General features: G+C 41.8%; 1 protein-coding gene across 3 annotated transcripts; it reads left to right on the top strand.

The window, feature by feature from the left end:
• The first annotated feature begins 36,023 nt into the window (after positions 1 to 36,023).
• Positions 36,024 to 103,137, top strand: EPN2 (epsin 2). 3 transcript variants are annotated; one of them, XM_063430442.1, is made up of 9 exons: positions 36,024 to 36,261; positions 78,773 to 79,636; positions 91,852 to 91,964; positions 92,469 to 92,564; positions 93,116 to 93,314; positions 93,951 to 94,127; positions 96,750 to 96,842; positions 99,350 to 99,565; positions 101,828 to 103,137. In XM_063430442.1, exons 2-9 carry the CDS (start codon positions 79,039 to 79,041, stop codon positions 102,088 to 102,090), a joined length of 1,755 nt encoding a protein of 584 aa, XP_063286512.1. In that variant the 5' UTR covers positions 36,024 to 36,261; positions 78,773 to 79,038; the 3' UTR covers positions 102,091 to 103,137. The 3 variants fall into 3 exon arrangements, with proteins under 3 accessions (XP_063286512.1, XP_063286511.1, XP_063286513.1); XM_063430441.1 differs by lacking the exon at positions 36,024 to 36,261 and adding an exon at positions 56,726 to 56,971; XM_063430443.1 differs by lacking the exon at positions 36,024 to 36,261 and adding an exon at positions 56,727 to 56,971 and having other exon boundaries at positions 92,472 to 92,564.
• Positions 103,138 to 126,628: the final 23,491 nt, after the last annotated feature.

The following is a 126,628-nucleotide window of genomic DNA, read 5'->3' as shown; positions in this document are numbered from 1 at the left end:
TGTGTTCAACCACAATTTGCATCTCTCTCATTTATTGCACCAACACATATTATATACTGTTTTTTAGAGGACAAAAAGGGCTTTAATTCGATGTCACATATACAAATATAAATTCTTATCAATTATAAAAAAAATGGAAAAAAAATACGAAAACCGGCCATTTTTTTCTGTTTATGCCATAATAACGTGTGCATAATATGTCCAGCTTAGGAAAAGTAATTCAAAATAAATTAATTTATGTGTCTTGATTTGCATAAAATGTATATGATTTCAGTTTATTTTGAAAGTTACAGGTCACAAAATACAAGGACTTAAATAAAGTTAAAAAGGAGAAATAAGGCCTTAAAGGACCACTATAGTCACCCAGGGGGGATATGATAGAAACATTTAAATACATAAAGGGAATCAACACAGTAAAGGAGGAGACTATATTTAAAAGAAGAAAAACTACCACAACAAGAGGACATAGTCTTAAATTAGAGGGACAAAGGTTTAAAAATAATATCAGGAAGTATTACTTTACTGAGAGGGTAGTGGATGCATGGAATAGCCTTCCAGCTGAAGTGGTAGAGGTTAACACAGTAAAGGAGTTTAAGCATGCGTGGGATAGGCATAAGGTTCGCCGGCGAACATAGCTTGTACACACAAACAATTCCTCTTTAATCCCCGTCACTTGGCAAGAACAGTCTGATGTGCAGCTACAAAGACAAATATGCCAGACCCCTCTCCTCTAAAATAAAACCGTACCAGTATCCTGCCTTTAAAGAAATCGATGTGAGACACTTGAGCCACATGCCATGGAGGTGTGAAGGTCTGGGAGGGAGGGTCTGCTGCTGATTGGCTGGAATGTGTCTGCTGACTGTGAGGTACAGGGTCAAAGTTTACTCAATGATGACGAATAGGGGGCGGACCGACCATCGCATATGTTCGCCCGCCGCGTTCGCCACGAACAAGCTATGTTCGCTGGTGAACGGTTCCTGGCGAACAGTTCGGGACATCACTACAAGCTACATATTTCAACTACACCATAAAGCCATACCATTTCTTAAAGAATACACCCCGGGGTAATTCAAAAGGCATATTTTGAACCTTAGCGTGGATTCATTTTTCCGCTAGCTTGTATCAAGTGTAGTGGTGATACGCATTTATTTCTGCCTTTTTGACACACAAAGTGAGTTTGCACTGAATATTCTGCAAACCTTATGTGTGCTACGCCAGTATAATACTTCATAGGTTACTCAGCTAGGTCGTCTGAGTACAGCTATAACCCCTTATGTACCTTTGCTAGGTATATGTGGATGTTGAATGAACATTTGAGACACAACAATTCAGATTTTTCAAACTTTTAATTTTTACGCTGTGTCCATGTCCCATTTTGGAGTATTTTAGCAGGCTACAAATTCCAACTACCCCATAAAGGCATACCATTTTGGAGTAGTTTAGCTGGTTGGCTATTCAAATTACCCCACAAACGCATATCATTTTTTTCAATACTCTGGGGTATTTCAAAAGGCATATTTTGAACCTTATTGTGGGGTCATTTTTTCGCTAGTTTGTTCCAGGTGTAGTGGTAATGAGCATTTTTTTTTTAAAATGTATTCTGTTACTTTGTAAAACTTTTTTACTTTTTTTTCTTACTGTTAACCCCAACAGTAAATTCCTCAATTTCCCACTAACCTCTACCCACCCCAGCTAGCTAATTATATAATTTCAAAATATTTAAATTAATTAATGAATTAAATAAATTGAACCCCTGAGGGTTAAAAAAAATTTAAAGTTAATCCTCAGGGATTAAAAAAGAAATCAGATCACTGTCAAATTCTTATTTTTCACAGTCAAATTTTATTAAAGCAAGGGAAAGGGGGAGGAGGGTGGAATTTAACTTTATTTTTATATTTTTTGCACAAGGAGAAGATCAGTAGCACTGATCCATCTTTCTGCACTACAGACTGAACACGGAAGAGCAGGGAGGCGGATCAGGGACAGCGAGATCCGGTGCTCCCGGTCTCCTCGAATACCGAGGCAGACTGGAGGAGCGTTAACCCACCGATCAGCACCATCGCCGTGATCACGGCGATCTGGGGTTAACTTTAGGAAATGACAGAAATTTTCAGGCATGCGTCCTTAATGGTAGGACAAGCATGACAGAAAATTTCCGTCTTGCGTCGGGAAGGGGTTAATCACCCCAAGTGTTGTTTTGTTACATAGAATCTTTGAGATAGATGTTTAACTCTGTAAGTGCTGGGATCTGAGTTTTATTGTTTTGCGCAACGACCAGCACTTAAAGGGTTACGATTTGTCTAGCCTAAATTATGTACACAGATACCGTATGTTTATTGTGTCATTCGGCTCACATCTGCGTCTGGCAATAAAATACTGCTACCGTATTGTTGAAATCCAAAAAAATTTATAAACAGCTCTGGTAAGCAATATCCCAAAGCTTCATCTTAAGTGCATGGATGAACTAAAAACCTTGTCTATGTGATGTTCCTTTCAAGATGGGCATGAAATGGATACATATTTTGGGCATGTGGCTCAAGTGTCTCACATCGATTTCTTTAAAGGCAGGATACTGGTACGGTTTTATTTTAGAGGAGAGGGGTCTGGCATATTTGTCTTTGTAGCTGCACATCAGACTGTTCTTGCCAAGTGACGGGGATTAAAGAGGAATTGTTTGTGTGTAATGGGGCCTGTGTGAGTGCTGATCAGCTAATTCACGGACTCTAAACAGGATTAATTCCATAACACACAACTGCGTGAAGCCCCGCGGGCGTGACAATGAAGTAGCTGCAAATAACAATGAGATGGATGACAGACAAGAACACAGACAGATACGCTGATAAAACGTTGGACAATTAGACTGATAGACATACGGCCAGACACTAGACAGACGGATCGACAGACACACAGATAAACACAAGACAGACAGAATTATGGCTAGATAGACAGATAGACAGTCCCTGGTGGCTACAGAGGAGGCGCGACACAAAAGGACAGGTCAGTCCATCTATTCCGGTATTAGAAGAATGAATGGATGGATGTTTGGAAAAACAGGAGGTTAGTCTGGTAGACCGACAGAAGTTCATGTACTGCTACACCTATTCCCTTGATGTCACAGGGCTCGTCCAAGTTCCTGTGGCACACATTGCGATGTATCGAACAGATCTGTCACTTAGCTTTAGATCACACACGGTGCTGTTATTTGTAATTTGCAAAGTGCTCAGTATTAAAGAGAATAAGGGGATACATCAGTAATATGGGGCGGTTGCACTTTCTTATTTACTTTATTTTTTGAGTTATGGATTCAAGTAGGACCAAATAACGGAGGAGCTATTACCACGATTAACAAAAAAGGTGGAAAATGAGCTAGATAATAGCAAACACTCATAAAGGGCATAACCCTGATAGTTAAAACAAGCAAAAAAAGAAAAAGAGAATGGCGTGTGCTAAATACGGGATATAGGACAATGGAAGTTTTGTGAATATATTTTAAAACTTAACTTTTATTAAACTTAAAAATAAAAGAACATTCTCTAAAATAAATATTGTTGATAAAGCTCTCAGAATGAGAGAAAAGAAAGGATTGTAAGGATAGCCAGTAGAACAAAAAAAAATATATAGATACTATCTAGTAAAACTAGTGTAATAGCTGTAAATGATACCTCTGAACTGCTACCATTGTATTATCAAACCTATCTGTGCCTTTGAGGGCACCTAGAAAAATCTCAGTAACTAACTAAGGCTAAGACACTCTCTTCCTCCTATAATATTATTACAATTCTAGCTGAAAAGAAAAAGAGAATGCTATCGAAAAAGAAGTCTGATAGCGCTATCAGATATAGATAACTGATTGCATTATCTCCGAGCCACTGACGTGCGCGTTTCGCCAACAGGCTCATCAGAGGGGACTTCTTTTTCGATAGCATGCTCTTTTTTTTCTTTTCAGCTACCATTTTAATAATATTATAGGACGAAGGGAGTGTCTCAGCCTTAGTTAGTTACTGAGATTTTTCTAGGTGCCCTCGAAGGCACAGATAGGTTTGATATTACAATGGTAGCAGTTCAGAGGTGGCATATCTCTATATTTTTCTAATATAGGGATCACTTTACAGCTATTACACTAGTTTTACTAGATAGTATCTACATATATTCATTGTTCTACTGGCTATTGCTGCTTCTTAGATACTATGTTTAGGCGATGAACGTCACTTCCTTTTACAACCCTTTTTTTCCCCTCTCATTCTGAGAGCTTTATCAACAATAGTTATTTTAGAGAATGTTCTTTAATTTTTAAGTTTAATAAAAGTTAAGTTTTAAAATATATTCACAAAATGTCCACTGTCCTATGTCCTGTATTTAGCTATTACAACGATCTCCTCCTTAGTGGTTATATTTTTTAACATATTTTTTATTGCAATCTCCCACTGTGATTTTATGGATTATCTTTTTATAGTCGATGATCAGTAGCACTTGCGATATGCTTTACATATTAAACTTAAATTCAATGTTTATTTGTCTTTGTTCGGCCTTGCGCAGTCTGTACCTTGATCCTCGGGACTTTACCAAGTAGAATTCCAAATGGCGCTGTGGGGAAACGTAAAGTCATTGCACTTACATACTAAAAAAGTGGGGTAATGAAAGTGAGACAGAAGGGTCACAACAAACAGAACCCAGTGGAGCGCTAATTAAATGGACTAAACTCACCCTTAAATAAAGGGATATACCAATTGAGAAAATCTAAAAGGAAAAATATAAAATGGGAACAATGGTGCAGTATATCTGGACTGGATGTTCTTTACAAAGAGCTGTATATATAACAAACTCACATGGTATAGAGCCAGGCAAAGATAGGCTCAGGTCATAAACGCTGGGGTATTTTAAAGCAAATACCAGGCTTCTTCAATGGCTGAATGGTAGTCCTCAGAGAAAGGGAGAGAAAGGGAACAATGGACCAAAGTCCTAGTGTATTATCCTCACCCAATATGTCAGAAAAACAAATACAAGTACTTGCTCACCTTTTAGAGAGCCAATACAAACTGGGCTCTCAGTGTGATGGATATTGTGCCTTTAAGAGGGCACTGCTCTTCTTTGTTAAGCAGGAAATTAGATGCAGGACGTAGGCTCATGTAGACAGTATAAAATTTATTGTAGTAAAGCACTTACATAAAATATAAAATAAAAAGTCCCATAGAATATGGTGAGTCCTCGTCCGAGACGCGTTTCGCCTTGTAGAAAAGGCTTTTTCAATCGGTATCCTGCTCAAAAATCCCGCCGGTTTAAATAGCCCAAATGTCTTTCCCATTGGTGCTTGTCGCCTCCCGAATCAGCCAATGGAGGAAGAGGTGTGCTCGTCATGTGTTGTACATGTTCGTAATTGCAGAAGTGACGTATCGTGCTTGCCGTAACGTCACTTCCGTTTTTCCCGTAGCCGCCATTTTGGTCATTGGCAGTTTACTTATATCACATTTATATGCCCATTGTTCAATGCGTAATGCGAACATAGAAACAAAAAATAGGAAAGAAAGGAGGAATCAAACGTGATGTATTAACTTCATGAACGTTGAAAATTATAATAAATAAAAAGAAGAAAAGGAAAATCGGAAGAGAGACAAAAGGATTCATTCCAAGATATATCATAAACGAAATTGTATATTTGCTTTCCTTTAAACAACAGTATTTACTATATAGGGCAACTTACCTTGTTGCCCCCTTGTATAAGGCACATAAATATATATGGGTATAATTATTATCGTTTTTTCCTTAAAGGGATACACATCAAATCTTTGTTTTTGTAAAGTCTGAAATAAACTCAGATTCATGTGGTCCATATATAGAAATTAACCCCATTAACCCTGTACACAGGGTACATAAGTTTAAGAATGAATCTTTAATATACTAGTTGTTTATAAAGGGGTGCACAACCAATTTGTTACATAAATGGATTAAATTGCAGATATTTTATTGGAGACATGTGCAAAGGCTGAGAGGAAAGAAAAAATAAAATAGAATTATAAAAAATAACATAGAATTAAACTAGAATTAAATAAAATAAAATTATAAAAAATGACAGAGTTCAAAATCACAATTGAGACCTCTAGGATGTAGAGTGTCTAATTGAAAAATCCATTTCATCTCAGCCTTGCCCATTTTTTTCACCAAATCGTCACCCCTCCAATCTGTGACAACTTTCTGAATGCCCATAAATGACATACCTTTTGGATCACTATTGTGTACGTTTTTAAAATGGAGTGATACATTATGCTTCGCAAATCCATTTTTTACATTTCTGACATGCTCCTGTATCCTCACCTGTAAAGGGCGTATGGTCCGCCCAATATACAGGAGGCCACATGGGCACCTCAGCATGTAAATTACCCTTTTAGTATAGCAGGTGATAACGTCCTTTATTTTATAATTCTTATTAGGGATATTGGGATCTGAAAATTCCCTAACTGTTCTCTTATGGTTATTAGTATTCTTACAAGCCCCACAGACTCCGCATCCATAGAAGCCTTTAGATTCGTTAAAGGGATTCGAAATTTTAGTTCTGGTCGAATTATTGTTAGAAAGGCTATTTCTTAAATTGGATACTCCCCTGTATATGATTTTTGGCCGTTCTGGTAACAGGATGTTTAATGTCTCATCGTTTTTGAGAATTGGCCAGTGTTTGTAAATTGCCTTTTTGACTTGTTTACTCTGTACATTAAAGTCACAAATAAAGGCTAATTCTTTATCTGCAGAGGTGGTTGGTTTTGCCTTATATTGCAGAAGGGTTTCTCTCTCCCTAAGGCTTATCTCATCATGAGCGCTGTTTAATAGTTGGTTGTTATAGCCCTTATCTGAGAAATCCGTCTTGATTTTTTGAGCCTGTTTATGAAACATGGCAATGTCAGTGCAATTTCGTCTTATTCTCAGCAGTTGCGCCTTTGGTGCATTGAGTAACCAGGGTGAGTAATGACAACTAGTACCTTCGATGTAACTATTTACATCAACCTTTTTGAAGAAGGTGCTAGTCTTGATAGTGTCATTTTCAATAAAGATGTTAAGGTCAAGAAATTCAACAGAATTTTTACTGCTGTTTCTGGTGAGTTTAATCCCCCAATCGTTACTCTCGATATGTGAGAAAAACACATCTAGGGATTCGCTACTGCCCTTCCAAACAAAAAAGATGTCATCAATATAGCGATGATAGGACACCAGGCCTGCACCCCATCTACTGTCGCCAAAAATGAAAATTTGTTCCCAGTATGACATGAACAAATTGGCGTAGCTGGGTGCAAACCTGGTGCCCATCGCCGTGCCGCAGACTTGCAAATAGAATGTCTCGTTGAACCAAAAATAATTGTTGTGGAGGATCCAATTTATTCCCTCCAAGATAAAGTCAATCTGGGACTGTGGAAAAAGTTCAGACTTTTCAAGAAAAAATTTGGTCGCTTCACATCCCTTATTATGTTGTATGATGGTGTATAATGAACTAACGTCGGCTGTTACCAGCCAACATTCATCATCCCATACAATATCATTAAGTACCTGAAGGACATTGATAGTGTCCTTCAGGTAGCCTGTGCAGTTCTTCACTATGGGCTGTAGGCATTGATCGATGTACTGGGAAAGCCTACTGGATATAGATCCAATCCCTGAAATAATTGGGCGCCCTGGGGGCTTGGTGAGGTGTTTGTGGATCTTCGGCAAATAATAAAAAACCGGGATCCTAGGATGATGGATACTTAAAAACTCTGCTTCCTTTTTATTCAGAATGCCCTCCAGCTTGCCTTTATCTATCAGTCTAGTGTAGCTGGCTCTATACCATGTGAGTTTGTTATATATACAGCTCTTTGTAAAGAACATCCAGTCCAGATATACTGCACCATTGTTCCCATTTTATATTTTTCCTTTTAGATTTTCTCAATTGGCATATCCCTTTATTTAAGGGTGAGTTTAGTCCATTTAATTAGCGCTCCACTGGGTTCTGTTTGTTGTGACCCTTCTGTCTCACTTTCATTACCCCACTTTTTTGCATGCTATTGTGTTAAGGTTTGGAGGTACCTACACGTGTGTGAGCTGCTTAGCGGAACCAGGTTCTTCACCACATTATATTCGAAGCGCCTAAAAGCACGGTTTATTTGTTATTACTTGCACTTACATACTAGGCTGAAGAACTTGCAATCCATCATACAGAATGGGCTTTAGCCGTGCTATTTCCATTCTGTTTGTGATATTTATTTCTAATTTTTCTATTTCCTCCCAGCCTCCCCGGTAATCTTATTTTGAAGAGCACTTTATCTCCCCAAAACAATAAATCTCTTTGTGAAATGTTACCATAAATTCATGGCTCTTCCGCTAACAGATTCATACAGCTAACAGAGAAAACCCAAGGCTAAACAGCGGCATCATCTTATTTCAATGGGAAAAAAATCATGTTTTCTATACTGGAGCGTAGATGGTGAAATCACCTTTGAACTTATTCCTTGTAATATACAGGAAATAACAGGGATCGCCTCTGTGCTATACATGCAAGTCCAACTTTGCCCGAGATTAGTGGGAGTTACAGTCCAATCACAGACCTTGCAACTTTGGCAGGTGTTTATATCGGGTGAGGGAAGAAGTAGGTGGGGGCCAAGCTGACAGGTGGGTGCATCAAAAGAGCAATTGGAATCATGGACAATTTGCATGCCCCCCCCCAAAAAAGAGCTGGCACATATATGTTGAGGGGCGACCTGCATCCCAAGAGATACTTTAGGATGCATAGACTTTACCTTACCTTACCTACTACCTAATCAATAGGGAGAATAGTAATCTAAACTATTACCACTAGAGGGAGCTAGATCACAGAGACAGTTATGATACACTACCTATAATTATTAAGTCAATTTATCTGAATCACTGGGTTTTTTTTTGGGGGTGGGGGGGGGGGGTTGACAAAATTGATTTATTTATTTAGGTTTGCTTTGGCTTATATAAAATTATTTGGGGTCAAATTGCCAACATGTTTGCTATTCTGCGCTCTCTTGTATTTAAATGCTTATTTTTCCAATTTTAACTCCCTAAAATAAATGTTGGTTTTGGTCAGTTGGGATCTTTGGAGTTAGATAGATGTTACCGGGCAGTGTAGAAATCAGACATACCTCTCCATCCATCAGATTGCGTGTCCTGTTGTTCAGGCATCTCTAGTGATTTACGGCCAGTTACTGACCTGTCTCATAATTATTTAAAGGAAAACTCCAAACACCATAACCACTACAGCTGACTGTTGTCCCATTTTAGAGACACAATGATATAAAAACCATAAAGTGCAGTGCAAATGCATTATGTTTCTCACTTAAAGGAACACTATAGCGTTAGGAATATAAATATGTATTCCTAACACTATAGAGCCCTAGTCACTTAAACGGTGACTAGGGCCCCGTTCCGCAGCGAATAAATGGTTAAGTCCCTTATCAGCTACCTCCCTCCCAAATGTGTCACTGTTATGCGCCCTCTTGCCCTGCTTGCTCCCTGTTCATACTACCTGATGTTAAATGCATTCTTCGCTTCTTACAAAAAGGTGTAAGAAGCTCATTAACATCATATAGTATAGTCCTTTTTGGACGCTTTATGAAGTCTAAAATTCTGGTGTTTTTACTGTGTTAATCAATCTCATTTTCATTCTCCAGTTAATCCACTAGATGGTGCTATTGTCTCAAATATATCCAGCTTTTCTGCTGTAAAGAGTATGCTGTATTCACTTTTAAAGGGACATTCATAGCACCACAGCAACTTAAAGTGATGTGAAATGCTTCTTGCATGTGTTACAGTGCAAATAGTCCGCTTTCCCTGTGACCCTGGATATAGTATTTTAAAAATGCAGCCTTTTGGAGACATCAATGCAGCTGTAGGTCAACCCTTTGACTTAAAGGGACACTATAGTCACCTGAACAACGTTAGCTTAATAAAGCAGTCCTGGTGTATAGAACATGCCCCTGCAGCCTCACTGCTCAATCATCTGCCATTTAGGAGTTAAATCCCTTTGTTTATGAACCCGTCACACCTCCCTGCATGTGACTTGCACAGCCTTCCATAAACACTTCCTGTAAAGAGAGCCCTATTTAGGCTTTCTTTATTGCAAATTCTGTTTAATTAAGATTTTCTTATCCCCTGCTATGTTAATAGCTTGCTAGACCCTGCAAGAGCCTCCTGTATGTGATTAAAGTTCAATTTAGAGATTGAGATACAATTATTTAAGGTAAATTACATCTGTTTGAAAGTGAAACCAGTTTTTTTTTTCATGCAGGCTCTGTCAATCATAGCCAGGGGAGGTGTGGCTAGGGCTGCATAAACAGAAACAACGTGATTTAGCTCCTAAATGACAGTGAATTGAGCAGTGAAATTGCAGGGGAATGATCTATACACTAAAACTGCTTTATTTAGCTAAAGTAATTTAGGTGACTATAGTGTTCCTTTAAATATGCACAGCAGGCAAGATATGATTCTCTTCGCACATACAAGTACTTGTACTTTCTAGAGAGGCTGAACGCCATTGGTTTAGAGTTCAGCTGTCATCTATGTAGGAGTGACATACAAGTTCCTGAAACCCCTGCCAAGCCCATAAAGTACATTGCAGGGTTTATAAAGAATGAGATCAGTATTGTGATTGGCTAAGCCACTTCCTGGTTCTCTGCAGTAAATCTAGATAGAATAGATAGATAGAAAGAAATTAGATAGATAGAATCAGAGAATTACTGTAGACACTATAACAACTTTATCTTATTGAAGTTGTTATAGTGCCTTCAGTACTATAGAATGCTTGAAGGCGTGGCTCAAAGTCCTGCCTCCAAGACCTCTGTTTATGAGAGCCGGTAATGTTACTTCCTGGCTCTCATAGTATAACATCTATGACGCATGCCATCATGGTTTGTCATAGAAAATCATTGTATTTATTGATCCTTTATGGGGTCATCTGAGGCTCATTGTGGTGAACACCATGCACGCACCTAAGGTCCCAATGATCATCTATGAGGAGCATTGGATTGGACAGTCATCCTGGACATTACTCCATGAGGTGGTCACAGCAGTAACAAGGAAGATAGGGACACCAGGACTGTAGCCGTAGGCGACTTGACGACTAGGCAACAAGGATAAGATTATAGAGAAAGAAAAGAGAGAGAAAACAGTAAAAAAAAAAAGAGAGAGAAAAAAAATAAATAAATAAGAAAAAATAAATAAAAGGGACAGCCCACCTGCCCAGCTACCCCCCCTCCATGCCGTCCAGAATACTTGGATCCGTCCTGTCCCCATGAGCACGTCCCACTTCATCACCCATTTGGCCTTACAAATCCCCATGAACATGGGAACGCCATCATGAACTCCACTATCACCGATGTAGTTAAGTCCTCCCCTTCTTTCGTGCCCCCTCAGCCTCGTAGACCCCCTCATTACAGTGGGCAGTACTCAAGTCACAACTTTTGCCACTTTCCCACTCAGCGAAAGTCTGCGATGTCCAAGGAGAGCCAATGGACCAAATCTCTTGGTCGTCTGCGCTCTGCCTGCGACCAAGAACGAGGATCAACTTCTCAATTGTCCTGATCTCCTCGGCCATCCCCACCCAATCCCTCACTGTTGGAGTTGTTTTTGTCATCCAGAAGCATGGGACAAGACTACGCGCCATGTTGATAAAGCGTGGCCTCATTGACTTTTAATACCTGGTAATGGAAATGTCAGTGAGGTGTAGCACAAGGACATCCGGGGAGAAAGCCAATTGGACGTCTGTCAGTGTATTAAGAATCCAATACAGTATCCTTTAGAAGGGTTGTATCTGGGGGTATGCCCACCACGAAGAGCCCATGGCCACTAGTTTTTCAAAAGTTTTATACAACTGTGAAGGCAATATGTATCCAGACTCCTGGTATTTGGTACTCGTAGAAGACTTGTAAATCAGGATAAAGATTTTAGTCCATCGTGCGGAAGTCACAATGTGTCCTAAAGCTCACTACCAATATTGTTCCGCTTCTTGGGAAGTTAGCGAGCGGTATAGCAGGGAAATTATATGTGCCGGGGGGAATTGCGTACCAATCGTTTCGGAATAAGTTAGTTGTCTATTTGCTGTGGTGAGATGAGGGATGTTTTTACGAAATTGGAATAGTTGATGGTATTGGAATCCAAGCCCGAGCCCCGGGTTTTAAAGTGAGACCAGGTCTTTCAATGGACAACGGTAATTTTGTTATATACCTATATGCACATATACATTTAATACAGTTACTTGTAGAATGTTAGAATTTAAATTTTAATATCTTGTCAGGGTTTGCATTATGTAGTTGTATGTAGTAACCTAGGTGACTACATTATCAGATCAACTATTTTAGGCTAAAATGTAATACTCAGTCAGTTCACCTTGAATTTCTAACAATAAACACTTTGGTGAATAACTCTGTTTGAGCTCTAGCTTAGGAACCTATTTTTCCCTGTTTATAGAATGTACTCGTTTGTGTAATTGTACCTTGCCATTTGTTTTAGAATGTAAGCTTATGTCCCAAACTACCTCCTGTGCTACTGAATTTACTTTTATGACTCATCCACCCATTGTACAGCGCTACTGAACATGTCACTTTATAAATGATAATAACGTCTCTTTATCTGAGAAGACTGCTCATCACCTCTTCCTTGACGACATTATCTTGCTTGTCAGTTAATTTCGATCCCCTGTGCATCCACCCCCAAATTTAGAAACATTTGAAAAAAAATAGCTGTTTGAGATATTTTTTTCCAATTCAGCTATATTAAAATAAAAATGTGCAATTCCCTTGCCAATTCCCCGCAATCTCATAAGCAAATGATCAGGTCTGTTTGCGTTTTGAAATGTATGTCCTTTGAAGCCAAATGGGTGGCACTAAATATCTCCTATATTTATCAATATTTCCTCTAATTGGTTAACCAAAACTCAGCCCCCAGCCACCTGGGTCATGGTAATTAGAACAATGGGGTGAGTTGGGAAAACAATTCTCCCACGATAGTATAGTCACAGTTACATTAGCATATGTGCGCTCATTAGTAATTATTTTTGTTTTAGAATAATTACACTATTTAGCCAATATTTGTTTTCTTAAGTGCTTGATTGATGGCTGCTGGTACCTTATACACAACACAGAGGATGCATTTTAATTAATTAATTGCCATTGCAATTTGCATGATTTTATGGTTGCTGATCTGAACGTTCCTTTGTATAGACATGTGAGCAAACGGAATGAGATAACCCAGGATGCTGTGCAAAGCATAGCTTGCTTGCCGTGGGAGCATGCTCTATCATAAATCAATTATACAACTATTAAGGTACCACTCCCCTATATATTTAGGAAAATTTTAAAATATATTTATATATATGGGATATGAATGCTTTGTTGGGTTATGTACTGCTGCCTGCATTTTGTTGATCATAACCCTGGAAATTGCAAATCTTAAGCATAAAGTATTTTTAATAAAGCTTAATTATATATATTTTTTTCCCTACCAAGATCATTACGTTATTCTGATTTAAAAAAAAAATAAAAAATACCACAGCACAATAAAAAATAAAATTAAAAAAACCCCACAAAATAGACCTTAATGGATTCTGGAGTGCATTACACATAGCTCCAGTCCTGTGGACGAACTAGCCGTTTAAATCTCTTCTCCCAGATCACAAAATCACTGTCTCAAAGTGCTGTCTGCAATGTGGAGTCAGGTGTCAGGCTGGTCCCCTGGAGGGTAAATTGACTGGAAATTGCTGGCCTAGAGACAGGCTTGGCTGCTAATGATGAGTTTAAATGTTACATTTAGCCTGTGAGCAGCTGGGGCCTGATGATCTCAGTATGACTTAGTGCACTTCGATATGAATAATAACCATGGTCTAACTAGGCCCGAAGGGCAGGGATAGGCAAGGTCTTGCACTACAGCTGCTCTGGAGTACTCAGCCAGCAAAAGATTCTGGGATGGATATTTTGTAGCATTTTTATTACTGTTGGCTACAACTAATACCATACATCCCAAGTGTCCGTCCATATTTTGAGCCCAAATCCCTCTGTTCATCCTCTCCATCCCAATGTCCATATTTTCTAAAGGTTCCATATACCTGGTGTGTCTGAGTGTATAACGGAGCTCCACAGCGATAATACTCCCAATAATGTGTATTTAAACTACAATACATGTGTTTAGAAATCAGTCTGTGTAATAAGATACATTGTTCTTGTTCTAAATTACATTTTCATAAATCATTAGTAAAACACCTTTCTCAGAGCAGCCCCGCCACTCACCACACCCTTATGCACACCCCTAAAATGAAAGTGTCCCTCTTTGTCCTTTTTAAATGTTGGAATGTATGTAATACTATGCATAGCCTGCCAGGAGACCAAGAAATGCACAAGGTCTGGATCCTCAGCTCCTGTGAATTCTCAGTGCATCATGGGAGATGCAGCGCTACGGAGTCTGATGGCGCTATATAAATAATAAAATAATAATAATAATTCCAGGGAGTTTGACTACTTCAACCAGGGAGGACCGTCCCATCCAAATGGCCTGGTCATAGAGCAGACTATATACAATAGGTGTAGATATAGCTCCGAAAGGATCCAGTAAGGAAAGAAATGCTTCAGAAAGATTCTCATTCTTCATTTTTGTCTATCCAACTCCCAACTATGCAGTTTTTACATATATCCTTGAGCATCCATGTGATCATCCTTAAAGGTACAGCGCTGCGGAATTTATTGGCGCTATACAAATAATAATAATAATAATTGTAGGTAGGGCATTTAAAAAAAAATTTCAGAATTGCTTTTGCAGCTATGTATTCAGTTAATTAGTTCACGGCAAAGCCACCAGTTTTTGTAGTTCTGCAGTCTATGCCTCTGCCATATGGCACTAGTTATAGTTTATGGTCATACCAATATATAATAATATAATTTACATCTACCAATGGCTGATAATACAGGTTAAAATAGCCAAACTGGAAAAATTCAGCTTAGTTACTTTGGCCTTAAACTTGAAATTCACTTTGAATATTCACTATAGTGAATTACCTTTTCTGTGCCACAAGTCTTTTAAATGACATTTTGCACATGCACAGTTAGATTTTTTTTTTCATTATAGTCACATAGGCTGAAAAGCTCAGCCTTCCTCACAACTGTTTTTGCTGTTGATCCAAAAGAAGGCACCCCCACCCAGGGCCGGATTAACATAGGGGCTGATGGAGCTGCAGCTCCAGGCCCATGGAATAGGCCCATTTAAAAAATAAAAATAATTTTTTTTTTTTTTTTTTTTTACACACTACTCTTAGGTTTGCCACCTGACTGGTATTTTACTGGCATAGCTGGTATTTGAGGCTGCCTGGCCAGTGCCAGTATTGCAGTAATATCGGCAATACAAATGTAGGTATTATTCTCAGTATAAACGGAAATTACTCTGCAATACCAGCACCGGCCAGTAGGGGTCACTGTGTGTGGAGAGAGGCAGGGATAGGAAGTAACAGCATATCCCTCCCTGCCTCTCTCTACTACTCACTGATCCGTGGGGGAGCAGCTACACAGCACAGAGAGTCCAGACAGCAGCTCTACAGCTCAGGTAAGTGAGGGATGCGGGGAAAGGCAGCAGGGAGACCTGGGGACACTGAGACACTGGAAAACACAGGGACACTGAGAGAAATAACGACACTGAGACACATAGGGACATTGGGACACGGAGAAACTAGGGACAAAGTGTCACCTAGTCTCCCAGTGTCCCCCAGTCTCTGAAGTGTCTCAGTGTCCATAGTGTCTCAGTGTCCCCATGGTTCCCAATTTCCCCTAGTCTCCCAGTGACTGTGTCCCCATGTCTCCCAGTTTCCCCAAGTGTCTTAGTGTTCCATGTCTCCCAGTGTCCCCAAGTGCCTCAATGTCCCCGGGTCTCTCAGTGACATGGGGACACAGTGAGACATGGGGACACTGGAAGAAATGGGGACACTGGGAGACTATACGACTGTTCGACATGGGGACACTGACTATGTGATACATAGGGACACTGAGAGAGTGGGTGACTTGCAAGACTGAGACACTGGGAGAAAGGGAGACACTGGGAGCAATCCATCTATACAGCAGAATCAAACTGAGTAGTTTGTTGGTGATTTTACAGAATTTTCTCTTATGTCACTCCATGTGATGTCATGCATAACTAATTATACAAGTGTATAAGGCTGGTATTTTTTTTTCCAAGAAAGGTGGCAACCCTAACTACTCTTCACACTCTTCACTCTTGCTTAAAGGAACACTATAGGGTCAGGAATACAATCATGTATTTCTTATTTCCTTATTATGTTAAAACCACCATTTATCCCCCCCTGGCCCCCTATTGCCTCCCTAAATATAGTAAACTCTTACTTGTATTCAAGTCTGCAGCTGCTGGCTCTGTCCCTGTCTGCCTCTGAACTGACTCTGTCTGCTGAAATCATCAGAAGTGGTGGTCTGAGCCAATTACAATGCTTCCCTATAGGATTTAGCTGAGACTGCCAACTAGCCAGATCAGGGGCAGAGCCAGCACAAGTCAAACATAGCCCTGGCCAATCAGAATCTCCTCATAAAGATAAATTGATTCAATGCATCTCTATGAGGAAATTTCAGTGTCTGCATGCAGAGGGTGAAGACACTGAATGGCAGTGCTGCACACTAGGCAGTACTGCCCCAGGGGGCACCTCTAGCAGCCATCTAGCCAGGAGTGGTCATCAGAGTTATTTTCTCTGAAAAGACAATGTTTACTGCAAAAAGCCTGGAGGGAATGATTCTACTTACCAGAACAAATACAATAGCTGTAGTTGTTCTGGTGACTATAGTGTCCCTTTAAGTTTGGAAGCTTAAGAGGGATGTATGGCAACAAAACTTGTGTGGACTGGCTGACAAAATTAGTTTAGGTAATGCAGACTTTGGTTTCTTTAACACTGTGGCATGTCCCCTTTCTTCTACACTCGCTATATACACCTTTACTCTGTCCCAGACTATATACCAGGAACTTCTGCATGCTAGTAAGACGATAAGGAGACAAGTGGACATGTGAGTGCTAGGGGACAGTCCTTAGAAAGCGTGGAGTAGGCGCATCATTTGATGCATTTATGTCAAGCTCAGGGTGCTGCCTGCCTAGTATGCCCTTAGTTATACAGCATTCATGCCAGGCCGGCCTTCCAATTCTTTGGACTGACATGCCCCCTTTTTGGGCATGTTCACACCTTTTGGAAGGTCCGGTCACGTGATTTGTGTCAGTGGCACACCCTTTTACCCTTCCCTTTGACTTCCTGCTTCACTGGACACTGCTGTTAGGGGGTATGGATTTACTTGAAAGATGAAAGCATAAATTAGAGAGAGATTAGCATAGAGTATGTGTTTTCGTATAGCTGCATCCTTTGAGTTTCCCACCAACACCAACTCCATCAGATACATGATGCTTGGGAGGTATGATTGTTTTAGTGTTTTTGGTCGATAAGATTCTGTAATTAGGCCCCATCATAATTGTCAGCACCAGGCCCACTGGGCTCTTAATCTGGCCCTGCCCCCACCCCTCCCTCTCTACTAGAGGTGCTTCCTGGGTCCGTTTCTCGCAAACTCCAGTCAAGATGGTACTGTCATGGTCTTAAGCAGGTCAGATAAGAGACTTTTGCCAAGGTTAATGTTTGGTTCTTTATTGGTAATTTTATTACATGACAGGAGGCTTCGTATTTTGCATAATCCTTCTTTACTAACTCCATAGCAGCAAAGTGACAAAACTTAGAACCAATCACAATGTAGTATAGGGTATAAGAGGTGTGACATATGACATCATTTCCTCTTTCATTGCTGCTCCATCACAAGCTAAGTACAAAAGTTTGGCTTCTCAATATTCAGCTTATATATTTTCCATATTGTCAATTATTTTCATAACTGTGACTTTGTATATTTACCCTGGGACTTCTCTTTCCCCTATTTGTCTACCCCTGGGACTTTGCCTCTGGCTTCCCAGGTGCTTTTCACGGCTCACCGCCGTCTGTACTCCCTCTCCATACCTCTCTGTCTTCTGTCACGTATGGCACGGTTTTTCTGTGCGCTTGCGAACAGACGTTTCGGTTTTTCTACCGAACGCTTTTCGTTCGGTAGTTTGGCGCGATCGCCTTTTGGTGGCGAATGCTCGCGGTCGTTTCTGTGTGACCGCACATAGAATATTCGTGTTTTCTACCGAACGCTTCTCGTTCGGCAGTTTGGCGCGATCGCCTTTTAGGCGTTCGCGACCAATTTTACTAGACGCACGTCCGGCGGTTTTAATCACACGAACGGCAGGTGTCTAGTTTTGCTGCCCAAACTGGGGGAGGTACTATCCTCCCCATACCAACGGCTGTCAGTCTGGCGGCCATCTTAAAGAGATAAACACTGTCAGTTACCTGCTCCAGCTATTCAACTGCAAGCAACTGGAAACCCTTCTTTCATCCTGCCTTTTCACTCAGTGGGACCAAGTCAGGTTAGTGCCTTGCACTTGGGGTTGGTTTTAGCCAGTTGGTCTGTACCTTATTTTGGCCGGGGTTAGCCCCCATTTTGTGCTGCGAAGCGGACCTGTTCATGCAGGATTCCGATTACCTGGGTGAGCCCCAGTGACACAGCCCTCCTCATCCTACTACGACCTACTCTAGTCTCAGGTTAACCATTACTGATACAATACCACCCCTGGTCCCCAGGCCTCTCCACTAATTGTTCCTAAGTGCCCTCACGCCATTTATCGGGTGAGCCCCGAATACCTATTCAAGATCATGGAGGAATCACAAACTCCTCAGACCTCCAGGCCATGATAACAGCAGCTGTTGCTGCAGCTATGGAAAAGGCCGCTTCTATGTCGCTCCCGACAGATTCAGACGCCCCTAAATCCATCTCTAAACGGATTCATTATAGAGCAGACTCCGAAGACTCCGACTCCTCCAGAGAACGCTCCCATCGGCCTAAACGCCATTGGAAGGGCGAAGCCACTGCGCCACGCAAATCTAAAGGAAAAGCCCCTGCTAAGCACAGAAAAGCCATGGTTCGTGTTACCCACGACCTCGCACAGTTTGCTCAGGTGAGGTAGACGCAAAACCCACACATGCACTAGCTGTGCTGGACGAATGGCAGGCAGCAGTCTCCGACCAGGAGGACTCCGACAGGGACTCCGCGGCCAACTCTGGCCCTTACTTCATAAGGGAGCAGATTCTGGGTGAGCCCCAGGACTTCATGGCTACATCCATGGATAACCCACAGGAGGGCACAGAGATTTTCCTTGACAATTCGGGCCTCCAAATGTTTGACCCGAGAAACATCCGTCATCCCCGTTCGGTTGGTATAAAGCAGGTTGGTAACATAAAGCACGTTGGTAGTGTAGATCAGGTTGGTATTTAACAGGCTGGTAACAAAGTAGGTAAGTTTATAGGAGCCAGGAACAGAAGTTCTTTCAGGTCATATTTCTGAAAAATGTGCGCTTAGATCCAAGCTATTTGGTGATGTAAATTTCATGGGGTTCTGAAGTTTTAAAATGTATTTTTGGGGTGTTATTAAATATTGTAGATTTTTGTGAATCTGAGAGATAATTTAGTTATATTTTTTTCACACACAATTATCTCTCAGGCACAGAGGATCTTGGGAGTAAAAGTACTGTATTTTTTGTATAGGAGACCACATGTAGGGGTTTGTGCATAAAAGTCGTGTGTGTCCAAAATAAAAATCACTTGACTCCCAAAACTGTGTGTCGTCCAGTCACTGGGGCAATGGGCTATATCTGCTAACCAGCGCTTCCCTTCAAGCTCCAGAGGATAACAGCAGAGATATTCAGTCTCAGAATTGCAGCTCTGCTACAAGTATGTTATTACATTTGCTTGCGCTGTGCAGAACAAATACAGGGCCTTTTTCTCATGCAAAACCTCTACAGTAGAGCTCTGCGCATGGTCTGCCCTGGAAGAGCATTGAACTAGCATGCTCACTTTGTGATGGGATGTGCTTGTCATTGGTGATGACAACACACACCCTATCCGGCCCCTCCCCTTCTCAGCGTGCCGCTGTGCTTAAAAAACGCCCGTGCCGAATTTTCTTCCCAGTGCGGCCCTGCTGCACAGTGTGCAGCACTGAAGTTCAGATTTATTCTTCCAGTACATCCCACAGATCAGATCCTCAATCATAAATAAGTCATTCGGAGGCCAAGGCAACACCTTGAACTCTTTGTAATGTTCCTCAAACAATTACTGAACATTTTTTTGAAGTGTGGCAGGCCACTGCCATGAGGGAACACTGGTTGTCTTTCCTTGCCCCACTTTTAATAAGTACTAACCCCTACATACCGGGAACACTTCATAATACTTGCCATTTTGGAGATGCTCTGTCGTCTAGCCATTACTATTTGGCCCTTGTCAAAGTCACTCAGATCTTTTCGCTAGCCCATTTTTCCTGCTTCCAACACATGGAATTCCTGCTTAATATATTCCACCTCTTCACAAGTGCCATTATAAAAAAAAAAGTCAATGTTATTCACTTCACCTGTCAGTGAATGTGGCTGATCAGTGTATCTGCTGAGTGCAACATATGCTTTGCAAGGGTCTACATGAAAAAAGCTTCAAAACCAAATAAAAAATGTGATTTTTAATAAAACATGTAATGGGTTTTCGTTTTCTAACTCTGTACATATTTGCTTTAAATTTTGTGTGGATGATTTACCTCTACAGGGTAAATTTGTAGGTCTGCGAGAAGATAAAGCAGAAAAGAATGTTGATAGCAGTCGGCTTGTTCTAATGTACAACTAGGACCAACAGGAGCCTGAGCACATTATTATAATTATTATTAGAATTGATATAGCACCAACACTCTCTGCAGTGCTGTACAGTTATACGGTGGATTTATTTAACAACTAGTAATCGACAGACAAAAATAATGTTGACAGACATAGGAGATGAAGGAGGCCCTGCTCAGACACGTTTATAATCTTGGTACGAATGACTAAGTAATAGTAAACGGTGTGATTAATAGATATTAGCCTTGGCTTGCTATTTTGCTCTGAATAAGTATATTAATATGATTCATACCTTGCTACAACTTAACACATGTTAACATTCAAATCCTCCTGTTCCACTCTCATCATCCTCGTGCAACACATAGTTAGCTTAAAGGGAGTTGTACAAAGATTGATGGAGGGCAGCAGTTTTTCCAACCAGATGTTGGATAGTTTTTTCTTTACCTCTGAAATGCCCCATGATGATCAAGAAATATTCAAAACGTTAAGTGTCAAGAGTGTCTGCTTAATAAAGTATAGCAAGAATCAGCAGCACAGCGGGGCTAGCAAATTTTGGCCTGGGGCTTGCAAGTGCAAGTTTAAGGGTTTTCTTTGCACACAGCAGTCATTAACGCAAACAGTGCAATTGGCGCAGTGCATGTAATGTATATGTGTTCAGTAGACTGACATTGGATATCCCTGTAACTTCCATCAGTGAAACAGTTGCAGCAAACGGAACATCTGTGCATCATGCCTAAGAGACAATAGGTCATCTTTGATAACTATAGAGTCGAGAGAGGCACAGGCTTTGTCTCTTAGGCATGATGCACAGATGTTCCGTTTGCTGCAACGCTCGTATCATGAGTGTCCTGAGCACTATCTCATCTCACACCGTACATCATAACACAGTGCTAGAAACTTAGATCTGCTTACTGCCTCGATCATGCAGTACTGTCCCAAAAGACCTCCTACTGCTTTTAATTAACTGCAACCCCCCCTTATCAGCAGAGTTATCTTATACATTCAAAAACTGTATTATATATTTATGCATATTCTGGGGAGACTGTATGTTAAATCCTTTGAAGAGCTGGTAAGGGATTTGCACACGTTAAGCAGAAATAGCTGGGGAACGGACATGATGGCTTGGAGATTTATTTCCCCAGTTTATCCTTCCTGGTTTAGGGGAGTCATGTCCTGACATCCCTCGTGCCTGTTGTGCGGCTTCTGGGAAAAGCACAGTTTGAGTACATCGTTAGACCTGTTGGATCGTTCTTCGAGTCGTAGGCCATCAACATCGGGGGGGGGGGGGGGGGGTCAGAGTTTGGAGTGCTTGCACGGTCTGGACCTGTGGGGAAAGGGTTTGGTAAGCGCACACTAACGCTGCCCAGTAAAAGAGGACTGTACGAGACAAAATAAACGGCCACAGTCCCAGTGAAGATGAACTACAGTAGATACAGCTGGAAAGTGATGGGTTAGGATGTGTTAGTGCAAGGTAATGTGATACAGGGTTAAATTGGATGCAGTTAGTTGATGCAGCTGCAGTGATAAAAAAAAAAGACTTAAGTTGGCAGCTTAAATGGAGGGTTTGCAGAGAGTTAACGCAGTCAGTCACAGAGAATAAAGGGTTAAGTGAGATGCACATTAACCCCTTAAGGACACATGTGTGACATGTCATGATTCCCTTTTATTCCAGAAGTTTGGTCCTTAAGGGGTTAAAAGTCATATATTTGCTTTAAGAACCCTGGAAGGCCAGTCATCTCCCCCTAGTGTTCAGAATTTGCAGTGCACTGCAGAGGAGCCAGAGCCCTTGGGTGTGTCACTGAGCTGTGGCGAGGAGGGTGTGTTCAGCCAAAACTGGGTTACGCACTGACATCTATTGTCATATCCAGACGCAGTTATCACTGCGTATTCATCTGTACACATGCATTGTTAGCTGCAAGGAATGTGCTAGAAACAGGACACTGTGCGTATAAGCAGCCGGGCTACCTGCCCAGAAAGTCTCAGGCGTACCAAATCTGCTCCGACTGACTTTTACATAGCAGTCGTAATACACCTCTGTCACTGCTTCCGTAAGACCCAGAATACACTTACCAGCACTCTGCGCAATTAGCATGTTAGCACCTTAATTACTTTTAGTTTGTATTGTTAGCGTGTCTCTATTGTTGCAAGCAGAGAGTTCATGGATGTGCCAAACCTAATGTGTGTTTAAAATATATATAAAAAAAAAAAGGGGGAGGGAGGGAGAAAAGCAGCGACCAGTATAGAGCAGAGGTAGACAACCTTCGGAACTCCAGGTGTGGTGGACTACATCTTCCAGAATGGTCTTACATACATATTGCCAGCAAAGCATCATGGGAGATGTAGTATGTAACGGACCGTTTCACTTACAAGAGGATAAAACCCAGTTTAGGCGATAATCCCCTTTCCAGATGCACAGGCAGCTACTGCAAACACCATTCTCCCGACTGGAGACACACGAACACTGAATCCGAGAAACCTTTTAAATTCTCCCAAGCATATGAATGCTGTAGACCATCGAATAGGAACCATACGAATAGGCTTGTACTCCTAGCAGTCAACTGGAACAGCATGCAATAAATCCTTCCCCCCAATAATGAGACGACACATCACTTTGAGGGTAAAACAGGAACTCTAGACTGGGACACCCAGTCTGGCTTTTATTACAAACAAGTACATACAGGACACTCCCAGGGGGAGGATGAATTTAACCAATCACATGGATGTACCTCCCACACATTTCCTCCCCTTAGATTAGCACTTAACATAATTATACCGTACACCCTTTTCCCCAATTCCTGGATGTACCCCAAATACATATGCTACACCTCCAAAACAGGTATCCCCTGATAGCCCTTATTCAGGGGGACAACATATCCAAGAATCAGGTCATTCGGATGAATGGTTCGGGAGATATGAGGTTCCAAAGATTTGACCGACCGCATGGGTAAAGTATCCGAAAACAGTTCCATGCATTTTGGCCCTGCGGTCGGTCACAAACAAGTGAATGAAACAGACGAATTACTGGTGTTATAGAGACTAAGGGGGATTCGCATGAATCCCCTAGTTCGTACGTTTCTTTCTACCGAACGGCGGGCCGTTCGGTAGTTTCCCCACGAAATCCTGGAAGTCTGGAGGTCTCAGCGGTGTTTGCCTAGTCGAGTGTCCGATTTCAGTTCCAGACACTCGACGGCAAAACACCGCTGTTCGGTAGTTTAAGATGGCCGCCGCCACGTGTTTGTTTCCCGAATGGCGGCCACCCAGAGGACAAAGAAGATATTACATGGATTGCCAATTACCTGTTTGCAACATTGTTGCAAACGGTAATTGGAGGCACACTTATTCCTGGGTGGTCTGGTTGTTCGGTAGTTTCACTCAATATACTGAATGGAGTGATTCTACCGAACAGTCAGATGAATACTGCATATCTATATCCCAGGTTAGCTCAACACATAGATACATACAGGATATTAGCAGGGTTAAAGTACCATGTTCTACAGTCTTAAAGGTACAGTATCACAAAAGTCCCAATAAGTTCACGGATGGCCCTTAAAGGCCCAGTAGCAGTAATATAAATCATTACATGCCCAAATATAGTTTTTATAGAGCAATATGTCCAGGGGCCGTAGTCGCAGGGCAGGAGGCTAGCAACCAGGCCTCTCCAGTTCACAGTGGCGAAGCTGGTTTCGCCACATAGTACACATCAACTGGGGTAACAAAAGTGGCCTACCCCTGGTATAGAGTGAGCTCTGACACTTTGTGAGGAAGTGTGAGCAAACCCAGTATTAGAGAGAGAGTCTATACATTCTAAAAACTCATTCTCTATTTTTACTCTCTCTCTCAATGTTCTTCTTATTTTCTCTTTTTGTTTTCATATACTGCAAGTGGTCAGGGCTCAGAAATATACACAGACAGGACTGAAACTCATCTACCAGTTTAGTGAACTGATTACACTCAGGATTTGGAAAATTAATTTGGTAGTGTTCAAGCCATTAGATGCTATATTGTCCTACAGACACAGATTGCTTGGCTGAACAATATCTAGTTTGAAGTTATAGCTTTGTTGAATTTGTGGGTATTGTATAAACATCAGGATCCCTAGCAACTGAATGTTAAAGGGACACTCCGGTCACCATAATGACTTAATCTAAATTAAGCTGTTGTGGTGCCGGGAGGCCCCCAGACACACTCTTATCCTAAGGGGTCAAACCATTCTCGAACGGTTTAACCCCAAAACATGCCTCCAGTGCCAATCCGCAGGTCCCCCAAATGGCAATTCAGCTTCTGAATCAGTCAGCTGATGCTCTAAGCCAATCAGTAGTTCCCATTGATAAAACAAGTCGGAAGCTACTAATTGGCTTACAGCTTCAGAAGCAGAATGTTGACCAAAGGTCTGTTTCGATGCAGGAAGTCCTCTAGTGGCTGTCTGGGAGACAGCCACTGGAGGCAGACATAGAGCTGCAATGTAAACATTGCAGTTTCTCTGGAACTACAAAGTTGTACATTTCAGCAATAAGTTCAAACGAGACATTGCACCCAGACCACTCCAATAAGCTGAAGTGGTCTGGGTGCCCAGGGCCGCCCTCCCCTTCCCTCTCCCCCTGGGCCCGCCCACGCCCTACCTAGTCCGCTGACAATGATGCAGGACTTAATGTGGTGTGTATAGTGAAAGTGAATTAGAATGTGTGTAATGGATGTAGTGTTTGTGTATATTAGATACTGTTTGTGCAGTGAATGCAGAGTGTGTGTTTGTGTAGCGGATGCAGTGTGTATAGTGAACGCAGAGTGTGTTTGAGTAGTGGATGTAGTGTGTGTACAGTGATGTAGTGTGTGTTTGTGTAGTGGATGTAGTGTTTGTATGTACATCCATGAAATGTGTTTAGTGGATGCAGTGTCAGTAATGGATGTAGTGTGTGTATTAGACGCAGTGTCTGTGTATAGTGAATGCAGAGTGTTTCCATTTGTGTGGATGTAGTGTGTGAATACAGGATGTTTGTGTAGTGAATGCTGTGTGTACAGTTAATGCAGAGTGTTTGTTATTGTAGTGAATGCAGAGAGTGTGTCAGTGTAGTGCATGCAGAGTGTATGTTAGTGTAGTGAATGCAGAGTGTGTGTTAGTGTGTAATGAATGCAGAGTGTGTGTTAGTGTGTAGTAAATGCAGAGTGTGTGTTATTTTCACATACATTTCCTATTAAATTAATTAACTGTTTCTCCTCCCTCCCTGCTTACCGGTGTCCAGGGAGGGGGGAGATTCCATCCCTGGTGGTCCGGTGGCATGGGGGGCCCCCGGCTCCCTGTTACCGCAGAGGGGGCCCAGCACACAGCTTCTTCTCTTCTTTTCTAATAACTCTCGCGAGACCCGCAGAGCGTTGCCATGGCAACGCTCAGAAGGCCGCGGGTATCGCAAGAGTTATTAGAAGAGAAGAAGCTGTGTGCTGGGCCCCCTCCGCGGTAACAGGGAGCCGGGGGCCCGCAGCTGCACACATAGATAGCGATATTCGCTATCTATGTGTGCAGAGAGGGAAAGTGGGGCCCGGGACTGCCAGAGCAGTCAGGGCCCCCCAGGACCGCCGGGCCCGTGACAACCATCATGGTTGTCACCCCCTGATGGCGGCCCTGTGGGTGCCTATACCGTCCTTTTAAGATTCTGGGTTAAGATCTTCCGTTACCAGTGCTAGTGCTGGGTTAGACCAGACATTTTCTGGTACAAAGCATTGTGCCCTAGTATCAGTAATTACGTACAGAGAATTGAAACGCTGCAGGAAGGAAAGTGTTTATTGTTTGGAGGAATCCAGCAGCATAATATGAAATCCACATCCTGCCCAGGAAAAATTTTCACACTTTGTCTATCAGCACCAAGAAGTGATGTGCCTGTCTTGCACGGCTCTGTAGGGTTTATGCACCAAATAGTAAATTGTGGTTAATTCAAAAGAATTGCAAATACTAGATTAAAAGAGTCAGTTGGAATAAAAGCTCAATATAGGAATGTTTCCAACCCATCTACGTTGACTTACATTTTGCAATTCAGCTTTTAATTCACAACAATTGACTGTTTAATAAAATATTTTAAAGTGCTTGTTCACAGTCTACGGACACGTTCTCTATTCCCCTTGTATCAATATGTCTCATTATATATTCTTTTATCTGTAACTCTACTGGGATTATTTGATAAATACGTAAAGCGCTTGTTTACAGTACTTATAATGTGCCTTTTCGTGCTTAAATAGTCTAGGGAGAGATAAGCCTTGGCCAGAGTCCCCTGTAGCCCAGTCAGTCTTAATAGCGGACCTACAGCAATAGTTTTCAAACGTAAAATACTCATTGCTGCCCCCAACTCCCCCAGAGTCTGTCTGCGAGGCTAGACAGGAAGTGGAAGGAATCACATAGGACGTACCTTGCAGGATGAGCAGGGGACACTCTCAGGGATGCACACTGATTGACATACCTTGCAGGATGAGCAGGGGACACTCTCAGGGATGCACACTGATTGACATACCTTGCAGGATGAGCAGGGGACACTCAGGGATGCACACTGATTGACAGCTCCTGCAATTCTAATATAATCAATCAACTTGTCTACAGAATACATAGGGAGGTGAGTACTCTAATAACCCTTCAAACCCCAGCACTCAATACCTAAACCTGAAATTAAACCTTTAGCCTTAATACTAAGTTTAACTCCCCTTAAACTAAACACTTTATTATTTTTTTATTATTTATATAGCGCCATCAGATTCCGTACCGCTGTACCTTATGTACCCAAATACTGAATTTAACCCAACTCTAGCTCTCAATAAAACTAAACCGCCTTTATAATAAAACTTTAACCCCTCGTCTGTTAATCTTCTTAATACTAAACACCCTTCTAACATTATCTATTACCCAGCTGCATACACTCGCTGTACTAATAGATTCAAACACAATACATTACAAGCAGAACTACACACGTACACACATTAATACACATGCAGTTGTCCAATATGTATGCTTACGAAATGTTTTTAGGCCTGCAATGTCCAGTTAAATACGTAATACTTACTTTATATGCTTTATGTTGGGGTTGGGGAGCAGGGGGCGAAATAGATTTTGTTTTTGCCTACAGGCACTTGACATGTAAATCCAGCCCCGTGACCACCAGATACTCTTAGACATGAGAGAATGAGAGGTTCTATCGCTAGCATATCAAACTCTAACACGGGCCAAATAAACGGGCCACACGGGCCAAAGGCTAACACGGGCCAAATAAACAAGGTTTATGTGGGCCGAAAAAAAAAAAAAGATCAACACAAACTAAAATTACTTGTATCATTCTTATGCAAACAATATTGAATCCTGAGTACATATATATAATATATTTAAAAGCTTCACTTCAATTTACTAACTATGCCCCCTAAATGTAATGCACAGCCTCCCGTGGCCCCGCCCCCCCACACTAATACACTGCCCCCAAGCTAATACACTCCCCCCCTCCACTCTAATTTAATATATTGCCTCCCCTCCCTTCTCCGTTCTAATACACTGCCCCGCTCTCTCTCCCTTATTTAATACACTGCTTCCCTCCCACGACTCTTAATTTAATACACTACCCCCTTTCATTCTAATTTAATACACTGCACCCCTCCCTCCTCCGATCTAATACACTGCCCCCCTCCCTCCACTCTAATTAATACACTGCCCCCCTCCACTCTAATTTAATACACTGCCCCCCTCCACTCTAATTTAATACACTGCCTCCCCTCCCTCCTCCGATCTAATACGCTGCCCCCCTCCCTCCCCCTTATTTAATACACTGCCCCCCTCCCATGACTCTAATTTAATACACTGCCTCCCCTCCCTCCTCCGATCTAATACGCTGCCCCCCTCCCTCCCCCTTATTTAATACACTGCCCCCTCCCACAATTCTAATTGAATACACTGCCTCCCGTCCCTCCACCGATCTAATATACTGCCCCCTCCCTTATTTAATACACTGCCCCTCTACCACCAGTCTAACTTAATACACTGCTCCCTCCCACAATTTAACAAATTGCCCCCTCTCACCAATTTAACACATTGTCTCCATCCCTTCCTCCAATTTAATACACTCCCCCCCCACTCTAATACACTGCTCCCCCTCACCCCCCATTTAAAACACTACACTAAAGGAAGGTTTCCCTAAGCCCCTCTTCCTCTACCTTAAGCCGTCTTCCAATTCCAGCCCTGCACGATCTTCTATGCTCAAGCCTGCCAGACACTCCTCTGGCACTGCGAGCAGCAGGGAAGGGGGAGTGGCTGACCTGCTCTACATGCAGCCAGCCACTAAGCACACTGTAGCGCTCCCGCCGGATATGACTCCATGCGCTGTATGTGCATATCTAGTGGCCGGCGTGGAAGAATGTTTTGTGCTCTTGCGGCCTCAACACAAACTAAAATTACTTGTATCATTCTTATGCAAACAATATTGAATCCTGAGTACATATATATAATATATTTAAAAGCTTCACTTCAATTTACTAACTATGCCCCCTAAATGTAATGCACAGCCTCCCGTGGCCCCGCCCCCCCACACTAATACACTGCCCCCAAGCTAATACACTCCCCCCCTCCACTCTAATTTAATATATTGCCTCCCCTCCCTTCTCCGTTCTAATACACTGCCCCGCTCTCTCTCCCTTATTTAATACACTGCTTCCCTCCCACGACTCTAATTTAATACACTACCCCCTTTCATTCTAATTTAATACACTGCAACCCTCCCTCCTCCGATCTAATACACTGCCCCCCTCCCTCCACTCTAATTAATACACTGCCCCCCTCCACTCTAATTTAATACACTGCCCCCCTCCACTCTAATTTAATACACTGCCTCCCCTCCCTCCTCCGATCTAATACGCTGCCCCCCTCCCTCCCCCTTATTTAATACACTGCCCCCCTCCCATGACTCTAATTTAATACACTGCCTCCCCTCCCTCCTCCGATCTAATACGCTGCCCCCCTCCCTCCCCCTTATTTAATACACTGCCCCCCTCCCACAATTCTAATTGAATACACTGCCTCCCGTCCCTCCACCGATCTAATATACTGCCCCCTCCCTTATTTAATACACTGCCCCTCTACCACCAGTCTAACTTAATACACTGCTCCCTCCCACAATTTAACAAATCGCCCCCTCCCACCAATTTAACACATTGTCTCCATCCCTTCCTCCAATTTAATACACTCCCCCCCCCACTCTAATACACTGCTCCCCCTCACCCCCCATTTAAAACACTACACTAAAGGAAGGTTTCCCTAAGCCCCTCTTCCTCTACCTTAAGCCGTCTTCCAATTCCAGCCCTGCACGATCTTCTATGCTCAAGCCTGCCAGACACTCCTCTGGCACTGCGAGCAGCAGGGAAGGGGGAGTGGCTGACCTGCTCTACATGCAGCCAGCCACTAAGCACACTGTAGCGCTCCCGCCGGATATGACTCCATGCGCTGTATGTGCATATCTAGTGGCCGGCGTGGAAGAATGTTTTGTGCTCTTGCGGCCGCCGGCCAGTCGCAGGAAATTTGCTGGTAGGCCAGTCCGGCCCTGGGCCGCAAAGATACTCAGTGTGGGCCGTATGTTTGACATGCTTGTTCTAAAAGGTCGATTTGTGGGATCCATTTAAATGGGAGGCATGTTTTTCTACCCACTGGCCAAATAAATTGAAGCCCCTGAAGCTAGCATTAGAGAAGGACTCCTTGAATGTATTGTTGAAGCATGAGCTTTGTCTCGTCAAGGAATACAGAAGAATTGTTATCGAGCCTAGGCGCAAAAGGAGGTCATTGCTGTCCTTATAGTTTGTGTAGCCTATGCTAAATGTGATCCATTGAAAAGTGGTGTCTTTTTGGGGGGTTTACTGTCCTCCTTGTCCTTTGTCATAACATGTTCAGCAGGGCAAGGGGCAAATTTAGTGCAATAGTTAATGGTGGTTTTATTTAATTGGTTGGATTAGGCTTACAGATGGCTAATAATGGTTGTTGCCTAGTGATAAGTTAAGAGTTAATTTCATGGGGTAAGTTAACCTTTGTGTGTACTGTTGGTGACGATTTATTAGATGCTATAATGAATAAGTAAAAGTTGGTATCAGGTTTGCAATTGTGTTTTTATTTATACTGCACTTTATGATAAGGTTTTTAATTGTTATTTTTTTTTTTATAAATATGAAGGTCAGGTCTTTACTAATCTATTCAGTTTTATAGGGTTATTTACCAAAGTGAGAATTAAAGGTGAATTCAAAGAAAGTTTTAAATCTAAGGCCAGAGAAGCTGCACTGGAAGCATAGCTGACATTTTTTCCAGTTATTTTTACCTTAAATTTGAAATTCACTTTGGTGTCACCTTGAATTCTCAGTTTTGGGAATAACCCTGGAAGTATTGTGTAATTTAGCTTAAAGTTGGGAAATGGGTTTTTGTTCCCCCATAGAGGCATCATAAATAAATTATCACAAATAACCAATTTGTGTGCCTAGATTTGGTTCATTACCATGCACAAGGGCCAAAACTACCTGCTTCGTCAATAGGGAAGAGTTAGTGCCTGACAGGTTGCGTAAGGTGCTCAAAATTCAAATATAGAAAATTTAAAGACAAAAAAAGCAACTTCCGTTTCACACCTGACTTCTCCTTCCGTACCGCTTTCTGCTTCCTGATATCGCTTCCTTCATGTCTTCGTGATTCCTGCAAATGAGACCGGCAAAAACAGAAGTGATTTTCCTTGTACCGTCATCACAATCGATTCCACTTTCATCCAATGCTATTACATTCCCACATTCTTTGTACATGTGCTGGCAATCTAAATATCATTTGCTAAAAAAAAACAAAAAACGAACACATCCTTCATTATTTTATTTTATTACTATTTGTGATTTCATCTATGTCTTCAGTATTTAAAGAATCTTCATATATCTCAGAACTTTTAATGTTACAAACTCCTGACTTGGTTTTTACCGTGACTGTTCAAATCCCCAAAACTTTCTCAAAATTCCATCATTCCGGTTCAACAAAGTAAAACATAACTGCCAGTATTTTGACCAACTTGCCCTTGTCTGTTCATGTCTTCTTCCTGCAGAGTCTCCATGGACATCCGATTGACCAACACTTTGTTTTCAATGTCCAAATACTTCTCTACAAATCCCTCCAGAACCCGAGCACCAAAGTATTCTTTGTTTTGCCTAAGCATAGACATCATCCTGCACCCTTAATGAAGTGGTCTGGGTGCCTGGTCCGTCTAGGATTAACCCTTTCTACTGTAAACATAGAGAAACTGCTATGTTTACTTTAGGGTTAATCCAGCCTATAGTGGCTCTCTCATTGACAGCCGCTAGAGGCGCTTCTCACTGTGAAAATCACAGTGAGAAGACGCCAGCGTCCATAGGAAAGCATTGATAATGCTTTCCTATGGACTGGCTGAATGCGTGCGCGTCTCTTGCCGCGCATGCGCATTCAGCCGATGACATCAGAAGAGGGAGGAGAGTCCCAGCGCCGAGGGAGCCCGGCGCTCGAAAAAAGGTAAGGGATTAACCCCATTCTTCCCCCTTCAGCCCGGCGGGAGTGGGACCCTGAGGGTGGGGGCACCCTCAGGGCACTATAGTGCCAGGAAAACTCGTTTGTTTTCCTGGCACTATAGTGGTCCTTTAAGTTTCATTCTGCTTGGTTGTACGTTCTGTGTGCTCTGTTCATTTTTATAATGTTTTTGTGCTCTCTTTATATACTGTAATTAAAGGACAAGCTCAAGTTGGGGAAGGAAGCCTTGGGGGAAAGTGTCACCCATCAACATAGAATACAAAAAGTGAAGAGAAGTCATCAGACACAGTCTGTCTAGTAGAGAATTGTTTGAATGTCCCAGAGAAGAATTAAGATCCCATAGGGTTCTAGGAAGGCTACCAGTTTGATCCTCCATTCATTCTTCACATAGCGTTAGTTAATGAGGACATGCAAATTCATGGTTCCAGGGCCCCTGTCTAATCCCTGGGCCATAGGCGGCTACTGAGAGTCGCATTATGGTTAATCCTGCTCTGGAACTACCCTGTGGCAAGCATAGTGGAGTCACTGCACCTTAGCCCACCTAGCGAGTGAAGCGTCAGCTTGCATACGTCCGTGGCATATACATTAACTATTTGCCCTAAGTCTGTGGGTCATTCTCAAATGTCATGCATATCATATATACAATTATGAGACACAGTGAATATACAGAACCAAAAGGAAGGTATACAATAAACCTGGGACAGCTATTCCAGAACCTTTCAACTGTTGAAGAACTACAGCTACAATGAAGAGCATCATGGGAAATGATGTTCTATAAGTGTTGGAGTTGCATTTGTGGAATCACATAGCGATGCATGGAGATATTAAAGGCTTGCTGCACTCTAGTCTACATTATCATACTGCAAGGGCCAGGAAACAGAAATATAGGAATGGCAATGCTACGAAACTGTTATAGAAAGCATTGGCTGTCGTATGATTATCTATGACAATCATAACAATTGAACTCCAGATATTTGTGTTGAAACAACAAATCCAATCCATAGAGGCCCCACCTAACAACTTGCAGGATTTAAAGGACCACTCCACACCCCTAAAGCACTTCAGCGTGCTGAAGTGCTTTATGGGTGAGGAGTGTCCCAGTTTAACCCCATTTTATAGAAGTGCTGATTTCTATGAGAAATACGCATTTTTATAAATTAACTAGGGAACACCTCCAGGCTGTCATTCCAACAGCCAGGGAGCAGGGCCGGCCGCCTTAGGGTGCCAGAGGAGGGGGGCGCAAAAAGCCTCTACCTCCTGCCTCCTGCCTCCTGCCTCCTGCCTCCTGCCTCCTGCCTCCTGCCTCGGATTTGTAATCTCACCTCTCTCCCTGCAGCCAGCACACAGCAGGAGCCTGGCAGTGAAGTCAGCCGTCCTCCTCTGATGATGTCAGAAGGGGGCGGGACTTCTACTGCTCCCAGACTCCCCAGCGGTCCTGACTGCAGCTCCAGCCTCCAGTGTAGCCCAGCCGACCAGCAGGGGTAAGGTTCTCCCTCCCCGGCCCAAGGTAAGCCTCTGGGAGGGGAAGAACCTTTAGTATGTTTGTTTATTTTTTTTAAATCAAAACTTTTTTTTTGTTGTTTTTTGCAGCCCCTCTCTACTACCCACTATACTACCCCTGCCCCCACTATACACTATACTGCCCCTGCCCCCACTATACTGCCCCTGCCCCCACTATACTGCCCCTGCCCCCACCATACTGCCCCTGCCCCCACCATACTGCCCCTGCCCCCACTATACTACCCCTGCCCCACTATACACTATACTGCCCCTGCCCCCACTATACACCATACTGCCCCTGCCCCCACTATACTGCCGCTGCCCCCACTATACTACCCCTGCCCCCACTATACTATCCCTGCCCCCACCATACTACCCCTGCCCCCACTATACACTATACTACCCCTGCCCCCACCATACTGCCCCTGCCCCCACTATACTGCCCCACCATACTGCCCCTGCCCCCACTATACTACCCCTGCCCCCACCATGCACTATACTGCCCCTGCCCCACCATACTGCCCCTGCCCCCACTATACACTATACTGCCCCCACCATACTGCCTCTGCCCCACCATACTGCCCCTGCCCCACTATACTCCCCCTGCCCCCACCATAGTGCCCCTGCCCCCTTTACTGCCCCATGTGCCCCTCTACAGCACTTCTATGTCCCTCTATAGCCCCTGCCCCACCATACTGCCCCTGCCCCCTCTACAGCCCCTCTATGCGTCTGCCCCCTCTATAGCCCCTGCCCCACCATACTACCCCTGCCCTCTCTACAGCCCCTCTATGCCCATGTCCCCTCTATTGCCCCTGCCCCACCATACTACCCCTGCCCCTTAACAGCCCCTCTATAGCCTCTGTCCCCACCATACTGCCCCAGCCCCCCTCTACTGCCCCATGTGCCCCTCTCCAGCACTTCTACTTCCCTCTATAGCCCCTGCCCCCACCATTCTGCCCATGCCCCCTCTACGTCCCTCTATAGCGCCTGCCCCACCATACTGCCCCATGTTCCCCTCTACAGCACCTCTAAAGCCTCTACCCCACCATACCGCCCATGCGCCCCTATACAGCTCATGCCCCCCCCCCCTCTACAGCCCCTGTCCCCACTATACTGCCCATGTCCCCCTTTATTGCTTCTGTGACCCCCTCTTTATCCCCTGTGCCTCCTCTATTTCCACTAATATAGACACACTAATATATACAATACACTAAATGGGTATTTCAAAAGGCTGGATACGGGACACCGCTAAAGATACATCTTATTTGTGGGGGGGAGGGGGTGGCAAAATACATCTTCGCCTGTGTAGCCAAAAATCTTTGCACCGGCCCTGGCAGGGAGGATTCCTTCCTACTTCCGTTAGCCCCCCTGAGTTAACGGAAGTGGCAGGCACGCTCTACTTCAGTATACCCACTCAGACCAGCTCTTCCAAAACTCAGAGCAGATGAGCGCGCATGCACAAGACGTGTGTGTGTGCACATTTGCACCAGTTCAAGGCTTATAAATGAGAAAGCTCTGATTGCTTATTTTCCTGTGAAGTGACTGAAAGTCTCTTCCAGGAAAAAAAAGGGCAGGGCTTGCTAAGTTCATAAAATCTGCAGCCTTTGCAAGCTTTTTTAACATATAACCCCAATGCATACATGCATGAAAAAATCATACAACCCAGCAGCACGAGGGGGACTTACATGATATTAGGCAGGTGGTTTTAATGTTGTGGCTGATCAGTGTGTATATATGAGGATAGCACAGTTGGAAGAATTATCGAATTATGCTGCGTTGCATATTTTTTTCTGCCTATAAGGGTTATTCACTAAAGGGAAAATTGCAGGGACTTCAAAGTGAGTTTTAAGTTTAAGGCAAAAATAGCTGAACCAGAAAAATTCTCCCAGTCAGCTGTGCTTCAGTTTGGCTACTTTGGCCTTAAATTTTAAATTTACTGCAATTCTCACATTAGTAAACAGCCCTGTAAGCACCGAATATGCCTTTTTTGCTTTATTTTTCTTTTTTTAAATTAATATAATTCACTGTATATTGCATTAAGTCTGAAGCAGGCTCATGCGTTGACCACTGCAGAAGTTACCAAGTGGTTTCCTGTGGTTTGGAGCTTCGTCCGGTGGAGCTGGTTACTAAATTATATTTTATCTGCAACAGATGTTTCATAAATGTGCGGTGTAGTATTTTTTTTTTTTTTTTTATGCAACTGTCAGAGCAACCTAAGAATAACGTAGTTCTGAAACTTTAAATCATATAGATCTGAAACCGTATGTGGGATTTTCCCCAAGCTTCAGACCGAAATGAAGAGCCCGTTGATGTCTTACAGACAAGCTGTGAATGTCACTGGCTGTATGTACGTTGACTTCCGTGACGTTGCATGACAAGAAGAAAGCAGCTGTTCCTTCTGAGAGCATGTTTAGGCTGAGCTGAAACTGTGCTATAGATAGATTCACATGTGCAACCTCTGGTCGTCTGCCATGTTTATTCCACCATCCAGACGGAAAACGGTGAGTCTAATCTCCCTTGGTATTGATAGGACTGAAGCCCTAATAAGTAATGTCTCTCGTTCTGTGTCTTTGTTTTCAGATTTTTTTTTTTCTCTTGTCTGCACTTTTGTATCTGACTAGCAAAACTACCCTTCATTCTCTTTGCCCCAACACCACATAAATATTTTTTGTAACCTAGAGATTATTGAGATTGTACACAAGCTTCCTATTCATTTATGTAATCAGATAACATTTGAAAACGTTTTCTGAGCAAAACACGAGCAATCTTCCAGATAGTAAACGTTACAATGAAATAGTTTCTATATGAACTAAACTAAACTCTTAGTGGGTGTGAGAATGGAGATTTTAAAGGACACTCCAGACACCTACAACACTTCGGTTTGCTGAAGTGCTTTATGTGTGTAGACTGTGTTTTTTTTCATTTTACAAAAAGTGCAGGATTCAATAGAAATTTACAAAACAAATTAACGTTGTTACACCTCCTTGGCTGTCACTCACGCAGCTGAGCCTGTTACTTCCTGGTCTCCTGGTTGAGCTAAACTCAAGAGGCAGCAATTGTCCAAATCACCTGCCTTGCAAAGACTTCTCATTGAGCTCCACTGGGAAGTCTCTGATTGGACAACCACAGAATGTCTGGGCAGAGTAAGAAGGGAAGGACTTGCAAAGAGAACTGCAGTGCTTAGAATGTTTCCTTAATTCAGCTCATTCTCAAGCTGAATGAAGGGCAGCAGTTGAAATCCAAGACTGTAACTTAAACTTAATGTTGTACAGCTCTGGGACATCACTGCGTGCTCAAACATAATTTTCCCTCTACTGTCTTTCCAAGAATGCATGATCACCCATGCGCTACTTGCCATGGTACCACATTGAGCAACATCAGAACACATGATTGCTTTGCTTAGCTGGTGTGTCGTTACACCCACTGGTTTTATGAGAAAGTGTTAACATTATATCTGCACGCCCCCTTAGACAAATAAACTCTAATAAAATTCAGAGACCACCCATTCCTCATGAACAGTCACCGTCCAAAATACCATCATCTATAATTTCATACACATTCCCTCTCCCTTTGTACCCGAAGTCCTCTGCATTATCTTCCTTCTCCTGAACCCTGCACAGCTCACTCTAACTCCTACTTTCTCAGCCATGCGCATCATGATAACCTAGGGTTCTGATTTTTTAAAGACTGTTTTCTTTGGGCTGTTATTGAATGACACTGGGCATGAGCTGTTGCTTCAAGTGAACGTCAGCTAGTTGGGGGCATTCATCCCCCGCCTCCCATGTGGCCACTGTGTGAGCTGATGGGAAAGCTAGTGGTATCAGCATTTCTATTGCTTATATTTAGGACATTGCTCTAAATTGTACTTATGTTGGGGGCACACCCTGCACACTATAATTACTAACGTAAACAAGACTTGAAGATTAGCATTATCTAATCCTGCTTGGTGCCAAATGTTAAGAGGGAGCTCAATGACTGGACTGCCAGACGTCGCATACCACTGGCACCTTATATGCACTCTTCAGAGCTACCATTGGGTTAACTTTATTAATTGTTTGATGCTGGCTGTTGCAGCGGCTCCGCCATCAGACAACCGTCTGCTCCTGCCTCCTGCAATACTGCTGCATTACATCAAGGGTAATTCACAATTGTATCACTTTGAAAGAAAGGATGCAAAGAAAAGAATGAGAAAAAGGAAATAAGAAAAAGATAGACAGACAGATTGATTCTAAATGCCTTTATTTCAGACTCCTTTACCGCAAGGCTCCCATCTGCTTGCAGACGAGCAATTTTCCTGTGGTTGAAACTCAGCCAATGTGAACAGATAAAGGTGTTTTTTTTCTTATCGCAAACAAGCAATGAGCTATGCTGAGTTGACAAACCCATTTGCAAAATTTTGTTAAAAATGTTTAGTTGGAAGAAAATTCACGTAATATGCAATTAGAGATCTGTGCCGTTCAAACTTTGAACTCAGCACAACCCAATATTTACTGATCAAACTCCCAAATATTTTACCCAAATCTTTACCAGAATACCCTGGGGCACATACAAACAAGAAACAATGGGAAAAAAATAGAAACTAGAAGCCCCTTTAGTTAAAGGACCACTCTAGGCACCCAGACCACTTCAGCTTAATGAAGTGGTTTGGGTGCCAGGTACCTCTAGGATTAACCCTTTTTTTTATAAACATAGCAGTTTCAGAGAAACTGCTATGTTTATAATGAGGGTTAATCCAGCCTCCAAATCCTCTAGTGGCTGTCTCACTGACAGCCGCTAGAGGCGCTTGCGTGATTCTCACTGTGAAAATCACAGTGAGAGCACGCAAGCGTCCATAGGAAAGCATTGTAAATGCTTTCCTATGCGACCGGCTGAATGCGAGCGCGGCTCCTGCCGCGCATGCGCATTCAGCCGATGACGTCGCGATCAAGATGGAGAGGAGGAGGAAAGCTCCCCGCCCGGCGCTGGAAAAAGAGGTAAGTTTAACCCCTTCCTCTCTCCAGAGCCCGGCGGGAGGGGGTCCCTGAGGGTGGGGGCACCCTCAGGGTACTCTAGTGCCAGGAAAACGAGTATGTTTTCCTGGCACTAGAGTGGTCCTTTAATGTGCCAAATGTTTTTTGAGAACATTAGAAGAAGACGTCTTGAAAGAACCAACAGAGAAAGCTGTAATTATGGGAACTCACCAGTCACCCCGTAATCTTGGACACCAGGAAAAGAGGGGTCACTTTCAAGGGAGGCTGAGTTTCTGTGTTCCCAAACGTCTGCACCCCAACTATCCGTATTCTTACACCAGTGCAATATGTGAGATCTGGCCAAAAAACCCAATTGATCTTATCCTCTCCCAAACCTTCACCCCTCTGTGAAAATCTTGTTAGCCAGCTTACCCGATTAGCGCCCCCTCCCCCCCCCCCTCCGCCATAAATGAATAATGTCCTGTTAATGGAATGCTAAACCAGTATAAGGACAGGTGAGGCGATAATGACAAAAGGTTTGCCCTCAAAAGGCACAAGCCACAAATCTTTGCTACATTAAACTAAATCGTAAATCAGGCAACGTGAATTAGGTAGCTAGTGGCTTTTTGAAGATATGACAAAAATAAAACTAATTGGACAATAAACTTATAGGTGGAAATATCCCCTTTATAATACTGTACAACCAAAAATGAATATTACAACATATATAAAAAGTGTCTGCTATGTTGAGAGTGTATAGCTATGTTAATGTTACGTTACGTCTAGTTGTATGATAATAAGGATTAGAATTTCTGTTTCATATCCTTACTGTGCTGAACATTTACAGAGTTTACAAATTTTAGGACAAATTAGCTGAAATTAAAACTTAGTGGGCATAGCGAAGTTTTCCAGTTTAGCTTTTTGCCTTAAAATTTGAAAATCACATGAAATGCACTCGAAATTCTCTGCAATTCACACGTTAGTGAATAACTCTGCATGTGCGTCTTATATTGTAGTCTGCCTGGTGTTTGTACATGTGAATACACTGTCTATGCCTTGCTTATGCCCAGGAAGTTTGAACAAAAGGCTCCATTCACAGAGCTTGTAAGAAGAGTGGGAGTGCACAGAAATAAATATTCAATGCATCCGCAAACCACAGGGGGTTTATGTAACAGTACACCACTTAATTCTCTTTTTTTAACCTTTTCAATGTCAGAGGTGAAGCGAGATGTTGTAGGCAGGATTTGTGGTATTGATAGGGTTAAAGGGACTCTCCGTTTTCCGACATATCCGTTTTCCTGGCACTGCAGGACCCTGCAGTGCCCCTCTCCCCCCACCCCCCCATTCCAAGTTGCTGAGGGGGTTAAAACCCCTTCAGTGACTTACCTGAATCCAGCGCCGATGTACCTCGGTGCTGGGTCCGGCTCAGCCCACGCTCCCCAGACCGGCGGGGGAGACCGAATGCGCATGTGCGGCAATGGCTGCGCGCATTAGACCTCCCCATAAGAAAGCATTATTCAGTGCTTTCCTATGGGGATTCCGGTGACGCTGGAGGTCCTCATGCATAGCGTGTAGACGTCCAGCGATGTTTAAACACTTGATAGACAGCCACTAGAGGAGGACAAACTGCAGTAATTACACTTGCAGGGTTAAGGGTGGTGGGAGTTGACACCCAGACCACTCCAATGGGCAGAAGTGGTCTGAGTGCCCGGTGTGTCCCTTTAAGGGTTGTAGAGCATAATACAAAACTATTGTTTGCAAATTTAATGGCAAACTAACCAAACTGCAAATATAGGTCATTTGAAGAATATTCTTCAGTTTTACTTTTGTACCCTAAAATGTACAATTCGTTTGACAATCAGTTTTCCATAATTCACAGTTTTGTGAAAAATATCCACTGGCAGTATTTATTTACCGCAATAAATAATACAATTAAAAAAGAAAGACATAACTTTAGGGATTTATGTACTAAAAAGTGAATAATAGTGAATAGTTGAAGTTCTTTTTCTAACCTGAAAATTTTAGCCTAAATATTGCATATTTTGGCTTTACATTCACCCTGTTTAATGTACATGATCCTACTGTTACTGTGTCTAGGTTCAATTAAGATTCTATATTCCTATATTTTGTAATCTGAATCTGTCAAACTGTATTCACTACAGGTAAATGGAAATTCAATATAACTATAGCTACCTTCTAAACTTGAACAGCTTCTATGATTGCATTTATTTACGATGCACGTACATACACTACGTGTTCACTTAAATCAAAGTATATAAAAGGAAACAAATGTTCTTAAAGGCACACTGAAAATGTGTAAACAATATTTTTTGTTTTTTTCTTTTGTCTTAGCGTGCAGACACTGGTTGTAACAATCTTTGATATTTCCAAAATGCGTGCCCTACATGCAACAGGTGTCCTACATTTATTTACAAAAAATCATGGGACACTGGATTTAACGCAGAGTTTTTTCGTTGCCGTATGTTACTCTGCCTTTAAGGCATGCTTAGAGGCAAAGGTTCCAACCGAAGGATACATTCCCACACACCAGTTATCCCAAAAGATTCCTATATGACATGAGCTGTCACTTGCTGGCTTCCCCATATGTTGAGAGGTAATGTGTAGGCCTCCGGAGCTTGCCAGCACAGATGGGGGTGACTCAACTGTAGACAGATTTGGATGCAAGCCTCCGGAAGGAAGCAGGAGAAAGAATAAGATTCTTTCTGGAGTTTGCTATGCGTTGTTGGCTGTGTATATTCCTCATAGCAGCTTCCTAGACAAGGCGTTGCGGACAGGAGGCTGGGAACCGTGCCAGGCTGGTCTCAGATTCCTGGTAGACTCCGGGCCTAATTGGGCATCTGGTTAATCTGACGGAAGCCAATGGGCAGTGGGGACCATTCATTACAGAATAGAGACAGAGGAAATGGCCCAGGTGGGAGCTACAAAGATCAGGACAAATAGCTTGTGTAAAAAAAAATAAAAAAAAAAAAATATTCCAATTAAAAATCATTGACATCACACATATATTCCCAGAGCCACAGTAGGATTCCTGATCTCTTCATTCCAAAGCAGTGGTCAGTTTCACATAGGGAATCGTGCATGTGAACCGTGAATTAACTAGTTTACTGCCAGTGCAATTAACTGCATATTTTACTTGCTAGGAACCTTAAGAGCAAACTGCTATGTCTTATTTTGTGTATGACTAGACGAGGAATATGCGTGGGAGGTTTTCACTAAGCTGTTAACCCCCGGCACTTTATGCCCTATTTATGGACATTTTTCCAATATTTTCCACTGTTCAGCAAAAAAATGTTTCCCTCGTACTAAATATAGCATTATAAGCTTTGTTACTAATGAATGGGTGGAAAGTTCTAGTTATTTAATTGGCCAACGGGTAGTCATTCTTTTTCTGTGCTAGACAACATTTGAAAAGGTTGAAAACTGCTAAGAGAGATTGATGACAAGTTTTTGCAGGCTGGTTTTCCCTAGTCTCTATTTTTGTATATTTTTGGTGCAATTATCATAGCAAATATATTGCTCTCCTGCAGATTACTTCACTTTTGAAACTTGAACACCAGAATTATTCTGGTGTAAATGTTTGCCTGTTGACAAAATCCCACAGAGGAGGATTAAATGGAACACTATAATGTAAGGAATAGAATCATGTATTCCTGACACTATAGTGCAGGCTTCCCCAAACTCCGGCCCTCCAGATGTTGCTGAACTACAACTCCCATGATTTTCAGCCTATCTATTTCATTCATAGAATCATGGCAGTTGTAGTTGGGCAACATCGGGAGGGCCGGAGTTTGGGGAAGCCTGCTATAGTGTTTAACTATTAAGGTTACCGGACCCCCTTTAATCGCATGGGAAAGGTGAGTTTGCTTTCCTTTTATCCCGCGCTGCACCAGTCTTGCCACAGTTGGCTTCGTCAGGTCCCACCTCCATGGCTGAGATGATCAGTCTTGACGACCTCAGCCAATCCAATACTTTCCCATAGGACACTATAGACACAAGAACTACTACATTAAGCTGTGGTGGTTCTGGTGACCCTGGTGTCCTTTTAAGCTCATATAGGTTTGGAAGATGCCGGAGAATAATGTAAAAGTTTCACTGTGACAAAAGTGATAGAAATTCTACAACTTTCAAAAACCAAGCAAATGACCCAGTGCAGGATATGAAAGGAAAAGTTATCTGATAATTGAATATAAAAAAATGTAAATACTGCAACATATTTTAATAACGTTTTTAGATACTATACCAAAATCCTTGAGGATACATTAAAAACGATATATTTGTTTAAAAGCTGAAATTTGGGACAATGTTTTACATCAGTTTCAACAGTCTAACTTTGATCTTCCCACTGCTGCCCTAGGCCATTGATCTCTCGCACTATGTCACCAAGTAGATCATAACACCAACTAGATGATGTCACTTGCCAAAAAGGGTTTGAGAGGGACAGCACAGTGCCTGATCAATATTACAATTTCTAGTGGTTTTGTTAAGATATAGGCTAGCACAAGCTAATTAGTGTTATCTGAAGAAGAACACGTAAGGAAAGATTCTGTGGGTTAAAGGTCAATGGACATAACAACATTTAAGAACTTGACTTATTGTTATATCAGGACTGAAAATGTTGCTTTGATAGATTTTGATTTTAAGGAAGGAGAGATTAAAAGGATTATTAACTAAACTAAAAATTGTCTGGAATTCACCGGAAAATGTATATATTTCTAAAAAAAAAAAAAATCAAACCCACCTATATTACATGCTCAGCTATTTGTGCCTAGATTTTGCAATTTTTGGGTCATTCCCAGACAATTAAACGAGTAACCCTGGAAAATCTGTTCTTTGTCCATTTACCGATTTACATACTCCATGCGTTTGGCTTATTTACTAAGCAAGGAATAAAGGGACACTGCAAATACTTAAAGCACATCAGGTTTAAAGAGGGTCCTCTTTTTTCATTTTACAAAAAAATGGAAATTTTAATAAAAATTTTCACTTTTATAAATTAACCTTGCTACACGCCCCTGGCTGTCAATCAGACAACCAGTCCTGTTACTTCCTGGTTTGGTTACCTCGGTGGAGCTAAACTCCAGAGGCAGCAATTGCCCAGAGCACCTGCCTTGCAAAGACTTCTCATTGAGCTGCATTGGGAGGTACGTGATTGGACAGTCACAGAAAGTCTGGGCGGGGTTAGAAGGGGAGGGCTTACAAAGACTGCAGACGAGATCTACAGCTTTCACAAACTGTTTATAGGTATATATCGGTGAAGAAAATACAATACTAATTGCATGCATGTTTTCTTTGGAGTTGTATCTACTAAATAGTGTTGTTGTTTTTATGGGCAGGGCAGGTACTTGCAGAATTTAGGCTAAAATAACCAAAATTCTAAAATTTGCAAGTGCAACTAAATTACCAGCTATTACCGAAAAGTGTTGAGATTGTGCTTGACTTTCCCCCATGATGCTGTGCATTGTGCCAATGAATTTTTATTATAAGTTCAGGATAGCGTTCATTTGGCTTGGATCTTCACAAGCTAGCTGTGTTTCTTTACTTATATGTGGAATTGACTACTTCCCTGACATCAAAAGATCTCCCCGAGCAGCGCTTTAAAAATGCCTCCCTGGTGGTCCGTGGTGCAGCCACACTTCCTCGTAGTTCCTGCGCTCTGTGAGGGAGTTGGAACAAAGAAGCCAGGTTTCCTAGCCTGCACTCTGACATCAGCACAGAGGACTAGACCAGAAGGCCTGCGGCTGCTCTAGGAGCCCACCGGACCACCAGGTAGCCCACACGATAACCGGGGAATGTCTCTCTGTCCCCTTCCTGCCCAGGAGGTAAGCAGTAGGTGGGCAAATGTAATGTGAAAGAAAAGACACTTACAATGTGGGGAGACTGTTTTAACACAGCCTCCACATATAATGTCCCTCCATACATACACACTAAGCCCCCATATATAATCACCCCCTCAGTCACCCTGCCACAGTCACAGACCACCCAACCTTGTCACACTCACCACCCCACATCCTGTCACAATCACTCCCACTCACTATCACACTCAGCACCCACATCCTGTCACAATCACTCCCACTCACTATCACACTCAGCACCCACATCCTGTCACAATCACTCCCACTCACTATCACACTCACCACCCACATCCTGTCACAATCACTCCCACTCACTATCACACTCAGCACCCACATCCTGTCACAATCACTCCCACTCACTATCACACTCAGCACCCACATCCTGTCACAATCACTCCCACTCACTATCACACTCAGCACCCACATCCTGTCACAATCACTCCCACTCACTATCACACTCACCACCCACATCCTGTCACAATCACTCCCACTCACTATCACACTCAGCACCCACATCCTGTCACAATCACTCCCACTAACTATCACACTCAGCACCCACATCCTGTCACAATCACTCCCACTCACTATCACACTCACCACCCACATCCTGTCACAATCACTCCCACTAACTATCACACTCACCCCTGAGGTTGGTCTACAATAAAGTTTGTAAATTTAAAGCCAAAACAACACAGTATGAAAAATTATCAAATTCTACCACTAACGCATAAGTGTTTCTCTTTAAATGTCAAAATGCCTCCTAAATTGTGATGTATAATATTGAGGCAGGGGGTTGGTAGGTCAATGGGGGTGTGCCAGTGACTCCTCTTTGGTTACTGGTGACAATTAAAACACGTGGCTCTGCCTTAAAAGGGGGAAGGCCATCCAGCGAAGGAGTGTGTCACCCTTGCAACAATGCACACCAGACTGACTGACAGTCTCCTTGGCGGACTAAACCTACTGTGGAATTTACAACATCACAAATGCCTGACCCAATTACAAATTTAATAGCACTCAGCATATGGGCAGCCATGATTGACATCTCGGCAACCCGTCATCCTGTCAAACTTTACAGATACTCTATGGCTAGTTAGATAATTTTGTCGTGGGCATGCCCACCTGTTGGACCGCTCCCACTCTGAACTGCAAACCTGCCAAACATGGCCCATCTGAATCACTGAGCTATACAATTTTATTACATTTTTCCCCTAAGCCCTCCCATTGCGACATTATTACATCTCAAACTTTGCTACATCAATTGATTTACCAATATAGATATCTGTTGGTCACCTCGCCCATTACTGTCAATGTGAATCATAACACACGTTCAAAGGTCCCACCTAGTCATACAAAGAAAAAAGAAGTCCGCTTGAGTACATTATCTGAAAATACATTATTGCACAATTCCATCTTGTGATAATCCTTTTAGCAGTGTACACAATGCATTTCTTTGCTGTAAAACTTAACAATTGATCAGCGATAAGATAAAGCCAATTGCCCAATCTATTTTGTCCATTTCCTCTGTAAAAAAAAACACAACCAAAAACCACAGCCTCGTTTATTAATATTATTTTCTGCTAAAAACGCAAACAAACTTCAGACTGCTAGTTAAATCTCCTGCATTTCAGATTTTTACATTTATATATATATATATATACATAAAAAAAACGATATTGTATATAATTATATATAATAAAACAAGCAGATTATGTTATCATATCCAAGTGTATTAAATAAAACGTAATGCATGGTGTGACTGACAATTTGACGGAGTCCCAGCCTGTCCTAGATTATTGGGAGTTATATTTGTGGACAGCAGACATTTATTCAGTTCCGTTCTAGATATACGTGTTTACATGCGAATGTGTCATGGAGCTTGGTTATGCGGCAAAGCTGGTATATTCTACCAAATCTGGAATGAACGTAACACATCGCACTAAAGGTACACGAAGTAAAACAGAACTTAAAGTATGTTATTCCGTAGCTTGTTTTTTTTCTATCAGGCTGGAAATCTCTATGTCAGCTTAGCATTTCCCTCAGATTCCCAGGCCCCGTTGTTTGACTTTATCATATGACCGCTCGTACAAACTGCTGGCGACAAGGGTTGAGCATCCTGTCACTCTGTTCAGGAAACGTGAAGAAGGGAACAAACTTGATGGATCGTAGTTATGACATTTTTTTTTACAGAGCTGCGTTTTGGAGAGAAAAAAAAAGAATCAGCTCTATTTTTGTCCATGTCCCAAGCGTTCATTCAATCTCTGAATTTATTCTAAAATCTAATACGTACCTATATATGCATGGTGATTTTAGATCCGCATGTTCCGAAAGTGGAGCAATCACTATGGAAACTGACTTATAGCGCTGCTTGCTTCTTTTTTCGAATGTAGAATGGTGCCCCAAAATTTATAAATAAAGCACATGAAGTTTCTTTTGTTGGCCACTCATACCTCACAAAATTTAAAATGGACGAAGCGGGACACTTTAATAATAGGGGTGCAGGTGGGGGTATGGCCAGGGGCGGGGTTTTCTGAGAAATTTTAGGTGACTTACTAATAATAATTTATGCAATTAAAATGTAATTTAGAACAATGTATGTCTCTTATCTACACAGACTGATTTCTATCTCCCTTTAATATACATCTACCACATGTAAAACTAAAGCTGGACTTCCTGTGAAGGAATACACTACATTCCATGGGGATAATAATAATGAAAAGTTATACCTTTATTAGTAAAATTCACTTCATCCAATTTATTTATTTTAACCAAATTTACCTGATTTCACCTTTTATACCTGGGGTCTCAACAGGAGGTTCCCAGGGAGAACAAATAGGATTGTGACATCCCCGGCGCCTTGGTGTCTGTTCCTGAGCTGGTACTTTAATTAGCGGCCAGACACCTTGGCATCGGGGCACAAAATACAACATGAGTTCCCGTGCCCACATCCCCATATAACCAGTGCCCCCATGAAGGTTGTGTTTGAGCGCCCACCTTGTCAAAAAGGTGCCCGGATCGGATGTGGCTAGACGATTCTAGATGGTAGCCAAAGTTTCAGCGGGTCGCGGCTAGCCTCCGATCCGGCGCAGAGTTCCATGACGCTGGGTGGAAAGTCCCGGTCACTCAAAACATCAGTGCTTTCTGTAATCCGTGGCAGCTCCTCCTTTTCTATCTCCCACCAAAAAGCGCCCTGTAATGTGTTGTTTGGACCGAGAGCGCTTTTATTTTAGCAGACCACGGCTGACCTGCGATCCGAGACAGAGTTCGAGAGTGATGAGCGATGGCTCTCGGTCAGGTGCGCTGTGCTTCTGGAGCCTTCCTGCGGCTGTATACTGTTCTAGAGGGCTGCTAGGAAAGGTGCCGGATGACTGGCATGGCTGGGAGGACGGGGAGCAATAGTGACTAGGCTGAGACTGGGGTTGAGGTGAAGAGCTACCACTTCAGTACAATTCTGGGGTGAGTGACTGGTCTGTCACAAAAATACTTTTTCTCATTTTTTTTTCAATCAACTGAAATGTAAAAATTGGGGGGGGTGATTTAACTAGAAGGCTATGTAAAGTCAGCTGGCAGTTAATTATACAAAAATAATAAAATACAAATAAACACTTCCAGAACTGTAAACATAAACAATACCTGGGAACACTGTACCGTACCCATCTTGTGATTTCTGGATCTGTCTATTCATTCCTCTTCTCACTAGTGGAAGTGGTGGAACCAGTCACAGAAGAAGGACAAAACTGAACATACTGAGGTTATTCACTAAAGTGTGATTTTTTTTTTTTTTTTTTTTTTTTAAAAGATGTTTTGAGAATTAGATTTTTGAGAATCTAAAAAACTGAACACATCTTTGACATGGATATTTTTTTTTTTTCCATTTTGACCTAAAATTTAAACTTTTCCTTGATTTTCTAAAAAATAATAACAATAAATGAAACTATAGTGAGACATTTTATGGTTAGGGTAGCTATAGAAGACTCCCTCTCCCAAAGAAAAGAGTTTTGATGCTGTCATTTTATAGTGGTCTGAAAACCTAGATTTTCCATACCAAACCTGGCAGGTTTAGAGAAATCCCATTATTTCACACTAATTTACATTTTTTGAACAATTAATCAAACTATTGAACTGACAGCGTCTTTACCTTTACCATGTGTTGCTCTATCACACTGAAAATAAAAATATTAAGTGATGTATTTCAGAGTGGATACACAAATATTTCAAGAGGTATATTGCTAATATCGGTAGGGCAAAAAGGAAACAAATCGTAAATCATATGAAGCAAATCCACAGGCAGCCTCCTGTAACATTCTTGCAGATTATGTGATCTGTCGGTTATTATATTAATAATTATGGAATGTCAGGGCATTGAGCTTTTAAAATATCTGGATAATTCGGTGTAACCTTGGTAAGGGAACTGATAGCAGATCTAAGGCCAGATCTAAGCACACACTTCTCTACCAGTTTCAGACTCCCACTTTCAATCTCTGCCAGTGTCTCAGTGGACTGTTTACTAAAGCAAAGTAGTCTTAAAAGCAACACTATAGTTAACAGAACAACTACAGCTTAATGTAGTTGTTCTGGTGTCTATACACTGTCCCTGCAGGCATTTTGCTGTAAACACTGCCTTTACAGTGAAAAGGCAGTGTTTACATTACTGCCTAGGGACACCTCCAGTGGCAGTCACTCAGATGGCCACTAGAGGTGCTTCCTATCTCAGTGCTGCACATTGTACAACACCGGCTTTCAGCTTCTCAACGCCTTGCATTGAGGCGCTGAACCTTCTCCAAGAGATAACTAATGCACATGCGCGGCACAGTGCAGCATTTTGCCACGTATGAGCATTAGTCTCCCAAATGCTTTCCTATAGGAAAACATTAGATTGCCTGTGATCATCAAATTTGATGATCTCAGTCATGAAGATGGAATCAGGCAAACCTAAACAGCACTTTTAAAACTACAGTGTCAGGAATCTAAACTTGTATTCCTGACCCTATAGTGTTTCTTTAAGTCAGCAGCATGCAAATAAATCTAGGCTAGATTTTAGAAATGTGGGATTTTTTTATTCAATAAGCACAGTGAATATATATCAGACGTGACAATGATCTCAGTCGTGCAAAGTATTCATGGATCAATAATGACATCTTCCTGACTCAGTGAGCTTTTTAGATAAGGTAGGTGTAAATTAGTAAGTCAGTAGGTTTGGAAGACAGAAAGGCAGTCACAGAGAAAAGTAAAGAATGGGGGGGCGGGTGTGAGGGGGAGAGAATTACGAGAAGACGGAAACACTAGAAATTAAACGGGAAAAGGGGCGATCTTTCAAGTTAACTATGACATGTGGGGACTAAGGGTTATGTGCTATATCTAATTCCATCCCATTTCCTGAAACAGTTGTGGGCCTTGGGAGGGAGAGCTAAACAAGTGTGCTTACCAGCACCAAGACTCAGCTTTAAAGCAGCTCTGTCACCCCCCAGCCCCCAAAAATATAATTTCATAAAGATAAAATAATAGAATGTTTATGAAATGCTCATAAAGACTGTCTTGCAATTTTATTGAAATTCCAACGCAGTTCAAAGATAAGTAGGCACTGCTTTTATGTATTTTTCCTACACTTGACAAAGCGCCACAAAATGGTGTAGCCAGAGCTCACAAACTCTCAGCCATCACTAGTTACGGCTGAGGGGAAACATGGCTTTGTCTATGGAGGATCCCGCAGTATAACGGCATCCTCCATACTCATCACACAAAGGTGAGAGTACAGCACTGACGTTGGCTCTTGGTAGATAAAGCGCAAGGAGCTGAAGAGGTGCCCATGGAAAAAGATGGTGGTTGCGAGGAGCATCTTCAGGTAAGTAAAACTAACTTTTCCCTGCACTCTGTGGCCACTGCACTGCCAACAGCAAAATCACCATCTGGGGTCTTTGCAAAATAGGCACAAACCGCAGAAGGTGACCGAGCCGGTTGAAGCCTTTTCATTAATAGAGAAAGGCTGAGCCTAGTGGGCTTATCTGCTCGAAACAGACAATGATGACATTGATAATAGGGAAAAGTTAAAAATCAGTCGGGGTCATGGGCGCCTAAGCCTCATTAATTCATGATCACACATAAGAGCTGCTGTAGCTCAAATTGCTGAAAAACGTAATGATAGAAAGGTGTCAGAACACTCACAGATTGCTGCACATAGGGCTGTGACGGGTCAGAATGTCCATGACGACCCCTGTCTACCACCAAAAGTGCCTTCAATAGGGACATGAGCAACACAACTGGATCATTTAGCAATGAAAGAAGGTTGCCTGGTCTGATGAGTTGTGTTTTCTTTTAGATCAGGTGGATGTCCAGGTGTGTGTGCATCATTTACCTGGGGAAGAGATAGCAGCAGGATGAACTATGTTAAGAATGTAGGCCGGCTGAGGCGGTGTTATGCTGTGGGCAATGTTCTGCTGGGAAACCTTGTGTCCTGGCATTCATGTGGAAGTTATTTTGACACGTGCCAACTATCTAGCAATTGTTGCAGACCACATACACCCATTCATAGCAATGGTGTTCCCCGATGGCAGTGACCTCTTTCAGCAGAATAATGCATCCTGCCACACTGCAAAGATGATTCAGTAATTGAGGAACATGACAAAGAGTTCAAGGTGTTGCCTTGGCCTTCGAGTTACTTAGATCTCAATCCAATTGGGCATCTGTGCGATCCATGGAGACCCCACTTCGCAGCTTGCAGGACATAAATGATCTGCTGCTAATGTCTTGGTGCCAGATCTCACAGGACACGTTCAGAGGTCTTTCGGAGTCCGTGCCTCGATGCATCAGCATTGTTTTGGCAGCACAAGCGGGACCTACACCATATTAGGCAGGTGGTTTTAATGTTCTGCCCTCACCTAGCTATTTTATTCTAAACTTTTTAATATTCTTGCCGGTTCTCCCCAACCCCAGTTTACTGTTAATAAATGTCACAGTATAATTTAAAAGTATTATTTATAGGCTGGAATACTTTGGGTTTTTTTTCCCACTAAACAGTAAGTTGTGTTGAGATGACAATGTCTTGTAACTTGTAAAATGTAACTTGTAAAATGTAGGCCAAATAAATTCAAGAGAGAGATACACATTTTCACTTGCTACAAGCTGGTGTCACAATTTGCTCTGGTGGGACCTTGTGAACCCATTATAACCTGAAGTTTGGGCAGGAGTAAGCTGCATTTTCACAGCTATTTAGTTAAGGCATGGCTGAGGGTCGTGGGTGTGAGAAATTTCACCTAGCATTTTTGGGTCAAAACAGAAAATTGGAAAATGTGTGCAACTGGGTGGGATCGTTTTCTAAACCTGTTGTTTACGTGTAAATGTTGCAACTCATTTACTATGTAACCACAGTTGAGTGTTTAGTGAATAATCTTTTTTCTTTAACCCATCAGGAAAAATGTCACAATTTAAATTTTTTTTTATTTGGAGTTTGTGAAACTTCCCGTTGTAAAACAGAGATTGCATTAGTCAATTCATCAAGATACGTCATCGTATTTGTCCTTTTTACCTTCCTTTTCTTCTGTTAATGTAACGAGTGTCTTACTCTTTTAGGAGTAGTTTACTAAAACAGGGTGTGGAGAGAATTGAACTACAAACTTGGGCCAAAACAGACAAAATCCTTAAACCCAACAATTTATTATTATGCGCCTCATGTCTGCTATAAAATGTGATCATTTTTACCCCAATATTTTACATTTAAGAGATGTTTGAATAAACAGGTTGGTATCACAGCCTTTTACTGAGTGTCACATTTGAAAGAGCTTTAGGCTGTGTATTCCAGTGTGACAGGACTTTGTTTCTCTATATTACAGTATGGCACAGAGTGTTACTCTATATTACAGTATGGCACAGAGTGTTACTCTATATCACGTCTGCTACTGAGTGATACTCTGTATTACAGCCTGGTATGGAGGGATACTCTGTATTACAGTCTGGTACGGAGTGATACTCTGTATTACAGTCTGGTACGGAGTGATACTCTGTATTACAGTCTGGTACGGAGTGATACTCTGTATTACAGCCTGGTACGGAGTGATACTCTGTATTACAGCCTGGTACGGAGTGATACTCTGTATTACAGTCTGGTATGGAGTGTTACTCTATATTACAACCTGGTACGGAGTGATACTCTGTATTACAGTCTGGTACTGAGTGATACTCTGTATTACAGTCTGGTACTGAGTGATACTCTGTATTACAGCCTGGTACAGAGTGATACTCTGTATTACAGCCTGGTACAGAGTGATACTCTGTATTACAGCCTGGTACGGAGTGATACTCTGTATTACAGCCTGGTATGGAGTGTTACTCTATATTACAACCTGGTACGGAGTGATACTCTGTATTACAGCCTGGTACTGAGTGATACTCTGCATTACAGCCTGGTACTGAGTGATACTCTGTATTACAGCCTGGTACAGAGTGATACTCTGTATTACAGCCTGGTACAGAGTGATACTCTGTATTACAGCCTGGTACAGAGTGATACTCTGCATTACAGCCTGGTACGGAGTGATACTCTGTATTACAGCCTGGTACGGAGTGATACTCTGTATTGCAGCCTGGTACGGAGTGATACTCTGTATTGCAGCCTGGTACGGAGTGATACTCTGTATTGCAGCCTGGTACGGAGTGATACTCTGTATTGCAGCCTGGTACGGAGTGATACTCTGTATTGCAGCCTGGTACGGAGTGATACTCTGTATTACAGCCTGGTACGGAGTGTTACTCTATATTACAGTCTGGTACGGAGGGATACTTTGCATTACAGCCTGGTACAAAGTATTACTCAATATTACAGCCTGGTACTGAGTGTTACTCTGTATTGCAGCCTGGTAGTGAGTGTTAGTGATTGTTACTCTGTATTACAGCCTGGGCAGGGAGTTCCAGGTCAGTGTACTAAGTGATACATTGTATTAGAGCCTGCTAATAGCCAGTGTTTCAGTGTGACAGGGCTTGGTACCCTATGTAACTATGTTACAGAACCTGCCACTAAATGTTAATCTATGTTTGAGCCTTGTTATGAGTGTTACTATGTATATGTTTTCAACACAGAAAAAAGAGAAAGAATTTGAGTATTTGGGTTACCAGTATAACAGAGCCATAGTCAGATACTGCATAGGGTAAAAAACTACAATAGTTAAAACTAGACCTAGTAAAAGTTACGTTTAACTATTATAATTTATTTACCATATGCAGTATCTGACTATATCTGTTATACTGGCATGCCTACTATTCTCTCTCTTTTTTCTGTGTTGCAATCGTTTCATAGGGCTTATCCCCCAAATTAGGAGGATACACATATATTGGCACCCGTTTCTTCTTGTTTTCTCTAATTTCAATATGTATATGTTTTACTCTGTAATAGACCGGTTATCTGGTTGTTACTCATTATTAGATCTTGTACCAACTGTTACTCTGTATTAGAGCATGCAGGCACTGTGTGTTACTCTGTATTAGAGCATGCAGGCACTGTGTGTTACTCTGTATTAGAGATATGCACTGAATGTTACTTGATATTATGGAATTGTCTTGTGCTATTATAGTCTCATACTGTCACTCTGTATTAGACTCTTGTACTACTGGGTGTTACTCTGTATTAGAGCATGCAGGCACTGTGTTTTACTCTGTATTACACCCTTGTACTACTGGGTGTTACTCTGTATTAGAGCATGCAGGCACTGTGAGTTACTCTGTATTAGAGCATGCAGGCACTGTGTGTTACTCTGTATTACACCCTTGTACTACTGGGTGTTACTCTGTATTAGAGCATGCATGCACTGTGAGTTACTCTGTATTAGAGCATGCAGGCACTGTGTGGTACTCTGTATTACACCCTTGTACTACTGGGTGTTACTCTGTATTAGAGAATGCAGGCACTGGGTGTTACTCTGTATTAGAGCATGCAGGCACTGGGTGTTACTCTGTATTAGACCCTTGTACTACTGGGTGTTACTCTGTATTAGAGCATGCCGCACTGTGTGTTACTCTGTATTACACCCTTGTACTACTGGGTGATACTCTGTATTAGAGAATGCAGGCAGTGGGTGTTACTCTGTATTAGAGCATGCAGGCACTGTGAGTTACTCTGTATTAGAGCATGCAGGCACTGGGTGTTACTCCGTATTAGAGCATGCAGGCCCTGTATTACTCTGTATTAGAGCCTTGTACGGTGTGTGTGGTTCTGTGATAGAAGCCCCTCCTCTCTTGTGGATTAGGCTGTGATAGTGTGTCTCTCTCACTCAGTGAGTGTTACACAGCAGCCCTGCTCCCTCCTCACTCTTACAGTCAGTGAGTGTTACATACACAGCAGCCCTGCTCCCTCCTCTCTCTCACACTCAGTGAGAGTAACACAGTATCCTTGCTCCCTCCTCTCTCTCACACTCAATGAGTGTTACACAGCAGCCTTGCTCTCTCCTCTCTCTCACACTCAGTGAGAGTAACACCGTATCCTTGCTCCCTGCTCTCTCTCACACTCAATGAGTGTTACACAGCAGCCTTGCTCCCTCCTCTCTCACACTCAGTGAGTGTTACATACACAGCAGCCCTGCTCCCTCCTCTCTCTCACACTCAGTGAGAGTAACACAACAGCCCTGCTCCCTCCTCTCTCACACACTCAGTGAGTGTTACACAGCAGCCCTGCTCCCTCCTCTCTCTCACACTCAATGAGTGTTACACAGCAGCCCTGCTCCCTCCTCTCTCACACTCAGTGAGAGTAACACAGCAGCCTTGCTCCCTCCTCTCTCTCACACTCAATGAGTGTTACACAGCAGCCCTGTTCCCTCCTCTCTCTCACTCAGTGAGAGTAACACAGCAGCCCTGTTCCCTCCTCTCTCTCACTCAGTGAGAGTAACACAGCAGCCCTGCTCCCTCCTCTCTCTCACACTCAATGAGTGTTACACAGCAGCCCTGCTCCCTCCTCTCTCTCACACTCAGTGAGAGTAACACAACAGCCCTGCTCCCTCCTCTCTCACACACTCAGTGAGTGTTACACAGCAGCCCTGCTCCCTCCTCTCTCCTCTCTCTCACACTCAGTGCGAGTTGCACAGCAGCCCTGCTCCCTCCTCTCTCACACTCAGTGCGTGTTACACAGCAGCCTTGCTCCCTCCTCTCTCACACTCAGTGAGTGTTACATACACAGCAGCCCTGTTCCCTCCTCTCTCTCACACTCAGTGAGAGTAACACAGCAGCCTTGCTCCCTCCTCTCTCTCACACTCAATGAGTGTTACACAGCAGCCCTGTTCCCTCCTCTCTCTCACACTCAGTGAGAGTAACACAGCAGCCCTGCTCCCTCCTCTCTCACACACTCAGTGAGAGTAACACAGCAGCCTTGCTCCCTCCTCTCTCTCACACTCAATGAGTGTTACACAGCAGCCCTGTTCCCTCCTCTCTCTCACACTCAGTGAGAGTAACACAGCAGCCCTGCTCCCTCCTCTCTCACACACTCAGTGAGAGTAACACAGCAGCCCTGCTCCCTCCTCTCTCTCACACTCAATGAGTGTTACACAGCAGCCCTGCTCCCTCCTCTCTCTCACACTCAATGAGTGTTACACAGCAGCCCTGCTCCCTCCTCTCTCACACTCAGTGAGAGTAACACAACAGCCCTGCTCCCTCCTCTCTCACACACTCAGTGAGTGTTACACAGCAGCCCTGCTCCCTCCTCTCTCTCACACTCAATGAGTGTTACACAGCAGCCCTGTTCCCTCCTCTCTCACACACTCAGTGAGAGTAACACAGCAGCCTTGCTCCCTCCTCTCTCACACTCAATGAGTGTTACACAGCAGCCCTGTTCCCTCCTCTCTCTCACACTCAGTGAGAGTAACACAACAGCCCTGCTCCCTCCTCTCTCACACACTCAGTGAGTGTTACACAGCAGCCCTGCTCCCTCCTCTCTCTCACTCAGTGAGTGTTACACAGCAGCCCTGCTCCCTCCTCTCTCTCACACTCAGTGCGAGTTGCACAGCAGCCCTGCTCCCTCCTCTCTCTCACACTCAGTGCGAGTTGCACAGCAGCCCTGCTCCCTCCTCTCTCACACACTCAGTGAGTGTTGTTACACAGCAGCCCTGCTCCCTCCTCTCTCTCACACTCAGTGCGAGTTGCACAGCAGCCTTGCTCCCTCCTCTATCTCCTCCCCCCTCCTCTCTCCTCCCTTTCTTCCAGTCTCTTGTTTCTCTCCCCCAGCCTGGCTCCCATCTCCCTGCCCCTGCTTTTCCTCTCCATAGACACTCTATCCTCTGCCCCCAGCGGCCCTGATTTTTCCCTCTGCACTCTCCCCCTGCACTGGAAGGGGTGGGGAGACAGGACCCCTACTACAGACCATCACTGGGGTCCAACCCTGGCACAGAAAAGCCCCTGCATTGAGAAGCCAGCCCAGTGGGGTGAGTGTTTCCTTTAACATGTTGTTGCTGATGTTTTGGGGTGGGGAGGGAGGGGTAAGAATCAGGCATGTACCCCCATATATTCCCAAGTACAGGACTCCCTGCCCCCATACCCATCCTTCTAGAAGCACAGAGGCCTGTTGCATGGGAAGATGACTAAAGCAAGAGGCCTCTTCTGGGTGTGTGGTGTAACCCTTTCCTTGTCCTTTTTAATCATTTAACCCCTTCACCGCTGAAACCAGGCCCTGCACCCCCCTATTGCCCCCTAGGCATTGCAGAGCTGAAATCATGTTTCAATCTTCTGAATAAATATTTAAAGGTCTGCAGATACTCCCCTCCCTCCCCCATCCCTCCCTCTCTCTCTCTCCCTTCCTAACTGTACACATTAGTTCGTGCTTGCAGATAGCACCAAAACAAACACTCCCCAGCCCTAAAATAATAGTAACCCCACAAAAACTCTCATTGTAGATGCAGTGTCCTCGATGCATAGTATCCCCCTGTGCCAGCTGAAATGTGTGTCTTTTTATTATGGTTCGCATCACGTTAAGTTTTATTTTGTTAGTAGATTGAGTGCCTTTTCCTACCCTCTTTGTTTCTGGGGGAGGGCTGTTTTTGGGAGGAAGTCTGGGGCAGAGAACAGTTATTGTGTCTCTTCCCCCCCCCTCCCCCCCCCCCCCCCCCCTCTTTGTCAGAAGGAAAGCCTTTATCTTATGTGTTTATTTGTGAGCACTATCTCTTTACATTCCCCAACCCCTTCCAGATTTTCAAAAAAAAAATAAAGATAAAATAAAGTGTGTGTGCATGTATTTGTGTATGTATGTGTACATTATACTATTCTTTTTCTGCAAACTTTGCATTATAATTCTGATGAAAGGTCTTAATATTCCATTGGTTTTTCTTTCATTTTGGGGAGACATTTCACTGTTTGAACTATGCATTCCAATTCTTTCAGAATTGAGGATTTACTGGTATAGACATTTCTTACACATTGCTTTGCTAAAAGCCTTGAAAAACCTGCCCCCCCCCCAGTTTAAATATTTTAGGAGTGGCTTAAAAAAAAAAAAAAAAAAAAGACTATCATGGTTATATAATTCAGATACGTTATGATGTGTTTATTTTAATACATAATACTTTATATATAGGTTTTTCCACTAGCAGTAGCATTAATTACGAGATGCTGTGTGAGTAATGATGTTTGTAAATGGAGAGATCCCATATGAGTTCTGCTTATTCCTAGCAGGGTGTGAGGACTCCTTGTGTGCTGCAGTGATTGTCAAGCAGGGCTGTAAAAACAAGAAAAGGTAATGATTTATAACAGGGCGGAAATGCATCTTGGGAGTTGTAGTCCCAGACCAGATCTGTACCAGTTGGTTATCAGTCTTTTGGCTGCCTTTGATTCCTGAAATACGATCTTAGTTTTAATTTAGTTGTCACCTGGAAGCAAGGTGACAGATAAGCTGATGACTGTTGTATTCTCAGTAATGCCAAGTGATTTAGGGCCCCAATAGCCGAATTGTAACAATCTTACAAATCAGTCATTAGTTTTTTTTTTTTTTTTTTGAATTTTTATTTATTTTTTACATTTCAAATTTGAACTTAACTTTTATTCTGGAAAATTCACAGTGGATAAACCCTCCATGTGCATGGTGATGGCATTCTAAATTACGTGACCCAAGTAAAAAAAAAAAAAAAAAATACGAAATAATAATTAAAAAAATGGTATACTTCCCACTAAATTTAAAGTGCAATATGGGCCCGCTAGTCACAAAGTGTCTGTCATGTTCAGCTTTATGGAAGTTGTAACTTGTTAGCACGTAATCCTTAATTGAGTCGCTTACATGAAATCATGGATTGCAGCGTTGACATTCCTGGTGAATGAATGAACTAAGTAGCAGTCATATCTGGTGAATAGCGACCACTTACAGCAAGGAGACCTCTGGCCTATATATATCGCCATAGGATTGATATAATGCCTGGTAATCCTCTGGTTAAACAGGTAGTAATTACAGATGTTTTTTGTGGTGCTTCTTGAAAGGGTGAATTAAACCTCTAAATTTGTTATATATATATTTTTACCAAGATTTTACGTAGCTATTCTCAAAGTTGGTTACATCGAAAATCCATAATTTTTTTTTTTTTAGCACTTATAAGTCATTTACAAAATATTGCCTGCCAACTGTCTCTGAGATCCAGAATTTAGGTCAAGCTCTCTAGATGACATTAAGTAGATATTTTAGGCAACTTTTTTTTTTTTTATCCTAAATTGCACCTTGAGAAGTCCACCTTGGGCACAGAATGTGTCTCTCCCTCTCCCTAGAAAATTCTAAACTCAGCTGAACCACAAAATTCTCTAAATCTATTCTCTAGTCAATGGGCAATTTTAAATATTTAAATTTTATTTATTTTTATTTAAATTTTTTATTTTTGTTGTGCTGTTAAGTACAACGAAGACTGTATTGCCACAGCATTAACAAGCACAGTCATAGTAAACAGTTGCCGCTGCTCTCTGAAAGGCTTTGTGAGTCTGACCCCAAGATGGCCCCTCGCCAGTGTCAGCCTTTCATGAGTGTGGAGTTCTGGGGGTTTTTCTGCGTCCCTCCGTTTGACCACCCGTGGTGGGCTCTTTGGTAGGTCTTTTGGTTCCGGAGGTCTCACGCGAGCCTCTAACTTCTCCCAAAAGGAGCTGAAGATTCTGTCTAGTCGGAGCTCCATTTCCAGCCTTTTACTGCATGGGTCGGCAGTGTGGGAGGCATCCGCCATTTTGATACTAGGCTCGGGACTCCGTGATATTATTGCGTTCTCACCGCTTTGCTGGGGGATTGTGTTGAGGTAGACTGGGATAACCGCAGCCGGTACAGAGAGAGGGGAATGAGGACCCAGATTCTGATTCCCGTCTTTTCGCGGCAGCAGGAGAGCGGCCATCTCTCCCACGCCCACCATACTTGTAGGCCTTTACAAGAGTTTTGGGAAAGTACTGCTTGAAATGTCGCTTGGGTGGTGTCACATCTCGCTTGGTGGCCTTTATGTGTCGGATACTTTGCGTTTTGTTAGCAAAAATCTGCTTTATCTGCCCCTTAGCGTCCTCTTAGCTCTGCGTTCAGGCCCCACCCCATCGTCTTTTTATTTATTTGTTAATAAGTGTATTGTCAGGAAGCCAGGCGATAATTGGCTACTGTTTATAACATGAATGTGTAAAAAATGCTCACATCCTTTTGTAGCAATAGGGTGTTTTATTTCAATACATGTTATACAATGCCTTTTCCTGAGTGAGTAAAATGCAGTTTAAAGCATGCACAGGGTTTTATTAGCAAAAAAAGAAAATATCTTCCTATTCCCTAACCGTTTTGTACTATTAGAACTTGAAGATGTTATACAGAATTTTTCCTTGTTGGAATCCTAAGTGCCACTCTGAATATTGAACAGTGCTACAATCACAATTAAAGGGACACTATAGTCACCTAAATTACTTTAGCTAAATAAAGCAGTTTTAGTGTATAGCTCATTCTCCTGCAATTTCACTGCTCAATTCACTGTCATTTAGGAGTTAAATCACTTTGTTTCTGTTTATGCAGCCCTAGCCACACCTCCCCTGGCTATGATTGACAGAGCCTGCATGAAAAAAAACTGGTTTCACTTTCAAACAGATGTAATTTACCTTAAATAATTGTATCTCAATCTCTAAATTGAACTTTAATCACATACAGGAGGCTCTTGCAGGGTCTAGCAAGCTATTAACATAGCAGTGGATAAGAAAATCTTAATTAAACAGAACTTGCAATAAAGAAAGCCTAAATAGGGCTCTCTTTACAGGAAGTGTTTATGGAAGGCTGTGCAAGTCACATGCAGGGAGGTGTGACTAGTGTTCATAGACAAAGGGATTTAACTCCTAAATAGCAGCAGGGGCATGATCTATACACCAAAACTGCTTCATTAAGCTAAAGTTGTTTAGGTGACTATAGTGTCCCTTTAAGTGGGTTCTTTATATCCTGCAAACACAATCTGCATCGATTGAATAAAAAATAACTGTAAAGGGTAATCATGGAATGCATTTTACAGACCATTTAACCCAAGCAGATTGTTGTTGTGTATACTTGACACGCATGTACTACACAATATGAACGGATTTACCTTCACTTAACCACTTGCAGGCAAAATGACTAGAGCGTTAGATTTCTGACTTGTATGGACTGTGCAGCCCTGCTATTTTAAGTTATTATTTTTGTATTTATTTAATTTTTTTCACGGCCAAATAATCTTAACATAATTGCAAGGTAATTCATAAAATACCAAAATTTGGTGAATTCATTTAAAATGGTAAAATTTGAGCGGAAATATGCAACTTGGCTAATTTAGCCTCAGTTTTTTTTTCCTTTCTTATTTATTAACCGAAAAGTTTGTGTTTAGTGTGCAACCCTCTTGCTGTAATTTTCTCTTTTGTGTGTGTGTGTGTTTTAGCGCCTTTTTAAATAAACGTTGATATAGCCTGCAAAAGACATAAAAATAGAACAACTAAAATTATTCACAGTACTGTGATGACTTGCCTATCTATATTTTGTATACTATAAACATACTTCCTGTGTTCTATGGCCTGTGGCTATATTGGCAGGAAATCTAAGGAATGCCGATTAGGTGTGTGTTCATTGTCATATATGTATTGAATTCTGGGTGTGTAGGTATAGAAACTCGATCTTTTAGGGGTGCTGTGTTTATGGCAATTGTATAACAAATACTGCCTATTGATATTCTGTGCGCAGGATACTTGCGTGCTCTGGAAAAAGATGAGCGTTTAAACATGCCTTTAAATATAATAAACATAGTACTGAGGCTTAAAGTATTTCCACTCACACAGTAGGCTGTGGGTCAAATTGCAAAATTCCCCATATCAGTTAATATATCTAAATTAGTGTGTGTGTGTGTGTGTGTCTGTGTGTATGTATACATACCGGTATATTCGCTTGCAGTGTTTAGATAATCAATAAACACCAATGCAGGTTTTTACATTATAGAAATAGTAATGAGCAATTTTCTCTGTTCTTTGCATGTTTGGTTCTGTCCGGATGGTCTTATAGCTAGAGAGTTTATTGGACCTGCCAAGCCTGGAAGTGCAGGGCCTGGTGCTTTAGCTTTGAGCTTAGGAGAGCTAGCAGACGATCCTAGCTTACAGCTCTTGCTCTCCATTGAACGTAGTGCAGGTGGGGAGCAGCACGCTGTGGATCCCAGGTAAGAAGTCAAACTATTCTAACACTGTTGGACTACCTACAGTGCAAGGGCACCTAGACAGCCATGGCACCATAACCCTTAAGAAAGCTTATCTCTAAAATGAGTGATGGACTCACAAATAATCCAATCCATCTGTTTCCTAAATACATTATGGAAGGTCTGTGTCATATTTGTTTTGGTCTCTTCATCCATTCTTGGCTCTATGTCGTAAACGGTCTGTTTATAGGATAGTGCATCCGTTGTGAATGTATGTTTAGTAGGTGCCATGTAGGTGAGTGATGACGTCTGTGTTTCCTGCGGGTGAAGTTTAAATGCCCTGCAGTATGTGATATCTAGCTCCTAGACCGAGCAAATAAACTTCATTGCGTCATAGTTTGTCTACTGGAACCCTGAGAAAATGTAGGTATGGAACAGAATTTGAAATGCAGTTTTTTTTTTTTTTTATATATCTGGAAGCAGGGCTGTTGCCTATTGTAATAGTTATAAATAGATGTTGTAGTCTATTGATGGCTAGAATGACGGCAATTAACCAGTCTTACCGCCATGGATTGTGGAATATGAATTGAAATTCTGAAACCTGCTGTCCTGCAATACCTTCTATTGAGGATGAAAAAAGCAGCACTGCATTACTGTGGCGCCTAACATCATGAGAGTTGGGTTATATGGAGAATCCTATCATACTATGGAGGATCGTCTGTGCTTTTGCGCATGCACAGGAGTATAGCAGTGATACAGACTCCTGGAAACTGGTTATCCAGCAGCAGAAGAAAGAAAATGCTCATATAATGCAATTAAACGCTCATACTCCACTATAGTCATAGTTTAAAAATTTTGGTCTGAATTAAAAATTTTTGGCCAATCTGCACCTCTTCATTGAAATGCATTGAATCAATGCATCTCTATGAGGAAAATTCAGCATCCCCGTGTGGAGTGTGGAGACGTTGAACGGCACTGCTGCCTATTGTGCAGCCCTGAGCCAGGAAGCACCTCCAGTGGCCACTTGGAGGTGTCCCTAAGGCCAATGTAAACACTGCCTCTTCTCTGAAAAGGCAGTGTTTGCATGAAAATGCCTGAAGGCATTGAGTTGTAGTTGTTCTGGTGACTATAGTGTCCCTTTAAGTTATGTTGCCAGGAGGTCCTTGGGTGCACTCTTGCCTTAAGGGATTAAGCTTGAATGGTTTAACCCCATAGGCTGCCTCCAGCGGAGATCTTAAGGTCCCCTAGTTGGCATCTGGCTTCTAAATTATAGGAAGCACAAAGGGACACTATAGTCATCAGAGCAACTACAGCTTAATGTAGTGGTTCTGGTGCCTATAGCCTGTCCCTGCAGCCTTATCACTGCAAACAGCTAATTTTCAGAGAGAAGGTAGTATTTACTTTGCTTCTTAGTAACACTTCCACACTAGAGTTTCTTCCTGTGTCAGTGTTGCACAGTGTGCAGCACTGGCTTTCAGTGTCTTCCTGCTCTGCTTGGAGGCGCTGAACGTTCCCCATAGTGATGCTTTGATTCAATGCATCTCTATGAGGAGATGCCAATTGACGCAGTACCATGTATTTCTGCGCATGCAAAAAAAGCCTACTTATGCTTTTCTATGGGAAAGCATTGGATTGACTTAGATCATCAATCATCTCAGCTGTGGTGAGACTGGCGTGGGAAAAAAGGTAAGTATACTCTCTTTTCCCCTGCAGTCTAAGGGGAGCCGAGACCCTAAATAGTTAAACGCTATAGTGCAATGGAATGCATGCTTGTATCCCTGACACTAGAGCCTTCATCTAACTTATGTATTCATTACAAAGGAATACATACTGAGGATTTGTTATATGTAATCTTATACAGTGTGTAGACCCAGAAAGGTCACAATACTTCTGTGCCATTTGCTTGTCTGACCTATTTCTGGTATGTGCTCTGTGCTGTACCTACAGTTTCTTGTCCTTGTGTGCTAAGATGTCATGGTTAACTAAGTGAACGGAACTTTGCTGGTAGGGCTGCTGCTTTATAATAGACGCCAACGTACTGTTGCTTGGCAATCCGATGACGTCATGGAAACCAGAAATGGAATTTAGTGTGATTAAATTGCTCATGCACATTAATAAAATCTTGGAGGAAAACAGTTTAGTGTCTGGCTGCTAAAAGCATACAGAGAAATACCAGTTGTATACATGTACAGATGTTTCTAGGAGTTATCCTGTGCCTACAGAAAGAAAATCCTGATATTGTTTTATTTTTTTAAACAAAAAAAATCTTATGTTAAGCTGTATGATAAATAAATTGTGTTAAAATCTGTCTCTATGCCATCATATTGAAGTAAAACATTAGTCATATGAGGAAAAACATTTACAAATATTGAATCCAGCTTAAAGACAAAAATAGAGAATTTGAGAATTCTGAGAATAGAGAAACTCGGTAGTTTGCTCTTCGGTAAATCACTCGGGTCTCAAAATAGTTTTTGCTCACTTATGCCATTACAAGTTCTCATGCTCTATTTTTGGTGCAATGCATTAACTTGGCTCTCCTCAAGTTCGAAAGGTAATCCAGATGTGGAGCCCATGCTCACTATGCCTAGAGGGATATCCGCTACATGTCACTGATGAGCCCCAAAGAAGGCCAAAACTATTGTCCGAGGTTGCTGTATCTCTCGTGCAGAGAGAACTTGCTGACAATTCGGTTCTGGACTGCCCTTACGGGTGGGATAAGACTGCTATGCCCTGGAGCTGATTCTCTCTGTAATGGCACAAGTGAGCACAAACTATTTTGAGACCTGAGCAGGGATTTACCGAAGGTCAGGCTAGTGAGTTTCTCTAAGCTTTTTTTTTTCCGTTCTCATATTCTCTCTTTTTGTTGAAACTCAATCACTACCCATGATTTCTAATGTGATGCGTACATTGAGATCTCTCTCATTATAATGTATACTTATCCCCTATATTTACCATAAGTTGTTTGTGAGATCTTTAAAAATACAATAAAATCTAACAAAACACACTGCTGTATGTACCTCTGTCACGTAACTGGGAACTTCCAACTTGGCTGCCATCTATGTTGTTGTTTTTAAATGTTTGCCAGGTCAAGAAGACTGTAAGCAGTGAGGCTGCATGGTGGGACCCTGATATACGTCAAACCGTACTAAAACAGATTGCCAGATTATGTTGGTACAACCCATTGTAAATTTTCAGTCTGTTGATTTTTGGTTTTTTTTTTTCTTGCCTGGGGTCTATGAAGCGACTCTCCCTGCTTCCACTACTAATGCTGGAGAGCTTGTCTAAAGTTCTTCTAAGCTAACCCCTGTAGGAGTTGGTTGAGCAGAGCTAACGGAAACGCCTGCTTAGGAATTTTCTGCACTTTGACTGTGATGAGACTCAGCCTCTCCATGAAACTCGCTATCCTTGCTCAGAGACTCAGCCTCGCCATGAAACTCGCTATCCTTACTCAGACTCAGCCTCGCCATGAAACTCGCAATCCTTACTCAGACTCAGCCTCCCCATGAAACTCGCTATCCTTGCTCAGAGACTCAGCCTCGCCATGAAACTCGCTATCCTTACTCAGACTCAGCCTCGCCATGAAACTCGCTATCCTTACTCAGACTCAGCCTCGCCATGAAACTCGCTATCCTTGCTCAGAGACTCAGCCTCGCCATGAAACTCGCTATCCTTGCTCAGAGACTCAGCCTCGCCATGAAACTCGCTATCCTTGCTCAGAGACTCAGCCTCGCCATGAAACTCGCTATCCTTGCTCAGAGACTCAGCCTCGCCATGAAACTCGCTATCCTTGCTCAGAGACTCAGCCTCGCCATGAAACTCGCTATCCTTGCTCAGAGACTCAGCCTCGCCATGAAACTCGCTATCCTTACTCAGACTCAGCCTCGCCATGAAACTCGCTATCCTTACTCAGACTCAGCCTCGCCATGAAACTCACTATCCTTACTCAGACTCAGCCTCGCCATAAAACTCACTATCCTTGCTCAGAAACTCTGCTTTGCCATGAAACTCACTATCCTTGCTCAGAGACTCTGCTTTGCCATGAAACTCACTATCCTTGCTCAGAGACTCAGCCTCGCCATAAAACTCACTATCCTTGCTCAGAAACTCAGCCTCGCCATAAATCCACTATCTTTGCTCAGAGACTCAGGTTTGCCGTGAAACTCACTATCCTTGCCCAGGCAGCGAGGATTCTGTGACGGGAGAGGAATAATGTCGGTATGCATCAGACTTCTAGACTAGCTGTATTGACATATGCAAATTAACCAAATGGATGGTTTGCCTAGGAAACACAAATTTCAGACAGGAAGATGCTAGCTTGGTTATTTCCTAAAGAGAAAATTATTGGGAATTCAAAGGGAATAATAAATGTAATGGACACTGTAGGCACCCCGACTACTTCATCGCAATGAAGTGATTTTGGTGCCTTGTCCCCTTGTTTTTAACCCTGCAAGTTAAAACATTGCCAATCTGCAGAACGATGTTTTTTCTTGCAATGTTTTAATTGTGAGGTTTAAATGCCTCTAGTGGCTCACTCAAACTCTATTTCAGCGTGGCATTTTGTTGCACAGTTGCACTAGCCTCCCAATGCTTTGCATTCATCATGCTATAGTGTTCCTTTAAGGCAGGGTTGGGGGGACCTTCAGTCCTCCAGATGTTGCTAGCATTATACGAGATGTAGTCCAAAACATATGGAGGGCTAAAAATTCCCCACCCCTGCTTTAAGGTCTACATGGCCACATTGAGAAAAATGAACTGTCATGCTTCTAATTCAGCAGCTTGGCCTTAAATTTTAAATTCACTTTGAAATACTGAGAATTCTAACTAAAGTTAAAAACTCAGTGAGTCTTCTCTCTTACAAAACTGTGCGAGCGAGAGCATATGAAAATATTGATCATGTGTATTGGAATCCTATTATGTGTGATTTTTTTTGTGAACAATAATATATAATTAATGATTGGTAGTGGTTATCGTGTTTGGAGTGTTGTGTAAAGAAAGTTAATTGCTAATGGCAACTTGCATGCAATCATTGCTATTGTACCTCAATTTGCATATTTAATTCTATGCATTAGCTAATCTTAGTGGGAAATGTAGTTCATGTACCTCCGTGGTGACAAGATTTACCATCACCATGCTAAATCATCTCCTATTGTAATATCCTGTGCTGTGCTGCATGCCATTTAAATGCACACATCCCACCTCCTCCCCCCTCCCCATCAGGATGAATCTTGTCTGCCTGGACAGAGCCCAAGTGAGTGTGTGTGTGTGTGTGTGTGGCGCTGAGCGGCGGGTGCAGGAACCTGTTTGGGCTTGCTTAATGACCTAACAGGATGCAGACCTGTGCAATTATGTCCTTATAAAGACCGAGATGTGGTGTCTCATTGGGAATAAACACTTTCAAAGTCAGGTTCGCGGACTTTAATAATTATTGCAGGCCCCAATCCTTAATAATCCTGCTACTTCCAGGAGTTTTACACTATAACGTCCTATTCTACGATAGAACGTACTACTCTGCTGAGCATTACACACTGGGATTTTGTAAATATATGAGCATCTCAACATACAAACCTTTAGCCAGATATCTTGTACCGATGCAAGGGGTTAAAAAAAAAAAAATGTTGGTATTGTTTGATAAAAGCATTTAAAAAAAATATATATTTTTTAAATCCCTTTTATGGTATGAGTTCTGTACAATTTTATACGTGTCGCTTTTAATGGCTCTGCTGTCGCTCTATATCCAGTTTTGACTGCAAATGGATTTAAATGCAGAATAATCAATGAATGTCCCTATTGTACGCCCTTTCAGTATTACACCCCACTCTTTCTGTATTCTACAATGGCAGAGAGAGCATTTTCTATCTCCGGTATATCACAATATGCTCTTGTGTTTCTTCTTGTTTGGGTTACATAAGGACCATTCCATGAGCAGACTTTATAGGATCATACATTGTCTTGCTGTTCAGATGCCAGTATTTAAACAGGATCTGTCACCTAAACAGTTTATTTTGTAGACCTCCCTTATTGACTCTGTAACCAAGGTGTGTGCATTGATTGGACACTAGTTGTTCCATTCCAGTATCCCATTTTCTTTTCACAATAATTAATTACCCCCTTAAGGACCAATGTTTGTGCTAGTCCTTCTGTTTCAAAACATGTCTGGCACATCACTAGGCCTTAAAAATTTTAAACAGACACTCTAGGCCAGGGTTAGGTAACCTTCGTCACTCCAGATGTTATGGACTACATCCCCCATAATGCTCTTACACCCATAATGCTGGCAAAGCATCATGGGAGGTGTAGTCCAAAACATCTGGAGTGCCAAAGGTTTCCTACGCCTGCTCTAGGCAATGTAACAATTATACCTTAATACAGTGTTTCTTAGCCACATATACTGTCCCAGCAGCCTTAATAATGTAAAGTTTGCCTTTTTCTTAAAAAAGGCAGTGTTTGCACTGATGCCTAATGCCAACTTTAGGGGCTTTTACTCTGATAGCCACTATAGGTGCTTCAATGGAGTCACTGTACGCTTCCACTAGAGATGAATTGACTCCGTGCATCTCTATGTGGAGATGCTGATCGGTGCAGTGTGGTGATTTGTTGCGCATGCATACTAGTCTCCAGATGCTTCTCTATTTAGACGTATTGGATTGACCGAGGGCTTTAGGATGCACCATTGTACCAGGGAAGTAAAGTTGGGTAAAACTTATTTCTTTTAAAGGATCACCCCCCCCCCCCCCCCCCCGTCTTACTGTATTCATGCTTGAAACTGTAGCTCTGCCTGCTGTTAGATTTAGAAAAACAAGCAGTCTGCTGACATCATCAGAAGTGGTAGCCTGATCCAATCACAGTGCTTCCCCATAGGATTGGCTGAGACTGACAAGGAGGCAGATTAGGGGCAGAGCCAGCATGATTCAAACACAGCCCTGGCCAATCAGCATCTCCTCATAGAGATGAATTGAATCCATGAATCTCTATGAGGAAAGTTCAGTGTCTGCATGCCGTGGGAGGAGATACTGAATGTTTGGATGCATTTTAGGCAGCCATGACCCAGGAAGGATCTCTAACAGCCATCTGAGGAGTGGCCAGTGAGATTATCACTAGGGTATAATGTAAAAACACTGCATTTTCTCTGAAAAGATAGTGTTTACAGCAAATAGCCTGAAGGTAATTATTATACTCACCCGAACAAATTCAATAAGCTGTAGTTGTTCTGGTGACTATAGTGTCCCTTTAATTTATTCTGGAGATGCCCAATAATTAAAATAGGTAGGGTAACACTGTAACTTTAGGAATACATGTATGCATTGGTAACGCTATAGTATTCCTTTGAGAATGTGTTCCTTTGAGTATTCCTTTTGAGAAAGTCTCCAAATAAGGATTTAATTAGACAACAGACAATTCCGTAATCGAGAAATGTAATTGGACAACTGGTGCTGTTTTGGAGCAATGTGTTAACGCTTAAGCTGCGTTCTGTTGGTCTCCAGGGTAATTCCTATGTATTTCTCAGTTTGCCCCAGCAGAGCACAAGTTTTTGTCTTGATGAATCTTCCCCTATGTCTCTTGTATATGCTAAGCTTTATCCCATGATGCTGTGTGTGTTTGCATGCATGCAGCCAAGGAGGGAAGAACATAGTCACTGGATGCCAAGGCTACGCCTTGCATTCAGTGCAAATTGGGGGGAAAATAAGTGTGTGTTTATTTTTGGAAGGGGTGGATGGCAACCCAGCAATCCTTTAGAATGCTATCTTACCATCTGTCTGGCATAACTTAATTGTTTACATCACTAGTTCTCTAAATGAACGAGCTATCCAGAAAACAAGGACATGTGCACACTTTCTTTGTAACCAATGTATATGCTTGTCTATCATTGCACAAACGTACACTTGCACTGGGATGGTGATTTAGGATCTTTGGCTGATGTGTAGAACGTTCAACCCCTGCAGACATCTACCGGTGCCAAATGGCACACACAACTGTTACACAGGAAGCAAATGCTGGGTCGTGAAAACCGGCTGGGCCCGGTACTTTATAACATTTATCTTAAACTTGCTCTTTTGTTCCTGGAACGATTTTAAAAGGGAAAGTCCTATTTGCAAGAAAAATCCACATGAAAAGGGTGTTGCATTTTACTACAAATGCAAAAAATTGCTTTAAATGTCCTTTCTCGGGTATCTAGGGAACTGCCTTACTACCGTGTTTCCCCGAAAATAAGACCTACCCCGAAAATAAGCCCTAGCCGAATTTTCGGGGTGGGCTGCAATATAAGCCCTACCCCGAAAATAAGACCTAGGCATTTTACCTTTGCGGCCCGGCGGGACTTCCTTCTTCTATGAGGAGGAGGGGGAGGAGCGTTGCGGGCCGCGGCATCGCGCAGCGTGATGACGACGTGCGCAGCGCCGTCAGTCTGCCTTCACGGATCTTCAGCGGAAGGATCCATTCCGGGCGGTGAGGCACCCAGTGGTTGGACTCTTTGAACTGTGAGTAGATACCGGTATTTTATGTCTGGGACTTAATTAATTAAAGGGGGGGGGTGAATTAATTAAAGGGGGGAGTGAATTAATTAAAGGGGGGAGTGAATTAATTAAAGGGGGGAGTGAATTAATTAAAGGGCGGGGTGAATTAATTAAAGGGGGGTGAATTCATTAAAGGGAGGGTGGATTAATTAAAGGGCAGGTGGATTAATTAGATGGGGGTGTGGATTAATTAGATGGGGGGTGTGGATTAATTAGAGGGGGGTGTGGATTAATTAGAGGGGGTTGTGGATTAATTAGAGGGGGGTGTGGATTAATTAGAGGCGGGGGTGGATTAATTAGAGGGGGGGTGTGGATTAATTAGAGGGGGGTGTGGATTAATTAGAGGGGGGGTGTGGATTAATTAGAGGGGGGGGGTGGATTAATTAGAGGGGGGTGTGGATTAATTAGAGGGGGGTGGGGATTAATTAAAGGGGGGGATTAATTAGAGGGGTGGATTTATTAAAGAGGTGGTGGATTAATTAAAGGGAGGGTGGATTAATTAAAGGGGTGGTGGATTAATTAAAGGGGTGGTGGATTAATTAGAGCGGGTGGATTAATTAGAGGGAGGGTGCATTAATTAAAGAGGGGTGGATTCATTAAAGGGGGTGTGGATTAATTAGAGGGGATGTGGATTAATTAAAGGGGGTGGATTAATTAGAGGGGGTGGATTTATTAAAGAGGGGGGTGGATTAATTAAAGGAGGGTGGATTAATTAAAGGGGGGGTGGATTAATTACAGGGGGTGGATTAATTACAGGGGGTGGATTAATTAGAGGGGGTGGATTTATTAAAAAGGGGGGTGGATTAATTAGGGGGTGTGGATTAATTAAAGGGGGTGTGGATTAATTAAAGGGGGGGTTCAATGTACATACCGGTACCGTAAATAAATAAGCCCTACCCTGAAAATAAGCCCTAGTGTGTTTTGTGTGACTAAAATTAATATAAGACCCGGTCTTATTTTCGGAGAAACACGTTATGTTCATGGCATCATATGAGAACTATATGGGCTTTCCCTTGCCTTCTGTTCAGTGTGATGGTTCTTGAAAATGTGCCGGGTGATTATGAGGTCACTAGGGGGTGAAGGAAGAAGGTTTGAGTAGTTCATAGGCCACTTTTAACAAACTTAAATTATTCAATAAGCCGTTTATAAGGTGTTGGCAGTATTGATGCATTGCTTTTTTGCTACGTAATTAAATTAATTCCTTGGCAGTCAGGACGTTGGAACGGTAGGACTCCGAAGCAGCGCGTCCTTTATATATATCTCCTCGCTGTCTGAGTGGGCAATGGCTTGCAAAGCTTTTATCCAGATTCCCCGTAGCAGGAGAAATTGAACTTGGGTTTCCTGAGCTGGATATAGATCTCAGACCTATTGTTTTACACATTACCCATGCGCTTTCCAAAACTCGCCGTGCTTCGGGGTACAGTGTTTGAGTGTTTCACTGGCTCCTAACCAAAAATCAGAGAAAGGGGTAAAAAAAAAAAAAAAAAATTTGGATGAGGAAATCATTTAATTATTTAAATAAAGAAACTGCCATAGTGTAGGTTTAAGCAATCTGCAAGACTAATTTCATATTATCTCTACATTGTTCTATCTAAGTTGAAGTGGTTACTAGGCATGTAGATAGAAGGTTGCAATTTAACTTGTATCACATATAGAAATCATTCGGCTCATATATTCGTGTCATACTTCAGTTACTCGTTTCGAGTGCATTTTAACACATTGAGACTTTGAACATAATGTTGCATCCTGTATACGTTGGTTCTAAAAGAACTATGGCAATGGCATTTTACTGCTGGTGCCAATCTTGGCTTGTCTGTTGGGTCAGTGTGGATTGCCAAGTGCTCAGATTGGTCACTTCGCACATCCCCTTGTGACGGGGCAAATTCATTTCCACTCTACGACAAAATCGCTGTCTTCACCTGGCTATGATTTAACATTATGGATATCCATGAGAGATCTGAAGAAATAGCTATAGGCAAAGAGCTGTTGTGGTTAAAGCTGTTAGTGCAAAGAGCTGTTGTGGTTAAAGCTGCTGGTGTCCCTTTAATGTACATGATTGCTTGCTAAAATAAAGCTTAAGTGGATCTGTCACTTTTGAGGTCTTTGCATTATTTTTTCATCCAAAGGTGATCTAGATAAATTTACTATCAGCATCTCCTTTGTGGAGGTCGTTTGTGGTTTCTGGTGTTTCATTTGCCAGGGGTTGCGTCAGTGTTGTACTCCGTACAACAGAGAGGGCTATGGAGGATCCTGAGAGACTGTGGTAACCTCCACAGTTAACATCTCGCAGTGAGCAAGACCATGCCTAAATCCCATAGTCTTCACTTGTGGGCTGCTGGAATTGGACACAAGTTGGCAATGCTAGCTCCGTCTTGTCAACCTCAATCCTTACAATAAGACAATGTAGGGTTATTTACTAAAGGGAGAATCCAAAGTGAATTTCAAATTTAAGGCCAAAGTATCTAAACTTAAAGCATAGCTGACTTTTTCCAGTTTGGATTTTTTCCCCTTAACTTTGAAATTCAAACTTGAATCCCCACATTAGTGAATAATGTTTGTCTTATGATATTTTTGGATTGTCTTGTCATATTTCATGGCAGCCATTTCACAATGAAATATTGAGAAGTGATCCATAATTTTGGACGAAGTCTCAAGGTCTGCATAGTTTGACTTAGTGGGACTGGTTAGCATAAGGTCAGGCATGGTAGGCAAGGAAACATTCTTTTAAGAGGTTGTTGTGGGGAGGTTGAGATGGTCTATCGACTGGACTGGATGCTGGAGTTTTATTTTCACAGAATATACACACCTGTAGGAAGAAGTGGGTAAGAATCTGAATTTACCAGGAAAACTAATGACAGATAAGCGATGAGAAGTGGGGAGGTATAAGCTGGTGGAGAGCTTTGTAGTGTTAGTAAAGAACTGAGGTTCTTTGATGGGTGGGAGGCTATTGTCTTTGCAGCATGCAGGTGACATGAGGATGGGTTTAGAATGATACAGGCAAAATAATGTTTTTCAATGGTATTATGCAAGACAAGGAAAGTCAAGGAGGGAGTGAGATACTCCCCTGTAGAAGATGGAGTTGAGAAGGAATTTAACAATGGACAAAATAATGACCAAATGTATGTTTTGTTTAATTCTTTTTAGAATATATATTACATAGTTACATAGCTGAAAAGAGACTTGCGTCCATCAAGTTCAGCCTTCCTCACATTTGTTTTTTGCTGTTGCTCCACAATAAGGCAAAAAAAAAAAAAACAGTTTAAAGCACAATTTTGCAACAAGCTAGGAAAAAAAAGTCCTTCTTGACCCCAGAATGGCAGATATTGAAGTGGTGTAAATGGTCACTAGTAGTCGTTGAGTTATGCATTTGTCATAGTATGCCGCATAGGTTGTGAAATCATGGCTGGAGTGATGATGCTGAAATGAGGAAGGAAATGGTAAAAAATTTGAAGGGGAGATGATGCGTGGTTTCTGTTTGGTTTATTTGGCGGAAATGTGAGAACATCTAGATGGAGATCTCGACATAGTACACTGAACTCAGAATTTTAGCAAATTTAAATCTGATTGGCATAACCAATTCTAAAATAGCTGGTTTGAAAATACCTCCATAAAAATCATGTGTTTATTTATTTTTTTTTAAATGTTTGCATCCCTGTTGCCATTCCTTACAGTTAGGGGTTTAGCAGACGAATATTCTGAATATATTGTTGGGGGGGGAAAAAAGATTAAAGCACAAAGCGGGATAAATCTGGAAACAAAGGGGTCTTGAAGCTGTGAATAGATCTAAGGTCTGACAGAAGGTCTGTATAAAGGATAATATAAAAGACTGAACTTTCTAGTATTCCTTATTAAATGGTCTTGGAGACCGCTTTATAGGTCAATGTTGTTGTGTTTTTTTGTTTTTTTTAAAGCCTTTTTAAAAAAAAAAAAATGTATATAAATATATACAATTTTTTAAAAAAAAATACTCTAGATTACAGTTTGGGTCTCACGTTCAATCTTGGAGTTCTGTATTTTCATTTGCAAACCACATGACGGTCTCACAGGATGTGAAGTTAAATAAATTCATATGTACAATGGTGGCAAAGACATGGGTGAAAAAATTAGAAGTAAAGTTTCCCATGCTCTGGAGACCTTCACAAAATTAGTTTTTGCTACACTTTGATACCTGTCCAGTGCATTGCATCTTTTAAACAGGAGTTGGATCCCATTGGACATTGCGGTAAGAAGGCTGATTTGATGTGACAATCCACCTGGGTACTACAAATGGGACATGAACATTGTTCAGAGATATTTTTAATTTTCAGTTCAAACTTTTTATAGTGTTTTGTTTTTTGTCTTTTGCTATATCGATCTAGTTTAGTTAATCATTTATTTTAAGTTCTTTATTAATGCATTAAATCTTAAAATGCCCACGTGCCATTAGACTGTGCTTTTTAGAGTTTTCTTTGCTACGTACTTTGTGGGCAAACATAGTAAGCAGTCCTGAGCAGGACAACTTGAGGAAATCTAGATTATCCAGGAGCACTCATGGATTTAATTTCCAGATGCCTGATACATTTACCAGACTTCTTTCTTACCCCCCTCCCCCCCCCCAGCCCCCCCCAGACATTCTTATTTCCTGATCCCATTTCGATGTTGTATTGTAAGGGTAGAATAAAGTGGGAGGTCGCAAGACTGTGCACTCACAGCTTGTTACATTGAAGAGTACAGAAGACAATCAGTGTCTAATTAATATTTAAATAGCCTGCCACTTATAACAGATAGAAGTCAAAGACACACACTGATCTTTTCACTCCTTGTTGCACAAGGTCCATTGTATCTTTAGCCTGTCACCCCCTTTCCCCCTCCCCTCGTAGCCTTGTTTTTCCTTTTGATATGTTAATGGAGAAAGCCATCTCAGCTGAATGAGTACTCCTATCGTTTCAAAGACCAACACAATCTACAATTGTGAAAAGGAACACTCTAACGTTTACAATATATTTGTTTAAGGTTAGTGTTCTTTCCTTTAGAGTAGATTACTGGGAACTCCATTAAAAGCAAAAACAACGTTTTAAAAAGCCATAGACTGCCCTTTAATCAAGCCCTGAGACAGTCTCCTCTCTGTAACCCAATCTGCCCATGATGTGAACATCAAACTCGATGATTTTTGTTCCAGCCAAATGCTTCTCATATAGAAGTGTGGAGACCTACGATGCAGCACGGCAAACGTTTTGATTTATCAGCCTAATGCTTCTAGTAGAGGAACTTTGAATCCAGTGCTTCTCAATGAAACGGATTAGTTGCATTCAGCACCATCATGATCATACTGAATGTGAAAAAGAAAGGTATAAGGGGGGTGCAAAGAGAATATACACAAATCATGTATACTTAGTATGATGGATGAAACACCTCCTGATTGTCCTACAATAAAAACATATACATAGTGTGATACTGTTTTAAAAGGAACATAAATCAATAGAGGGTAATGGGTCACTCACAGTGTGCAGATCCACATGGAGCTGGCTCTTGCTTCAATGGCAGGTGAATAATTAGCTTATTCAGGCTTTCAGACTCCCCACCAGGATAACTTCTTTCCAGCCTTTAAATAATTCAGAATATCCAATTTTGTAAAGGTAAATGAAAAAACTTTACTGGATAAAATACAGAAATAAAATAAGCTAAAATAACCGATAGTAAAAAGTCCACAGCACTAACGCGTTTCGACCTCCAGGTCTTTGTCAAAGTGTGTGGTTCATGCGGCCCTTCTGTCTCTTGTAGTGTTTCATTATTTGAAATTGGCGCCGTTTTGCCGGCGTCTTCCTTCACTTCCGGGTTCGCCAAACATCCGCGTCATGTGATTTCCCGTCCGGTCACATGATTCTGACGTCATACGTAATGACGTCACTTCCGGTCTTTCGGTCATAACGTTATACTTCTTTTCACAGGTCGGCAATGCTGGCGTTTTCGCCATGTTGGAAGTGGGAAAAAGAACCACTACATACAGAAAATGTAAATGTACATATCAACTATGCAAGTTAAATGTAATTCCTACTTAGCAATTCAGAATGTAGGAGGATATGTTTGCATAAAATCAACTGACAATATCACACAAAATAAATAAGTGCAATTATGAATTAAAAAACATATATTTATACACAGATAGTGTTTCATATACTTGTACATCCATATGACACATTGCATATAAGTAACAGTTAAATATACTCAAAATACATATCTATAATATAAGGAGGACAGTCCCCTTAAAGTGAGACACACTTATAATGGGGAATGATAATTAGTGTATGATTATAAAAGGGGACATCTCTCAAAAAGGGAAAATACCTAATAAATCTGTAAAAAAAAAAAAAAAAAAAAAAAAGGGAAGGGAAGGAGACAAAAAATTTTAATAGATTTTTTTGTCTCCTTTCCCTTTTTTTACAGATTTATTAGGTATTTTCCCTTTTTGAGAGATGTCCCCTTTTTTATGTCCCAATGCCGAGACACCCTCGGTGCTAGTCATCTGACCGGCGTTAATCTCTTTGCAATGTCCACCCCTATAGTCTTGTTCACTGGGGACATGATGCACATGCGCGGAAAATGCCTCGCACATACAATCAAAAGCTTCTCATTAAGCTTTAAATTCAATACTTTACTATGAGCTGCATTTGGTCACATGACTGAGTTTGACTAGCTCAGTGTAGAAAATGCCTTCTATAGGTGTGTTTAATCCTGCAATGCAGACTCTACAAAAAACAAAACGTACATCGCCACTGAACCCAGACCACACCATAGAGATGAAGTGATCTGGGAGCCAAGTGTCCTTTAAAACACTATTGTAGTCTGCTACAAATTGTATGGAGAAGAGACTTCATTGTATTCTGCAATTAAGTTTATAGGAATTCTGTTTTGGAGTGTTGACTTTTTCTTCATACCTTTTTATTACATAGATTATACTTTAAGAAAAAGAAAAAATAAATTCTTAGACTCTAAAACAATGTGATTGTCTTGTTCAGCTTTACTTTGTAATAAGGCACTATTCTGGGCTTTTAAAGCGTCACTGAAACCCCTCCTGCACCTACCTTTGCAACATGGGTATTTCATAAAGATAACATCCTAATGTAATACTCATATTGACTGTTATGTCCCTGAAGTTCCGACCCAGTCTAAAGATTTATTGGGATAAGATCGGGACTTTTTCCTCTGCTTGACACAGAGCAAAGCTAAACCCATCAAGAAGTGTCAATCCCCCAGCCACGAGGGACGGCTGCAGAGAATTGTCCCTGTTAATAGAAGGTCTTGCGGGATCTTTCATAGACCTAAATGCTGTACTATTGCACATGTGTGAGAGTACAGCAGTGACGTCAGTGCCTGGTGCTGAGGCTCCAAGAGTAGATGAGGACTGCCAGGAAGACAATGGTGGCCCCTATGAGGGACAGGTTCAAGTAAGTAGAACTCAGCCTTGGCCTGCCTTCTCCGGCCACCGGAACTTCCAGCAGCGATTTCACCATCGGGAACCTTTGTAAATTTTGCAAGTCCCCAGACAGTGACCGTTCTGCTTTAAAATTATTTCTTTTATCTATTACAGTTGAGTCGTTTTTATTTTCTACTATACATCTGTTTAAAAAAAGTGATGTGGTCACCATAGTGTGAAACTGCCATATATACACATTCATTTATTAAGAAACAAAGGGTTAATCTTTAGTTATGGTTTTGCGGCATCTTGTTTATTTTCCAGTTGGTTAAAAGTCTCCCTAAAATAATACACTGATGTTTCTGCAAAGATTCAGAATTTGACCTACGAAGATTAGCCTCCCACACAATTAATTTCCGGTACTTGCTGTGATTTGTTGGGTTATCTTGTCCTTCTTTCGGCCGAGCTTGTTTTTACTATTGCTCTCTAATTTTGTCAACGTTAACATGCCGTATCTATTTTTCTGGATGTAAAGTCGTCTGCCACCATAGTTTCAGAGCTGGCCTGCTGTTGGCATTTTTGCAATGGTTGATTACTCGTTTTCCTGTCTGCATTGCGCTCCAAATTTGATTTACTCATTAAAAAAAATATATAATGAAACTGTTGTTATAAAAGCTTATCAGACTGTTCTTCTCATTCCAGCTTGTGAAGTTCCATGATGCATGAGGGCTGAGGAGATGATTTTAATCGGAGTAAGTTTACCTACGTCTTGTTCTGCTTCAGACGTCAGAAGACCCTGTGGATATAAGCAAAGGGATTTTTATATTATTTTAACTCATGAATATCTTTATCCTGGATTATAGCTGACATATAAATATATATATATACTTTTACAAAATTATTTTATATAAAAAAAAAAAGGAAATTGCAATTTTCTGTTTTAGCAGGGATTTAAATTTTATACAAAAATGACAACCTCATCTATAAGGAGACAAATGAAAAACATTGTAAATAATTACTCTGAGGCTGAAATAAAAGTTCGGGAAGCCACCTCCAATGACCCATGGGGTCCCTCCAGTTCCCTCATGACGGAAATAGCTGATTTGACTTACAACGTAGTGGCTTTTTCAGAAATCATGAGCATGATATGGAAAAGGTTGAATGACCATGGGAAAAACTGGAGACATGTTTATAAAGCATTGACTTTATTGGATTATCTCATCAAAACCGGGTCGGAGAGAGTGTCCCACCAGTGCAAAGAGAATATTTTCGCTATACAAACACTGAAAGATTTCCAGTATATTGACCGGGATGGGAAAGACCAGGGCATCAATGTGCGGGAGAAATCAAAACAGTTGGTGTGTCTCTTGAAAGATGATGAGCGATTAAAGGGCGAGCGAGCTCAAGCCCTCAAAACGAAAGAGCGAATGGCTCAGGTTGCAACTGGGGTTGGCAGTAACAACCCTATCTCTTTTGGTCGAGGATCTAGCCAACCCAACTTATCTACTAGTTACTCCGAGCAGGATTATGGGAAGTCTGGAGGCTCTCCAGCATCTTACCATGGATGTGAGTATCAATGCAACATTTATTTTATTTGCCATTTGTCTCCTAGGGTAAAAACATTTTTATTTTCTTTATATTTTGCACGTGTCTAGTCTTGACTAGTAACCGCTATGAATATGAAACCCATACCTAACAGTCTTAATATTAGAAAAAAAAGTTAGGTATGATAATGACTTGTTTGGGGACAAGGAGCGTTTTCTAATAAAAACAATGAAAGTTTTGACCATGTGACGTCCCACCTGCCCTTGGTTGAGATTTTAAAGATATACAGATGTGTTTAGGACTGTTATGTCATCCATCCTTCTTCCCCCAATCATTCTTCGGATGCAGCTGTGCGAACGCATTATAACTGAGCTAGTTAACCTTTCCAAAAACCGCATTCTTCCAAAATCTCAAGCTTAAAGGAAAAAAAAAAAAAATGTTGACTTGTCTCAAAATATGTTTGACACTTTTAGACTACTGCAACAAAAAAAACATTTCTAAAAAGATAGAAGACTTTGCATAGCTGTGCCAAGTTAAGCGTTTTGTTTTGGGTAGAACATTGTAATTTAACAGGAGAAGTGTTAAAATTCACATGTTCCTTCCTTCCTTTGTCATTATCACCTTTGGTCTAGCCAATTTGGTTGCTTTTTCGAAAGGTAGAATAAAATGTTTTAAAATGACCTCTAGTTTCTGCCTGAATTGGTTCGGTAAAATAAAAATACGCTTTTTATAATATTTCTCCCCCCCCCCCCCCCCCGTGTATTTTAAATTAATTCCTTGCACTTGCTGCAAAATGTAAGTTTACAGCTTCTGCAGGGTACCCTTATTTTTCTATTCTCATCGGTTATGCTTTACGGACACAGCCAAAATTTCCAGGAAACATAATTCACGTGTCAGCTTTTCTGCTATAGGAAATGAACAGCTGGTGGAGACACTAAGCACTAGGTGACCCCGTTATCGATTTGTCACATCACTGGCTTTTTCCCAGCATTGCTTTAATAAGCCTCTTCTCCTAATCATGTGCTCAATCATGTATACTTTCTGTCAATAGACTTTGCTGCTCTGTTATCTTAGGTCATGTTTCAGTTATATACAGTAATATAGTCAAATGTGGTTGTTTTTTTTATTGAAAAGGCGTTTAAAATTTTTCCTTAACAATAATAATTGCACAATCGGCTCAACAATATTTCAGAATATATACAAAATTACTGGTGTATAGTAGTCCATATATGACACAATTATAAAGTTAAATCTCAGAATTAGTCAATTGAGAGTCTGAATTATAGGGGATTTGAACGTTTAATATTATCTTCCCAAACATTCCAATAAATTCCTAATTGGTCACTAATACAAGATGGTTTATTAGCCAATATCGGGTACAAAACTTCCCTAAGGGATAGTATTTTGTCTGTTTTCCAATACCCCGGAATAGACGATGTGCACATACAGTAATCTAGCTAATCAAGTAAATTGTATCTCCTATTCAATTGCATGTTGCACATCCACAAAATACTATGGCCTGGTCTAACAGGCTCTATGCCAAGAGGTCTGTGTGTTCTCCCTCCATCCCCCCCCCCCCCCCCCCCCTCTTCCGCACACAATAAACAGACCTACTCTTCATTAGCGGAGATGAGGAGCCTGTAAATTGAATTTGGGAGAAGTAGTTGATTGTACCATGGCACTTTCTCTCAAGGCTGAGCCCGCTCCTATTGTGATCACTCCAATTCGCCACACACGTGACTAGCGATAGATCCAAATCTCCCTGTAAAAATGCCCACGTAATTATGGATAGGGGACAACTTGGTGATCAGCCGTTGCACAACTGCAGAGGTCTGCTGTAGCCCAGACCTACTGTAACTAAGAATCTCAAGATCATCTCACATTGTGAGAATTGACATCCTTTGCCAACCAATATATAGTGAAATCTTTATGTATACAATGTTTATATAACTGTCTATCTATATACCCCCATAAATGTGCATTATGATGGTTTTGTTTTTTAATAATTAGTACATTTAAATATATGCAAAAATACATAAGTTTAAAAATATGTTTTAGTGGTGAAGGGAGACTCTTTAATTAATTAGTGAAAAGAGTGTGTAATCTAGAATTTGCCCATTCATTTAGAAATCAAAAAATGTTTTCTGGAGATTGAGGTAAAACTTTTTTTTTTTTTTTTATCTTGATTTATTTGAAACCGTTTTATAAAGGTTTTTTTGTTTTTTTCACCTGCAAGATGCACGTTATGCATTCATGTTCTGTTAGTAAAAGATGCAAAATTGAAGGTAAGAAAGATAATCGGCATAATTAAAAATTTCTAAAATTCTCAATAATTACATTGTTTGTGGTTCTACTTTGTTTATTTTTTATTTATTTTTTCCCCTTTGTAATTTGAATGAAAATGTATGTTAAAATGAATTTCTTTGCATTATGTCTGCAGTACACTGGGTAATAGTATATTACTGTTAACCTTTTGGCTGCCTGAAGCTTAGCTTGCTCCTGGCTTTGCTTCCCCTGTTTGCTACATGACCGTGTTGGAGTTGAGTTGGCGTACAGTGCCCCAAGTGCATGTCTGGCACTGGCTGTAAAAGCAGAGTTAGAGGCTGCAGACTCACGTCCTACAGTCTTGACACAAAGACACCGCATGGCATGGTTGATGTGTGAAGGTTATTCTGGGATTGTACGTGACTATTTATAAACGGGCAGTGTGTGTGGGAGGAATGTTAGTTGGCAGTGTACCTGAGGGTATATATTAAAGGGACATTATAGTTATCTCATTGTACAGCACAATGGAATATGCTGGCGCTTTATAAATTATTATAATAATCCGATACAGCTTAATGTAGTAATGTAGTTATTCTGGTGTCTACATTGAAGAGCCTGCAGGGACATGCTATAAACACTGCCTTTTCAGAAGAAAGACAGTGTTTACATTGCTGGCTGGCAGCACCTCTACAGGCAGTCCCTCAGATCGCCACTAGAGGTGCTTTCTATCATAGTATTCAGCACTGGCATTCGGTGTCTCTACACTCTGCATGGAGGAGTTGAATGCAGTGCTGTGTTTTGTCGCGCATGTGCAATAGAATCTCAACGATTTCCTATGGGAAAGCATTGGATTGGCTGAGATCATCAAGATTGATGATCTCAGTCATTGAGGCCAGGTTTATGTGTAGGTTTAGTTTTTTGGGGGTGGAGATGTTTGTTTGTTTTGTTTTTTGTGTTTACTGCTTTACCATTGATTATTAACTTTTCATTGTTTATGGAAAAATGAACGTTATGATTTTAAGGGTTTGTTCAAATAGATGCACATTAACAAACTAATATTTCATTCCTAAATCAGAACAGAACGATAAAGTACAGAAATCCCTAAAGGTTAAAATTCCCAAGATGCTCCTCTTTAAAAATAAAATCTAGTTTTGAATACCCTCTTACATTTTGTCCTCGTAAATACTTATGGGCTTTCAATTTGGAGAGCATATGGAGAATATATATATATATAAAAAAGAACATACAAATATAAACTCCTTTCACTGTCCCTCATTTAAAGGAAATCCCCAGGAAATAGCTGTCATTTTCATTAATGTAGCTCTGCCTATCCCTTAAACCACTATGAATTACAGGCTTATGTGTTTGAACATTTTATACTATCAATGCAGAACAGATTGGAAGCAGCTACATGGCTGGGAAAACATGAATACAGTAACTTTCACGAGCCAAATGCTGATAGGATTCTTCTACTATCAACTTGTGTAGGTAGCTTCATTCATTTTTGTTTTGTATCTCTGCATGTTCGTATGTAAGTGTATCTGTCAGTGTGTATCGGTGTCAGAATGTGTGTGTGTATTTGTGTCTACATCTGTGCTGGTTTACATTTGTATCTGTGTTAGAAAGTGTTCGGTGGAACCGGGGCTCTCTCTATTTTAGTTCCATTAATGGTCAGGGATCCTCATTCACTGTTAGACTACTCAAAAATGGTTTAACATTGAAAGGGCGGGCAGTGCCAGCGGACTCCAAACACTATATCCAATTCAGTGACATGAAATGGTTATAGTGTTTGTATATTGTATCCTATTGTAACAATGCAATGTTTTGTGGACCCAGGACAAATCTCAATGTATCCATCCTGGTAAAGTATTTTATAAATAAATACATAGTCCCCCTTAAAATATATTTAAGTTACTCCTAGAACATTTCAAACAAGGCCGTTAAGGGGGAACCTCCGATTACACAAAATACAGACAATAAATCGACGCACAAAAAGATTTCTAATTTGAAAACTATAATTCTGAGGCCTGGAGTGAAGTTGCATTTAAAGAAGAAAACGAACATTCAGTGTTTTAATGGTTGCTAAGACTTTATCCATATACCATTTTTGTAGCTTCCCAAAAATTCCGACAAATCTTCTCTCTAACCTACATAGGAGGGACAACTATAGAGATCTTTATTGCTCTGTGTGGCCACAGTTTTGACAATCATTGTCAATTCTTGCAAAATGAAAAGTCCCTTTAATTTAAAAAAAATAAATAAAAATCATTTTGTTTTTAAGCCTTTAATAGGGCATTGTGTTGCACAGCTTGGTGTAACCTTGTAAAATGGCTCTCTCTTGTTTTCATTTTTGAATACTCTACTACCCCTCTCTTACTCCTGTTGGCCAGCAAGACCTTTGACTATTATTTTAATTGCTGCCATATACTGACTATACAATGTATCTCTGTGGGGGTACTTCTTATTCGAACCAGGAATTCCTTTGCTGCCAGAAAAACTGCAAGATAAGATTTGAATAGGTCTTCCTAGCAGCGTAAGAGATAAGAGTGCTAAAATGCAAACTCTATACAAGGAACACACAAAGTCACAGTTTCAGTGACAGGGTGCCCATTGCCTAGTTAAAAAAAGCCAGTTTTCTTACTCACAATGATGGTCTCCGGCATGCAGATCCACCTCATTGGCTGAGATTATCATGAAAGGTGGAAGCAGCGGGATGTCGCCCAGTGAGGATCTCGGAGCACAGCCAACCTAGCTCTTGTGTGTGGAGTGTGCTCTTTTAAAAAAAAAAAAAAAAAAAAATTCTTTAAAAAATAATTTAGCAAAAAGCGCAAACACTTTTGTAAATGAACCTTATTACACCCCCTGACTGTCAATCAGACAGCAGGTCCTGTTACTTCCTGGTTGTTTAGCTCAGTGGACCTAAACTCAAAAGGCAACAATTGCTTTTATGTTGTATATGGGCAGTGGAGTGTCCCTCTAAACTCAAATCTCCAGGTTTTAAGTTAGTCCAGTCTGCCTCATTTTAACCCTATCTTTCATACCTTCAACTGCTCTAGGGCACCCTGTTAACCTCTATCTAACCATAACTTTGCAGGCCTCGCTGAGCGCCCTGTACATTCAGGTTCCTAAGATATGATAAAACTGAACTGTACAAGGTACCAACTTGAGCATTACACGGCCATCCTACCACCCATCACAGTATGAGGTGTGGAAACCTGCCTTCTAACTCTGCCCCCTACTGGCAGAATCCTTGCTAGTGCCTGCACTCTTTTCTCACCTCTCTCGAGCAGTAGGCAGATCCTGGCATGCCACTTTTAGGTATAGCACAAGAAGGAGACGGAACTCTCTCCAAAGTTGTAACTGAAAAGTTCATAGTTCTCTGTCCAGAACCTGTATTACACGCTAAATATGTTGTGGGGGAGTTTACTGGAAAGCACAGTTGGAACGTCTATATTGCTTATATAGGTCTTAAGTCTTACCTGTTGAATTCTCACTGAGACTTTCCAGTAATATATATTTCTCTCTGGAAACCGTAACGGGCACCTGTGCTGGGAGAGTGTTCCCCAGAAGTCTGGTGAAAACTCAAACCACTTACATAAACACTGGAAAGGAAGTACTACCCCTAGTGTGCATATTTTATTTGGCGTCTCTCTTAAATAAGCAAAAATCGGTGCTGCAGTATTGCTCTATTTTCCCAAATTTCTCCAGGACAGGCTCACGAGTGAAGTCCATTGACATAAAATACATTTTATTGCTGGCATTAATCCTCGCACACTGAAAACAGACACCAAGGATCGTTGGTAAAAAATGAATTATTAGAATAAATTTCCCTATTTGTGTGTTTTTTTGTTCCCCCCCCCCCCAAGTAGTTCTGATTTCAGAGTATGTTTTGTTTATTAATCAAAATATATATATTTTTTTACTTATAAAAATGAATTAATCAAGATTATTATATGTAAGTAAGCTAAATATACATTATCCCGTAATTGTGTGAGGGCTTTTGGCAAAATGCTTATTCCACTCTTCTTGGTTTTTTTTTTTGGTTTTTTTTTTTTTGGTTTTTGTTTTTTACATATCGGGGTTTTAGAGTTCTTGTTCCTCTTCAAATTTTGACCATCTATATATATTTGTTTAATGCACGATATGTACCAGGTCTGTCCAGAAAAACACCAGCCATTGTTAATATAACAAGAACGGTTTGCGCAACATCGTTGTAACCTGGCAGCCAAGGAGAGAGTGGACTGGAATGCGCATGCGTGAACAATGACCACTTCACTGTACTAGTCAGTGGGGGCGCTTGACGCCTTTCAGTGAGCATATGTGCTGTGTGGCCATCACATTCAAACTGACTGAGCGAGTAGAGCAACGAATCTGCATTAAATTTTGCGTTAAGCTTGCACATTCCTCCGCGGTAACTATTCGGATAATTCAAAAGACTTTCGGGGGCGATGCAGTGAGTGCAGTTCAAATAAGTGTGGCACAAATACTTTAAAGATGGTCGAGAATCTGTTGAAAAATTTGGCACCCTGCGAATTCTGGCTTTTACCAAAACTAAAATCACCTTTGAAAGAGAAGAGGTTTCGGACCGTCGATGACAATCCGGTTAATAAGACGAGGCAGCTGATGGCGATTCCAACAAAAAAGGATTTTGCAGAGTATTTGGAACAGTGGAAGAGATGCTGGAAGAGGTCCTGAGGTGCCTACTTTGAAGGGGACTGAGGCGTCATTTTCCTATGTACAATGTTCCTAGTATCTCCTTCAATAAATGTCTCTATTTTTCATATTACATGGATGGATACTTTCCGGAGAGGCCTGATCCAGTATGAGATTCTTCTGGGGGATCATCGTTTCCCATAAAGCTTTCTCTCACGGCTTTATGGAATAAGTAGTGTAGTTTATCCCCCAAGAGGAGTCCCAGTCAATATATAGAATACTTGGAACTGTATTATAAACTGGGAGCTGCCATACCACATTTGCTGTCAGTTAACATACAGCTAGGTTCACTATTTAGCAAAATAGGCTGAGCTTTGCTATCAATAAAGCTGTAGACCGAACATGTGCAGTCCACGGCTTGGCTTTATATCCTGGGATGGACTTATGTCTTATTGTATAAACATCACTGCTGCAAGAAGCTATAGCAGTAACGAGAGTGGGCTCAGGGTGCCATATGTACCATGACATTTGCAAGAAAGCAAAGTACTTATGGTTCTTACTGACCATTAAACTCTCTGTTTTTTAAATTAAGTTGAGGGTCCTGCTCAAATGAGTTTACATTCTAGATGTGCACAGTACCCAGAAGTACAACGCTGGTAAGTGTATCTCATCCTAGCGATAAAGCTACTGTAGATGGTTTCAGAAATCTATTTGGTTTCAACAGAGCAGTGTTGGCCTGTTAGGTGCAAGACTGCATTCATGCATGCTCGGAAAGAAGGCTGGGTAGGGACAGATGGTGCGTGAGAGTCCTACTTTAGTGATTAGCAGAATTTAAAAGTGATTTTCTCTGTGCCGGAAGCTTGGCAGGGTGGGGGGAATCTCGAACACCTAGATTAACCATATTGAGCTCCATCCTAGATTGTGTGATAAAAATCTGCATAAAACAGATTTTTTAAATATTATTCGTGAGCTATTTTAAAATAAATTGACATTTAAAATTTACGAACCTGTAGACACGTTGAGGAATTAATGTTTAAAATTGGTGCATCTGTGTTTTCTACAAAACCCTTAATTTAGCTCCAGCAATGTACTTGTTTTGCAGATGGACCTTGGTGTTCGTTAAGTTATGCCTTATTGGGGATTATTCACTAAATGCTGATAAGACATGTATTTCTTTTTCCCAGTTCTGCAGTTTTTATTTACATGTTGCACGTTGGTTTTTGGTCCACCATCTCGAGACTAATCCCTTTTATGTTTGTCTCTATAAATTTGTATCTTAAGTCTTTGAAGATATGTTTGCAACTCTGTTTTCTGGGTTTTTTTATGTTTGTATGCGCTTCAGATTTATTCTCATATTTGAAATACGATCAGTGTTTGTGCAAATTCCGGTACTTTAACACCTCTGGTATTCATGAAAATGTATCACTATCACCTTTCTAGATCCCTCTGCACCTTTCATTATCTTAACACAGTATCCACAATATCCCTAGGCAGTGGGAAATCCCAGTGCTTACCAGTGTTCCGTGGAAGTTTTTTTTTTTTTAGTTGTCTGGTGCTAAAAAAAAATCACGATCACTTTTCACATACTGGATTATGTATATGGGTGTTCTAAAGATTCCATTATTAATTCCACTTGCAAGGACCTCTTATGAAAACATGCTTGGAGATTGGCATTGGAGATATTGCCAAAGTCTTACTTCAAGCGCCTGGTCTCAGGTGTCAGACCAGGAAAAGTAGCTGTGTACTAGTCTATATACATAAAGAGTTATGCACTAAATTGAGAATTTTAGGGAAATAAATATTTGTGACCAAGTTTCAACATTCCCCATGTACGTTCCCAGATAATTGAGTAACCCAGGAACTGTGCCTTTCATAAACCTCATCTTATACCAGTCGGCATTTCAAATGGATAAAAAGGGACTAATGTTAAGGGTGTGCGTGGGGAAAGCGGGTAGAAATGTTGTGACTTTTTAATAACAATTAAAAAAAATGTAATTTAGAACAAGAACAATGAATGGTTTCTAAACACATTTAGTGTCGTTTAACCCCTTAAGGACCAAACTTCTTGAATAAAAGGGAATCATGACATGTCACACATGTCACACATGTCATGTGTCCTTAAGGGGTTAAAGACACTTTACTGGGAGTATTATTGCTGTGGAGCTCTGTTATACACACAAACACATACAATATGGAGCTCCTAGAAAAGCGGGTCAAAGGGGTTTATCCTCAAAATATTGACTGCCCCTCCTATATAGGGACACTTGGGATGTATGTCATCTATACTTAGCCACCACCTGCCTTTGTTGTAAGATAAAAGATTAAATTAGGAAACAAAAAAAATAATAATGGTAGGCCTTACAGGAAACACAAGTTGATCTCTCTGGAATTTCTGGGTTGTAGCTCTGCTAACTGGACACCACGTCCCATCAGTGTGTGTTTCTTACTAAGGAATTCTGAGAATGAGGCCCTAATGACCTCTTTCTGTGTCCCATAAATCAGCCTGTTTCCTCCTTGTACACAAGCAGGGCTGTGTGCAGTGCTTAGCGGCCCTCTTCCCATAGCATGGTGAACTGACTGGATCACAGGCACTTGCTGCAGCGGATAGCTGTGTGTGTAGAAAGGCTGAAATTGGACAATCTACCTCCGTGAACTTGTTCCCACACTCTTTTACAGTGTGTAAGTAGCACATGCTCCCAGGCGTGGAGGACACTATTAAAGACTTGAAATGGAAGTTTTGCATTGACTGCTTGCGAAACCTACAGTATCGATTTTGTTTCTGTCCATTCCATCTTGGAATGTGCTGGGGGCACTGTTGGTGGTGTATAAATAAATGATAAAGATTCAGCTCAAACATTTATATTCCTCAGCTGCTAGCTCCCTTTTAGAAAGGTGCATGGCCAAAATTTCAAGAAAGACCGCTCTCACTGTTTTGGGCAATGTCTTTTGTGCCAACTTGTGAAACAGCAAGTCTCCATATCATCTCCAGCCACTAAATTTACGATTAGAGATGGTTGCTCTTTTTGACAATAAGGGAAAGCTAAAGTGACTGTAGTTTCACTAAAGAAAGAGGAACACAATATAGTGCAATATCGTACACAATAACCACTCACAATTTCCCATTGGCCACTCACTATTTTTTAGTATAAATGAAGCCTTCATATAATCCGTGTCAGGAAGTTATTCTCCTTCGTTTGCCACTCCAATATCACATACTTTGGGACAAAAAGGAATAAAATGCAAAGTGTGAAACAAAGACCAAGTAAAGTGCAAAAATTAGTCTTTATTACTTGCACATAGTGTCTTTTTTTTTCTATCAAACCTGTGTCTTACCTGCACTAATGTTTCTTTAACCCCTGTATCACAACTCAACTTTGAATTCTATGTGTCGTCTTGCTCAGAAATGCTTTAGATTTGAGAAAGGGAGGTTCTCCCAAAAGCTTATCATTAAAAAATTCTGTTAATCCCAAAAAAAAGGTATTACAAGGTATTAATTGTATCAGTTTTTGTTTACATTTACTTATACATAGGTAAGAAACCGCAAATAAAAGGTCCTACGCATTTCGCCACTCAGGGACAAATGCTGTATATACAGTCAAATGAAGAAAAAAGTCTCCCTCTCTAACCCAGTCCTTATAAATCCCAACCTGATTGCTCCAGCATCATTTTCATAGGTTCCATATGTTTTTTCTTCAGGTGGAACTGATCTTTTCCCCTTCACTTCCGTGTTCCGCCTCCTTCACGTCATCACGTTTTGCAAGCCGGTGTGTTGAAACATCCTACTTCCTCAAACCATGATGTTTACATCATCGTGTGGTCCATGCAATGACGTATGTGTGGTTTCCCTTGCGTTCCATTGCAAGGAAAATCTCAATTTAATCAGGGCCATAATATGGTCTTCCTCTTTTCTTTAGTGGAACTACCCTCATATACTACATATTTGCAATTGGAAAAATTGTAGGAGATCTGCTGGGTAGTCTCTTCTACTTAAGGAAATTTTAAACCTTTTTTTTTGGACACTTTGCACTACATTAACCCCTTAAGGACACATGACGTGCCTGACATGTCATGATTCCCTTTTATTCCAGAAGTTTGGTCCTTAAGGGGTTAAGGGGTTTGTGTTGATTTATACATTTCTCGGCAAAGCTAAAATGGACAATAGGTAATTTGCATTGACGTCAAGTGCACATATCGACTCTCTAAACGTGCCAATGTTATCATTTCACCGTAGTTTCGTGCCAAGTCACAGTTCGTGTCAATCACAGCAGCATGTTTGTATGTGAAGGATATTTGGCATTAACACTGGAGAGACCTTTAGAATAGGTTTCTGCAGGATGTAAAAAAAAAAAAATGGCACGGTGGATGGTAATACCTTTAACAGACCACAGACAAGCTGATTAGAATACCAGATTTACTGATAGACAATTCTAAAAATGTAAAAAGGCTGTTCCACTATTGCTGCTCTTAAACTCTATATTTGTAATTAAATGATATGGTAATGTAATCTGGTAAAGTTGTGTGTTGCTAGATCTCTTTATTTAGCTAACAATTCTGATATAGCGCTCTTATTCTCAACTAGGCTGATGGATGAGGCCTAAACTAGTGTTCTTTCGAGCTTGCACCAACATAAATAATCAGTTTATGCCACATGTAAACATTCCCAGGGCTTTGTGGCTAGCCTGGAGCTCTTGCAGGATTCGGTAATAGTGGCGAGGCAGAAGAAATATATGGTTTATCCGGTACCTTAAAACTATACAAATTGAAACTCTTGGGGTGGGGGAGGTGAAACCATGGTAGCACATATTGGGTTAAAACATGATTTTGACATTTTGGTGATAAAATTAAAGTGACATAAACAATATAAAACGTACAGCAGAGGGGACAGTTAACTGGACTCTGGACATGTTTCACACCAGCAGCTGATATATATATATATATATATATTTTTTTTTTACTTTAAATTTGACACATTTTTCTGGAATTTTGCAGTGTGAATGAATACTGTGTTTTGCTACCACGTTTTTTTTTGTTAGTGTGCATCCTGTAGTCAGTCCAGTAAACAGTCTTCACTGTGAGAATGTATGGGATTACACCATTCAAATAGGCTGTTGACACTGAGGATTTGTCTGCTTCGAGCTGAACTGTGGAATAGGAGCATCGAAGGGATCATGCCAAGGGGTCCTTATATTTTACCATCTTTGCCAACCCAACCTACTAATGCTGTTCGCATTATCTGATGGTACCAAAAAGGTCTAGTTGTAGCTCTCTATCTGATTGCATGATGATAAAAATGTTTAATTTTAATTCCTTTTTTACAGCCACATCACCGAGAGTCTCATCAGAGCTGGAGCAAGCCAGACCCCAGACCAGCGGGGAGGAAGAACTGCAGTTACAGCTTGCTCTGGCTATGAGCAGGGAGGCTGCTGAGCAGGTGAGCCAAGTTCCTAATGCAAGTAGGGGGTGAATTCCGAGGCAGTGTGATCATGTAATGTATCCAGATTATGGAATCCTTAACTAGATAACTGGGGGCACATTCTATTGCCACACACAAGCAGTGATGTATGTCTGTGTATAAATATGTATTTTTTTTAACTCTATGGTTAAGATAAACCAGATTGATTAATATTTTAAAGGGCATCATTTTAGTTTGCAAGGGCCAGAACCCACATATAGTTATTACTGGCAAGGCCTTAAATGTGAGTCTAAAAATGGTCATTCTTGGTTATGACCTCATGGACCCTGGCTATTTTTTTTTTTGTTTTTAAACTAAACCCATGACTAGATGGTTGCATTCTGCAAGCTGCTTCTACGTTGTTTTTATCTGTTTGGGAACGAACGACCCTAGAACCTGTCTCGGTCAGTTTATCTCTTTCATTATCCGTTTTTTTTGGAATCACAGAGCCTCACTTTCCAACCCCCATTTTCTCTCTTACTGCAGGAGGAACGTATCCGGCGAGGTGATGACTTACGGTTACAGATGGCCCTGGAAGAGAGTCGTAAAGACACCATTAAAGTCCCCAAAAAGAAGGCAGTGAGTGTTTTTCTACATTCATCTGCCCCTTCTATTGTCTACGTGTATCATTGCATGTCGTACAGCAATAGTGGACAGGAAACAGTCGTGCAGATTGTATTGCAGTGGAGATGATAAAAAAACCAACTAAAAAAAAAAAAACTGGTTACTGACATGATTTTTTCCTAAATCTGACCTGTGTATAGAAGCGTCTACATAAAAAGAGATGGCTTCCACCTTTTAATTCCTTCCACCTGCCCCACCCCAAGAACAAAACCTGCTACCGCAGACTTCCAACCTATTGCTTTGCAAAAAACGAATCTGCAAAGCTTAATGGGAATTGTAGTTTATTGAGTGCAGGGGGGACTAATGGAGGGAGGGGAAGAATGTATGGTCAGTAAAATGATGAGTAAATCACTTGGGTTAATTGTGATTTAATCTGCCATTCTGGTATAATCACCAGTCTTACATTGGGTTTGTGCCTTTTTATTTTTTTGTGGTCTTGTTTTGCTTGTACTTTTTCTCCCTCTCTTTTAATTACATACAAAGTCCTTTATTTATTCTCTCATTAGCAGCAACCAACGTCTTTGCTGGACTTAATGGACGCACTACCATCTGCGGCTGCTGCACCACAGAAATCAGAGCCTTGGGTGGCGCCCGCAGGTGCAACAGCAGGGGCAGCAGCCGCTACAGTCACCAAGAATCCGCCTGACCCATGGGGAGCACCAGCCTCCTCTCCAATCGCTTTGGTGGATCCCTGGCAATCATTTGGTAAGATTCTGGTCTGGAGTGGGAGGATGCATAGAGAGATTAAGTGGAAGACTTACCAAAGTGTGTCCTAGGCAGTTTTTGTGCCGTGTGAAATGTCAACAGATGGCAAACTAAACGTTTCCGAGCACCTTGATAAACCTTCCCATCAAAATACAGCACTAGACCAGCAGTTACATTTACAGCATCCACAGGGAACATTTATCAAAGTGTTTTGAAATATGATGGTTAAATTCTGTCATCATTTGATCATATTTAGTAAAATATGTTCTAAAAGTGAGGATTTTATTCATAGTAAACTTTGTGAAGATTTCCGTTTCAAAATAAAAGTGATTTCTGTTGTAAATGGCGGCAGAAAGATTGATAAATCACGAACACAGGAAGCACTTCTGGCCATCTGAGTGACTGCCTCTAGAGATATTACTAAGCACCAACGCAAACACTGCATTTTCTCTGAAAAGCCTGCAGGGACATGCTTTATACACCAGAACCACTACATTAAACTGTAGTGGTTGTGGTGACTATAGTGTCACTTTATTTACGTTGTCCTGTTGGATATATCTGACTGCTGATGTGTGACATCCATTCCATAAATCCATGTTATTTAATTTTAATTTTCTTGATTTTTATATTATTTAGCAGGAAGAAAGGCAGCTGCTCCCAATGACCCTTGGGGAACCAACCCCACCTCATCTATACAGTCTCTTCCAAAAAACACAGACCCTTGGGCTCCTTCCCAGTCAGCAGCTGCAGCCAATGCTACCGCAGACCCCTGGGGACCTACACAGGCTATTAAGAGCAGCACATCAAATACAGGTAAGATTGCAATGTCCTTCACCCTTCAATGCTGCAATATGGTGTGTGTCCAGAGGAGGAGCTGTGGTTAAACCTGTGGGTTTTGTTTTTACTTTAAAAAAAATAAAAATAACGTTTCAGTAAAAATTTAAAATGCCAACATTTGTGGTGAGGAACCCATTTTTTTTATTTTTTTATTTTTTTAAACCTCGGTATCTAATTTTAGTAATGCTGGTAAATCTCTGCCAGGATGAGGCATCTCAATTCTAGTTTGCAACTTGTTGAGCAGAAGTTATGTTATATTAATAGAGGACTTCTTTTTATTTTTTTTTTATTTTTTTTTGCAGTACGAGTAGGTTTTTGTTTGTTTTCTTGGCAGGTGGGTCTCATCACGAATGTTGCACCGTAACTGATGTGTAACCTAACCTGACCAGCACTATTTGTATGTGGGTGGACATGCTTAAAAAAATAAAAAATAAATGAAAAAATACCTCGATATTAAAACAGTAGCCTAAAACTCATGCTGAATTTGTGTGAGCAACTCAACACTACAAATGCACTCACATAATAATTATTGACAGGAGAATTATCTGCAAGAATAACCCAATGAATGTTCTTACACTCCATTCCTATGATCACTTATTGTGCCTGCCAACTAATTCAGAATTTATAGGTAACGTTATTTAATCTGATACATTTTGGAATACTATGATATGGAACATACAGATATCACTCTAATCCTTTTCTTTTCGGAACAAATACCCTTTACATAGCATCTCTGAAAGACTCCCAGGATCCTATATAGTAATATGCAAATTAGCTCACATCCTCATTACTCTTTTAGGCCTCCTAAGCAGAAACCTGCATTGTTTAAATGTAGTTTCCGGATCAAAATATTGCTATGTATGAGAACCGTATGCTCGGTCACAGCCAGCTGGTTTGGCTTAACAGGTCTCCCTAATGTGGCTATGGCTTTTAACTTTGAATAAATAACTAGAAATGACATTTAACATAGCCTTCTTGTGTGTTATTTTGTAATTTTCCACTTCCGTATTAACAATATCCATTTCCTCTAGATATGGACAGCATCGATTTAGATAACTGGCATTCTCCGCTCATCCCTGCTGACGTAATATGATTGTAATTGATATTGTTAATGCAGAAGTGGAAATTGGTTTAACCACAACTGATGATCCCTAGGCTGGAGAACGTGCTCTCGGGTTTACCAAGTTCCACTTCTCCATTAGCTATTTCAATTTCATCTGCATTCGGAGGACATGGATAGCTCGAGCATGTCAGTGCTTGTTGTTTTATCCCATACCAAGTACATTTTTATTTTTCTTTCTCTCAATCTTTTTTTATTTTACTAAGGCAAATGTTTCCCCTCCCCCTGCCAGTCTTCTTTTTTTACTTTCACTTTTCATGCACTATCAATATTTTATTTTTATTTTATTTTTTTCACACTGACAGCAACTAGTGGTGCTACCGCCCCAGTCAACCAAGTGATCTAATTTGGTTGTTGCAGCACAGATAGGATATCCGCTACACCAGGAGTAAGCAACCTTCTCCAGATGTTGTGGACTACACTTGCCAGGATACTTTTACTTTGAGTAGTATATGTTGAACTGCACTCACTCCCACAAATCTGAGCCAGGGTGCTTGCTGAGCCGGAATCAAACACCAGATTTCCAAACATTAGTAAAGTAATAGAGGTCCAGGCACTCCTTGGTTCAAGACAGGCACTTTATTAGGAACCACAACAGCAACGTTTCAACCCCAAAAGCTTGACAAAGACCTTTTGGGGTCGAAACGTTGCTGTTGTGATTCCTAATAAAGTGCCTGTCTTGAACCAAGGAGTGCCTGGACCTCTATTACTTACTAATAATACTTTTACTGTCATAATGCTGGCAAACCATCAAAGAAGATGTAGTCCACAACTGGAATGCCGAAGGTTGCCTACCCCTGAATTACACTGATGATTATATTGGCTGCGTGCCTTCATGAAGACCGGCACAGTGAGGACTGAAAGGTATTCAAACCAGCACACAGCAGTGGGGACACCACATTAGGTATCAGGACACTCTAGTGTTTGGTATACATGTTTGCATTCCTAATGTTACAGGGTCCCTTTAAGTAGTGCTCGCCCTCCCCTACTTGGCTTACTTGTCTAGTTTCCTCATCTTTCCATTACCGTGAGAGGCGGTGCTGGGTTTTATTTATTAAGAATTCTTTCTTTTTCGCCAATAATTTTCAGGAGAAGGCAGGTATGATCACTTTGGTTGTTTAGTTTTATTAGTGTTAGGAGACCCATTTTGATCCTTAACTACTGTACATTGTTTTAATTTATTTTGGTTAAGTGTACTCTATATTTTATGCGCCTTCTGCTAGTGCATACTGGAAGGCATGATTTGTGTCTGTTTGTTTTTCATTTAAAAATTTTAAAAATAAATAAATCGTGACTCTTCCTCAAATATACTGAAAGGCTTGAATACATGCCCTAATTTTGTCTTGTATATCGTAAAAAACACAATCAAAACTTTTTTTCCCCCCTCAGTTACTTTTGTATATATTTTGTTCATCCATCGTGCTATAAAGCAAAATATGTTGGTGCGTTATAAATAATAATTATTTCTTGCCCTACAGGAGGGACTTCTTTCGACCCCTTCAGTAACTTAAATGGTTCGAAGGACGACTTCTCAGAATTCGACAGCCTTCGGTCCTCCTCCAAAGTATCAGGTACTTAATGCAAGGTTGTCCCTGACTTTTAATCGAGACCTTGACAGAAAGAAAAAAAACAACAAAACAAAAAAAAAACTATATTTTCTCAGCAAGTACCCAAGTGCCCCTAAAGCCGGTTAGAATTTATCCGTTGAACATGTGCATCTGGTGCTTAGTTTGGTGCTGTGCCAAGCAGAGCATTCAGAACATTCCAGCAGCAGTCTGGATGCCGTGAAAATTCTCCATTTGTTCTGCCTGGAAATCACGCAGTGAAATATGATGTATCCCAGGTGCCTATGGGGGTAGGTTAGCCTCTGTGTTCAACATCTGGCGGCAAGAGACCGGGGGTGTCCTTGGCACCAGATAAACAGTAGTCCTGCATGCGGCAGGAAGAGCTTGTTAGCTGGAGGTCAGGGGTCCCACATGTGCTGTCTTAATCCCTCCTACAGTTCTTGGTCTTTTTACAGATGAAACTGAAAGTTTTTTTTTTTTTTTCTGCCCCTAAATTTTAAACATCTCTTGGAGCATACGGACAGAAAATGAACAAACGTATTGAATTTAATATGTAGCAGCTGCACCCACACCTGTCTAATCAATGTAGGCTATGATAATGTTAATTTTCTTTTATGGACAATTTTTTTTTTTCTTTTCACTCTTTCAAGTAAATATGTTTGTTGAAACAAAATGGAGTCTTATGTTCCTTAACCCCTTAAGGACACATGACGTGTGTGGCACGTCATGATTCCCTTTTATTCCAGAAGTTTGGTCCTTAAGGGGTTAAATTGCAGTCTGAGACGTTCCTGGGAACAGTTGTTATGATTAATAAAGTATCATTGGACAAACTGTATACACACGGTGGAAACTTGGTGACCAATTTTTAAATGCAGCAAATGAAAGTAGCTTAAAAGGGGCACCTACAGCTACGTAACAAATATGGCGTGCTGCAGCGTTTGAGCAGTATTAAACAAAACTTCCCACAATCAAACTCCACATTGAATTAAAAAAAAAATCGTAACCACGATAACAAATCCGATGTACTAGAATTTAGAAAATCATGGGGAAATAAAGAACTTTCTTTGTCAGACGCGACCGATCCTTGTTAAACTGATCTGTTGCAGTTCAGTGCCGTGCTGTTTTGTTGGAACAGATCACTTTAAGACTTGGACATAATCCTATACTAGATTGTTCAGATTTGCCGAGAATGTTGCTTGACTGGCTGCCTCCTTGTATTCCGGAATGTTAGGTATGTTATCTCAAATAAGAAGGTGAGGAGTCTGATGAGCTGGCGTAGGCTTTACAGTCTCTATCCCTTTTTTAGCATAGACATTTTTATTTTTTAAGCCTCAAAAAAAAAAAACATTACTCAGTTTAACGTCAAAATAAAGGAGTGTTGTATTGTTTTCTGGAACGGTTCAGCAAAATTTAGATTTGTTTAAGTTTTTCTTTCATTTGTTGTAAAAGCTTGTAGAAGGAAGTGTCTAAGAGCAAAAATGGCTAAATTGATAAAAATCAATGTGTAGACCAAAATAGTCAAACTGCAAACAGAGCTGATTTTTTTTTATTTTTTTTATTCAAGTTCTGCTGCTTTGACCTAACATTGCAAATTAGTTTACTGACTTTGACCATTTACACGGTCTGAGACACCTCCAAACCCTGTGTTTTGTGGGGATTATGTCAAAAAAAAAATGGCAGGGAGATTGCTCTCTTTAGCAAGCCAGTGCCATGTAATTGCACAGAAACCAGAATTGTTTTCCTGACACTATTTATGTCACCGCAAGCTCTATAATAAGATTTGTATTCGGTCTGATAGTTGTTGGAGATTTATTCATACTCAGGAGGTGCTAGTAGTAAATTCATTAAAGGAACACTCCACTGGTTTTCAGTGTTTAGTAGATATACTCCCAACGAAAACATGGATTTTTTTTTTGGGGGGTGCGGGGGGCGGGGGTATATGAATGAATAGCTTGCAAAAGCTGCAGATCTCTTGTCTGCAGCCTTTGCAAGCCCTCCTCTCTTAGCCCAGCCCATTTTCGGTTTGTGCCGGCAGGTTGACCATTCAGAGACATGTCCTTGTAAAGCCTCTGTGGTTGAACTGCGAGTACGTACTCGTGTGTCTTTCCATTTACAGACTTCTCAATGAGCTGCAGTAGAACTCATTAAGAAGTATTAGGCATGCTTGAGCCTAGCGTACCTGCGCCACATATCACGAATGGAAGCAAAAGAAAACCTTCTCAGCTTTCTGACAGTGTGGAGGTGTTGCAGCACCTACTTATAAAAGTGCCAATTTCTACTAAAATCGTCTTTTATAATTTAGAAAAAATAAATAAATAAAAATCTAAGAATCCGGATACACGAAGCACTCCAGCAAGCTTCATCCTTTAACTGTGTTCGGCCCTAAAAATGTTTGAAGTTCTGAATGACTCCTGCATGTTGAGCTTCACGTTGTGTAATTGTTCGTAATTCCTTATCATGTTTCAAAAGAATTCTCGAGATGTGTTATTTATATATTTTGCTTGTGTTTGCAGCCGATTCCATTTCCACGTTACCGTCCTTGCGCAGTGGAACTACGAGCCCAGATCTGTTTGACTCTCAGTCTGTGAATATGAGCAACAGCAAGCAGACAATCGCTCGGAAAACGCCAGAGTCTTTCCTGGGGCCCAACGCAGCTTTGGTGAATCTGGACACGCTCGTAACCATGCCCTCGCAACCTCCTCCTACATTCAACCCATTTTTAGCTGCAGGTAAACATCCTTTACTTCTGAATTTTGCAGATGACAAAAGCCCACTTCCTTGGTGCTAATTAACGAACTAATCACAAAATTCTACTTTCTTAACGTGTTTTCAAGGTAAAATTAAGCTACATTTTTCTGTTTAAAAAAAAAAAAAGGGCCCTTTTAATTAATTAATACAATTAAAAATAGTTTTTTAATTAAATATTAAATTGTGATGAATTGAAAACCAAACTGCAAAATTAAGTGTAAACTAAACAAGCTGTGACTATATCCTGGCCTGGTTTGGTTGACACCCATTGTGTATCGGCGCTATATAAATAATAATAATAATAATCATATAGAGTTGATGCAGAATGTAGAAGTAGACAACGCAAACTCAATTTGAAAACGTGAGCCCAAGGCAAGAAGAAACCTCACCTTAACCCTTTGCTACACCTAGCAAGCAGAACACTATCCTTAAGATTTTGTATCTTGTATTCTAATGTTTATCTCTATTAACCCTTTCAGCAGCAGGGGAGAGGCGCAATACACTCTGCAGGCACTAACATGGGGTTATACTAGGATGAGATTGGTCTCTGGTTCTCACTCTAAGCTATGTTTCTGCATTGCGGCCCAGGCTGTAGTGGAGTCCACTTTCTCAAAGCATTTTGTATTGTGCTATGGCATCAAGCCAGAGGCTCTTTAAAAGCCTTTTTTTCTTTTCCCCCTGTGCGTTTCCTGTCTGTCTGAAAATCGGAAATGACCTGTTTACATTTGAAATTCCTTAAATACCTTCGAGGCAACACCCAACCCCTGCCCCTCACAGCTACATACTCCGGCCTCCCACTAGTAGGAGGGGGGTCCACTCTCTTCCCCGGCTTTGAGATCGGATTGCTACCAGCACGCCTATCTGTTTTCCATTACTGGTCTTTTTTTTCCTTGTAATTCCTTGTAATGGTCCTTACAGTATAGTCCACGCAGAAAACACAATTTTTTTTCAGCCTTGGCCCAATCGGTTACTTTGAAACTTTACAAAAAGTATCAAATTGTTTTGTAGAGTGTGGTTAGCTGTGGTATGTACAGTGTTTCACATCTTTATTTCATTTTAGTAGCCATATCATTTACGGTTGAACTTGTGCTCTAATATTTGTTATATTGTAATTTTTTATTTTTTTTTAGTTAATAAAAATACAAAGAATTGATATTAACACTCTTATTTAGAAAATTGGGCAGACTAGATGGGCCGAATGGTTCTTATCTGCCGTCACATTCTAGGTTTCTATGTTTCTATTAAGGGCTTACATTTTGAAAATAATTTTTCATTATTATTATATATATTTTTTTATTTTTATTTATGTATTTTACTTTTATTAAATTTTTTAATTTTTACTACATATCCTTCATAACTACTGCTGGGTAAAGGATTAGCACGATCTCAACACCCATTTATCAGAAACTAGCTGCCTAGTCCTGCTTGTTATTAACGCATTTGAATAGTTTTTAATTTTCGTATTTCCTCATTGTGATGTGATTTGCAGGTTTTATAATAAAACTGTATCTCGACCCTGTCCATCTCCCCTTTTCATCTCTCTGTCACATAACAACAAATGTATTCAGTGCATGATGGGTTCTTACGTATGCTTACTTGTTAATTATTCCAATTGTGCTTATAATCTGATTGTGAGCAAGCATAGAAATTGAAAATGTGTCGCTTTACAGGATTGTACTTGTCATAATCCGCATCATAGTTTAGGTTAATGACTTCATTCATTAAAGGATCCAGGCAGCAAGCACTGTGATAGCTTCTAAAGAGGAATTGTCACATTTCTGTTTCTTTTATGCAGAGTCCAGTTCTTCTTGATTCTAGGCGGTCAGAGCTCCGTTACGTGTGTCCATTTAATGTAACATATTATTCGAATAGCCATGGATATGAACTTGGTGAACTGGGTATATGATGATAGCATAATTGTGAATAGTTTTTTAAATTATTGCCATATAGCCTTTATGCATGTCAATGTTGCTTTCCCATGAAAACTCCTCTTTAAAAAGTCATCCAACAGGAGTTCGGCCATTCTCCATCTATGTTTAGCAGTTTGGCATCATTTGTGGCTTAGCTTGCATCTACAACCCAACTGATCTGTGGGATGAGTTAGGGGTTACATTCCTTACACATTGTAACCGTGTGTATTGAATGTCTAGCCTTTTCAATGAAGTGAAACTGTTAATCCAAAAAAGCTCAAAAAGTTACATATCATGAATTTAACCAATTTTAAATGAATTACTCTCATGCAGGAGCCCCTTCAACAACAACAGTAGCTCCGCTTGTCAACCCTTTTCAAGTGAACCAACCACAGGCGCTCACTCTAAACCAGTTACGATCCAGTCCATTGATGGGAGTAAGCCAGTCTTTTAGCTCCGTGTCAACGCTACCACCTGCCGCTCCGACTGGACTAGCCGTAAACATGCCCATGGCAGCAACTTTGCCCCACCACAGCACCACCATCCCGCCATCGGCAGCACAGGCAATGAATGCCACCAACCCTTTTCTGCTATGAATGTTTGGAGTACCAGAGTGGAAATGTTGCCAGCAGCAGCCAAGGATGGTGTCCAAGGAATAACACTACATAATGCAAATACACTGCTTAGCTGTCATTTGGTTTTGTTTTTTAACCTCTACTCCTATTGAGTAACGAATTGCTGCTCCTTTCTTCAGGAATAGGGGGCACAGGATTGGTCAGGCCTGGGAGCTGAAGAAACTGTCCACTTAGGAGTGAGAACTGAACACCCCTCACCAAAGTTAGAAAACCATCTTTTTGTGTCCTTACAATGTTACAGCTTGTTGTGGGGTGGGGTGGGATGAAGTCCGTTCAGACACAACCCGGACCATGCCATGTCTGAAAATATAATGTTCACCTCGAGCGAGATATGGTTCACCTTTTAAACATTTTTTTTCTGGGAAATAAAATGTTTCACCTGTTGCTTTGGAAACAAAAATAGCTTGTGGAATTTCAATAATTGTGTCTTTTGGGGAAATCCAAAGATGGAGGAGAAATGGCTTAACAGATGCTAATTTCTTACACTGATTGTCTGAGGAATCCATAGTGAGGAATATCACAACATTAAATTCCTTATCTTCAATAACCATACACGGTTGTTTACTCTGTAAAATAATTCACATTAACTCGACAATACTATGTTTGTGGCTTTGTAGAAGAGTCTGAAGGTAAAATTGCAACAATGGTTTGTGTGTTCGATACCTATTACGTTGATTTATCCTATTGGCAGTAAACTGCAAACTTCCAATCCAGTTTTAATTCAAGGGCCGTAAAACAATGTATTCTTTATGGTCTTGATTACGTCAATGTTCCTGGCCTAACTTGTTCATGGTTCAATATAGATTTGTATAGCTTAGGCACATAATGTTAATGAGAACCAAACCTAGTGCAAGGATCCTGTTATAGACTGTCACGTGAACCAGCCTACAGGTTATTTTTAATGGTAGGTCTACCGAAACGAGGGATAGCCACCTCCACCATGCTTGGGTGTGACGTGTTAACTTGTAACAGGCCTATTATGAAATACAACACGTTGATGGGACCTCATCTAACTGCTCCTTTATCGTGTTAGCCTTACAAAATCCAGCAAACTGATATAGCATTTTGAAAAACCCGTTCTATAGGTTTTGAGTCCTCTTCAACACCTCCTGATACATTTCTCTGTATATGGAAGTATTAGCACATTTTTTTTTCCAGTGGAACCATGTTTAATTGGCGTTTTAGACAGTTCGAAGAAAATTACTGGTAATGTGTCAGTTGCTACTAAGCTGTAATCTATATTATCCTCCGACAGATAAATCTAATCTACAGTTGTACATGTCATAGGATGTTAAAGGTGTGTAGAAAGAAAACACACTGTTCCTTGTAAACTGGGCAACACTGAGTTTAAATCTAGACCACTTGTAATTAAAGAATGTATAGCTGTTAGGATTATTTTAATTCTACATTCTGCCATTTTAACGTTTATCCTGCCGTATATCGTAGCATATGCCAAAATATTATTCTGGTTTCTTGTAATTCAAATTTTTAAAATAACGTGCCTGTATATATATATATATATATATAGATAAGAAGCAGATTAAATTAATACATATATATATATATCTATATAAATAGCTCCTCATCCCTTCACTATATTTATTTAAATTCTAGACTTATGTTCATTAGTCAGAGAGTTAAAGGAACACTATAGGGTCAGGAACACAAACGTGTATTCCTGATCTTGTAATGTTAAAAACAATATATAACCCCCATGAACCTCCCTTGCCCCCCTTAGGAATAGTAAAATCATAACTTTTTTTCCAGTGCTACGCGGGTCAGCCGACTTAACCCCTCATACGCCACCTTGGCTAACATTATCAGAATTGATGATCTCAGCCAATCACAATACTTTCCCATAGGACTGTTTACGACAAGAGGCGTGGCGACGGGTGGATCCAAACGCCATCCTAGCCAATCAGCATCTTTTCTTAGAGATTAATTGAAAAAAATGCATCTCTATGGGAAAAGTTCAGCGTCTCCATGCAGAGCGTGGATATGCTGAATATCAGTGCTGCACACTGTGCAGCACTGACTCAGGAAGCACTACTAGTGGCTGTCTGAGGAGGCCACCTCCTAGGCTGTAATGTAAACACTGTCTTTTCTCTAAAAAGGCAGTGATTACCAGCAAAAAGCCCGCAGGTACTGACTATACTCACCAGAACAACTACATTAAGCTGTAGTTGTTCTGGTGACTACAGTGTCCCTTTAATAAAAATATGCGACATTTAAGCACAATTGGCAAGATAAGGAAAAACTCTTTTAGCCTAAAATGTTGCTTCTTTGTAGCCAATAAACTAAAGTATTAGGTGAATAACCCCACTCCCTCTTTACACACACACACACACACACACACAGTATTGGCAGCTGAAATGCCAGAGTTATGCAATACTCCTTCATTGTCATGGTATTACGCTACAGTTAAACAGCATCAAAATGGCATCCATGTTCTTTAAAATATGTGCAATATGGGCAAGTCATGCTGATGGCATCTGTTCTGAGATTCCCTGGCTTTTGAGCTACTTACCTGTCAGATGTCTACTCTTTTGGGAATAGTAGTTGCTGTCCTGATAGAACCAATGAAAGACCTCCCATCATTTAAATGCTGTGAGTAATGGCATGTTGAAATGGACTCACCTAAAAATAAGTAGCTGTTGCCTCCGCTGTGTGCAGACATGAACTCGCCTGAAACTTTTCCATACCATTCACCTGAACCCAGCAGCATTCCTTGCATCTTGAACCTTATTAAGTGCATTGTTACATTTATGGAAAGCCACGACTGTTGGCGTTTGGTGCTGAATTCAGCCGAATATTTGAGCATCTCCTAATATCCACAGGGAGTACACTTAAGAGTTTTCGAGCGAGTTTTCTGGCAAATTCAGGTGAGCTGTGCATAACTTGTCTTGTGTTTTCCCTGTCTAAATTAGCACTTAATAGTTTGGACAGTGCTCAAAGGTAAAATTATTTCAATTCTTCTTTATTTTGAGTCTTTACATATTTATAAAACGATCTTCTCCAAATTTACGCAGACATTTTATGGCGGCCCACCGTAAATGGAAAGAAAGGGAAATAATAATTGCTGTGAAAGTTAAGTTCATTTACTTTAACCCCTTAAGGACACATGACATGTGTGACATGTCATGATTCCTTTTTATTCCAGAAGTTTGGTCCTTTAACCCCTTAAGGACACATGACATGTGTGACATGTCATGATTCCCTTTTATTCCAGAAGTTTGGTCCTTAAGGGGTTAAAGCTGTCAAGTTGAGGAAAATTCCCCAATTTCAGTTTCACTATTTGGGCCTTAAATTTGGAAATCACATTTAATTCCTGACAATTCTCACTAACCCTGCCAGTTGTTCTTTAGATATTTTCTTGAATACCTTCCTAACGACAATTTTCCAACAACGGTATCTGTTCCATATGCAAGAAAGTCACTCCCCCCACGCTCACCCACCGTAGTATTTGTAATCTGTATTTTTATACAGTAGAGTGCAAGGGCAGTGATATGAAGTTATCATTTTTTGAATGCTCCAATCATAACTTTATTTAAACATATCCATACAAATTTAACTTTGATTTAAACGTTCTCCATTCTGTGTCCTGAATAAAATGCAAAAATATTTTGTTAATGCCTTCTTTATGTGTGATCGAGGAGATCTATATGCTGTTGATCTGCTCTGGAAACCCAAGCTCTAGTGAAAATAAATTATCTGCAGTCATCAGAATCTGAGGCTTCAAGAGGCTGTTTTACGTACTGATCTTAAAAAGGAATCCAATCATTTTTTTTTTTTTTTTTTTTTTAAGTATAACTTTCAGTTGCTCATATTCTATCACAAATTAAATATTAGGTGATATAATGTTTAACCTGATTAATATTTTCTTCAGGCAGGACTAAGGGAGGTCTTTTGTCCCATGACACGAGGTAAGGGAACTGATAGGTTGAAAGTTTTGGGGGTTGGTTGTATTATATAACGTTTCATGGATTCAAAATATTTTTTTATACCTAAATAAAATTTGCAGAAAGGATAACATTCATTATTTTTTTTTGTTTCTTCAATCAAATTTTTGACAATCTAGGCATTTCATTATATGACTGTCCTAATGTCTGCAATGAGAAGTTAAAGAGCATATGCCAGAATTAGGTTATGTGCTACATAGGCCTCAATTTACTAAGCTTTCCAAATTATTTAAAGGGTCACTATATGCACCTAAACCACTTCATCTCAATAAAGTAGTCTGGGTGACATGTCCAACCGGTTTTAACCCTGCGAGTGAAATCATTGTCGTTGTGCAGAATGCAGGATTTAAATATCTATACTGGCTGTCACTCAGACAGCCATTCGAGATGCTTCCAAAAAGCCGAGTAAAATTCTGTATCTGCCAGATGTTCTTAGAAGGACCATTTGATTGGTGCAGCACAGCGTATACCCGCGCATGCACAATAACCTCCCAAAGCTGTGGAATTTCTGAGATCATCAATCTCGGAATTGTTTAACCTTTAAAGTCTGTGTTCCAGCACCAGATCTCTCTGCCCCTCTGTCCTTCCATTTTCTCAAAATCTGTAAACCAGAAGGTTTTTTCCAGCATTGGGCAGCAGCGGTGCGGATTGGTTGAGAACGGTCAGCTGACTCAGCCAATCAGTGACTCCCCATTCATAAAACTGGCTTGAAAACCTATGTACCTTTTTCAAGCTAGTTTCGTTAATGGGGAGTCCCTGATTGGCTGAGAGCGCCAGCTGACCGCTCTCAGACAATCTGCGCAGCCGCTACTGCCCAAAGCGGCAAGAGCCTTCTGCTTTCCTGATTTTTGAGAAAACCGGAGCAGAGAGATCCGGTGCTGGAACACACACTTTGGGGTTAAACCATTCGAGAACCGTGTAACCCCTAAAGTTAAGCCTGCCTTAGGGAGCTCTGGGCACCATCACAACTTCATTTCGATAAACTTGGTCCTTTAAACTGGTCCTTTAAATTGAGGCCATAATCCACATACAAGTCAGCCGGGTTTATCTGAGCTTAAGCAGGACTTTCTAGGCACGTGCTAAATGACAGTAATTTATTTGGGTTTCATTCAGCAGAAATCCATAGTATCATTATGTTTCTTGATATTTGTTCTTTAACTTTACAATATGCTCTAGTCACAAGTTTATATTGCCAAAATTATTCATTTTCTCTTTGGGATCTTTTTTGTCTTTGTAATTTTTAACATGAACTTTAAATATCAAACACAATATAACACTGAGTAAAAACGTAACAATCCTGCAAGTGTCTTTCAGAGCCCTGGATTGTGATTTCCTGAAAGTTAGGCTGTAAATAGCGCAACTGGTATAGATAGATAAGCCATGCGTATCGCGTCGTGACAAGATATTTAAAACAAGTATAGACTGTTTTCTCGCGTCTCTGCATGTTTGTACATTCTCTGTTCTAAAACGTCATTTTTTTATTTACAAAATCCCAGATTTACTTTCTATTCTTAGAAGTTTAGAAATTTTCTATAAGTAAATCAAACATTCGGCAAATGTAATACAACATTATCTGACACTGCTTTGCACCAGTAAATAAAATATAAAAAATTACCTATAGCTTGTTAACTGTTTGTCATGTGATGCTCTGCTGCTTTGTCTTCTTCTCTACTGCAGAGTGTGCCCTGGCTGTGCCAAGACTGAATTTGATTATGATATCATTTGCTACATCTTTAATATATATGTAAAATAAAATTGAGCCGCACACAAAGGTTAACAGAAGTTATAGGTTATTCTTAATGCTCTATTCAATGGTGTAATTTCCAGAGAAGTGTCAGTTTCTCTGTTTGAAGAATGTATCCATTTGGACATCTGTATAGACTCTGATAAAAACCACCTCTTCAGGTAGAGAATTCCGCATCCTTATTGTTCTAACTGTAAAAAAAAAATTCCTTTGCCTTAGATTAAATCTCCTTTCTTCCAGTCTAAATGTGTGACCTTATGTATAGTCCTCTTTAAGACTATTGTTCTTACAGTATCTTGTAGTGGCTGATATTAATGCCAGCTGGCATGTTGCTATGCTGCACTAATCAGCATCTTATGAGTTAATGCATCTGCTTAGGGGAGCACATCCAGGAAGTCCCCCGTAAACCATAAAATTAAAGCGTCTCTCTCTCACCTTATGGGGTCTTTGCATAAGGTGATGGCTCCTCTTGCTGGCCTGTGGGTGCAGCGCAGGTGAGTTATAGTTCCCTGATGCTGTCCCCTATGGGGGCCACGAGGAGCCCATGTCAGTGCTATATGTGTGTGAGTACAACACTAATGTCGATGAAGTATCCTGCAAAATCACAGGACCCTCCATAGATATCTTGCGATGAGCGAGATAATGCCTTATTCACACAGCCATCTCTAGCATTGGAAAATGACCAAACGTGACGACGGCAGCTCAGCCTTTCTCCATGTTTTGTTAACTTGCGAATTTACCATAAGACAAAGAAGTACAAAGAGCACAGAAGTGGGCAGATTAGGATAATGGGAGTTGTAGTCTCTCCAGCCCCCAAAAATATTGCTGGATTTTCAGACACAATCCTTTATTTTTTTTTAAGTCTGCCATCACTGCTGTCTATAGGATGTAATAAATGACACTATGTTCCTTGGCCTGATCTGCTAGTACTTGATGTCGTTACCGGGCGCCTGTTGATGGATTGTCAGACCCGATGGCAATTAAGCGTCACGTGGTGTAATTGATGATGGTTTGGAAAGGGCCTCGAGGAATAATCCTGCAATAATTTGCTCCAATTATGTCAAATTAACCACGCACAGACCATGTTAAAGGCGTCAGCCTCCCCGTATACATCCCATATACCTGCCTGTTTAGATCATCGCTGTCCTGTTTGTGTCTTTAAGGGTTGTTGTTGTTTTTTTCTTTATCTGCACTGTGTGGCTTTTTAAATTGAATTGATCTCAAAATCCGATACTGCCTTTCTACAAAAACAATAGTAACGTGCACACATTCTGTGTAGGTTACACCCACATACCCTGTGCTGAAGCAGGACGATAATGCAGAACATGCAATCCAATAAGGGCTAATGTAAATGCTCAATCTGTTGTGGACTTCATTCCCTATGATGCTTAGCCACAATTTTATAGAATGACAAATGTGATCATGTGGAATTTCCTGGTTTATATGGGGTTTTATTTCTGGTTTATATGTCTTTGTTTTTTTTTTATTTATTTTTCATGAGATGGTTTGTCTTCTTTTAAATATGTTTTAACTATATAGAGTATAGCATTGGAGACAGTCAATGGCGGCGTGCAGCCCACTCCCATCCTCCTCTCAGTGCTTCTTTTCTGACCTCCCTCCCCTGCAGGTTGGGCTGAAGGGACAACTTGGACCCCGCAATGGAATGGAACTTGTAGCATTTTATAAAGACACTGCTCTTTGGTTGGAGCAACCTTTTAAAGCAGCAGCCATGTGCTGTGAATGGAAACTATATACAGTTGGGAGACTAATCTAAAACTGGCATACCACAACGCAGAGTTTTCAAACTGCGCAGGAATCCTTTATATTGGATTTGATATATTTTGTATAAAATGTGTTTTTTGAACATGCACTGTGCACAAATAGAATGCCAGCACTCTGGGGCTGACTTGGCTATTAGGCACTGTTAACACAGACTAAGGGACAGGCTCCTAGAACACCATTTTTTTTCTTGATTTTTTGCAGAGGCTAGATATACACAAAGCTGCACCACTGACAATCCACATACACACACGCAACCTCTCACATCCAACACCACAAGCAGCCCCACACGTACACACACCACCAAACACACAGTGTGACATATCATCCAGACACACAATTCCACAAGCAGCCCCCATACACAGCCCACATTCATCGGTCTCATACACAATATCACAAAATACTCATGAACTTATACAATATAACAGCCCACATACACACACATAGAACATTACAAAGCAACTGCAGCACTCATAAAGAACACCAGCACAATATGGCAACATACACAACTCAATTTAAAAAAATAAATAAAATAGGACCGGCAAGCAAAGCGACTTCAAGATCTTGCTTTGGCACAGTGCTACTAGGTTGCCTACGCCTGAGCTAGTATGCCTGTATTAGTGTGTCTCTTTATGTATATTATGTTTGTGTGTGTGGTAGTGTGTATGTATGCATATTGCTAATGATTTGTTAGCATGTGTATACATGTTTGTGTTGATGTGTGTGTCAGTGTGTCTGTATTTGCATTAATGTGTGTGTATGCATACATTAGTGTGTCTGATATATGTAGATGTTCTAGTGTGTCAATGTCTCTTAGTGTCTGCGTATGTTAGCACATTCTATGTATGCGTGATAGTGTGTGTGTGTGTCTCTGTATGAATGCTAGTGTTTGCCCATGTACTAGTGTGTGTAAATAAGTTGGAGAGTGGCAAGTTATATGTGAGTGGTCAAGGGAAATGTGCAATAGAGAGGAAGAGATGTGTATAGTGAGCCAGAGGTGGACTGGATGTGTAATAGGAGGGCATGAGTTTAGTGGAGGAGGAAGGGGTGTGTAATAGAGAGACGGGGGTATTATAGTGAAATAGGAGGAGGTTGAGATGTGTATAATGGTGCAGGAGGAAGGGGTGTGTAATAGAAAGTATTAGGGGATGAATTGAACCTGTGCAAAGTGCTTTGTTTCAGAAGGACTATTATGATGTTGGAAAAGTCTCATGTGTGGGATTAAACATTTGCTTGTGCTAAACTTAATGGGTTAATTTTTTAGTTTGCGTATCCTGAGGAATTGTACCCAAAGAAAAGAAAAAGAAACGGGCTAGGGTCCAAAATTTCAGACTGCGCACCAGATCCAGGACAGTTAGGTGGTATGGTTCCATTGCAACAAGTTGGTTAAACAGCTCTAATGTGCGTACCATAGGTGTGTGTTGTTTCACCTGCTAATAGGTGAGATAGCTAAGTGGGCTAATGCATCATCAGCAGAATCTGTTCAACCTTTTGGGTCGCAGGTCCCTGACAGGGTTGACTCAGCCTTTCATCCTTCCAAGGTAGATAAAATGAGTACTATTAAATTGGGTAATAGTAACATCCCCTGGACGTACTTGAAACCCAGAGTAATCTGAATGTACCTTTCCTGATTAAATACTTTGTTATTATTATTTGCAATCTGTACATTGTAAAGCCAGATGGGTAGTAAATGTATTGATCAACAAGCACTATGCCGCAGAGCTGTACAGTTAAAGGAAAATACATTATAATATACAAAAATATAAAGAGCGACCTGCCCGTGAGCTGAATAAAGGTTATTAATGAAAACATAGATACTAATCAACTATTTAATACAGCCCGCTTTCAAAGTTCCTGCTACACCCAACCAACATTTATTATGGTTATTACATGGCGCTCCCTTGTGGTTACTTTGAGGTACTACTATAATTATTATTGACATTTATGTTGTGCCAATTTATTCTGCAGTGCTTTGCAATATTATAAACGGGGAAAATGGAGCAATAAATGAGACAATTACAAAATGCTACAGGAACAATAGGTTGAGCCCTGCTCACATGCTCACGTCTATACCATATAAAATCGAGTTAATTTGCTATAATTATGTGCGTCAGTAAAATTGTTGTGACTGTTAATTCTTTACAATAATTTGGTGTTGCAAACATTTAAGGTAATTATATCAGAATATATGTGCAGGGCCAGCCTTAGGACTTAAGGCACCCTGTGCGATAAATCTTCAGAGTGCCGCTCCATGGCCTCCACATCATACAATACCTCCCACCATTTAAAACCACCCATTCTTATTAATCCCAACACAAAGAAATTAGAAAGCTAGATACCCCAATGTGGGGTCCCCCTACTTAAGATACCAACTTATGGTGCTGCTTAGTACATAGCTCCCTAACTTGGTACACCGGGACAGAAGATTCGAATAAGTGCTTAACCGCATGAATGACCAACATATTGTCCGTAAAAAAGATAACTTCCTGTCCCGCAGCACCTCCCCCCACAACGCCAAAGCCACCACCAACGGGAACAACTTGAGAAACGTCAAATTATGGATGAGGACTTGCTTTCCAGGTCACTGAGCAGCACACCACCTGCCTGCCAAATATGCCCCAAAACCTATGCTCCCCAAAGCATCTGTGAACAACTCAATGTCCTCCGAAGAAGCTGCCGTTTCACGAAAGGAGACCTGCCCATTGAAATAGCAGAAACGATTCCCAGACTCACAAATCTGCCTTCATGGCCCTGTGACCCTGACAAAGTGAAACGGAGACTGGACCCCACAGTTGCCTGTGCCAATAAATGGTTAAAAAACTCTCCCTATAGGAATCACCTTACACTCAAAATTCGGACTGCCTATCAAAGACTGCAGTTCCCTCAACGTAACCTTTCTGGATCCTCTAACACGCACCATGAGCTCCCGAAGTTCAATCAATTTATCCCTAGGCAGCCGACCTTACCCTGCTACCAAATCAATCTCCAAACTGAGAAAACTAAAACAGGTGGTAGGGCCCACCGTCTTGTCGGCCGCCAAGGGGATCCCAAACGAATGGGTAACCCATTCCAAAGACTGTAAAGTATGGCCACAATGGTTCAAACGGCAGTGCCCACGCATAAAAAGTCATCGAGATAGTACACTAAAGAACCCCCACCCGATTTCTCCTTTACCACCCACTCTAAAAAGGAATTAAACTTTTCAAAGTAGGCACATGAAATGGAGCAGCCCATAGGCAAACAAAGGTCCACAAAATAATCCTCGTCGAACATGCAACCTAACAGATGGTGACAATCAGGATGGATCAGCAGCAATCGATAAGCTGACTCCACGTAAGCCTTTGCCATTAATGCCCTGCGTCCTGCCTTCCAAACTAACTCAACCGCCTGGTCAGATGCATAGGAGACAGAACACAGGGCTGTATCAATGTCATCATTCACCGTTACGGACACGACAAATGATGGATCAGGCGGACTTACCCATTTCCTTCTTAAGCACCATGCCCAAAGGTGAAATCCGTAAGTACGCCAATGGAGGCTGCAGGAATGGCTCTGCCATCCTACCTAGCTGAACCTCTTTAGCCAATTTATCCTGAACCACCTCCGGATGCTCTGCGACCGACTTCAAGTTGTAACACAATCGCCCCGAACCCTTTTCCTTAAAAGTAATAACAAATCCCTTTGAAAAACAGTCCAGCAATAACTGTGCATCACTCTGGTTACCGTAACAGCTTAGCCAAGGTAACACTGCACTGACCTTCACCGGTGTTGCCCCAGCGGAAGTGGATGGAGCTGCCGCACCCCCGGCTGCGCCGGCAGATGAAGACCTTCCCTGCTTAAAGCACCTGTTGAGGCCATAGGCCCCCCCTGCAGCCTGAACATTCATGCTTAAACTTACATGAGGCACCCCACTTGCATTGTCCTTCATAAAACGTTGAGCAGAACCATTTATTTTGACTGGCCGATGAAGAGGAGGTTGATCACGCACTGGCCCCACCCACCAAAGGGCGCAGCTTTCATATCATCATCAGTTTCATATAGGGGTAGGTCCATCTGGTCCCACCGCATCCCGGGATTAGCCGCCAGCCTTTGGCGGAGCTGCTTGTCATATTTCCACCATGTTAAACCCCCATAAGTACGATAAGTCTCCTAGATCCCATCCAAATATCAGGAGAACTGAGAACACCACTCAGGAAATTTCTCCCCCAAAACACTGGCCAAAATGCAGAATACCCGAAGCCAATTCCCAAAAGACTTGGGTATCTTCCGATACCTCCGTCTCTTTTCTGCCTCCTCTTTTTTGGCATCCTTCTTATCTTCTTCCTTCAGATCAAGATATTCATGCAAAGGAAGGAGCGAGAAAACGCCATATGTTTTACTTCACTTCCAATTTTAGATGAAACCCCGATAGCTCCATGAATGACACGTGTACATTCTGCCTGGCTACCTCAGGGATCTCACCTGTCAACTCTGCACGCTCGCTGACCCCCTCTGACATCCCTGACTCGAGTGAAGTCACCGTTGTCCCTCCTGAACACTGCCACACACAGCCGCTGGAACCGTTGTAACCACCCCACTCCCATCTGCCTGGGGACCCCACACCCGACTAAAATGCACATGCCGTGTATCCCTGTCAGCCCAAGTGTTAAGAAAATACATCAACCTATCCAAGAGATTCCCGGAATGTAGTGCAGAAGAAGACTCACAGCCAGAACCCCCTGCCAAAGAAGACCGCCGGGCCGCTGTCCTTCCATCCGTCTTTAAGAGGGTCAGGAGTTGCCTTATAGATTCTGCATCCAGCTGTCTGGTCCTCAGGACCGTAGTAGAAGGGGTTGCTGACCTGCGGGAAGAAGACAACCTGGGTAGTCTGCTCACCTGAGCCCCAACCTGTCCATCCTTCCCACGTTCCCAACCATATTCCTTTACTTACAGTCCTCACAGTGTCTGTGTAAGGGGTCCGCGGGCGGCTAGTAGGGGAGGCTTCTCGCAACTCGCAGCACTCACCCTCAGTCCATCGCCGCCCGCGGTCTCCCCTCCTCCTAACTGTCGGCGAGCGGCGTCTCCTCTCCGCCGCTCGCCGCTCGCATCCGTCACGCCTCCCAGCGGCAGCATGTATAACGCTGCACGCTGGAAGGTCGTTGATTTATGCAAACGCCAGGGTCACGTGCGTGACCCGGCGTTAAAGCAACAGTACCACAATCACAGTGGGAGGCTTAGATATCTCCCACGTGTGATTGTTAATTCTGATTGGAAGTTATCCAATCAGAATTTAACCTAGGGTATTTATACTCACCTTTCCTGTTCCTCCCTGCCCTGTTGTGGTCTTTGCTGTATAGTATTGATTCTGAACTTGTGATTTCTGGTTACGTACTCTCTGGCTTGTTAATCTGACTTTGTGACTTTCTCCTACCCTTTGACCTCGGCTTGTTTATCGTTATCCTGTTTTCTGGTTCCCCTGACTCGGCTTGTCTCCTGACTATTCTGTGTGTGCTTAGCCCGGCCACTCTAAGGTCTGGTACGGCACCTTTTCTGTGTGTGTGTGTGTCTGTTAGCGTGTTGGGTTCCCGGAATCGTGACATTACAACAGGGCCATTATGGAACCTGCTGACATTCCACAGCTCCTAGTTAATCAGGAGGCTAGAATGGATGGTTTAGACCATCGTATGGATCAGTTTGCCCAGGCTTTACAAACCATACTGGCTCGTACTGCCCACTTGCAACCTGCCGTTCAAGAAGTTGTTGCTGCTGGGCCAGAACCCAGTCCTGATCCGGTAACCGCTCCTGCTCACGTGGTTCACATGACGCCACCTCAGCGCTATAGCGGTGATCCAGCATCGTGCCGTGGTTTCCTCAACCAAATTGATATTCATTTGGTGATGAATCCGCGCTCATACCCCACTGACAGAGCCAAAATTGCTTTTCTGATCAACCATTTGTCAGGAAAAGCACTAGCATGGGCCAACCCCATGTGGGAGAACACGTCCCCAATGTCCTTTGCAGACTTTCTAACAGCTTTCAAACGTACGTTTGATCAGCCCGGCCGGGTTGCTTCTGCTGGCAAAGCCCTGCTCAGGATCCGACAGGGCAGTAGATCTGTAGCGGATTATACCATTGAATTCCGCACTCTGGCAGCTGAGGTGGTTTGGAATAACGACTCTCTCGTAACAGCTTTTCAGGAGGGTTTGGCCGCTTACATATTAGACGAAATAGCATCCAGGGAATTGCCTATTCTTCTGGATGATCTAATAGATTATATCATTCTAATTGACAACCGTATAAGAGAGAGGCGTAGTCAAAGAAGAATGAATACACAGGGGTTACCTGCTTTACCCAGTACTGCACTACTAGCGTTACCCCCCCCCACTCAACCACCTCCCGAACCCATGCAATTAGGTGCTGTAGGCTTATCTGAAGCTGAAAGAACATACCGCAGAAGGGAGGGCTTGTGCCTTTATTGTGGTAAGAGGGGGCATCTCCGAAGTAACTGTCCTAGTTTGCAGGGAAACTACAGCACCTAAGGCCTAGAGAGGGGTCGGCCTCGGGTGTTATGGTTTTTTCCCCTCATGTGTCCATCTCCAGACCATTCATTACAGTTACTATTTTGGTCAATCAAACCACGATTACAACTAAAGCCTTGATCAATTCAGGTGCTGCAGATAACTTTATCGATGAGAACTTTGCTAAAACCGCAGCCTTGAATCTGATCCAAAAGGCCACACCCTTGGCCGTTGAGGCCATAGATGGTAGACCACTTGAGAAACCCCTGGTGACCCATGAGACCCAAGAAATGGTTATGGCCGTGGGTGCCTTACACAAAGAAAGGATAACCTTCCAAATAATTGACTCCCCTACAGCTTCCATCATACTGGGCTTCCCCTGGTTAGTTAAGCATAACCCAGTACTTGATTGGGGTTGTTTGGATATACTCTCCTGGGGGGTATCCTGTCAACAAGACTGTATGGTCCGTTTACGTCCCGTTTGTTTACTCAATGTGCCTACTCAAACTTTCTGTTTCTGTCCCCCCTGTCTATGCAGACCTCGCATTGGTCTTTGAAAAAAGGGAGGCTGATAGACTACCCCCACATCGGGATTATGATTGTGCCATAAACCTGTTACCTGGAACGATGCCTCCTAGGGGCAAGGTCTACCCGCTTTCTGAGAAAGAAAACCAGGTCATGGAGGAGTACATACAGGAATCCTTACGTAAAGGTTTTATCAGAAGGTCCTCCTCTCCGGCTGGTGCTGGTTTCTTTTTTGTTGCCAAGAAAGAGGGCGATTTAAGGCCATGTGTAGACTATAGAGGCCTGAATAATATAACAGTTAAAAATGCTTATCCTATCCCTCTCATTACTGAGTTGTTTGACCGTGTCAAAGGTTCTAGATTTTTTACCAAACTAGACCTCAGGGGGGCTTTTAACTTGGTTCGTATAAAAGAAAACGATGAATGGAAGACAGCGTTCAATACACGCAGTGGGCATTACGAGTATCTAGTTATGCCTTTCGGACTGTGTAATGCTCCTGCTGTCTTTCAGGACCTCATAAATGATGTCCTTAGAGATTTACTACATGTCTGTGCCGTGGTCTATCTCGATGATATACTTGTGTTTTCTCCTGATCTGGAGTCTCATCATGCCCATGTGAGGAAGGTACTTAAGAGATTGCTACAAAATGGTCTTTATTGTAAATTGGAGAAATGTTTATTCGACCAAAAATCAGTACAATTCCTAGGGTACATTATTTCTGAACAGGGGTTCAGCATGGATCCTTCAAAATTAGAAGCCATGTTGTCTTGGCCTCTTCCTCAAGGCCTTAAAGCTATACAGCGATTTATAGGCTTTGCCAATTATTATCGCAGGTTTATTAAAAACTTTTCATCAGTCATTTCTCCTATCACTAAACTGACTAAAAAGGGTTTGCACCCCAGGGTTTGGACTCCTGAAGCCATTAAAGCCTTTGAGACTCTCAAAAAGGCATTTGCCACTGCCCCTGTGCTACACCATCCCGATCCTTCCCTTCCCTTTGTAATGGAAGTAGACGCTTCAGAATCAGGTGTGGGAGCCGTATTATCACAAAGACTATTCTATAACGAACCCCTCCATCCCTGTTGTTACTTTTCTAAAAAATTATCTGATTCGGAGAAAAATTACGACGTTGGGAACAGGGAACTATTAGCAATTGTGATGGCTTTTAAAGAGTGGAGATACTTATTAGAAGGAGCCAGACACGAAATCCTGGTTATAACTGATCATAAGAATCTCTCCTATATAGCTGATGCTAAAAGATTGTCCTCTCGTCAAGCCAGATGGTCCTTATTTCTTTCACGCTTTCAGTTCATTATCACATATAGGCCTGGGTACCGTAATGTCAAGGCTGATGCTATCTCCCGACAATACGAACCTTTGGAGTCTATTGCCCCCGCTCCTGAACCCATTGTACCCACGTCTAAGATAATAGCCGCTACCCGTTTGGTTATTTCGTCCCTTTTCCTGGATGGTATCAAGGCATACCAAACCCAAGCACCCTCTGAGACACCTGTTGATAGATTATACGTGAAAGAAAAAGATAGAAAGAAATTATTGGTTTTATTTCACACCGCCAAAACGGCTGGTCACCCAGGGGTTACCAAAACATACAAGGGTCTCCTTCAACAATTCTGGTGGCCTTCACTTAAGCAAGACGTAGTGGATTATGTGCAGGCTTGTCGTGTTTGTGCACAGTGTAAGTCCCCTACTGTTAAACCCCCGGGTCTCCTGATGCCTCTGTCCGTACCCAAGAAACCATGGACCCACCTATCCATGGACTTTATTGTTGATCTTCCTTCATCCGATGGAATAACAGTAATTTTGACCGTGACTGATAGGTTCTCTAAGATGGCACACTTTATTCCACTCAAAAAACTACCTTCTGCGGTTCAGTTGGCTCGGGTGTTTGCCAAAGAGGTTTTCCGCTTGCATGGTATACCACAGGATATCGTGGTCTCTCGGTTTTGGAGGGGGTTTTGGAGGGGCTTTTGTGCTGAGATGGGGATTTCCTTGTCATTTACCTCCTCCTATCATCCACAATCCAATGGAGCTGCCGAACGGGCGAATCAATCTGTGGAGTTGTATTTACGCTGCTTCACGAATGCACACCAGGACAACTGGTCTCACCTCCTTCCCTGGGCTGAATTCGCCAGAAACACTGTGACACATTCGTCCACTGGCTTAAGTCCTTTTTTGGTTGCTTATGGGTTCCAACCCTCTGTACTTCCCGGCGTATTCTCCGACAAGGGAATACCCGCTTTGGACGAGCACCTAACCTCCTTACGGAAGATGTGGGATCAGGTCCATGCTACTCTTTCTCGAGTGGCTGTTGCTCAGAAGAGATTTGCTGATCGCCGTAGAGGTGCTGCTCCTTCTTATGTTCCGGGTGATAGGGTTTGGTTGTCCTCTAAGAATCTCCGCCTCAGGGTCCCCTCAATGAAATTCGCACCCAGGTTCCTTGGCCCCTACAAGGTATTGCGTAGGGTCAATCCTGTGGCCTACTCCCTGGCCTTACCTCCTTCCATGCGTATTCCTAACACCTTTCACACCTCCCTTTTGAAGCCCCTGCTCTGTAATCGATTCTCTGGTCCTCTCAGGCGTCCGGATTCCCTCCGCGCAGTCTCTAGTGATGTGTACGACGTGGCTGCCCTGCTTGATTCTCGGGGTCGCTTGCAGTATCTGGTTGACTGGAAGGGATACGGTCCTGAGGAGCGGTCCTGGGATTCTGCCTCTGACGTTAACGCGCCCTCTTTGGTCCGCTCCTTTCATGCGCGGTTTCCTTTGAAGCCTTCAGCTTCCCGCCCGTTGGGCGGTCCTCGAGGGGGGGGTTATGTCAGGGGTCCGCGGGCGGCTAGTAGGGGAGGCTGCTCGCAACTCGCAGCACTCACCCTCAGTCCATCGCCGCCCGCGGTCTCCCCTCCTCCTAACTGTCGGCGAGCGGCGTCTCCTCTCCGCCGCTCGCCGCTCGCCGCTCGCATCCGTCACGCCTCCCAGCGGCAGCATGTATAACGCTGCACGCTGGAAGGTCGTTGATTTATGCAAACGCCAGGGTCACGTGAGTGACCCAGCGTTAAAGCAACAGTACCACAATCACAGTGGGAGGCTTAGATATCTCCCACGTGTGATTGTTAATTCTGATTGGAAGTTATCCAATCAGAATTTAACCTAGGGTATTTATACTCACCTTTCCTGTTCCTCCCTGCCCTGTTGTGGTCTTTGCTGTATAGTATTGATTCTGAACTTGTGATTTCTGGTTACGTACTCTCTGGCTTGTTAATCTGACTTTGTGACTTTCTCCTACCCTTTGACCTCGGCTTGTTTATCGTTATCCTGTTTTCTGGTTCCCCTGACTCGGCTTGTCTCCTGACTATTCTGTGTGTGCTTAGCCCGGCCACTCTAAGGTCCGGTACGGCACCTTTTCTGTGCGTGTGTGTGTCTGTTAGCGTGTTGGGTTCCCGGAATCGTGACAGTCTGGATGTCAGGCCAGATCGGCCGTACGGGGTAAGCCTACCCCTCCGATAGCTCCTGCTAGGTGACCTAGAAGCCCTTTGCCGGTTCCTCGTCCTTCCTTCTGAAGAAGTTGAACGCCCCCTGCTGTAGGGCTACTGTCTCTGCTGCACTGACCCGTAGTGGACTGTCTATCCTCACTGCGCCTAGTCCTATCCCTGGAACGATCCCAAAGAGTAGCCTGGCCGGGGAGACCCGCTATCCCTCGTCCTAGAGCGGCTCTCCCTGCACTCCCGGACAGCATGACTCTTCTCATCCGGCCTATCTTGCTGCCCGGCTCCTTGTAGCTGTGCAAGCTCTCTCCCACTAGACCTCGCATGGGCTGTGCTATGCTTCCCAGACCCCATTTAGGCCACATACCTGCCATCAGGGCTCCTATCCTGCCTGTTGGGCCTGCTTGGCACCTCCCTGGCCATAGAACTGCTATGCCCTATCCCTGCCTGACTGCCTGAACCAGCCACCACCCGCGCTGACCTAGCCCCCACTAGAATAGGGGATTGACATGGATCTCCCCAGCATGCTGGGCTCCACCGCAGCTGACCCAGGGACGGATTTAGATGAAAAGAGGCCCTAGGCTATTCCACTTATGAGGCCCTTTCACCTCCCATTTTTAAGTTTGTAAATTACATGAGAGACAATAAAATACATCATTACTGTGATATATATCAATATGTTAAATGAAACATGTTGTGATTGGTACTAACCTTTATAAAAAATGTGGCACGGATAATAAATACAAAAAAAAAGTTTTATTTTAATCTATGTAAGTGGTTTTTAACCTTTTCTACAATAAATGGATTGTTTTATAGCGAGCACTATGGCTTCTCCATTTATTTTTCAGAACACAGTGAAGATCCAACCACTTTAGATCGGTCACTGTGATCTATACGTGATTATACATTTCCTTGTACCACTGTTTCAGCAAAAGATACAACTGTTTCAGAACTGGACATTGCATACTCTATATTGCAGAGTATATCATACATCAGTTTTGGATTATTTGCGATTTATGTTACTTTATAACATAGGTGTTTATCCAGATAGCTGATACATTGTTGCATAGAGACACTTCAAAGACTGCTTTTTTATAATATCTTTTATGGACTGCACTTCAACTGTATATATTTTCTATTAATTTTATTTCCCCATTTGATCATATTTGGAAGCAATATTTTTACAGGATCTTGATATTTTTACCTTCATTTTATCTACCACTTAGTTGATGTGCCCCTCTTTTTCTAGCTAGGGGCAGCACTTTTCCTGGCAATACCTCTTGTGGATTCTATGTATAATGTGTAGACTTATTATTCTTTTTAAGAGATACTTTGTGTACTATCAAACACAGTAATCACTACCACCTATTTATCTGTATTGCTTACAAGACGTCTCCTGGTACATTTGGGATTTATTTTAATTTTGCTTGTTACACGCTTTTTTGGCTACAGTATAGCGATCTTCATGTAACGGGGGCAACGGTGATCCTGGAGATACCACACTTGAGCTTCTCGGCGCCCAGATTGCTGGAGGCGAGGCTTTGCAGCTTACGCGAGATAGGACAGAAGAGAGGCGTCCGCTCTCCGAGTTCTACAGCCGGTTGTGGAATCAGTATCCTGCTATTCCCACACCCTTTTGGACCGGTGTGGGTTATCCCGGTCCCCACTGGACTGACCTACGCTGCACCTTCTGTTTAGGATAGCTCGCACTACCTGACTGGACGCAACGCTTACTAAGATGGCAGATGGGCCTACCACAGAGCAATGCAGTGAGCAGCCTGACTCCACTAGGTGCGTCTTGCTGAAGCTGGAGGTGCCATTTGCAGACTTTTGGGCACGACTGGAGGAGGACATGTTTCCTCCGGGAATAGATCAAAGGAGCAAGATGCGTGGGTCGAGTGCCCCCCTCCCCATCCTTGTTGACGCAAGTAGCCAAGCTCAGGTTCCTCTCAAGAAGAGCCAGAGCATGCTGAAGAAACCTTAGGGTTGGTAACCTGACATCTCACCCAATTAAACGGAGGATCACCAATCGAAACCAACGATAAGCCACAAGAGTCTACTGCTTACTCCCTTCAGGGAGGGACTTAGACTGTGAGAACCGCTGGGTCCAAGGTTTTGAGATGTTTTGAGAGGAGGACCTGGGGCTGGAGGGGAGCCTTGACTCGCAGCTGTCTTCCAAGTATAGGAGTTGGCTGAGAAACAAGCCTTGAATAAGAATGTTCTGCTGCCACCCAGATGAGTTCATGTGACACGTGAAAATTCCTAATGTCTTTTATTATTTGTTCTGTTTTGACCTGTTGTCTTAACTCTTAATTGATTTCAATTCTTAAGCAACACCTTCCAGTCAATGTATATAATCACTGTAACAAGGTCTCTATCAGAGATAGCAGATATAAAATCCCACACTGCTTGTAGTACAATAAATGCAGTTGTATTGCTCAGATATTATGCTCTAACTTTTATGCCTACATACTATGACATCCAGGGCCAGATTCACATAGGGGCTGATGGAGCTGCAGCTCCAGGTCCAAGCACATGGAATAGGCCCATTTAAAAAAAAAAAAAAAATCTTTTTTTTTTTTTTTTTTTTTTACACAATACTCTTAGGTTTTCCTCCTGACTGGTATTTTACTGCCACAGATGGGATTTGAGGCTGTCTGGTCGTGCCGGTATTGCAGTAATACCTCAATACAAATGCAGATATTTTTCTCAGTATAAACGGAGATTACTCTGCAATACCAGCACCGGCCAGTATGCTGTGTGTGGAGAGAGGCTCTCTACTCACTGATCAGGGGTGGAGCAGCTACACAGCCCAGAGACATCAGCTCCCAGTCTGCAGAGACAGACTACAGCTTAGGGAAGTGAGGGATGAGGGGAAAGGCTGCAGGGAGACATTGGGACACTGAGACACTAAGGGACACTAAGGGACTAAGGGACACTGGGAAACCTGGGGACACAGACACTTGGAGACACTGGGAAACATGGGGACACTGAGACACTAGGGGACACATGGGGACATTGAGACACTATGGGACACTGGGAGACCTGGGGACACTGAGACACTAGGGGACGCTGTAAGACATGCATTGGGACACAGAGACACTAATGACACAGTGTCTCCATGTCTTCCAGTGTCCCCATGTCTCCCAGCCAGTGTCCCTAGTATCCCCATGGCTCCCAGTGTCCCCTAGTCTCCCAGCGTCTGTGTCCCCATGTCTCTCAGTGTCTCCATGCCTCCCAGTATCCCCATGTCTCCCAATGTCCACATGTCTCCCAGCCAGTGTCCCTAGTGTCTCAGTGTTCCCATGTCTCTCAGTATCCCTAGTGTCCCCATGTCTCCCAGTGTCCCCAAATGTTTCAGTGTCCCCATGTCTCCCAGTGTCCCCAAGTGTCTGTGTCCCCATGCCTCCCAGCCAGTGTCCCTTGTGTCCCCATGTCTCCCAGTGTCCTCTAGTCTCCCAGTGTCTGTGTTCCCATGTTGCTCAGTGTCCTTATTGTCCCCAAATGTCTGTGTCCCCATGTCTCTGTGTCCCTAGTGTACATGTCTCCCAGTGTCCCCAAGTGTCTCAGTGTCCCCATGTCTCACTGGGAGCAATGAGGACACAGACACTGGGAGACTAGTGGACTGGGTGACATGGGGACACTGACACTGTGATACATAGGGGGAACTGATGCTAGGCTGGCCTTCCAATTCTTTGGGCAGACATGCCCCCTTTTTGGGCATTTTCGCTCCTTTTAGCAGTTCTGGTCACGTGATTCATGTCAGTGGCCCACCCTTTTACACCGCCCATTGACTTCCTGCTTCACTGGACACTGCTGTTAGGGGTTATTGATTTACTTGAAAGAAGAAAGAATTAATAAAAGAGAGATTAGCATATTTTAAGAGGATCTACATTTTCTTATCGCTGCATCCTATGAGTTTCCCTCTGGCACCATCTCCACCAGATACATAACGCTTGAGAGGTATGACTGTTTTAGTGTTTTTGGTCGATAAGATTCTGTAATTAGGTCCCTCATAATTGTCAGCACCAGGCCCACTGGGCTCTTAATCTGGCCCTGATGACATTGTATATTAACCCAGTGGTAACTATCTATTTGGTACTAACTGCATGACCAAGCTTGTTGTTATTTCTAGTTTCATTTTCCTAACTCGTACTAACTATCACAAGTGAAGTGAGACATCTCAGCTAGTTAACCATATTACGATTACGACATGGCTCTCACTCCCTGTTACTCTATAGTCATTCCCGATCTACTTACTCTTAGTGCATACAACCTATCTCACTCATAAGACAGCGACTACTTCAATATGCGCTTCTCCTCTCTTGTCTTACACCTTCTATAAAAATATATGTGGTAGTGTTTATGTACACTTACTATGTTTTGTTGCGCTATCCTTTGCTACCTATTTCGTGTATATTGTGCAACAATTGTTATTCACATGCACAACAAAAATAAATAATTTTTCATAACTTGATGAAAATCATATTGTATTAAAAATAGTTTTGATGTAACAGTTGTCCTTTAAAATTCAGTTCACTACATTTTGTAGTATATTGCATTTGCATGTACTTCACACCCCGCTTTATAAATGAGAATAAGAATAATAAATAAAACAAATACTTTACTTAAGGGTGCTTATAAGGAAATTTATTAGATTTCTGTGTATGCCACCAGCATATTATGGTATGAGGTAAGCAGAGAAGGACATGGCATAGGAACCTGGAGGAGCAAGAAGGCCAAGCTACAGATATATTTACTAGGTAATGCATTATATGGAATGGACACAGATGAGGACTTGGATGGGTATACAGGAAAAGATATGGTAGGTGACAAACGTAGAAGAACAGATAGAAAGATAATTACTTGGAGGAAACATGGACTATGAGCTACAGGCAAACAGAATGTGGATTAGGATATGGTGGGAGGTAATGACTTGGTGGAAGTGAGGGCTTGAAGAGATTGGTAGACATACAAAGCAATACTCTTGTATTTTTGGGGGTTAGACAAAAAATGTAGGATGTCCTGATGTGTAATACCTTTGCCACCAGATGGCATTCTAACACTCTTTATCTGTGCCCCTTGCTCCACACATGGGGCAGGCATTATTTGCAGGGGTGTGCATCCTGTAACTCCCCCCTCCATTCTTTGTCATCTGGATAAGGTTAAAGGAAGCTGTAGTACAATGGCTGGATCATGGCAGGCTTCAAAATATGTCAACCAAGTCATGATTTGCTTCATTGATAATGCTAATAATATAATGGGGTCAGTCAGGAAGACAGTCACTAGAGGTTGGATTAACCCTGCTGTGATCGACCGCCTGCCACCCCGACTGAGTGCCTCCGTCGAACGATGCTCCTAGTTCTCGCCGAGGACCATCAGCGCCGCACTTGACACCATAACCACCGCAAACCCCACGAACCACCGCAGCTTGGTTTGGGTTTCGTCTTCCTCCACCCACCCTGGACCCAAGACTGGGTTCCAGCTTCCTGTGGGTGAACCTCTCCTTAGTCCAGAGAGCAGAACAGGAACAGCTCCTACAAGAGCTAGTGATTATACTCTGGGGAGTATAGTGATTATAGCAATCCCCAGAATGTAGTTCTCCAATCCCCCAAACATGAGCCAAGACTTCAGGAAGGGTAGAACAGGTCTGTTTAATGCAAACCAGCACTCACAATTTATACAATTCCTCAGGCCAGAGGCACACCCCCTGGGCCTGATGGAACACAGACACACAAACCAATCAGAACAATACAACAATGTCCGACACTCCCACACACAGCACACAAGCCCCCCCCCACCCCCCCCCCCCCCCTCTGCCTGTAATACAATTAACTAAGACAATGGACTAACTCAATTAACTCAAAGCAGAAAAAAACATAAATTTTTACAAACCCCAAAAAGTACCCCAAAATACAACATATCCCCACAAATCAAAGTCACATCCCCTGATAGCCCCGATCTGGGTGAACAACATATCCAAAAATCACCGAGATCGGTTCAGGGGTTCAGGAACTTCCTGGAAGTCTTATTTGGTCCCATGCCCAAAACAGTTCCATACCCTCTACGGCAAAACACGGCTGGACAATTTAAGATGGCCGCCGCCACATGTTTGAATCTGTTCCAGTTAAAAGTCCAAGGGGCAGAAACAGTGTCTTTAAAATCCAATATGCCCAAATAGTGTTTTTAAAGGGCAATATATCCCAGGGGCCATAGTCACAGGGCAAGAGGCTGGCAAGCAGGCCTCTCCAAATCCCAGTGACGAGGGTGCTTTCATTACACCTGCTATGTAAGCATAGCAGTTTCTCTGAAACTGCTATGTTTACATGTGAAGGGTTAAAACCTGAGGGACCTGGCACCCAGATCACTTCATTGAGCTGAAGTGGTCTGGGTGACTATAGTGTCCCTTTAACCATTGGGTTACGCACAAATGTCAGTAATGACATTTCAGCTTTAATGAAGAAACTGTTCGTGATATACCCTCTTTTATTCACC

Source organism: Pelobates fuscus, chromosome 8, assembly GCF_036172605.1.
Source record: "Pelobates fuscus isolate aPelFus1 chromosome 8, aPelFus1.pri, whole genome shotgun sequence".
Taxonomy (NCBI): Eukaryota; Metazoa; Chordata; class Amphibia; order Anura; family Pelobatidae; genus Pelobates; species Pelobates fuscus.
Note: the sequence above shows the minus strand (reverse complement) of the source record. Positions and strands in the feature narration are given on the sequence as shown.

Excerpts from the sequence above, each read along its gene's own strand:
- EPN2 (XM_063430442.1), top strand. The coding sequence starts at position 79,039 with ATGACAACCTCATCTATAAGGAGACAAATGAAAAACATTGTAAATAAT. Across the intron at positions 93,315-93,950 it reads GGATCCCTGGCAATCATTTG|CAGGAAGAAAGGCAGCTGCT; the intron begins GTAAGATTCTGG and ends TATATTATTTAG. Across the intron at positions 96,843-99,349 it reads GTCCTCCTCCAAAGTATCAG|CCGATTCCATTTCCACGTTA; the intron begins GTACTTAATGCA and ends TTGTGTTTGCAG.